Here is a 144,179-nt window from a genome sequence, read left to right on the forward strand (position 1 = left end):
AATTGCATAACGATTAAATGCGAGCGAGCGAAGCGACCGAGCTTGAAAATTTTGACATTTTACAGTCCCCAAACTGCCGTTTGTAGCTATATTTTTTCGCTTTGGAAATTCGGGGGGGGGGGGGCGCACCGGGCGCAACTGCTGGCAATTACTGGTAGTAACATCAGGAGAATGGCATATGGCGGTTAAATGCGAGCGAGCGAAGCGAGCGAGCTTGAAAATTTTGACATTTTACCGTCCAAAAACTGTCGTTCGTACATGTATATTTTTTTCGCATTGGAGGGAGGGGGCGCCCGGTGCGCCCCCTGGATCCGCCACTGGTAGTCAAGGGTGTCGGTTTATGTTCATGATTGGGGGAGGTATGACCAGCGAGGGGGCGTCGAAGTGACCAAGCGGGAGAAGGATGTCCAAAATCTGCACTTTATATAGAGCATCCCCTAATTTGTTTGTGTTTGTGTGTGTGTTTCATATAGGTGGAAAAGTTAGGAAATAGCCAAGGTCAAGTCTTATTATTGGCAATGCAAGGCATTTTAATATAGACTAGTATGTAAAGCAACACTGCAAAATCAATGATCAAGCTTTGATAGCAAATGTGTACAACCTATCAAACATTGCGCAACATTGCAGCGACTCTTTTTGCCATTCCGATATTCTGAGTACACTGCGCACATCCTGCTTGTATTCAAAATGCCAACCAGGAATCGCGCTGAATCACAATCTTTTGTCGTCTCGGGGCTTTTTGAACAATGTTATACCTCTTTAATTATAATATGGTTAAAAGAAATCTTAGAAAAATATCTTTTTTTCTTGATCATCCTTTCATGTCGATTTCAAAAGCAGTTTACTACCCTTGAATTACTATTTTCGTAGGTTTTTTCTCTCTTTTTTCTTTTTTTTTCTTTTTTTTAATCAGCGGATGAGGGGGGGGGGGGGGGACACGTGCCCCCCCTCCCCATGCCCCCGTAGTTACGCCACTGTTCCTAGACCTAGATATCTAATGAATTTTAGGCGCAATAAAGTCATCCAACCACAATTTGTAGACTCACACTCAGTTATCTTTCAGTTTTAACTTTCAGTCATTGAAAAAATTCATATCTACTATTACTAAAGATTACCAAGTCCATGTGCTATTACTAATTACATTGAGTAGCAAGTAACTTGCTACTCCCAGAGCTTCCAGAGCTTGCTGCTTCCAGTAGGCTACTATACTGACTGTACTTGGTACTAGTAGTCAGTGGCGTATCTAGGGAAAACGGCGCCCGTGGCAAGCGCGAAAATTGCGCCCCTAATTTCTGAAAAAGTGTTCAACCCCAACCCCATCCCGGTAGGGACTTAAAAAAAGTCCTCATGATATGCTTTTTGAAGCACTTAAGAGGGGTCTTTTGAGGGTGATCTATATGTATAAATAGGCAACCCTAAATTTTGATATATTTTGGCGAGCGAGCGCAGCAAGCGAGCCGAAAATTTTTATATTCAGCTTTATACATAACATGGAATTCTTGTAATTTTTGGTTATTAAATCTTCGAATTACAATTCTAATCATAGTGGCGGCCTTATAGATAACGATTTGTACCAACAGTGTCCAACCCCATCCCGGTAGGGACTTAAAAAAAAGTCCACATGGTGTGCTTTTTCAAGCACTTATAGAAGGGGTCTTTTGAGGGTGTTTTAAGTGTAATAGATATTGAAAAATTTTGGCGACGAGTGCAGCGAGCGAGCCGAAATTTTTTGTATTTCAGCTTACAAAACATGGAATTCTTGTCATTTTTGGTTATTAAATCTTCGAATGACAATTCTAATCAAGATATAGTGACGGTCTTATAGATAACGATTTATACCAACAGTGTTCAACCCCAATCCCATCCCGGTAGGGACTTAAAAAAAGTCCATTTGATATGCTTTTTCGAGCACTTAAAGGTTTTTTTTTGAGGGTGATATAAAATCTGATAAATTTTGATAAATTTTGGCGAGCGAGCGCAGCGAGCGAGCCGACAATTTTTGTATTTCACCTTACAAAACATGGAATTCTTGTCATTTTTTGGTTATTAAATCTTACAATTCTAATCAAGATATCATATAGTGACGGCTTCATAGATAACGATTTATGCCAACAAACTAAGGACTTGGAAAAATACTCTGAATTACTATCCGAGTGAGTGAGCCGAAATTTTTATATTTCCACGTCATCATTACGTTTTGTTCTTCTTATTTTTTTTTTCGGATAAATTTTGGCGAGCGGGCGCAGCGAGCGAGCCGAAAATTTTTATATTTCAGCGTTACAAAACATGGAATTCATGGAATTCATGTTTTGTTTTTATCTTGTTTGATTTGGTTTTCTGTTTGCGCGTCAGCTTCGCGCGCGGTGCAGTAACGTAGTATTAACACGTACTGTACACGAGTTCTTTAGTGCGTATGATATTATGTAACTCCATAATGTATCATCATCCACACAAACATTAAAACAAGGAAGAGAGAGAGAGAGAAAATGAACGCAAAAGAAAGGAAAGGCGGAATTCAAAACGGAAATAAAAGCGGTAAAGACAGCTTTTGTTTCATTTGTCAACATCTAAGCATTGCTGAAGAGGGGTGTTGAATAGCTCAAACACCTCCCTTTTGCCCAAGGGGGGTGTTTGAACACCTTACACCCCCCTTTTGGCAAAGGGGGGGGGGGTGTTTGAACACCCAAAACACCCCCCCCCCCCCCTCGGTACGCCCTTGCTGTGCTGCATCAAGGAGGTGGGAAGAGCACCTCCCTGGTTACCACCTCCCTGGTTGCATGCAGCTAGGGTGGTATTCTGTAAGCGCGATCCTTATTTCGATCCTAGGAGCGCGCGTAGGACAGAAAATAGGATACCCTTAGGACAGGCAAAATCGGTATTCTGTAAGCCTGTCCTAAGCCTATCCTAGGACAGTCATTTATGAATAATGAATATTAATGAGGAAAGACAGGACACGCCCGGCGCAGTATCTATAAGCCAATCATCTGGCTAATTTTACGCAATGCGCGCCCGCCAAGATCTACATTGCTCAAGAGTGCGCTTCATGCAGCTCTACTGTGCGAGGATTTAAAAATTCAATGTATTGCCAGTCTAATTTTACAGTTAAGAATTAATTTTGATTATCAAAGCTTTAGCACGCACTTAGCCCACCATAATAAATGTGACCTTACGAGTTCCATTAATTTGCATTTAAAGTTTTTGCAGAAATTAGCTCAAATTTTGAACTTTTGGAGGATGTTGGGGTAAACTGGGATATCATCACTGCATGCCAAACTTCGCCATTAATTCAAAGTTATTATAAAATATATAAGATTTTCTTAAATAAATATAAAGAAGAATAATGATAATAGATGCACACACAGACACACACACACACACATGCGCTCACATTATTCTATGATCGATATGCTTGTAATAATAATGTCTTGCTTATAGTTACTGTTTGTCCCACTTAAACCAAACCAATGTTCCACTTCTCCCAGGAAAAAAAAACCACAATGATAACACAAAATGAGACTTATAGGAATATGTTATAGCGTAGCAACCCGTTATATGGCTAGCATCAAAAGTCTTTTGGTCCGATACATGTGTGCCCCATTCTAAATATCAGAAAGTTATTCGAGAAACTTCATCAAAACACAATTTTTGTCCCACTTAATTCACCCCGTTAGCTCTCCCCTATCTTTTGGTAGTATAGACTTACATGCAGGGCAATGATAACAGAATAAATAAAGGAGATTACTGATAGATTAGACAAAGATATAAACATGGAGCTACTATAGCTCCATGATATCCTTGTATACGGGTGCTGTTCGTTATTCCGAAGGTTCGCTATTCCGAAGGTTCGTTATTCCGAAGGTTCGTTAATCCACAACACACAAATTCTCCATACCTAGAGGTCCGTTAATCCGAAAATGAAAAAGGGTTCGTTAATCCGAAAATGAAAAAGGGTTCATTAATCCGAACATTTGTGGCGTTATTTCGAAGGTTCGTTATTCCGAGGTTTTGTTAATTCGAAAATGAAATTCGGAATAAAGAACCTTCGGAATAACGAATCTTCGGACTGGAAGAGCCTTCGGAATAACGAACCTTCGGAATAACGAGCTGTAACCGTATAAACACGTAAGTTCACTACATTTTGAAAAAAAAAATGTTAACCCATGCACATGGACTGTTAGGTCACCGGGTTGCGTCAGACACTACGTACGGTACGTCTTAACAATAATGTGAGCGTATATGGATCGTTGCGTTACTAGTACTTTATATGGCCGGCGGAACCGTGGGGGCCGTGGGGGCTCAGGCCCCCACACTTTTTGTGCACCATACAAAGAAAATACATAAGGTGTCATCACTTTGGGCCCCCACATTTTTTTTAACCCGGAAGTACGTAAGTGGCACTAAATAGAAATAGATAGAGATCTTGAAGTGTGCGGAGCGCGGTAAGGTTATGTTTTTCCAATGTAGACCTTTTTTTTTTTTTATTCGCTTGTCAGCTGAAGAAACCCAGAAATGGAAAGGGTGAGAGGAGCTGAGGACTTTTTTTTTTCTTGTTAGCTCCTGAAACTCGGAAGTAGGCCCCCACGCTTTTAAAAACGTTCCGCCGGCCCTGCTTTATTCTTCACGCGACCTAGAAGCACACTGCGTACGTTTCTTTTTCTTTGGTTACTAGATCTTCATAGCAACGACTTCGAGGGTCACGTAATGTGGGCGGCGAAGGTAGGCTATATACTTGCACTGCATCCGCATGACGTTCGGGCAGACGTTGAGCATAATAATAATGATAACAACACTAATGTCAATAATAATAATAATAATAATAATAATAATAATAATAATAATAATAATAATAATAATAGCAATGATAATATTAATAATGATAATAATTATTATCATTATTACAATATCAATTGTGACCATGCACCTCAAAACGAACATAAAGTCGCACACACTGATTTTGCATGAGGACTGAAAATGAGTGAAATGGGTCAATGTAGCCGAACTTCACTTTTTCATATTTTCTGAAAGAGCGGGTCTTCTTTTACATTATGCTAAAATTTCTTATCATAAAACGGGCAGGAAAGTGTGTTTTTTTTTAGCAGTTTATCTCAATCATTTTTTGGTAGAATAGTGTGATTAGGTGTGTCTTTAGAATTCCTTTTTCATTTCAGAAAAACCTTGTCCACACTCTTCACTTTCAACTCTAATAACTTTTGAAAGGACACTGCTACTGCTTTGAAAGTTTGCGTTAATTATAGACAGAATGTGTTAATGACGCATGCTTAATTTCAGTTTAATCTTATAATCCCTTCATTGTTGTTACTCTGGTGGTTTACTTCCTGTTTTTTGTCCCATTCATCCCACAGCCAGCACGGTTTGGTAAGGATTAAGCGCTTGAATAGACACTGTACTTCAGAGCCTCTTTTCTCAGTTCACAGTCTTCCTGAGTTTGTGCTTTCTTTCCAATATTTAGATAGGTTAGGAGAGTCCATTTGAGTTGAGTTATACATGATTTTAAAGCTTAAAGTCTGCTCTTTCAGAATATGGTCTTCACTAAAAATTCATGTCTGGCGACTTTTTGTCTGTTTTGAGGTGCAGGGTCACAATTATAATTATAATAATAGCTTTTGTTGTTATTGTGTACATAATGTACTTTTTATTTATTTTGTGCCGAATAAAATGAAGTGTGAATTGAATTGAAAATGGCGAACAGCAAACAAATAAACACATACCAGCTAGATAAAGAATACAATTGTTTCGAATATTATAGACTGCAGTTTTAGAATCCTCAGTATGAGAGGAACAGATAACTCTGTTATACGATTCATGTATTTATTTTCTTGTTCATGAACATACAAAATAAGAGACGGGGTGGGTCGTCAGTAGGCCTATATACGCAATAGCCCGGCATAATCGCCAGAGAAAGATTGCCTAGAGGCTATCCTTATTTTTGCTCCTAAACTTGATCCTACTCGTGCTTACAGAATACCACTTATCTTAAGATCTCATTAACATCTAATTACATCTAATTAACATATCAAGTTACGCCCCTATCCTAAACTGGGAGAGAAATAAGGATCCCTGACGTCACTATCCTATTTCTCCTCCTACGCGCGGTGTTACAGAATACCAATCGCGTATTTAGGAGCGAGAGCTGTCCTAGGATCCTTACAGAATACCACCCCTGGTTGCCATCTGCTTGTATGGCTACTATAGTAGTTCAACATCCGAAGCATGCATTACGGTCGATATTGCTCTACATGCATTGGCGTGCGAGAGAAGTACGCGAGCGCTGCTAGCGCTGTTCAGCAGTATGCTCTCGTCACGAGGCGGGCGTGCGAACGTCATGGCTCATGCATACAGTATGTAGCCTATAACCTCTAGGTGGGGATGCAGCTGGTCTGATGCGACGAGACTACGAACAGTGGATGCGCGCGAATACACCGCCTATGATCCAGTTGTTTGTCGTTGTTTTCTTAATTTTTTTTTTTTGAATCGGTGGCAGTCTTCTTACTCGGAAAAAAAAAAAAAACTGCCACCGATCGTGGCGCCTAGCGGACGCGGTAGATGCGTCCACTGTTCGTAGTCTCGCCGTATCAGATGTATCGCTTGGCAAAGACAATTATCTCGCTGCATCATACGTTTAGCTTAACAGCAAATTACAAAGACAATAACTGCATTCTCCACCTAGATTATAGGCTATGCAATACTAGTAATCCATCATGCTGAAATCATTATCACCACATTTCTTTTTCTTTGTTTTTTTGTTCCTACATCTTTTTCTTGGGAGAATTTCAGGGGGGATATTTGTACAGGCCATCCCCCCCTCCTTCAAAAGTGGGGGGGGGGGGGGGATATATCCCCCCATCCCCCCGGGATTTACGCCCATGAATACGTGTACTGGTTAATAGTAAACTTAACGTTGACACCTCATCCGAGTTGCATAATACACAATCGTATAGTTGGGAGCGCTGCCACTATTGCATGTATGAAACATGCGAACTTTCAAATATCATATAATTTCACCATTTCATAAGCGATTTCATGAAACTTCTACCATTTTTAAAGTGTTTACCTGATTTTACTCGAACATGTATAATGCCAGTATTATGATAGAAAGGACTTGCACTTTGAAGAATAATTATGAGAAGAATATCATACTATCTTGCAGACTGACTAATATATTAAATGAGGAACAACGCTGGAAAAAAATGACAGGTCACAGAAATTTACAAATTCAGATAACAAAATGAAATGCATCAAGGTTTTGAACGTGGGAGATGATTAGAATCGATGGTTATGTGCCTGTGATCGGGGATATACAACGTGATCGTCGGGAAAACATCTATTTGAATTTGATCGATACAGAAATACAAACAACAAAAGAACTCAAATGCCACTATCTGACACGCCTCTGCAGTCATTCGTGATATTAGATTTTGCACAATATCATCAGTATCATGTATTTTTTTTTTAGAATCTCTATCGTTTTTATAATCGAAGTGAATTTTTGGGACGACATGTTCTATACAGTCTTCATACCCCAACCCCCCCCCAAAAAAAAAATACAGTCTAATATTGTTAAAAAGTCCTTAAAATTACGTTTGATTTGTGTTATTGCAAAAGTCTGTGCTGATTATGCGTTCGACCAAGGTTGCATTAAAATAACTGACATGCATGGTATACATACTAGGCTGGCGGAAGGACAAATCACAAGAACACAAACATTTAATCAAATTTATCGTATTATGAGTGTCCAAATCAAAATATGGCGTGCGATTCATAGTTGCAGAAACGATAATGTCTGGAGAGTTGCTTTATATTACCCTAGTATAGTACAGTTGTAATGCAGATGCGCGATGCGACGTATAAAATACACTCATATAAAGAAAATCAAGATATATCTCATTAATTTCATTTCATTTTCTTTATTACCCCCCCCCAAAAAAAAATGCAATTACGATAAAACAATTACATTAAACACATAATATGTACATTGCATGATAAGTCTCATCACATTCTGTTTTCAGGAATACACTGATCCACTGTGTCATGACTCAACTTATCTGAAATTCTGAGAAGAAATGACCCATTGTTTAACAATGATTGTTAACTCTTCTTTGCAATCTGTGTGAGGGGATATATCATAGAATCATGTGGACTCTCTTAATAACTTTGAACCCTCTTTCTATAAAACTGATTTAATTTATGTTTTTGTGGGTTTTTTTTTTTCTCCTCTCAAATACTCGGCCTTATTATATATGCGATAATCAAGTCATGTTAATTTTTCCTATAGTATACGCTTATAAAGCAAACTTAAACATTGACTGCATAAAGTAATAACAATAATAACACAACGAACAATGGACTAAAGAGCGTTTTCTAGCAACTTTGAACATCTGAGTTCCCAATCAGATGAGTTTTCAATTCACGAGTATATAGATAGGCGAACCTGTTAACAGGTGTCAATTACAACTCTTAAAAATTCGTGAATATTGCACCAACTCGTAAAATTTCGTATTCGATTTTTCAAATTTGATTAATATCATATCAAAGTGCTCATTGGGCCATGATTAATGAGAATCAATATTGAAATCCTCGCAAACAAAATGTATTCCCAATGTTCAGGGCCTTTTTCGTTTTCATATCAGGTAAAGAAATAAGGCAATGCACTGCGGATTAGATCAAGTGCTCAGACTTTCTATAGCAGAGATCACGCCCTAGACAACAACAACAACAACAAATCATAATGCTGTCTAATCTTTTCTTTGATAGGATAAAACATAAATATAATATTGACTGGCCTCGAGGGAGATACCAGAAAATATTGCCCCAAACTGAAAGAATATTGCCCGAGTCGAAGACGAGGGCAATATTCTTTCAGTGCGGGCAATATTTATCTGGTATCTCCCTCAAGGCCAGTCAATATCATAATTATAACCTACCCCTATAGGTAAATTAGGAAAATATGTGAATACGGCTATACATATGATATAGATCAAGCCACATTTGACTACCTGTAGATCATTACCAACATGTCGAATAATTGAAAAATTGTTCATCAACTGGATATCATTGAACTCCAACTTCAAAGATACATATGTAGTTGTAACAGGCGAACTTCAACATCTGAACGCTTTTACACTTTATTTTTGCTTCTGTTTCAACTTGGAGAGTTGTACTAACTGATGGTCACTGAACTCTCTCTATGTATTTCTATTGTTTATATGTTCGGTTATAACAAAATTCCGATATAACGAAAGAAAACTGCCGGTCCCGAGGATTTCGTTATAACGAGAGTCCACTGTATATGTGAAAACCCGGATGCTCGTGATATGCTCTAATGCCGCCAGCTGAACTCCACGACCCTGCAAATTACCAACTGTAATTGCCTCGCAAAACTACCTCGTATAGGTAATAATTCCTAAAGGCCGTGTCACACCATAACGCGGGCTTGTGGCAAGGAGGTAGTTTCCAGCACGTATAGAAGATTTTCAGCGGGCGAACAAGAATGTTTGCAATTTTCATTCATGCCTTGTCATACCGTACGGGGGAACTTCTGCGGCTTGACTTGCGGGGAAACAAATTTACTCCAAGGAGCTCTCCGCAGTTGGTCCGCACCTGACAGTATCTAGCGCGTAGTTGCCCGGAGGTGCTCACGCAAGTCCGATTTAACCGCAGCCAAGTTTTGAGCATGACCAAAACTTTTTCCGGGTGAGTCGCGGGAATGCCCGTAGAGGTCCACGCAGAACGCCAGTATGAGATGGCCCTTAGCGGCAGTACTTCCCAGGCAATTCCCACGCAGGTACTTCGCAGTCCCGTATGCAGCCAAGATAATGAAATTCTGTGAGATTTCAGCCATTCCATTAGAGGAATTCCTTCACTAAGTTGTCAGCCTCCACGCGACTGGTACAAAGGTCACACAGTATACTCGCAAACGCGTCCAGCAAGTAAGACACATGCGCTGACTCGCACAAATCCTTTTCCGCCCTCAGGAATGTCCGGTATGCTAGAAAATCCCTACACGTAACAAGCCCGAGTAGCTTGCCCGGAAAGGTGTAACAGGGCCTAAACACGGTTGCGGGTAAAAAAATAATATTATGCGTGCGCACCTCCGGGCGACTACTTTTGAAATACATGCTAGGTACTGTCATGTGTGGATATCTACAACACGCGCCATGCCCCAATCTGTGCCGTCTTAAAAAAAAAAAAAAAAAAAACGCCTCCGGGTAGTCAAAATTGTTCTTTGCAAGTCGCACGCAAGGCTGGTGTGACACGGCCTTAATATCAACCTTGCGGATAATTTATAGAACTATAGTTGATTCTTGTCAGCAATAGAATTTCAGAGTGATGATAAAGAGCGCCATTGCAATGTGCAATGAATCTACCTATTTTAATCTGCCTGCCGTGTAAACAGAGACCACGCCTCACTTTATGTCGGCCCTATCAATCTCACATTTGCAAACAAAGTAAATGAGGCAGACCCCTATATGGAATCACCCCAACACTAAAACAAATTTTGAAAAAGATACTAAAAAAAAACACAACCCACAGCCTTACAAGCATGTTACTAAACACTAATGGGCATGGCTGATGAGGGGGTATCTCTCAAAAGAATACATCTCGATTTGATATTAATAAAAAAATATAATAGACAAACTTTCTTTTAAATTTAGGGGACTATAGACCCCTACGTCATTAATTATTTTTGTGTTTATTCGTGGATTCCGAAGGGGGAAAAAGATTTTGAGTGACCATAAATCTATCTTTATAACAAACCAGTTACATAACCTTCATGTGTACCCTTTGATCTCTTTGGGAATCCCGGCAAATTTCAGTGCTGAAGTGATAATGTACTAGTTGGTCTACTTTGAAATGAAACCCAAAAGACCAAGGAGGTTTGAGAAATGGAGTAACAATTCACAGTCTCATTCCCTTTGATCCCATGTTTCATACCGCCACTCAGTGCTAAACTGGAGCTGCCTCACAGATAGGAAGACAATATGATTCATTGTGGCATTGCATCATGACTCGTCACTCTCAAAGGAAGATAATTATGTCTTTATGATGTTAATTGCTTTTTGCCGTCCCTTCTTAGAAAACAAGCGGCACATTTATAGTACAGGCACGGGGATGTGCAAATAAAAATTGTACAAAAATTGATGAAATGAAAATAAAAATTACTCGTTTTTACATGACTTTACACGAATCTAACAAATAAATGAATAAAGGACTATAATACTCGGAAAATAACATATCAGTTTCATTAATTTTGTCGGAAGCGATCGGAAAGCCAGTGATGATAAAATCGGCTTTGTAGTGAGAGTACAGTTTTCACGACATACAGCTCAGGTTTACATTTTTGCACATAATCTTAGAAGGGATTTACTTTTGTTTCATAATAATATGCTTTATCATTAAGAGGTTGAACGTTCATTCTATTTGACAAATAAACAAGCAGAATAGACGATTGCTCCAAAAGACGGCGGCATGGAACTCTGATCATCAAAAGGCACAAATGCACCTGTGGAATTCTTTTGTGCATCAATAGAAAAAATGGCAGCTGCTTGAATAATTACTGCCAGTTGGAACTCTGATCTCTTAAACCTCCTTGAAAAGACCAGGAAGGTGAATGTCTCACCTCCCTGGAAAGACGTACCGTAATCTTTCGTGTAACCTAGGTCTGCGGTCGAGTATTCCACGGTCTGGTACTGTAGTACTGCATGCAGGTGACCACTTACTTTACACGTTATCTCAGAGCGGGTTGCTTTGCTGCCCTCACACGGCAAAGTACGTAGGTGCATATGCAGCAGGCGCCTAAGTGCATGGAGTACGCGGAGCTGAAAACTGTGAAATGTAGCAAGTATTTACGATAAATTAGATTAATGTGAGCGATTTGAACGATGGACCGAGGAAAACTTCCTCCAAGAAAGCCTCCGATCAGAAGAGGTAAATATCGCAAATAGCATCAATCAAGTATTCGTGTATAAACGTAGCATACTGTGAACGTTAGCTTTCGCTCTCATCAAGTCGCGTGCGCGTGCTTTCGCCTTTGGCAGACTGGCAAAACAACTTACGAGAGAGTGGGTTCATGGGGTTACGTACTCGTGCGTGATGAGGTATGGCTGTTCTCGATCTCGCTTGGTCGGGCGGCAGGCATTGCCAGCATATAATGCATGCATGTATTTGTCGGGACTGAAGAACATCAACGATCTAATTCTATTATGCATGCCTCTTCTTACAAGTATGCATATGTGCTTTACTTAGCACTAGTTTTGCCTTTATAAAGCTTGCAAATGCTGCTAGCAAGTCGAGATAATTCGTTGTCTTCTCAACCTCCTTGTGTTGTGCTTTTTTTTTCTTTTTTTTTTTGGCTTGGGCTCGAGAAAGCGAAATTTGACTTTTGATGAGATCTCCTCTTCTCGACTTCTTACTTAAGTCTAGTTCTTGGCCCCTGGTTGCGAGATCGAGAAGGCCAGATATGTAAATTTTTACAAGTAAGGAGATGGATAGAATTTACCCTGGCCCCTTTCCATTCTGTTTAAAACAGAATTCATAGGTTAGTACCGTATCATACACTTACACTTAAACAGTCTCAACAAGTCTTGCACAGTTATCTGAGTTAGAGGGAATTAGATCTGGTCTGCAAGAATCTTCAGCTAAAATTTAATTGAAGGAAGCAGACTTCACTAGAAGAAGAAGAAGAAGAAGAAGAATTATAGCTTTGTGTTACAAGCAGTCCCAACAAAGTTTTCAAAAGACCTCAAATTAAATTTACTTGATGATTTTGTTTCATAGGTCTTCCACTGCCAGGTAACATCATACCTCTGGGAAGCAAAGGACGGCCTGACTCTGAAGCCAAACCCTCTTCGTCGCATTATGGAGACCGCAAGAGAGTGGCAAATGCCCCAGTGCCAAGTCACGTCATTCCTCCAAAGACAAAACTGATGGGACTCACGCCTCTGGGCAGGGCAGGGCCAGAGACTGGTAGAGCTACGTCCAGTGCAGTGCACAAACCTGGGATCAAAACAATTGAGGGTAAGTTCAACTTTGTGCTCAGCTCTGAATATAAAAATTTTACATATTTGTTTCCCACACTTGACATGGAGTGTCGATCAGCTAATGGTTTTCAGGTATCAAAAATCTTCCTTGGAATCATGATATTTTTTTTAAAGTAGTCAATACTCGCTGAGATGAAAGTAAATAGCAATACACCACATTTGTGATCTCCTTTTGCTCTTGATGCAGTGCAACCCAAAGATCTGGTTGATCGTGTTTTAGCTGCCGATGATGCAGATGATGATGAGAGCATTGACAAAATCTTGTGTGGCGCCCTCTTGAGTTTGAAGTCAGTACGAGCAAAGCCGTCGCCTGCTTTGTACCTGGGATTGATGTACCTTGTAAAAGTCAAACCGATGTTTTTTGATTCGCCGAGTGTCATTGAGGTAAGACTGAAAGTATGATTGTCAGTTCAAAAAGATGCATCAGTGTCATGTTTTCCTCCTTACCTTCACAGCTATTATAACTGAGCGCTGTGTTATAGTCTTGGAGTGTTGTATTCAAAGGTCAACTAGCCTTTGAAATTTTCTTAAACCATTCTTAGCAAAAGGATCAGTTACAGACCCTGGAATTCATCACTACCATTACTGTATACGCTGTTATTTTCGCGAGGGTTTAATTTTCGCGAATTTTGCGAATCACAGGTGGATAGCGAATTTAACAACACGCGAATATTTCTCCATGCGCTTTGTTAATAGAGCATTAACGAAAGCGTTGGTGTCGATTCGTTAAAACAACATCTCGCAAAAATGTCAATGACCTCGTCATTTCGTGAAAATATCTGTACGCGAAAATAACAGCGTATACAGTATTTGTACATTATTCTTCATAGAACCATTTGTTAGATGAAATATGACTGCAATGATACTAATAAGTCACCGATCCTTTGGATGTCAAAGCTTTATGCTGTGCAGATATGTAAAAATATGTGTGAGTGTGTTTGTATTCATGGATTTGTTGAAAGTTTTACCACAGGCAGTCCTGTTAGGTGCCTTTACAGAATAGTGTGACATCCTCTTAACCCAATCAATCAGAGGTCCTTGACCTTTGGTTAATTTCATCATGTCTGATCTTCTGGGAATCCTATGGTGTGAAGGCATAGAATGTAATACTTTACTGGGTATACTGTATTTTCTTGATGCATTGACTTCTAGGCAACATGCTCCTTGCTGAAGAGAGACATTGGGATGAGTTTCAAGAGCAAGGGAAATCCCCTAGTGTCTGTTATGGCCTGCAACCTGCTGATGCATGCCTTCGTGTATGAGCACAATTGGCCTGATTCCTTTGTAAAGGTGAGCAAGCGGTTGGAGCTGAGTGTGATGTACATGTATGTCCACAATGATGCACGCTTCGGTCATTATGTTACCTGAAAATGTATTTCCAGTAAAACATACAAGTGTTGTGATATAATCTCATGTATATGCATGGTTCAGTGAAGCCTTGTAATGTTTTCATTGTCTTTTTGACAGTCATAATCAAATGTGTGAAGATGAAGCAAGAATGTCATTGCAAAGGTACTTTGAAAACAATGATGAGTCTAGTCCATTATGGCAGCTGCCTCACATTTTTTGTAAATGTTATTTGTCTTGGTTTTATGTCAAACTAAAGTTTGCCAAAGACTAAAGTGAAAGTTAAATCTTATGTGATAATTCAGAACTGATTGCCTGTTTCACAGTTACACACTCCATAGCATAATCTCCATGGTGAAGAGGGTCAAAGCACAACTGATGCATTTTTCAATTGCATTGGTGCTTTGATATTCCCCCTAGGAGAAATGATTTCTTAAAGAATTAGTTCTCATGTAAGTATTAATTGGTCTATGACTTATGACTGCCACTGCAAATAACCACAAATCTCGCTTTGTGTTCAGGTTTACCTCGAGGATGCCCATGGGGAGAGGGTGTGGGTGGACCACCCTTACTGCAAGGAGTTTGTGACCAACCTCCAGACAGCATTTGGTACCAAGCAGGCATCCCCTCACCTTCAGCTGGCTACTGATCCCCTGAGGGGCAGCTTGACAGACATGTCTGGCAGTGAGTCACTACACACTCAAACTGACTTATATGGGTATTGCAAGAGCTAAGATAGTAACCATGGCGATATCAGAGTCAGTTGCTAGAACTTTTCTAGACCCTCTCTTTGCCTCACATGGGAGATATTGCTGGGGGAAAACAAATTTGGTATAGTGGTATTCCATTTCCTGTCCTTTGAATTTGCTTTCATGCTCATATTGCAAACATCCTTCTTTGCGTAGTGTGAATAAATCAGGTACCATTTTAGTCATGACACATCGTTTCGTCTGAGCATATTTCTCACAGTGTGTGATATCAATATTGAACTGTTCCTTTGGCCCATTAATTCTTTTAAACAATAGGTGTTTTGTGTTCATTGTATTGTGCCTAGCTCACATTGAGAGTTAAAATATAAAAGTCATATAATGGCAAAGGTGAGGATGACAGATATTGGTTACTTGCTGTTTAGCCAAAAGATGTCAAAGATCTGAAAGATCAAATACCTTTTTTTTAACATGTTGGTAATTGCCTTGCAGAAATTGTCCTTTTTCACAGTTGTGTGAAGATTTAATCCCCTGGAACCAAAAGACCTGGTTGTACCAAAGTTTTGGTAAATACAAGGTCTTGGAATTAGATATATCCTCAGTTGTACCATCTCCAATATGATATAATGTTCTATCATCATAAATCGTCTTCAAAAAGTTTCAGGAGCATTTAATTTTCCTGTTCTCTTGTACATAACTGTATGTTATTAAGGAAGGTTGCTTTGAATGATTATGAAACTTTTCAAGGTATACCATGAAAGTCATGCTGGATGACCAGGCAAATGCCCTTGTCTTTGTGTTATGTTTTAGAGTGTAGTTTTAGAGTGTGTCATTCAATGACTTTTTTGGTTTAACTCAAAATGTGAGAAACAACTGAATGTTTGAACCATGCACAGACATCATATCAATGAAAATATGTGAGTGTAGGGATATGTGAAAGGTTGTGTGATATAGCCTCAGTGCTGTCTGTCCTCTTTCTCTTTGGCCAGGTGGGAGTCCAAGCCGAGATGATGATGGAAGCCAGTCCTCCACCCCCACCCTAGGGTCCGAGGAAGGAGACTTAGGGTTAGAGTCACATGAAACCACGCCAAGGTAGGATCAACAAAGCAGCATGACATGCAGTACCATAGCAAAGGATAGCTTTGTGACATTATGTCTTTGTTACTGTTGGCAAATTTTACCTCCTGCACTTCGTCTGTAGTGAATTGTGCAAGAAGGTATCAAGACCGAAAGGTCACTGACTGGTTCATTGGCATACAGTGCGCTTCTGTTATAACGAACACAGTTATAAAGAAATTCTGGTTACTATGAAATAAAAATCCAGGTCACAAAATTATTGGCTCTATGTGTTTTAGATTATTTGTTCGTTTTAACAAAAGCAGTCTATGGGTCCTGAGGACTTCGTTATAACAGGAGTCCACTGTATATTCAATATGCAGCAAAGCAAAAGTAAGGAGCAACATGCAGGGGTCTTAGAAAATTTAACTTTTTTAAAAAAAATGTCAAGTAGTTCTGGAAAATTGCTTGGATTTTGCAGCAAATCCTTACAATGCTTAAATTCAATTACTGGTAGCACTGTATGGGGCTTGTGTGGGGGCTATTAGTTTGGGAAGATTTAAAATGAAATCCAGGTCTTTATCTTGTATAGGAAAACGTTTCTGTTTGTTTTCTTGTACTCTGGCTGTCCTTTTTGCCCTAAGGAATAGCAAGCAGAACCTTCTGACTGGTAACTGTACAACATGGAGTACCTTTATACTATGCTGTTATAACCTCTGTAATGTTTCAATGTTTTTGAAAAGAAAAATCCTTGGGAGTTATTTTAATCCTTTACTTTCAGCTTTGTGACTGTCCTGATTAGTCTTGCTTAATCACAATAGGCAATAGGAAAATTGATATTTGATGACATTACTTGTTTGCTCCAAATCACAAATTATGTGTTTGTCATACCGTCACAATTATCCAAAAATTAAATTTTGCAAGCAGTGTGTAAATAATTTGTAGCTAAGGTATTTGTGTTCATGACATGTATGGAACAACTTTGTACAATGGGAAGAACCGTCTCCCTACTCTTAACTTCTCATGGCTGTTGCTGATATACAGGTATAGCCTCCTGAAGAATGAGATAGAAAAGGATGTGGTGGCCTTTGTCCGAGAGCAGCTGACCCGAAGACAGGGGATGGACACACCAAGGAACCTCCTCAAGCTACTTTCGGCCACCTGTGGCTTCAGTGAAGTGCGTTTGCTGGTGTCCCAGCGCCTGGAGATGTGGCTGCAGAACCCTAAGGTACTGTTTCTTGCATTTTGGTAAGCATTTCAGTGCGGACATGACGAGAGTGCCTTGATGTACACCTTGTATGTGTGGTATTTTTGGTTGTTGTTGATTTGATGATTCTGTTGAAGACTAATCTAGGCAACCATGTACATGCTTACCTTGAAAACTGTTATGCACAACCCATGTCTGCTTTTGCTAGTTTTGTTACATTCTGACTTGTGCTATTTTACAGTCAAAGGTTATCAAACTCGGCTTCCTGTGAAGATCAGCAGAATATATTCGTAACATCTCAAGAATATCATCTGTGGAAATGTAATATGCATATATCCAAATGTGTTTTTGTGTCTCCATAGTGTGCATGATCTAGTGCCAATGTCTTAGCAGGATGTGTGTGATGTATTTTTCTGTTAATCTATGTATTTGTGTCATCTTTTCCCAAACAAAACAAATCATGCAGCTGACCAGAGCAGCCCAGGAGCTCCTAGTCTCAACCTGTGTCAACTGCTGCACCCACAGTCAGGAAGACGTTGAGGTCATAGGTCATCTGATCAAAATTCGCCTCAAGACCAAACCTCTCATCAACCACTACCTCATGAGTATGAAGTGAGTGGAACACTCTGTACAGGTCACATGACTGGTCGAGTTTGTTTTTAATGTAACCATTTGGCAGACGGGCTAATAGTAGAGGTGTGGTTAACACCTTGTTCCATTGTTGCAATTTCATATTTGCTGACAATGTTGCTGTCGTGAAATTCATCTCTATAGAATTGTGGAAAAAGTTGTGGTGAATATTCAGTATCTCTGTAGAAAGCTATATTTTGGATACGAAAGTGTAGCTAAAAGAGGTGTGCGGTAACATGTACTATCAGATAGGAACCAAACAGGCTCTGTGATGAAGGTATGAAGTTAAAACTCGTTCTGTTTCTCAAATGACAATGTTAACCTTTCCTTAAGAACATTGGAGGATGTGCAAACTTGTGATGATGTGGCATTTTTCCTCTCTTCTTTCCAACCACAGAGAGCTACTGAGCCAGCATAAAGAGAATCTGCCCACTGTGTTGAAGCATGTGATCTACAATGAACTTTCAAATGCCCGCAACCCTAACAATATGGCACTTCTTGGTGCCCTGTTCCAGCATTCCCCAGAGTCATCAGCCAAGGTAAGGCATACCATGAACCTTTGTCTGTAGTGCTCTGAACACTTGTCAGTAACAATGATATTAGACTACCGTGGACTCCCATTATAACGAAGTCCCTGGGACCAGCAGTTTTCTTTCGTTATATCGAAATTTCATCATAACCAAACAAATAAACATTAAAAAACAAAGAGAGGATAATGTTGCAGCCTGAATTTTTATTTCATTTTAACCAGAATTTGTTATAACCATGTTCATTATAACAGGCGTGCACTGTACCAGACACACTGATCTGTGTGCCACAGGCCTGTGAAATTTGCTGTCAGGCCAATTACTGTGTGCTGTGTAGGCTCTTGCCAGTTTTGTGGCTGTAAATGCGTTAACACAATGTGATTCTTCTGATAATCCGTGAGACAATTCAATGTAAGTTTGATTTTAATAAAGTCTTCAGGATAGCAGTTTCCTTATGAGCATCAGAATTTGCTTTCTAATGAGAATTAGTAAACTTTCTTTAAATCAAAGACCTGGTAGCATAGGATTCATGGGTGGCTCGATTCATTCGCTGCCCATCAGGGTACACTCGTAAAACCAGTCAGTGAATGTGTGCATTGAAGCTTACACTCATCAGTAGCAGTTGACTCCAGTCAAGATTCTTTGGCTGTGTACTTACACAGAGATCAGTAATATAGCTGCACACAATTCATTTTGGGGACTCTGAAATATATCCGAGTTGGGCCAGCCATCCCACTCCATGGTATCCCCACACTACCAGGTCTTTAAGTAATTGAATGTGGGGAAACCAGTTGTCAAACGATTTATTGAGATTTAAATGTGTCATATGAGTCATCATATTAGGATGACCTATAACAAATTTCGTTAGTTCTCTTGGCAATTCTTACATACATACATACATGGAACATACACTGTTTTCAGTTTGTCTTCATTTCGTCTCCATGTTATGTCTATTTTTCTAGTTCCTTGCTTCAGTATTCCAAGACCTTCTCATGAACCGCGATGACTATCTGCGAGCTCTGAGGCCGCTGTTCAGGGAAATTGTCAAGTCCCTTCGGTATGACGTAGACTTCTTAGCATTTTGCCGAGGCCTGATGACAGAGAGAACTGACCGGCAGTTCACTGACCTCGATAAGACACTCAAGGTAAGGCTTTCAAATTTGTTAATTTTTTTATTCTTACAATGAATTTCTAAATAGCTATCCAAAAAGACTCTGTCCATGTAAAATTCATAAAAGTAGATAAATCTGCCCTACTTTAGCCAAAAGGAAGTAAGTGACAAATCTGCATCCATGATGATCCTGCCTTGAACGTGAATGACAAGTGTCCCAAATTCATAGCTGCCGTTAATCAGTCATATATCATAAAAGTTTGGGTTTGGAATGGGTTCATTTTGAGAAGCCATTCTTTGATCTACATCTCAACAAGACTGATTTTAGGCTTTGTTGAAACATGTGGATGCCATAGAGTTAGTTGTACTGATCACCTAGCTCTTAGAAAGGGCTTATTTTGTGAGAAGTTGAAATTGATGTCAGTTCTTCAAAGGTATAAATTATGATATATGAAGGACTGAGTCTTTGGCATATTGATTCCACCTTTCAAGGTAAAACAACAAAACGTGCCCAAAAGGATGTATGACTCAGGTTTCCATGATGTATTAGAAATTATACCTAGGTTTTTGTGGTCAATCTGGTTTCATTCCTTCTGAAGCCAATGATACATTTCCCCTGTTTATGTGTATACCTGTGTACTCTGATTGATACCTCAGGAGCGCATGTTTGCTTCACTTTGTGATCTGATCTGCCTGGCCTCACTTCTCAGTGTCACACCACAAGTCAGAGAGGTAGTGGCTGCGTACACAAGAGGGGAGAGAAAAGGTAACATTCTTTCATACATAGAAATGTATGCTTCAGATAGTCTCCAATAATATAAAGATAGACTACAATGGCAACCATTACATTGATCCTGCTATCATATGACATCATGTATGATATGTCCAGTTTCACTTGCATTCCATATTTCTTGAAAATATCTTCAACATTTCCTCACAAAGTGGCAATGAGTTTGGGGTTGTTAAGTACTGATGGAAGTCATTCCGCATTTTTTTAAACTAAAGTTGTAAGTCCTTAATTTGCACAAAATTCTCACATCATCTGCTATGTGATTGTAGCATACAAAACAGGTAATGGCCTCTCATTTTGTAGAGGTATGTGCATATTTCAATGTGTAACTATTTTTTACCATCTTAGGAACATAAAGCATGGATGTTATTAATCAAACTTATTTTTTATGATAAAGCATGCATAATAAGGTAACTCACAAGTCTGATAATGGAAGTCTCAAAAAAGGGAAAGGATCTAGAATCAATTTTTAAGTCAAAGCCAAAGTCTGAAAAGTCATCATTCACATTGTGTCTGAAGACTTCACTAATTTAAAGAAATTACTCAATTTCTAATTTCATCAAGTTAATTGCTTTAAATCTCTGTTTAAAAAAAAAAGATGTATTTTTCATTAGTTCCACATACAAGGGGAAATTTGTAGTGTATACATTAATGTTTTTACCAGTGAAGAATGAATACAGAGATGCAAGAATTGTGTTTAAAATGGACTTGTTTTCATTTGTTTGTCTGCTGTTGTTGTCCCCGCCCCCTTAGCGGCAGACATTGAATCTCTGAGGAGTTTCCAGGCTCAGGTTTCTGTAACACAGAGAGACTGTGTGTGGTGGATTCACACGATAGCAATCAAGATGTTCACCTTTTCCAATGGAGAGCTGAACAAAGTGTGAGTGTACAGACTGATTTGTGTGAATAATGTTTATCATGTTTGGAGAGGCAACTAGCAAAGACTTCCTGAAGAATAATGTGTCATAATTTTCCCTCTCTGTTCCTTTTTAACCTTTTCCTCTTCATCCTCCTTCCTATAATTCTACCCCTCATTCTTTCACTCTGCCTTCTTTTTCTTCTTCTTTAGGACAGTTTACACTAATTCCATAGTATTTTCTACATCTTGGTCCTCTATATCACAATATGCAAGGCTCTTTAATTGATACGTCTTTATTTTGATACATGAAATGTCATGGTCTTCATATGCTTGATAGTAGCTGTGTGTCTGTTCTGGAGTAAAACTGCTTTCTCCCTGTTTGTAGAATCCAAACAAACATTATGAATTGTTTCTTGTGACTTATTTGGTGTTGTTTCCCTTTAACCCTAGCATACAGAAAATGCTTTTCTTGGAGTCGCATGAGGTGTACTGTAGCAAGGACAACTGGCCACCAGAAACAGACAGAGGGTAAGATTGACTCATGACAGCCTGTTAGTGTACTGTATAAGTGGAAATTTTTGCATTGTTGAAACTTGCACGAAAATAAAGGCACGCAAATATCTTTGCTTGTCATGTGTTCCAGTAGTTGATGTTTTGATTCTGCGAAATTAAAAACATGTGAAACTCATTTTGCCCAGCTGTGTGCAAAAATATCCACTTTTGCAGTTTTGTGAAGTAATTCATATGCTTAAATGCCTGTGCCCGTGGTTGTTTTGGTAGCTGAGAAACACCGGGTACAGAGCACAAGTGTACAAGATTAACAATCTTTCTCCTTGTTCCATGATGATTGTTGTATGGAGTTATATGGAGCAGTTGTAACTAAAAAAAAAGAAAAAGAAAAAAAAAGAGGATTAAGATGTCACATTTACCATGAAACTGTTGAGAATTATAGTAGGTTTGTTCACCATTAGAACAGTTGCTATTGCCTGAATTATCATAGATGTCTAATGTCAGTACATGATGAAATATCACTGTAAAACCTATTTCAGTCAGTCTTATCAGTCAGTTTTACTTGTATAGTAAAGCGCAATAGGCTTATGTGATAACAGTAGTTTTCTCGTGCCACCGTCCCTCCACTCTGCAGCCTCCTGCTCTCCCTATTGTCAGAAGTGCCTGTGCAGGAAGACACACTCATGCGCCTGCTGGTCATGGGCCTGGAGAGGACCATTCCACTCGCTGCGGGGGAGGCACTGGACCTCGTGGACAAACTGGTCAAACGAGCTGCTGTGCTCCATGCAGAAGGTGCAATTCATATGACATATTTGAAATAGAACTTGCAAGCCCTAAAGCCAAATCAGAAAAGTAAACCATGGGATGAATATCTAGTAATTGCCACATTCTTGAGTAAATTTCTCAATTACTGCCATGGAACTTTTTACACCTAGTAGCATGTCTGTCTACCCATGCACAGCTGATGTAGGAATGGGATATGATGTTTGCTGTAAAGGGATAATGGTCCAAATTGTGTGGCAATGTCTGTGTTGGTAGTCACTGTCCTCTGGAGCCAAAGATCACCTTCTCCAAAACATGAGACCTCACTGCTGTGGTTTTGGATGTGCACAACAGTATACAAATATACTTTGCCTTGAGAGTTTTTGGTTAAAACTATGGGCAGAGGTGACCTGAGGTGCAGCCCTGAAGTGAATAGTTCTTTTCGATGCACTGAGGCACCAACGGAAGTGATGTCATTTTGCAAATAGTACTCCATGGAGTGTAAAACCTGCCAACATTCTGACATAGCTGAAAATACCTATAATCATGTGAAGCTCTTTCAACCAAGCACTAGAAGATAAATTTTGAATCCAAAATATGATAGTATTTAAGCAAGGGATATGTGACAGGCTTATGTGTGATGTCATTGGACTAGGCTTCTGTCATGTACTTAGTTTTTGTTTCTTCTTGTCTCCTTAGATTTCCTTGTCCTGAAGGTGGAGCGGAATGAACTGATAGACATCGTGATGAACTCCTGTGTTTACCATCATCCAGAAAACATCACTTTGCCTCAGGGGTAGGTGTGCAAAGTGTGTAGAAGGGGTGTCCTTTAGCTTAAAGGGATGGTACAGTATTGGGGGTGATGAGAATTGGGCTTTTAACTTTTTGCGAGACAACAAGAAAACACTTATGATATAGTACAGGGCATACTATTTTAAGAGGGATTCAAAGTTTATTTGATAAAAATCGGGTTTGGAATGACTGAAACATAAAAAAAAAGTAAAACAAAGCGATTGTAATAAAGTGTGGGTCCCACACTTTATTGGAATCACTCTTTTTTTTTGATATCTCAGCCATTTCAAAACCAATTTTCATCTAATAAACGTGAATTCCTCATAGAATTACATGCTCTTTCATATTTCATAAGAGGTTTCTCATTATCTCACCAAAAAAATGTAAGAAACCTGAAATTAGGTCTCAACCAAAACTATACGATCCCTTTAAGGATGGAAAATGGATCAATGGAATACGTTCTCAATTGACGGCATAAATGATTCGATGACTTTATGATGTATCTAAATAGGTAAATCAATCCTAATGTACAAGATAATTATGTACATATGTTATGTGAAATAAAAAGAGAACTACAGCAGTCATTTTGCAATATTCTGACACCTTACGGTCATGCGTATTAAATATTTGTTGTGTTGGGCTAGCTGATATTAAAGGAATGAGTTTGGTTGGTTGGTTGTTAGTTGAACTCGGTCTATGAGGCACAGTGTTCTCGTCATATCCACAGCTATCAAGCTCCCAACCTAGCCATTGCAAACCTGTACTGGAAGGGTTGGATCCTACTCCTCATCCTAGCAGCTTTTAATCCAGCCAACATTGGTAAGAACTCTTTGCAGAGTGTTTGTTTTCTCATTTACTCTGTGGCACTCATGCTCGTACAAACTGAGCCAGAAAAGAGACACTGGGACATTTGAATGATTACGAAGATAGATATGTGAAAAATGTGTGTAAGACACCCTTGCATGGATCAAAGTGATTTTTGTGCCGAATTGTGCAGCTTGTCTTCACAAGAGTGTTTAGGATTGAGAGAGAATGCTCCAAGGCAGGTGACAATGTGAACATTATTCGTCCTCTATTATTTCAGCTAATGATGTTCAGTAATTTTGTAGGAATTGTTGTAGCACATGGAGGATTTGTCGGTTTTGATTACCGGTACTTGCAATTGATTTTCAACTTTATTTTTGTGATCATTTGTATTGGTTAGATATATGATTTTCAATCAAATATTGAACTGTGTCTGTAGAAATAGATCAGTAAAGTGGGATAAAACCTGGATGAGTGATGAATTACATTGTAATTGATTCACATTTCAGATGTCTCTTTATCCTTATTGAGTCATAAAGATGATGATTCTGCTAACAAAATAGAAGTAGACAGATGTCACATACAACACAAGTGAAGATCTCGATGCATGATGTGTATGATTCACACATAGATGACCCTTTTTTAAAGTGAATGTGCCGATCTTGTGAGTGATTGAGATTATGTGTGATTTTTATTCTTCTTTAATGACAGGTTCTGCCGCCTGGGAGAAATATCCAATGCTCAAATACTTTATGGAGATGGTTATGACAAAGTAAGTGTTGATCTATGAAATCTTATGTCTAGAATCTTTGCACTTTTGAGACTTGATGAATTTATCGGAGTTTTGAGACTTGATGATTTTATCAGAGTATACCCCTGCAGAAGAGCAGTAATTTTCTTTTAAATTAAATATCTTTGTCTCATGAGATAGTATTGGTGTACTGAATCAGTGAGATGTGCTGGGAAGATACGGGTCTTTTATTCAATCAGTAATATTTGAAATAATGATTATCTTTTTCAGCAATTTCACATTTCCACCATCCATGTTGTCCAAGGATGAGAAGTCAACAGAGGAGCTGAAAAATCTGGAGCTGCAGGTGAGTGAAGAAGAGCTGTACAGTCTCCTTGATTCTGTGGGAAGCTCCCTGAAAAATCACTCATCTCTTCACATCCAGATAAAAGATTTTTGAAGTCTCCCTTATGTGCAATTTTTATCCATCTGTAAACTTCTTGTAACAAAGCAAGTATTTCCATGTTAGCATTTTGAAACCTCTGTTATTTTGATGTGTGGATGTTGGCATCCCTGGTGTAAGTCAGAGATGGTGCTCATTATGTTGTCTTGTACCTTTGAACTCATCCTTACTTGAATGGTATACTTCCCATTTCTTCTTATTTATAACCCGTAGGTGACAGACTTTTGTGAAGTGGGTTGTACAATGAAAGCAGAAATTACAGAGCTGCCATGTATCCCTGATTCAGCAGGAAACTTCCTGAAAACTTCAGTATTTCTTTACGTGCAGATAAGAGAATACAAAAACCTCCCTGATTAAAGAATTAGTTTTGCCCATTAGGTTGCATGTTATGTAGCATACTGTACAAGCATCACCCATATTGCTTTCTTGAATCTCCTTTATTTTGGCAGATGAATGTTGACAGCCCTGAGAGAATAATGTGATGTGAATGATTCTGTTGGAGAAGTCTTCCTTGTTAAAACTGATGAATTTTGGATTAGCAGATACATGTGTAGTGCATAGAAACTGACTCCCCTTCTTTTTTATTTGTTGTATGCGAATTGCCTCATTCTGACCTTACCATTGTATCCAACCCAGTCTATCTTTGTTCTTGTCTGCAATGTGTAGGTGTGTCAGCTTGAGAAGCAGTCTATCCTGGAGTTTGAGAACCACCTTGCCCATGTCCAGATCATGGAGAACAACAGTCTGCTTCTGTCCCAGCTCATGAGGATGGATCCAACGTAAGGCTTCCTCCATGAGGAACATTGGTCATTTGTGGTTGTGTCTGTGTCTCTATCTGTGTGTATGTGTGTGTGTGTTAGGGGGCAGTGACATAATGTGGGTATCATTCAGAGTTCAAACAATTACTTTAGTTCTGTCCAAATACAGATTGGTATTCAATATCCTAACTTAAAGAAAAGAAAATCCTCAGCTTCTTTTGTAATTGTTGGTCATGAATTTTCAGTAAGTCTTGGGGTGCATTCGAGCACTCGAAAGCAAACCAAAGCAAACTGAACCAAAGCTTACCGTACCGAACTGTGCCAGATTTGAAGCGTTTGAAAGCTCTGTTGAGAAAGCGTACCTCATGAGCTATTTTTAGAAAAGGTCACATAGTTTGTAGCAAGAGGGTCATTCACCTGGCGCTTGAACTACTTACAGCTGTCCCGAACAAAGAGAATGAATTCTTTGCATTATGACGTATGCGCCTGATACATGCATTCTCACATGCAATCTTTTGGTACTTTTTTGATGTGCTTTTGGAGCTCATCGGGAAGTGGTCCACTTTAGGCTCGGTACAGTACGGTATGGTACACTTTAGGAGCGTTTGAGCGCTCCTCTGATGCGGATATGGTATGGTACGGTTTGCTTTAGGAGAGCGCTCGAACTCACCCTTGCATTATGTCATGCAGGAGAGCAGTGTTCTTGGACATGCTTTCTATGTTGGATTTTGCACAAAGTGCTGTAGGACAGAAGCCATTTGAGTGATGAAATAAGTGTTCATACAGCTCAGTGCTGCTGAGCCATAGCATAATGTCCTCATGTTTGTTTCTTCAAACCGTTTATGCTACACTTTGGCAGTATAAAGGTGATTGAGCTCCAACAGTGGTCTAGAGCACTGTCCAGTAGTCTTAGCTAGTTTGTGAGAGTTAAGTGACCACAATACACCACTGACCAAGATGGACAGATGAGATGTCTGTGTTATCTTGATCACATTGTTTGTCACCTGTGTGAGAAAACTGCAAGTAGCCACTGTAATCAAGGAGCATTTTCGACTGGTCAGGCTTTATTGACAATCCAGCCATTGTTCTGGGTTCCCTACAGTGGTCCAGTTCGACGTCCACCAATCCAGGTCCTGGACCAGTTACAGCATTATAACAAGGTCTTGCACTTGGGCCACATGTTGTGCAGGAGCAGGAACCCAGATTTCCTTCTGGACATCATCCAAAGCCAGGTGGGTCTGCCATTTGACATTCCCATGTTGTAGGTTGCAGCGTCAAGTGACAAAACATCTTAGAGAAAAGTGCCAAATGAAACAGCATTATAGCATATAACAACCTGTATTGTTGAGACGAATACTGACAGACTGAGTCCAATACCGTCATACACTTTGTTGAATGTGTTGAATGGTTGCCATTGTAAGTTGACATTCCAAAGGTCATGACTTTTCTCTCATTTGTCCAGTTTTGCACCAATCTGATTTTTTATTTGGCATTTATTCAAATTGTCACTGAAGGACCTTTTTTTCCTCATGTAATGACACATTCATTAATGGGAAGCCGATCATCAGTGGAGGAAAGATTTATTTGTGGAGTTTGGAGTGCACTCAGGGCAGCCACCCAACTTTTAGCTGTTTGAGGGATTGATATATCAAACAGTCAGGTCTGCATTTGTACATTTGAATACCATTTGTTTTGCTGTGTCTATAACATGAAGGTTAGTAACCATGAGATGAGTAAGTCAAGTGAGAGGGAGAGTGAGGTCAGTCAACATTTTTGAGCAGGTCCCCAAGCACATTATGAGACTGACACATTTGCATGTGTGCATAATCTTCTTCGGTTCATCAAGTCAGTAGCTCCTACTGCTTTAGCCATTCTGACTTTGTGTGGTATTTTGCCTTTGTCTCCCCTGACAGGGAACTTCTCAGTCAATGCCTTGGCTCGCTGAACTGGTCAATTCTGCGGAGGGGTCGCTGGACGTCCTGCCTGTTCAGTGTCTGTGTGAATTCCTGATCAACCAGGAGGCAGACCGGGAAGGAGTGGGGGCAGACGGGGGAGAGGGCAGTCTGGCAAAACAGGTGAGTATATGGTGGTGGAGTTTTAGAGGATGCTGCCTCTGTGCTTCCACTCACACTAGTAGCTTTATGTATGATTATCTAGCCCCTGGCCAGGCAGTGACCATTAACTGTTCATATTGTCCAACAGTTAAGAAAGAGTCTAGAGTCATTTATCTATTCATTTGCCTGTCATAGGTTTTGCCTAAGGGTCATTCACTTCTGTAAAAGTGGAAATTTTTGTGCAACCAGAAGCTAGTGTGAAAATAAAAGCATGCGAATATTTTTGCATGCGAATATTTTTGCATGCCATGTGTTCCAGTAGTTAATGTCCTGTGTCCACAAAAATAAAAACCTGCAGATTCATCTTACCTGACAGAGTGTGAACAATTACTTGTGCGAAAATATCTACTTTTACAGTATATGAAATTATACTTGATTGAAAGAGCATCTGAAAAGGAATTTTGGATGCTTAACCCAGGGACTTTAGGCAGCATGTACAAGGCTATGAGGTTTTCTGTGCCAATAGGCACTCAAAGCACACAAAAGGATTTAAGCAATCTTTGGTACTTGTGTGCCCATATAAACCTTTCCATGATGTTTAAAAAAGGCTAATTGAAAAAAAAAGCCAACAACAACAACAACTGAAAGGGTGGTATTTAAGCACAGTTTGTTTGGTTGTTTTTTTCTGTCTCTCTCTTGCTATTGTCCTGTGTGTAGAAGGTACACAAACATGAGCAGCTCCTGTCCCGCCTCAAGTCACTGGTCTTTGATCCCAGGGCCGACCCTATCACCACCTCAGAGGTCTTGGGCTACTTCCTGACCAGACTGTCATCTCAGCAGCAGTCTGCTCGCAACTTAGCAGCAAAGGTGGGATGCTTGACTGTGGTCATACTTCAAACTTCTCTGTCACATGTTTCTTATATTGTATATTGGGTCTAGGACAATTACCCTCTGGGCAATTACCCCAGACCCTCCCTCTGACCCTAATCCTAATCCTAATCCTGAACCTAATCCTAACCCTAACCCAAACTCTAACCCTAATCTTTACTCTCACATTATCACTAACCAGTAAAGTACAGTAGATTTTGGAATAGGACAAATCGCGTATAATGTATTTGAAAAAAATCATTAACAGCAGTGTTACTCTTCTAGATTGAGAACTTCAGACTGATGTGGAAATTCACAAGTAGCATATCAAGCAATTCTGTCAAGAACAAGCGCAAGCACACCGTATCCCACCCCTGCAGATGAGCCATTACGATGAAACTGGCTTTCTGATTTCTTTGTTATGCTATGTGGATTTGGGGTGGCTAATGTTGTTTTTACATTGACTCATCAATAGATGAAAAGGAAATGTCCCAGCATTGTTCTGTTTTTCTTGAGCAAGATTAAAAATGCACTCAACACATTAGCCAGGAAGGAGCTGACTGTCTCATACACATAATGAAATAAACTCAAGGGGTGAAGAGTAGGGGGAATTGCATAAAATGTGCAAGTTAGGCTGCAATAGGCTCTGAACATGATCATGTAACATTTTGCCCTTTCGATGATCGCAAAATATGGTGAACTCAGTCAAACTCTGTTTTAGAGAAGATTATTATGCCTAATCAGTGTGTAATGATATTGTTTGAATTACTCACTGTTTGGATGAATGAAACAAGTAAACCTATGCTAACTTCATTATTATTTCATATCCAAGCTTATTCCCATGGAGACAGCAACTTTGCCTTGGATGTAACCACACAGTGTTGTTGTTTTCTCTCTATGAGTGATGCTCTACAAATGTTCTTCTCGAGTGTCGACATCAGTCAGTCAAATACCTGGATATAATACGGTATATATTAATCTACATATGTACCTTTAATGCAGGGACTTTCAATGGTGCTAAGCACTACATCAGTGGAGGATGTAATGGAAGTGGAAGAGCCAAATGAATCCCAATGTCTCATTCCCTCACACAAATGGCTCTTACAAGATATGCCTGCCATCCCCAACTTTGAGTGTGTCAAGAGCCAGGCCACAGCAGCACTCAGACAGGTAAGGACAAGCTCAATGAGTGTGTGGTCATAGCACCATTTTACCAAGCACTGTGAGTCTCCACAGAACATCAGTTGTATATGCTTAAAACAATACCTCCTATATGGTATACTGTTAAACAAGGAATGTTCGCATACATTTTAATTTCTTGAATTTTTTCGAGAGCCAAGATTTGCAAAATTAAAATGCAAGCAAAAGTTCTCTAGACTGTATGCATTGAATGCTAGTGGCAATTTGCGAAAATTTCATGCTGCGAAAATATTTTGTTTTGCAGTGCACCATATATTTACAGAGTGGAGTTTGTCATGAATTTGGGCTTCCTGGCATTTTAGGCAGTAGTTAAATTCACAATTGTTAGTACAGTAGTGGAGAAAGAAATGTTACACTGTAACATTGCATTAATGCCAAGAGCAGAGTTAATGTTTCCACTTGTTATTAATTTCGCAAATGGCACCCTACTTGCGGAATTTGTGAAAATAACAACCCCACAATATATGTGCTACATACGAAAGTTACCTACAAACCAGTGTCAGGCATAGTGGTCCAAACCCATGTTTTGTCTCGGTGTGTGTAGATGTTCCTTCTGTTACTTCATTGCATGTTTGAGCTCAAAGTATACCACTGTTTCTGTGCTTCTTCACATCTGCCGTGACAGGCAGAGGGTAAGTTTGTGTTACGAATACAGTGACTAGTTCTCATAGTAAATGATCAGGTGGTTCATTTGTATTTTGTCAATTTTGTAAATTTACTCAAAATTTTACACATCTGTTTCTGTTTTGCTGTTGCTTATTCTTTTGAATCCCATTGTTATTAACATAACTTCCTCTTGATATGAAGCGACCCCTGTTTAGACTCTAGGTAACAAAGTTAGTTTCAAAGTTCATGCTACATTTTTATGTTCTTTTTATATGTAAGAGAAGAAAAAACAAAAAGGAATTTAGTTGTTTCAATAAATCATCAAACTACAAATTGAGTGCTCTCTGTTGATAAAATAGGCAATGGTATGTGATGGAATTTTCTTATTTTTATGTGATCTGATGTGTTCTGTGATGAATCAGCAAACTTTTTATCCTAGGATATTAGTTCGTACTGGACTGAGAAATAGACAGCATTAGGAAGAAATGAAAAGTTTATGTGAAAGTGATGAATATAGATGTGGTCTTGACTCTGTATTAATGTTTGTATGTTTCCAGGCCTGTCAGATTGACACAGATCCCTTGGCCATCAGTGCTTACATCATCTTCCTGTCCCAGCATGCATTGCCAGCTGATCTCAATGACCTTGCCCAGGTGAGAAAGCAGTAGTCGACTCATACTGCAAACTTTTTCTTTCTGAAGGCTTTGCTACGACCACTCACATATTTGTTTTGGTCATCACATCAATATGAATACTCCTTCATCTGTGTGAGAGAATATTCCAATGGAATAAGTTAATAAAAACTGTAAAAGGAAGGTTATGCTTTTTTATGAAAACAGAATAAATGGGAATTTACTTACTTATCAGTCAGCCACAATTATTTTAGAGCAAGAATTTGTGGGTTTTTTTCGTGCTTCATTTTTAAATGTAGCCCTTTGCCTAGCTGCAATGATGATCCCTCACTCTGACACCCCTTCTGAAGGCCAACAACCATGCTGTTAGAGAGTGATCTGAGCTATGAAATCATTTGTGTCCACTGCAAGGATCAATCTCCTGCAGAAAGGAAAGAAGTATATAAAATTTGGTCACAGATGACTGGTGTTATATTGAAAGATCTAGGTATCCTGTGACCCGTGGCCTCTGCCATGACTGAAGCACTGTTTTGCAGACTGCAGCGGGTAGAAGTCTTGCCAAGCACTCTGCAAATGGAAATGTTTGTGAGAGCTATTCAGTGAAGAAAAACAAGGAAGTTACAAACACACATTGTATTTGGACACACGTGGATGCAACTCTCATCTAATGAGTGAGGTCTTTATTACCTGTGTCCCCAGGATATTGCGCAGTTAATTGTGGAGCGTCCCACAATGTTGACATGTATCCTACCACACGAGGGTATGATCCAGGCAGCGGACGACACTCTGGCTGCAATGCTGAGGATCTTCAGTCGTTATGTCATCAAAGCCATCAAATCTACTGAGGAGGAGGAGGGTTACAGATGGGTGAGCAGCCCTGCAGGGAATCAATCAATCGGAACCTTGAACGTCCGTTCCTCCTCTCCACCCTCCCCTAGTCTGAAACTGTAAATTTTTGCGTGCATGAAACTTTTTTGAATTTTGTGAGGAGCCCATGAATTGCAAGAGTAAAATGCACACCAAAGTGTTTGTCTACACAGTGTATTGAATGCAGTAGCAATTTACAAAAGTTGAATGCAGTGAAAAAGGCCGTCAGCTCCAGTATTCGCAAAAGTTTCATGCCATGAATGATTCTAGTTTTACAGTGTATGCCCCATTTTCCTGCTATTGAGAATTTGCTATCAAGACGGACAGTGTTTCTGAGGCTTCATTTCATGTAGAACCAGTTGAACAAGGTTTCATATGAAAATTATTCAGTAAACTATTCAAACTTATTCAGTAAACTATTCATGTGATATATGTCATCATTGTAGAAATGTTTTTACCTTTCTTGCTTTCCCCACATGTCTTTTCCTTGCATCCCATTGAGGGATATTTCTTTGCTGCCTATGGCAGAAGTCAAGAGAAAACAAGATCAGCTCTTTCCCAGTGAGTTTTCATAGGCTCAAAGATGACATTAACCCGTTGAGGACGGACTGATTACGCTGCAACATGCATTTCCCATAAACCCCTGCCCGAGTATACTCGGGACTCGTCCTGAATGGGTTAAAACTTCACAACAAGATAAACAAAGGAATAAAATCTTGTCCTCATCCAAGCACATATTTCATCTAAAGAGGAAAAAAATCTGTTGATTATGAAGAGTTTAAGTGAAACTCGTCTCTTTTTGTTTGTTACAGTCAGAGTCTCAGGACCAGGTCTTTTTGAGGTGGACCAGTGGTGAGTCAGCCACAATGCACATTCTTGTCGTCCATGCCATGGTCATCCTTCTCACCTATGGATGTCCGAGGGGTGAGTGGATTCCATCGCTTTGTGATGATCACTTATTTTGTGTTTTAATGGAAAATGTTGTAGGTGTGCTGGCGAATAGGGAAAGTAGGGAGCAAATCCTTTTCTTTCACGGCAAAATGGTCTACACTTTTCTATTCCAAACATTGCTGTCTCATGCAGGCAAAGTACTGCAGAAACTGACCCTGTGGGTACTGCTTTCCAGAAGCTGTCATAGATGAATCTCGTTTATCTGTTGTTATCTTGCAATGATGATCCCTCACTCTGACACCCCTTCTGAAGGCCAATAACCATGCTGTTAGAGAGTGATCTGAGCAGTTAACAGTCACATCATCTTACACCTGCATTCATCAATGATGTTTGTGCACTTTCTGTCTCATTAATCTTTGCCTTTGATATGAAGTAGTTCGAAAGTAATCCCCCTTCCATTTCCTGTGAGTCATTCAGACTTTTACAGAGGACCATGCACTGCATTTGACAGCAGTGACACTGCAGGGCCATGAGATGTAATAAAATAAAACCAATGCGTACTCTTTTAACATCTTGCCTCAAACTATTTGACAGTTCTCCTGACCACACAAAGTTGAATTGTTACAGAATCAATGAGTCATGTCAAATGTAATGTATATACAAGACATAGTCACTAATGTACTTTACGAGGTTGTATGCATAACAAATGCATTATCAGCTGGCATTTTATTTCACTATTTGCTGGGTTCGATATAATTGCATGAGGTCTAAGCATGCATGTGGAGTGCATACAGTCCAGTTTAAACTGGTTCAAACCAAAGCAGTCCAGTCCAGTTCAACCTGTCAGCCTTGCTCGTTGTTATTCCACCTGCAGTCCAAAGTGATTTTTCCTTCCTGCTGTCTACATGGTTCCCTGAGAATTCCCTGCCTCCATCAGCCTACCTTGTTGACACATCTGAGGAGGCCTTGCTGCTTCCTGACTGGCTCAAACTAAGGATGATCAGATCCAGTGTGGACCAGTTAGTCATAGCAGGTACGGCTTGTCTCACCTATTTCACTTTGTGCTGCCTGTGTTTATCGCAACAGAAGTAACTGGAATTTGGTCTTGGGATCTGTATTCATGAGTGTATCATAGTTATTTTAGCGTTTTCATTTGATTTCCTATTTGTTGCTTGTGTATTACAAATACAACACCATTGTCAAACCCTTAGATATTGGTATCCAGATTCTTATGTCACTTGTATACTGTAGATAGATCCATTGCAAATGATTGAACCAGCATTGCTGATGTGCATTCTTATTCTTCACATGGTACTAAACTTTCTGTCAACAGCTCTACAAGACCTAGAGCCGGCTCAGCTAGTTCTCTTCATCCAGTCTTTTGGTATCCCTGTCCAGAGCATGAGGTAAATAGTTGATCATTGTACTGCTAATTAGTTGAATGTTTGAATGAGTGTTAAATTTGATTGTAGTTTTTGCCCTTAGTGGGTCAGTCTGTGTTGTTGAGTGGATTTCTCTCAATGGCAGTCATTGTCTTTTTGTCTGCCTACTTAGTAGAGGAAAATGATATCTCTTTATGAAGTTGAATCAACAAGATTTTTTCAAGGATATGCATGTATTTGTGTGTTTGTGAGTATATGTATGTCCTTCCTCTTCTTTGTCATGTTGCATACACATATGACCATCCCCTTAATGATTCTTTTCTCAAGGCACTCGTGTCTTGTGGCATGGCCAAAATAGACTAGTTTCTTTGTTATGTTTGTATGTGTTGGTTAATATATCTGTTTGGGTGAAATTCTCGCAATGTTGAAGATTCTGCAGACATGTGATCTCGCTAATCTGGAATCCATGTCTGTTATTCCTCACCTGTAAATGACAGCAAGCTGCTGGCCCACCTTGATGCAGCCGTGGTCCAGCTGCCCGCAGCCATGGACCAGGCTGTGGTGGACAAGGCTTACATGGCCCAACTGGTTGAGGTTCAGCAGATGAGAGGGGCCCAGGGTGGGAACCAGTTCCTGGCCCTCTTGAAATGTCAACCTTCTGACCACACAACAAAGGAGGAGAAAGGTATCTTTAGACTTCAAGAACAGTGGAGGGGAAGTTACCCACTGAAAATTTAATTGTTTTTTGTGTTTTTGTTTTGTGCATGTGTATGTGTTTTTACAGTGCTATTACAAAATTAATGAAAATTTAAGTGAAATCATGCAAAATAGTAATATGATATGGTTGTCAATTACTCTAATAGTGGTAATTTTTTTTAAAACTCAGTCAGGTAAAACAAATGTTAACATGTATGTCATTCCGCGGGATCAAATTGATAAAATATTGTCACGTATGATAAGCAAAAATATAATGTGTTCGCACTCTTCTATTTTCACATAAGTTTCATGCCAATCAAAATGTATGAAAATTTGGACACTACGAAAATGTCCACTTTTGCCATATTCATCTGACACAGCATCCTATGTGCTTTGCATATTGATTGACTTGGTATCTTTCCCATGCTGTCTTGCATAATAGTCCTCAATTACTTTTTGTGCATATGACTCATAGTTTGTTCGTCAAGTTTTGTAGTCAATTTCTCTGTATGTCAAATATTTAGGAGGAAAGGTCCTTTGTAGTCCTCTAGAGGACATCTAGTGACCATGGTGAACTATAATGATGATCCCTCACTCTGACACCCCTTCTGAAGGCCAACAACCATGCTGTTAGAGAGTGATCTGAATGACTAAATTTTCACCATTGACATCACTGGCACAGCTCACTAGCACATACAAGAACCCTCCTACACATCTTAGGCCTGAATAGTTGTATCTTCAAAGTTCCTATGCATTTGTTCATCAGAGCAAATCTGTGAATAAAGCAGTAACTTTTGGCACATGCACTCAAGACGGAAGCAAAGTAGTATGAAGAGTGACATATATTTTGCATTTGTTGGTGCATTGCCACCCACTTCTCAAAGTACCTCTATTCTTCTATGCTGGATGTAATAGATGGAGAAGAGGCAATGGAAGTGTCAACCTCTGGGCAGGAAGAGAAGCCCAAATTGGACCAGAAACCCAAGGTGGATCAGGTCCAGGACCAAGAGTGGTGCCGAAAGGCCCTGATGATGCTTGCCGACCTCCCTGAACCATCCAGCAGTCAGGAGAAGAGGGACGTCTGGAGACGATTACAAAAGGTAAGCCCTTGTTGTGTGTCTGCATTTACAAATTGGTACCTGTAAAGAGCTGATAATTCTGTAGGAGTGCATCTGAAAAATGAAATTTCTCATATCTGACAAAAACATAGAAAAGCTTCCATGATTTGGGTTTTATGCCTATTGAGATGCATGTAATACACAGGTAGCCCCTTCCTCCCTCCCCCCCCCCCCCCCCCCCCCCCGATTGCTTGTTGAAATCTCAGTGATTATGCAGTTTGAATGTTGGCAGCCTATCATGTGTGTATGATTCAGATATTAAAGAGATTATACCCCCAGCATGGTATGTTGTACAACACAGACATAGATTTGCAGTAGTTTTGTTATCAGTTATAAACACAAGATGTCTCCTATAAAAGTAGCACAATTGAGAGGGGAAATTTTAGATGCGATATGAAAGTATGACAAACACAGGAGTTTACATGTCAAGAAAGAAGTTAAAACAAGGATGAAAAATTGAAAAGAAGTAGAATAAGGATAAAAGAAATAAAGATATTGATACCATCTTTGAGAGTGTGTGATTGATATGCAAATATGCTTGTTAATGTGTGTATGTATACACAGACCATGTTACTCATTGCATTTAGAACTGCATTGATGAAATATGTGGTTTTTAGTTTAATCTAATGAATGTATGGGTGGATAGAAATGTTGGGAACAGTTTATCTGAAATTTGTTCACAGTGTGTTCGTAATGTTGCACATTCCTGAAAGATTTTGCTGATTTGCACTGTGGCCATGTCGGTATTGAGCAGACAGAGAGGGGGAGAGAAAGAGAGAGTCAGAGAGGACATCCTCCTGAGGTACTATGAAACCTTTTTGTGTCATTTTTTTTCCCCACCTATGTGGAAGTGAATGAGGATATAAAAGTCTTCTTGAAAAATTGTGAATCTTTTTGTGTTATTTTATTTCCACACTTATGTTGGAGTGGATAATATAAGATTATTTGGATTAAGAGATTTGAAGTGAACATGAAAACTCTGTAGTGACAGTGTTCAGAGATGTTTCCGAGCCCTGAACCTTGCTATGTTTGATGCTGTATTCTATACCTTCTTCTCAGGCCATGCTGGATGAACAGAGGGGACATCAAGCTGGCCGTCTATCTCACACAGTACTAGGTGCCTTACAATCAATGCTAGGCTCTGAAAGCTCTGCAGGCTTTCTTCAAGGCCTCCAGGCAAATCCCAGCTACCCATGTGCATTGATAAAGCACATGACTTCTGTTGGGGTGAGTCATATAAAGCCATGATACACTGATAGGGGTATATGACCACCCACAGGGCACAAATCATAAAATGTTTGTGTTAGAAGGAAATATACAATTTGCATTTTGTGTGTTTACCTTTACTAATGGTGACAAAAGCACCAAACCTCATTTTCAAAACTGTTTGAGGGATCTGAAAAAAAGAAACTAGCTCTTTGTAGACCAGAGAAAGTGTCTTCCCCATGTCACAATTATCTTTTATGAATAGAGCTTAATCAAGCTATCAGAGCAGCAAAAGCTTTTGTTAAAATCAAATAAGATTAAGAAAATTATGGAAATTAAAAGTTAAAATGTTTTAGCAAATAAGTGACATCGGTTTTAACCACATGTGCAAATTAGTGGACTGCCTTCTTGATAGATGGTTCAAAAATATTTGCCAGATACTTCATGCTTACAAATATAGCACATACTCATTAGAGAAGATAACTCTTTCATGTAGACACTTGCAAGCACCTTGTGTATTGTAAGAATGAAAGTAGAGTTTGTCATAAAATATATCTGTGATTACATGAGATATGTGATAGAAGTTTAAAGATGCAGTCCACACACACTACAAGAAACTCAAAGCCATCATTTATACTGATATGTTATGGAATGAAGTCATAATCATTTTCTTTGAGAACTAAAATGTTGAAAAGCTGTATTTGTTTTAACCATTAAGTGATTATAGGAATGTTGTCTCCTGGTTTTTCCCCACCAGGAGAGGTCTAGCAAAGGAGCCTCATCATTGGCAGAGCTTCTTGCAGTCCTACAACAACTGGAGAGTCTGCTGCCCCCTACTGGCCAGTTGGGTATTGCTGTGGCATCATGCAGTATGAGAATACAAAGTTGGCAAGACACAGTTGGAGGCAAGGCCAAGGTGGAGAGGAAGGCTGATGAAGACGTAGAGAAGAGTGAGTGACTTTTTTCTTGTCGCAAATTACAGTATTGTTTGTTGGCTTTATAAATGAGAATGCCTTGTGTGCTATGCAATGGTCTATGCAGAGGATGCAAATGTCATGCCTGTAGTTTGTGAGACAAACAGACAGAAAACAAATGACAGTGCACTGCTTCTTTTTAGCACACCACATCACTTGGGCTAAACATGATAATCATCATCATTAGTGGGTTCTTATTATTATCACTCATGTCAGTAACATTTACATCTTTTATGTGATTTTACAAATTACATGTTTGGTTTGTTAAGTCTATTGGATTACCATGATTTTGCATTTAATGCACTTTTTTGTGTCAAAAGCTACTGATTTTGTTTCCATAGCATATTCAGCTCTACAATTGTTAGAAGAAGAGTATATTATTTTATATTGAACCTTTCTTTTGTTTGTGATGGTTATTATTGTGCTTATTTTATTATTCATTCAGCATACAATGCTAACAAGGAAAACGTAGTCAATGTTTTATTTCTCCAGCAAACGCATTGTTTGTGTGTATGAATAAGTGAAGGATCAGTGCAAAGTGTAGATGATATCTTTGCTGTTAAAATCATCTGGACAACTTTGAAAGGCATCAATAGTCAATGTGGTGAAGCAGTTGTAGTTGTGAAGGCCCATGGCTAAAGTGAATGAGTGGATACACTGTTACAAGTTTGATTTCAAAATATCAACTACAACCAAAAACAGGCCAACAAAAATATTTTTAAAAGCCAAAATGAGATGTTACCTTGTCCCTTGCATAAACTCCTATGAATCTCTGAATATTAAACTAAACTGTTACTAGACATTGACAGGGTGCAGATTATGTTGAATGTGAGACAAATATAGACAAGGAAAAGATTTGTATTTTAAGATAAGAATCTCTGGTTTGTATTTACCAGCTTGCACAGAGCTGCTAAAAGCACCCACCCCTCACGACAGGCTGGAGATCATTCTTGAAGATTGTCTTGGTAAGATGGCAAATGTTCAGACGGAAGACTCCATGGCCAAAGCACACATGTTGGCTCAGCTGATGAATCAGGAAGTGGGACAGGCAGATGACCAATGGAGGTGAGCAGTCAACCCTCAGTTAGGACATGTGTTGGTATGATTCCCTCCTTCTGCTGAGGTGACCCTTGAACCCTACTTTCAGCAAACCCTACTTACTTGAAATGCTACCTGCCTACCTACCTATTACCTGCCTTCCTAACCTCAGAGCTCAAGCCTGCTGTACACTACTCAACTTTGTCACGATTTCCTGAATGTACGACCTAGTGACCAGAAGTGTGACATCACCAGCCTTGCCAGTTTCCAGTTGAGCAATAAGGTTGCAATGCATGTCATAAAGATTTGACATGGCAGATTTTCACTACCAGTCATGGACTTTCAGAGAATCACACCACGGTATATGTACTGACAACAGTACAGTTGTAAGCCTAACTATGCGATCTGATGCATAGTGTGCAGTGTCGAGTCACACGACTTGTCATATGACCCAGCTTGCTTCCATAGTCATGTGACAAGTTGGATTGTGTGGTGTGCAGTGGGCTTTACACTTTCACTGTCTTGTTATAACTAATGAATTCAGTCTTTCTCTACCTGCATAATGTTGGTCGGCAGACTGATATCACACTCCTATATTGTATTACGCTAGTCATAAGTAAGTGATGACATCATGACTAAATAATGACATTTGCATTCTGTCTGTAATGTTACACACAGTTGGACTGTATAAGGGTTTACTATAGCAATGATTATTGTAGAGGCTACTTTTCTCAATCTTAGACAAAGGAGGGGACTATTTACACCTAAATTTAATGGGTTATTGTTTTAAATGATTTGTATATTTTGTCAAAGATTGAAGGCTTTTGTTTAAAAAAGTATTTGGAGGTCATATTAATTCACAGTTTTTTTTGTGCAATTATGTTAGGTTTTATTGTGATCTTTGGTAATACTCTTGATATACTCTCATTTCCTGTCACAAAACTGAAATATTATCATCAAGCATCCAAGCCTGAAGCTCATGTTCTGTACAACTTGTACATGTTACATTATAACTGTCAAGGATTTCAGGTAACAATTTTCTGGAGAAGTTTTCATCATGAGAAACAGCTAATTTTTGTGTGAAATCCCTCAAAGTTGCTTCATAGATCTAAAGCATGCAGCTTCCATAATTTAAGCAGAATTGATGTTGTCTTAAAGCACGTAACTCGTCAATACTTGTAAATGCTGTGATTTCTTGTTGTAAATATAAACTGTTTTGCATTTAAACAGTGCATCAAAGACCCAAGCGTCAACTTGTGGACTGCTCATGGACTGGTTGGCCCGCATTGACCCCGAAGTCATCCGGTCATGCCCGAATCTCAAGGAAGAGGTCATGTTCAAGCCCAGGGTCAATCCAGCGGTAGACAGCAGTGAAGGTAGAAGTGGAGAGGCGTCAGCTGGAGTTGGTGGTAGTGGCTACCTTCTAGCTCTCCTCACCCACCAAACCAGCTGGTCCACCTTACATCGCTGCATTGATACTCTCTTGGGAAGGGACAGAGCAGTGGATGTGTGAGTTGAGCTCAGTACTTCATTTTCTTTCTCCTCATGTCAATCCTCGTGTCAATAGTATCACAATGTATGAGGTTGCAGAGTATTATTCTTCATGTAAGATAGACAACGTCCAGTACTGTACACATGATGTATTTGCGGCATGAAATTTTCGCAAATTACCACTGGCATTCAATGCATATAGTGTGCACTTTGTGTGCATTTTAATTTCACGAATCTTGGCTCTCGCAAAATTTGCAAAATTAAAACGCACGCAAACATTCCTCGTTTTACAGTAGTTGGTATCTCACTGTTCCTACCCTTGTAGGATACTCAGTATTAAGCAGTTGGTATCTCACTGGGTGTTATCTGTAATTTCGGCAAAGTACTTAACTTGTCTTCCGTAATGCTTTATGCAAGAATTGAACTGCATCTTCCAGATGTAGGACATTTATTTGACCTTTCTGTGTAGGAAGAAAACATGTAGTATTCCAGTAGAGGGAAAATGTGCTTAACCCAGATATTGTATAATGACATAGATAGACGGGTCCCTCTGCAACAGACGAGGGACAAGAAAAGCAGGTGAAATACCTGTCTAGCCTCTTTACGCTGCTAGTATTCCTGCATGTTGTGGTGTGATGTGGTAGGTGTGTAATAGATATTTAGCCTTCTTTTTCATATATTGTTGTGAATAAATTTTGGATTATTTTACCTTACAGCATTTTGGCTCCAAGCTGAATGGTGATCTAGGTCATTTTTATACATCAGTTGATAGCGACTGTTATGGTGTATTTTTCCTCTGTTGTTTGTTTTCTGTCCTTCACAGGTTTGATGTGACCTCAGTGCTAGATTTCCTCTGGGCCTGTGTGCACATTCCTAAGATATGGCAGGGCAGAGATACAAAGGCACCAAAGGTACATCACATATTTAGTGTTTGATTTCTTACCAGCTTACATTTAATTCATGTTTACTTCTTTCAGAACATGGAAGAACCGCCAAAGATTTTAGTCAAAAAGATTTACAAATTATATCAGTTTGTCAGTATTCTTGGTCAATGCATATTTTTTTTGAGTAGTTTGTTGAGAGGGTCTGGGGCAATTATCCCCATGGCAATTACTCTTGACCATTCCCTTTCCCCTAACCCTTATCCTAATCGTGAACCTAATCCTAACCCTAACCCAAACTCTAACCCTAAACCTAACCCTAACCATAATCTTTACTCTAACCTTATCACTAACCGGGTAATTGCCCTTGTGGGGTAACTGCCCTGATACGTGTTGAGAATATCCCCCAATCTTTTCACCCATGGACATACTAAAGAGCTGAACAAGGACTGACATGCATCCGTGGTAATAGAGGCTTTTGATAATGGTTTATGCAAGATACTCTCTCCTGGAAAAAAAAAAAAAGTAAGCTAGCCCTCTGCAATGATGATCCCTCACTCTGACACCCCTTCTGAAGGCCAATAACCATGCTGTTAGAGAGTGATCTGAGCTTGACGTACAAGGAAACATTGGGTTCATTCAGTCTCTGTTTCATCATCCAAAAGTAATGATTGCAAGTTTTTGCCTGTATTCATACTGTTAAACATGACAACACTCATTTGTCCAGTTATCAATTTATTTACTGTTTTCATGCGATATTTTGTGAGCTGTGACTCAGCTGTTGCAGTAGAAGCAATAAAGAGAGAATCAACTTTCAAAACATTTGGGAACTTCAAGAAGTGCTTTCTTACATGCATGTTTTTCTGAAGTTCTCACTAGCAAGCACTCAAAACACACAATGGAATCAGTCTCTAATCTGAACTGGTGAACAATAAATACAGATTCTTTCACACTTTGGTACATGAGAGCTGTTCGGAAGAAGTAACTAAAGGACTGCAAACCCTGCTAACTTCTGCTAGTCTCAGAATGACTAATAATTTTGAACAAACGCTGGACATGACAAACTCCACCAAAGGGGTAGCTTGAAAGACACACTCTATCAGTGGATACTGACTGCTCTCTGAAGTTTGTCACCTTGGCACAATGTTACAAAGCATGGCACAGCACTGCAGAGCACAGCACAACATTTGATAAATGTTTTGAGTCTGAGCAACACATGGATCTCTGAGCACATACTCTTGAGAATTTACAATATAGTCTGTACAAATAATGTGCCAATTGTGAAATTTTTGTTTAAGTTTTATACAGAGTAATAATAATTTCCTTTGATTATGTTAAATGGGGGAAAAAAAGTACTGATGGAAATGATGCACAAGCATGCATTTTATATTTCCTTGTGTAGAGACATGCTAAGCAATTCGCCAGAATGAGGGCTCTCCTTCTACATGTGTGCGTTATGAGTAGGGTCAAGCATATTTGAAATAATGGTTCTCCTTTCCATGCAGAGGCATGCTGATGAAAACATCTTGATGCTGGATGCTAGACAACTCTGCACTCTCTCTGACTTCATCATCACGGAAAGCCACCTCAGCATGGCAAACAATTCGCTGTCATCAAAGTGTTTAGGTTCATCTGTGAATGCTAGGCTGCCTCTGCTCATCAACTGTTGCCAAGGTAACAAGATTGTGATGCCTGCCTGGTGGACCATCTCAAGACCAAGATAGAGGAGAAGAGGTTAGTCATGGTTTGAGTACTGCAAAGGATGCAGCATCCTTGATATCTTTACTTGCTGTTCTATCGTTGTTGCAGAATGACGTTGAGTATTTGGCTTTGCCATTGATAATTCATAGGGGCTCCAAAATTCGAGCATTTTTTTGTTGCATATTTATCATGTTGCCAGTGTAATGCTGACAGTACATGCCTTACAGTTCCTATGTAAGCATGTAATGACATGTTTTATGAAACAAACCCAGCTTTTATGCACTGGCATAGTGGTATGGCAAAGAATATGGTTCATGTTTGTAAAAGTACCAACAAAAGCAACTCCCATATGTTTCATTTTATACCTGCATTTTTGACTCCCAGGTGTAAGATCTGTATATTGCACCCCTTTTTTTATTTAATGCCTGTATTCCCAAGAAATGTGCCTTTGGAATGATATCTCACAAAAAGTTGTCAGTGCAGTGGCATATTTTTAGAGCTAGTGTAATCTATCATTGTCTTGATTATGCAGTCCCTTGTCACTGATGTACCAGTCACTTCTGATGGAAGTCTACATTCAGCTGCCCAAAGCTCTAGAATTTTTCTTGGAGGACCTGTCAGCTTTGGATCAACAGTGCCACACAGTAGGAGCTGCCAGTTTCATCGACTCACTCATTCACAGGTGAAGATTCACGTATAGTTTTCTGGCACACCCTATAGAATGGGATAGGATAGGCAATAGGTGTAACCCTGGTCCACTCATGCTCAAGATATCAATTAAACTTGATTTGCAGATGTCATTCAGCGTACAGTAGGATGTGCCAAATATCAGACTAATGTCTGTCTCAGTCTGGTGAGTGAAACTGGTGATGGTTATAGGGTCCCAATTTTTATCCAGATATCCTGATATGAAAACATCAAATATTCTACCTAGTATTTGGCTTTATTTGTATGTTTATTTCATTCCTTGAAAGAGTAATTCTGATGATTCAGTCAAAGACATCCTCCCTTCCCGACCAAGCTACTGTCTGTAACATTGCCATTGTACCAATAATTGGTGAAAAGACTGCCTGTTGCCTGTCATGAACTGGCTGTCGGGTGGTGACATATAGGTCTTGAAATGGTAAAAAAAGTAAAAAAAGAGGTAAAAGAAACTGTTATTTTGTTTATTGCTTTTTCATTTTTTTTAAATTTTTGTTATTCACAGTATAGGTGTGAAGTATATAGTCATGCCATAAAAATCAGCTCACAGTTCTATGTCTAAAGTCAAATTGTATTTATTGACAGAATTGTGTTTGTTTATGTTGTTAAGTTACTTAGTAATTAAGTGGATTTTGACTCGCAAAGAAACACATAGGTACACATCCAACTGGATATTCACCGTTAAATCACCAAGAGTACATAGATTTTTCAGAGATGATCCATGCGTAGAAGGGTTGTTGCACCTCATGCATTTCCTTGTATTCAGGCTCTTCACTGTGTTTTCGGAGAGAAACAAAGATGCACACACCCCGTCAGAAAGTGGAAGATGCCAATGTTGTCTGCCGCAAGCTAGCCTCCATGCATCCTCTTGTTATGTGCAGGTGAGAATTGTCAATGTCTCTTCCACTATCATGACCTTTTTTCATGAAGGATATACCAACAGTTATAAATTCCAGTAATTGACACTGCTTGCTACTGTAAAACTGGATATTTTCGCGCAAGTAATTTTTCATGCTCGGCCAGGTAAGATGAATTTTTTGTGTTTTTAATCCCGCGGAATCAGGACATTAACTACTGGAACATATGGCATGCAAAAATATTGTATGCTTATATTTTTGCGCTAGCTTCTGGTTGCGCGAAATGCGGGAAGATTTCCACACCTCAAAAATATCCACTTTTACAGTATTAGATTGATTGTAGCCAGTCGCGTGTTAGCATTTTGTTTTATTTATTTGTTTGTTTGTTTGTTTGTCTGTTTGTTTTTATTGGGAAGGGAGGGGGTAGCAGAAATTTGTGTGATTTACCGGAGTTGTAACTACAATTGTATATTCATATAAACAAAAACCTTGCCAATCAAAAGAATTAGATTAGTTTGGGTGATTTCAAGGGTGATGTTCCAATTTTATAACAGAGCAGAAGACAGTCCTTTGTAGTATTGAAAGTTAGTGAAGAATTTTCCTTAGTCCCAGACTGATTGTTTTATGTGGATAAATGTTTTTCATTCTAGAGAATGTGTCTGAGGTATTGCTATTAAAGCATGATGTACAGATGGTAGTACAAATGTTTATCTATGATTGTCTCGTGGTAAATTCTCACTGTCACAGGCAACTACACCTCCTGGGTGTCCTGATGCGAGGCCGCACACAGGTCAACTTTAGAGAGTTTCGAAGCGTTGGCCACCTTGGATTCTTCTACCACACAGTTTGCCTCTTGGAGGTTCTTCAGCCAGCAGTCTTCAAGGAGGATGCAAAGACTGTCAATGGAATCATGGAGGAATTCTTTGGTGTCTTCCAGGTACCATGCAGTTTTCTTGATATTATTATCCTTTTTTCTGTAGTGCTGAGTGACAGGTATGCCTGATCTGATATGAGAAATATTCACCATTCTAGGTTTAAAAAACAAAACAAATCAAAACAAAAGACACCAGAAAGCTGCTTGGAGGGACCTTCATTTCTTGCTGTTGATAACTTTCCTCTGTTGATAATTTTCCTAATGAGATTTGAAATTGTTGGCATGAGGTAAAAAGTTCGTGATATACAGTTAAAAATAAAAATAGATGTAGAAAATCCTTCTCATTGCACACCTAGTATTGTGGTCTGTCATCTTGCCCCTGATCAGCTGCAATGTGGATTGACATTACCATGCTCCATCACATGTGTGAGTAATAATGGCTGTTATTATTACTCCAAGAAATTAGCAGCTTCATGCTGTAGTTACAGCATTTGCTAAGTACTTGATTACTGAAAAGAGCTGATAAAACTGGGGTGTTTTTATGTGTGCATTTGTTGTTGTTTTTTCAAGTTCATGTATTATGTAGTGCTTTGTACATCCATTGAAAAGGGATAAATTGCAAAATTTGACTTTTATGTGTTCATTTATCTTTGTTTTGTGTTCTACCTCACTCAGCGGTATGGTAGTGCCAATAGGCATGTAGAGATGCTAGTGCTGCAGTTCATCAGTGTGCTCCATCAGTACCACAGCCACAGTCCCTCCAAGGCAAGACCTGTCCTCCAGAAGCACAGTGCAGTGCTCCAGTATGTATCAATCATCAGATAGTGTTTCCTCCTTTTTGACACCTCCTTGGTAAACATAACATTCAATAGGGAATCACAGAAGTGTGCCTTGTATGTGTGTCGATTATCAGAGTAAAGGTTCAGCGCATTTGATGAAGGACCATAGTGAAAGCCCAGCTCGAAGAGAACAAGGTAGTGTTGGATATACTGCTAACAGTGATATATGTAATCATGGGATATGTTGTGAGTATCAGAAGCAATTGGTGTCATCCCAAGACATTCTCCATGTGTTATATCAAGAGGAAGACAAGCATGCACAAAGCAGTGGAATTTTCTGAGTGATCGAGAGGCTTTTATAGATGAGATGCAATGATGATCCCTCACTCTGACACCCCTTCTGAAGGCCAACAACCATGCTGTTAGAGAGTGATCTGAGCTGTAACTTGTCTCTGAGTTTTCACAGTAGTGACAGCTTTCAAATAATCAGTTTGAGGAGCCTACTGGTCACATAAGCAGTACAGGGTACTCAATTCAATTACTCAAGAAACTTGGCAACAGGTTATCACAACATTGATTACTCCAGCAATTGAATTGTTCTTAAATATACCAAGTGTGTGGGAAAATTGTGGTGTAGTAAAAATCTTACAAAAAGCATGTGGGGTATATAAAGCACACTGTGTCTATCTCTTGTGTGTGTTCTAGCACCATGGCTCAAAACCATCCAACCCAAACACAACTCAAGTCCTTACTGGCCAGTATAACCCTGACCAGTGCACCAAAGGACCAGTCAGAAGGCAGCGTGGCACCGGTAGATGACCCATCCCCCTCTGAGCAGCTTCCCTTTGTGGAGGGAATCCCTGGGGTGGGGACCCGAGAGGAGACATACTCCCCCACCCCAGGGAGTAAAGGAGATGGGGATGAGAGTGTATGGACCACAGAGTACATCAAGAAGCTCTCTAGTAGATTACTCAGCCGTACCAACATGGATGGTGAGTTCAGTGCTCGTAGTGTCGAGTTCTATGTTCAAACAAAGAGAGAGAAAGGTTTCAATCAACTACTGTAAAAGTGAACATTTTCACGGTAAAGAAAGTTTTGTGCATTCCACATGACCTGAAACTAGTGCAAAAAATAAAACACAAGAATTGTTTTACATGTTATATATAACACTACTTCATGTTTTGATTCTGCAGAATTTAAAAAACAAGCAAAACAGGACACAGTGCGAAAAACTGCTCGTGCAAAAATGTGCACTTTAACAGGATGCATCCATCAGGGAATAATTTTCCAACCCAGATTTGATTAGCAACTTCGGCTGATAAATGGTATCCTGTACGTCTACATCCTGTACATATGGAAGAAAACTGCTATCTAAAAGTTAGTTTGTGTTGCAGTGGTATGAAAAATGCAAAACTAATTGCAATGCAATACCAGGAAAATTATTCCCTGCACATTATTTTCTTGAAATTCTGTACATTTTATGTAAGATGTTACATTGTAAATATCACCACTGTTGCAACACCGGTATTGATTTTGTAAAATGCTATCAGTTGAGAGCGCATGTAATATCAACAGAGGATACAGGGTTGACTGCCATCCTGTGTAACACATGGAAGGCAGTCACCCTGTTCCTGCATGTGCTAATAGACATCAGAGGGAAGTTACATTGAATGCATTCCCAGTCATACTCTTTTATACTTTGTGGAAGGAAAGTCTGTGGTTGGCACTCATGGCTTTGTAACCATTCATAAAGATGCCATATCACATTTTGATTATGTGTTATCACTGTTCCTGACATAGTCTTGGAAAGCTGACATTGAAATACCATAATCACTTCCAGGAATGCATAGGTTAACATTAATTTGTGTCGTTTTGTTTGTCAAAATCGCTCGTTTTTAACCAAAAGAACACATTCACAACATTTATCGAATGTTCTTTCAAGTTGTATTTACCTTACAACCGAACCTGTGATAAACAACTACACAGTATCAGATATGTGAATTTCAATGAATACACATTCTTGCATTTCATAGGATATGTTTGTTCGTTTCCAGGAATGGAAACCTGACAATGTCCTTGTATTATCAAAGACTCACTAACGTCACAATGTTTTACTCTCACTCCCATTTCAATTCTCAAGATGTTCATGATGCCCTGAGTGAGTTGGAGACTGCCACACACCGCAAACATGAGCTGCTTCATAACTTTGCTGTAAGTGCAATCCACATATGTGGACTTGTTGCAAGGTGAATACTGTACCAAGTTAGAGCTGAAGAAAATTCCCCACTGTACTGATACCTTACTGCAGTATTTACAAAATTTCAATTGTCCATAAGTCAGCCATTGGTGGTTTTTGTGTTTGTTAGCTTCTCCTTTTTTTTTGGGGGGGGGGGGGTTGGGGGGAAAGGGGTTGCCCCAAATTATTTCTCTTTTGCAGGGATGACTGTAACAGTGATGATATAGTGGTCACTTTATGTGGGTGTGGAATGTCATGTTACATGATTATTTAACTGCACTGGCTTTGGCATTATGTCTCTGTTATTGTACCAGCATTCCAATATTGTTTGATGTTACTTTTTCATATATACCTATTTTAAAAGTGGCAGTAACTGATAATGAGGGAACATTGATTAGTTTGAAACCTAGACAATGATACGAAATCAAAGCAAATTGTGATGATAGTATCATGAATGATTAGCATGCTATGATGAAACTCACTCTGACACCCCTTCTGAAGGCCAACCACAATGCTGATGGAGTGAATTCTGAGCTCATGAAACTTTTCTCCAAAATTGGCATCTTGCATGGTGTGGTAGACCCTGTCCTCATCTTTTGTAGTGAACACCAGCAAGAGAGTCAGGAGGAGATGCTTAAAAAATTCCTATCCAACATTTGCCCCTGGTATTTGGTGTTTGATATCAGTTGTCAGGTCTAGCGTTACGTATAGATGAGACAAGGCACATAACAAGGGAGATGGCCTGAGATGATGTCACAGCTAGGATGCAAAATATTGTATGTGGCTCTGATATGTGATTTGGGTTAGTGTGGCATCACTTTGCCTCTAGTGACAATAGTTAGGTCCACATGACGTTTGTAGTCTTTGAAGTTTTAAACTCATTGTGTAGTTTTAAACTAGATTAGCATGCAGTCTGAAACTACGACGCCCATCCACATGACACCATATCTCCTAGATTTAACTCTTCAGGAGAGCCCCACTTGAGAATTAAACCACAGAACTGGAAGAAATACATACACAGAGGGCTGGCAATAAACCTGATGATGTGCGACGATACAGTTGTGTACAATACGCACTGGAGGTTGACCTGAAAGCTAAGAGGGAATAGGATTCATGGAGAGCTCATGCTAACTTTCGAGTTCAATGATTATAGTGTTCTCACAGCACTAAACTACAAGTTGGAACTCCCACCACTCGTGGATACAACGTAAACCCTAAGAAATCTTGTGGTTCTAATCATTGACTAATCTATAGGATTGCTAAATTTCGAGTGCGTCTACATAGGGCTAAAATATGATCTAGTCATCGATGTTTAAAACTTTGAGCTAATCTTTAAGGTTAGTAATGTTGTGTGAACCAAATCATGGACACCTCCATTTTCCACTCTACCTTACAGACAGAGTTTGCCAGCCTGCTGATGTCACCAAACTTTGATTGTCGCAGCCTTGCCTTCAGCCTCTCCATTCGCTATCTGAGGTTTGATCCAAGGTGAGTGGTCTTTATTTCTGTTGTATTGCCCCTGTGGATCCTTTTCTTAACCTGTTCCTTACGGGAACCTGGTTTACCAGGTTCCCGTGGGAGCAACTGATATACGGGAACGTGGTTTACCAGGTTCCCAAAATGAAGACAAGGGTGCCTGCTTCAGTGGCCTAAATTCATGTTTCTTTGTGTTAAAATGCTCAGAAAAGTGGGTTTGATAAAAAGATCAGAGTTTATTAGGTGATACGCTATCAGCGTATCACCTATTGTGATTGTCAAAATTTCTCTTTTTTTTTATTCTTCTTTCTTTCTGCCACATTTTGTGTCGTCAATATCTCAACAATGACATTACGGAATAACATAACATTTTCAGTCAACATGTCTCATAACAATATCTAGCCACAATAAGGTTTTCATGACAGTAACATATCTATGACGTCATCTAGGCGCCATTTGTGATTTTCGGACCTTGTCACATGATCGATCATAACTTCATAACTAGATATCATTTCTGTATCATTTTCGGTGGACATAAAGTTCAGGTCAGGCTCTATCTTACGTTTTAACGCTAGTTACCAAGGTCATCATTACGCGCGCGTTTGCGCGCGTCAAAATTTTAAAAGGCTCAAAACGACTTCCCAATGGGAAATCTCGAAGTTTCAGACAATTCTAAGCGTTTCAAACATTTTCTCGCGTGCGCGTCCGTCCGCGCAATTTCGCGCGCAGAGGGCGTAACCAACATGAAAATGCAATTTTTTTGACTGATTTGGATTTCTGATACTTTGAGTAACAATATCCATTGATTTCCGATCGATTTTGACCTATAACAAAGGAATGCACTGGCGTCAAAGTTGAAATTCCGCGCGCGCGTCTTTCTGCAAATATAGTGAAAAAACATGTTTTTGTTTATGTCGCCATAGCTCTTTAAATCGTCCATTGACCCTATATTTCTATTGCATATTACAAAAGCATATGAATTGGAAATAACGTTTCAAGTACCAATATTGCCAGGAAAACTCATGACGTCATCATATCATCATCTGAAATCAAAAAAGTGGAATTAATTTTTTTGAGGTACTCTTTCTGACATTCATTTACTCGTATCTCTATTGTTTAAGCTTAATATCACCCCAAATTCAGATATGTTTTACTTTGAACATTTGCCTTTCAAGTCCATGTCATGGTTTTGAAATTTGATGACGTCATCATACTTTAAATTGTGATTAAAGGTAAAGACGCAAAATCGGACAAGTTTACGTGTTATGTCTATGGGAGGTGATTTTTTTAAAAACCATACATTGACTTGACAACGTTTAAGCACCTCTATCTCAGCTGATTTTGCTTCATTTCCTCTGAAAATTAAGTATGTTGTAGCTGTGACAATAAGCTGCAGTAATCATGCATTTTATTCTTTGAAATCTCCTCATCAGGTTGACAATTTTGCAATTTAAAACTGAAAATGAGAATGGAATGCGGACGAAACGATTCCTGATTCATCTTTCACGTACATAAGTTTACGTTCCTCTAATTTTCTCGTCGAGACGTATGGCCGAGTGGTTAGAGGTGTCGTCACAGAAACGTGAGGTTGCACACGTACGGGTTCGAACCTCACAAGAGCACGAAAGAAAATAATAATTTTTTTTTACTTTTTTTCTTCAATGGAGTACTACACCTTCGTCCATGTAGAAGTCACGTTCGCATGTAAACACACCTATACGCACACACTCACACAGTATCCCTTTGTTTATCGTTGGAGACTGCATTGCTTCGACTGCTGCAAAATATTGCAGGCTGGGCTTTTCAAGCTGATCATGGTATATTGTAATAAAATGAAATTTGTTCATATCAATTCAGTAACACAATGTAGTCGTGGTTACTTTGTGCTGATTTTATACATGTAAGAAGCTATACATTGTAAAAAAAGGTATTTGAATTGTTCCTTTAAGTCAGTCTTCTGTATTGATGATTATTTGTCAATTAGTGGTTTTTGTGGAGTTTCAGATAATGATAAAAAGTATGTATGATAAGTGCAGCGATACTTTCTACAGTTAGTTCAAAGTTGTGTTACAGAGGTTTGATACACGTACATTTAGCATTGTGTTTGTGTGTCCACGTGTGTATACAGGTTGGCCATATGGCACATTCTAGACAATAAATCTTAATTAATTAGCAAACGCGATCAGCTATGGAACTGAATATGGTACTAATGTATGATGTTCATGATTCTCATTAAACTGTGACGAGTTTAAAGAGATAGCTTAACTGTGTGTAAAAATAAAGCAATAATAAGGAAATTTTAAGGGAATTTGATAACCATGCCTATAATAATTTCATACAGGTACTAATAGCTGCCTCATATTCGTATGATTGATCGTCATGTCAATATAGTCCAGTCAAAATACGACAAAAAGTGGGTTAACCCACAACTAATTGCAACAGAAACGATTCCACTTGCATTTGACCCGGAAGAGCTATTAAAATAACGTATTAAAAGTTCCCTAAAATTCGACTGGTGGATCAGTGTCTAATTTGCATAAATTCAAAATGGCCGCCATACAACCTGTTTATGCCCGATATCTCGGGATACGTAACCAATAGAAAGTAAATTCCGGTTTCTAAACCTATGTTTTTTAGGTCAAGGAATACAATTATGTTATCTGTAGCAACTTTCAAGCATCCCTTTATATAGTTTTTGCATATATTCGCATATAATTATATGCAAAATGGCCGCCATATTGCCTGTGCAAGCCCGTATCTTCGTATACCATTAATGAAGTACACTCAGGAATAAGTCGCTATATATCTGGACCTAAAACCCACAAAAAAATATATTCTAGTGTCTAAACCTATGTTTTTTTTTAGGTCAGGGAATACAATTATGATATTAGCAGTAACTTTCAAGCTTCCCTTTATACATTTTTTTGCATATATTGGCATTTGATAAATGCAAAATTGCCGCCATAATTCCTCTACAGGCTTATATCTCTATCTGTAAAAGGTACCCAGTGGTGGTGTCTATGGTCTTAATTTTGCTGCTGAAAGTCACTGTTGTAGAAAACGTTCCAATCAGGAATAATTACCTATATTTCACTAAAAATTTGCATATATTTATACATAAATCTATTCAAATTAAGAGTAGCTTATATCCATAAGCTACTCTACAAAAGTTTCATGAGTTTGGACATTTGTTTAGAGAATGTTCTTGTCATATCAGGGTACCATGTCACTCACTCACTTTCTGAATAAAAGACCCAGGGGTCCAGCCCTCACTGAGTATCTCAAGTTCACCTTCCATCCATTCTTACAGACTTTTACTTGGGAGAGAGGAAATTGGAAGACTTTGGGAACCTCTAGGGCCATATCTACAAGCCTTTAGGGACCTCCATGGTCCAGGGAGGCATGATGTTCATATATTCATGACACTAGCAATAAATGCACCTACAGTACTAAGTTTGTTGAAAATTTGACCATATATGTTTTCAAAAAGAGGATCAAAAATCAAAAGTGGCCCCCAATAATTTGGTCCCAGCCCCAAGGCGTGCGCACCTATAAGTAATATTTAAAGTGCCTTTGGGCATCCTGTGGCCTGGGGTGGAGGGGGGGGGGGGGGGGGGGGGTTGGAGTATATATATATATATATATATATATAATAGATGACGAAGTATGGTGGTAATGCATTTCAGTTCAACAGTGCTATTTATTCAGACCAAATTTTCGACGGATACATTCGTCTTCCTCAGGATCGACAATGACAATTGTGAAGAAAGACGAATTTTTTCGTCGAAAATTTGGTCTGAATAAATAGCACTGTTGGACTGAAATGCATTACCACCCTAATTCGTCATCTTTTCTGTACTGGTACTAACACATGGATTACAAGTATCATATATATATATATATATATATATATATATATATATATATATATATATATATACATATATACAATGTGTAATATTTCGAAAACAAGTTAAACTGCGAAAGTAAACTTAAATCTATATGCAATCTCCAAGATATTCAACTTTGTACATTATACCTAGCTCTGTTACACTTGGTTCTACTTTTGTGTGTGTGTGTGTGCGTGTGTGTGTGTGAGGGTGTATGTGTGTGAGGGGAGTTTTTTTTATAATAGATTCCTTAATTTCGGGGTTCTGGGACCTTTTGGACATGGTGTCTATTTGAACACCTTGAAAGTCTATCATCCTTGGGATGCTACTTGCCTAGTTTGTTGAAAATCTGTCATTACATGGGTTTTTTAAAGAGAACCTGGAAATGGTTTTTGAAAATGTATGCATGACCGACGACCGGACAGTAGAATATAAATGATGGCTATTTGCAATATTAGCTTGAACCTTTTTTGCTGTCTTGAACCTTTGGCTAAGATGAGTTTAAAATCTAATGGATCAAAGTCACTTGATTTCAAGAAAACTTTCTTTCGTTTCCTGTACATTATTTTCATTTTCTAGCTTGTGATAATACAGATACTAAGGTATGTAATGTGATCTCTCAAAATAGAGATCAATGACAAAAGTGAAAAACGAGTATAGCTTACACTCACAGTGTTTTATGTGTTTACCACAAATTCTGGACTAGGATGGTGTGAAATTGCAGTTGATTAATTTAAAGCAAACATGATCTCGGCTCCATTTCATACTGAAGCGTGGTAAGTCTCACGTTTGTTGCACACTGTGTCGATGTCTTTCGAGAATGCTTCTTATTCCTAGTCACCAATTAGAACAGCATAATCTCACTCCTCACATATTTTAGAAATACAACATTACAAGTGTCTGATATATGGCCTGCATCTGACACTGGTATGGGTTGTGTGCAGTCAAATCTGCTTGCCCTGCAACTATACACTGCCAGTTGCTAACATCCTGTCTTGCAGTTGCATCAGACTTTCTTCAGGAGTTCCTTAATAGCTGCAGCTTTGTCTGTAGTGATCAGAACATATTTGATTTTTTGATTAAACATCTTCCTCAAATCGTCCCAATTCCAATGATTGCATGTCATTTCCCTTCCACTGTTTAACTTGAAGAAACGCTGCTACCGAGGTGGAGGGAAGGGACCTTTTGGAAGGGTTAGGAACAGAAAATGATGTTATGTATTTTCTTTTTTATCTGACTTAAGACTGCTTTTTCGCCAGCAAAATTGAATTCAGCCTTCATGCTGCTCGCATTTCTAAAAAACAACATCTGTGTGTTGGTGAAAATGTTATTAGTGCGAAGCCTCAATGCAATAGGAAACATTTCTTTTAATAAAGCTGCAGATACAACACGAAAAATGGTAAAAGTAAGACTTATAAGAATTTATATGTGTTGTATGAGCTTGAAGCCAATGAGAAGGATGCTGTTTGTATTGATCGACTGATGAATCCAGAGTACTAGTAATAGAACTGTTAAAGGGACATTCCAGACGATTTTCATAATTTCACATCATGTAGTACATAAATCGACAACTCCATGTATAGATTTGTGGAATTTATTGTGGTTCTTGATCAGAGAAACAATACTTTGAAAGACCTTAAATAAATTACACTGAACAAGGATGATGACATTGGAGGTTCACATATTTCAGAAATGTAGCAGTGTAATTCCATTACAATACCACTTGCTTGCGAGTTCACCTGTGTATAATCTATGCATGCCTTCTTCTTTTGTTCTGCTTCCTTGAGTCCCAATTAAAGCATTCTTATGGTGACTCTGCCATGTCATCATCCTTGTTCATTTCAATTTGTTCTAAATTTTGAAAATATTCTTATTCTTCAACCCAGTTATCATAAATTCTGAAACTCTGTCCTCTGTATAACTAATAGTTATTCAAATGTAAAAATCTGAAAGTCATCCGGAGGTCTCCTTTAAGGCATTTCCTTTTTTTTTCTTTTTCTTTGTATCTGGCTGTAAATCACAATGTTTTACATTTTCAGTGAGTCACTGGGTGAAACCGTGCAAGAATATGACAAAATCCACTTCCATACAAATTATCACGGTCATATGTTGCTCATTGATAAACATGCCTTTACCAAAAGTTTTGCAACAAAGGACACAAGTATCAACTAAACATGGATGTAAATCATCGCAGGTAAGAAAAAAGATGTTTGAAAAAAACCCTGCTGAATGATTTAAGACCAATTTTTGTGTACCGTAAGCACACTTTGAAAGCTATATGAGATATGTCCAAACTCATGAAACTTTTGTAGAGTAGCTTATGGATAATCATGAACTTGATAATATGCCCCCCCCCCCCCCTTTGGCAAAAAAAAAAGAGAGAAGAAATAAAGAATTGCAACATAGACACAAGTAATAAGCAGTAAACATGAGGGCAAACTACAAAACATAATACATTAAATATCATGCAATCATGAAATATTTTAACGATTCCTACTACATAATTTCAGACTTTAATATTTGTGTGCCTATTGAGCACACTTTGGAAGATAAGTTGAATTTACAGTTAAATAAAGGTATGTTCTATTCGATGCTACTTACAGTTGTTTTCTGTTTTGAGGCTGTATCTCAAGAAAATGTGAGTACAATGTAATACAATACTTTTGATAAATGCAAGAATATACACACTAGGAGTAGGATAATCATCAAGGTTTTAAATGGTATTATAACAATTTTCCCTTGATATCTTGGATGAGACATTACAGTACAATTAACGTTCTGCAGCTTGTATTCGTATATCTGAAATCATATTCACAGTAGTAATTTGAATAGATTTATGTATAAATATATGCAAATTTTTAGTGAAATATAGGTAACTATTCCTGAGTGGAACGTATTCTACATCAGTGATTCTCAACAGTAAAATTAAGACCACAGACACCATCACTAGGTACCTTTTACAGATAGAAATATAAGCCTGTAGTGGCACTACGGCGGTCATTTTGCATTTAATTGAATGCAAATATATGCAAAAACTGTATAAAGGGAAGTTTGAAAGTTACTGCTTATATCATAATTGCATTCCCTGACCTAAAAAACAGCTATAGGTTTTGACACCAGAATCTATTTTCTGCGGGTTTTATGTCCAGATATATAGCGACTTATTCCTGAGTGTACTACATTAATGATATACGAAGATACGGGCTTGCGCAGGCAATATGGCGGCCATTTTGCATGTAATTATATGCAAATATATGCAAAACTATATAAAAGGATGTTTGAAAGTTGCTATACATAACATAATTGTATTCCTTGACCTAAAAAACATAGGATTAGACACCGGAATTTACTTTCTGTGGGTTATATATCCCCAGATATAGGCATAAATAGGTTGTATGGCGGCCATTTTGAATTTATGCAAATTAGACACTGATCCACCACTCGAATTTTAGGGAACTTTTAATATGTTATTTTGATAGTTCTTCCGGGTCAAATGCAAGTGGAATCGTTTCTGTTGCAATTAGTTGTGGGTCATTTCATATTTTGACTGGACTAATAGCAAACTGACAACGTACAATTAATATATTTTATAGAATGGGTAGCGAGAATCCTGCGATCTGATTGGTCGAGAGCTATGTGTTCATTTTTACTGGCCGCACGCTGAGTCACAGTGGTAAACATGTTATCGCGCACTTAGCAAGAGTACGCGTACTTGTAACAAAGGTTCGCGCACTAAAGCAAGCGTTCGCGCACTCGGCTTGGCCATGCATCCAGTAAAAACTTATGCATGGCTGGCCATGCATCCAGTAAAAACGGTAAGTACGGGTATGCATGCCCTTTACGGAAAGCCAAAATGAAATGCATCCAGTAATTTTGTCATCGGGTAACACGATAGAAAACTGGGTTTTTGACAAGAAAATTACCCATTCTATAAATCAAATGACGCACATGTCTTTTCGTGCGTCAGTCGGAATATAGTGTGCATGCGGTAACTATGGAATTTAGCCTAAACCCACTCGGCTTCGCCTCGTGGGTTAAGCATTCCATAGTTACCTTATGCACACAATTCCGACTGACGCACTCAGACCTGTGCGTCATTTGTATAATACATTAAACAACTGTCTTTCAAATCCATATCGATGTTTTCTAGTTTGATGACGTCATCATACTTTAAATTGTGATAAAAGTAAAGACACAAAATCGGACAAGTTTACGTGTTATGTCTATGGGAGGTGATTTTTTTTAAAACCATGCATTGACTTGACAACGTTTAAGCACCTCTATCTCAGCTGATTTTGCTTCATTTCCTCTGGAACTTTAGTATGTTGTAGCTGAGACAATAAGCTGCAGTAATCATGCATTTTATTCTTTGAAATCTCCTCATCAGATTGACAATTTTGCAGTTTAAAACTGAAAATGAAAATGGAATGTGGACAAAACGATTCCTCATGTATCTTTCACATACATAAGTTTACGTTCCCCATATTTTCTCGTCGAGACGTATGGCCGAGTGGCTAAAGGCGACGTCTCAGAGACGTAAGGTTGCGGGTTGGAACCCCACAAGATCATGAAACAAAATACTTAGCTATTTTACTTTTTTTTCTTCAATTTTGTATTACATATTCGTCCATGTAGAAATCACGTACGTATATAAACGCACCTATACACACACACAGACACACACACACACGCCATATCCCTCTTTTTTGTGTGTTGGAGACCACATTGCTTCGACTGCAGCACAATTTTGCAGGTTGACTTTGTCAAACCGATCATAGTATGTAATGACGACGACTGAGGTGTTGTACTTTGAACAATTGTCTTTCAAGACGATGTCATTGTTTTGTAATTTGATGACGTCATTACACTGAAAATTGTGATTAAAGGCAAGGTATCAAAACCAGCCGATTATAGGTTTTATGTCTGCGGGACGTATTTTTCCCAAGTTGCCAGAAATGGCATAGCGACCTCAGTCGTTACAAGGCCGCTTTTCCGTCTAGCAATGCAATAGATGTTCACACGGCCACGTTGGTTGAGTGGGCATTGACTTTCCCCCTGTTATATCTATACATTGTTTGTTTTTTTTGTCTTACCATTTCCATGGATGACCCGTGGCCGAGTGGTTACAGAAACGGTTTCGCATGTACGCTCAATATAACTTCAAGGTGCCTATATCACATTCTTTTCTTTGTCGATCACAGATGACTGTCATCTGATGACCACAAGCGTATCACCTAACTCGTCCTCAATGTGACGAGTTTTCATGTCTCGTTCTATCAGGATTTGTTCTCCTGCTGTTTAAGAAAAAAAGGGGTTTTACAGTATTATGTACCTTTTCCTGATTTAGTTTTTTTGCTTGTTCTGCTGTAAACTCGTATGAACATGTACATAATGATCAAGGCTGAGATCAGTTAGAAATGCGGGTTCGCTGACCCCAGTCACCTCATTCAGGTACCTGGTTTTGTGTAGAACAAAAGATTCTGAGAGCTCATCAGCGCACGCTCTATTCATACCTCGCACCCGATCGATATTTCCATTGTTCACGGGCACATGTAGTTGACATGTAGTAGAAAGGGGGACACAATGAACCCCTTGACTGCCTTCACACAGCTGGATTACCAACCTGTGTGCCTCTCTGTCGACGGGCGAAAAGAATCTCGTTTGGGGGCATTAAAGGCACTCAGAGAATTGCGGAAGGAACGGGTTAATAGACTTCCTTGGCCTTTTAGTAGAATTCTTGATGTCAATTTGTTTAGGTTGTTTATGTTTGTATGTAAATCAGATTTAGACTACTTTCATTTTGGGCATTCATCCCCATGCTATGATCCTTGGGTCATAGCATAGAGTTGAGATCCCATGGGTTGTGTAATGGTATCAACATTGCCAACAACAACAACAACAACAACAACAACAACAACAACACCAACAACAACACCAACACCAACACCAACACCAACACCAACACCAACACCAACACCAACACCAACACCAACACCAACACCAACACCAACACCAACACCAACACCAACACCAACACCAACACCAACACCAACACCAACACCAACACCAACAACAACAGCAACAACCGCCCATATTTGTATAGTATGAAGATGTTATGTATAGGCAGTAAATCATTAACTGCTGGAGTAATGGTCTTCAGTGAGTACTGATTCTCTACAAATAATGATTGAGCAAAAAATAACCTTTGTGGTTCGTTGTAATGAGCTTAATGTTGTTTTTCTTAGGTTTGTATCAGGTGTTTTTTTTTATGTATGTGTTTCTTCTTTTTTTTTTCAATGTCTACCTAATTTGTCCACAATGTGAGGATATTATTAGTGATGAAGTGCATGACATCAATATTCTAATGTTTTGTGTCTACCTCCAGCTCTGGAGCCAAGTTACTACCATCCTATCTGGATGCCCTGTCCTCCACTGATGGGTCTGTGGTCAATAGTGCCCTGAAATACCTCCCAGAGTTCACTGTACTGTGCCAAGGTAAATTCCCTTCATTTACATCATTTGCTAATGGTCATAAAAATGTGACAAAAGACATTATCCTCTAGTGCTTCCATTGTGAATACTTAATCTAGTGGAGACTAATACCTCAGCCTCAGGAAAAAAAAATCACTGATAGCTAATCTATTGGAACAATTGACTGATAGAACTTCAACTAAAATAAACCTCATGATGCAGTACAGCTGAACCTCTCTTATCCGGCCTCCCTTTATCCGGATCTCTCTATTATACGGACGCAATCTCGCCGTGATTTTTTTTTTTTTTTAATAATTACGGGAGAAAAGGGGGATTCCCAACTCCTTGAGAACTCCTACACAAACACACATGAATTACATATTACTTCCAACATGATTAATATACATTACATCAAATTTCCTTCCAAATTGCTTACCTTCAGACATTTTAACATCCCCAAACATCCCCAAATGTAACAATGAAAAGGCTGCAGTATACACATTACTACATGTGGTACTACAATGGGCTACATCAGTACATGTGTATGTATATGTACATGTATAAAGCATTTAGTCTCCCGTATCCGGCCAAATCCCTTATCCGGATGAGCCCCGGTCCCGACTTGTCCGGATACGAGAGGTTCAACTGTATTAAGAAGAAGTAATTACCACACATATACACACATATGTATGCAAACAATGATGCTTAGTATTAGTTGATTGCATTTTTCTATCCATTTTCTTTCTATTTCCATGAGGGTTATCAGAGTCATGCTTCTGACAGTAGTGGTGATCAAAGTAAACTGTTAGGGGTGATGACCAAGCCGGTGATGTGTTTGATAAATCTTTGATTGAGGAGTTATCCATGCATGCTCTTAATCTCTTTGTAAGTATGTAAATATTTTATGAGCTTCCCCTTGTGCCCAGTAATGGAAAGGAAATCACTGAACACCCTGCCACGAAGGCTTTAGTGTGTGTAACTGAATGGTATACCATTCACATGAAACTGAATCTCTAACTTCAAGACATGATATTAAAGGTGAGTTGTACATGCTGTTGTCTGTTTTGCCTGTAGAGCAAGCAGCCGGCATCCTTCAGCAGGCATTCACTGTGGGCATACACAGCAAGATAGACACAGTGCCACGCATCTCAGAGACCCTACAGCTCCTCTCCATGGACTCTACCCCATCCAGTCCAGGGCCAGCTTGATGTCCAGCTTTCTCTCCTAACCCCCAGGACTACTAAATACCACGGACTACTGTCACATCATGGTGTCTTGAGAGAGAATGTAGAAAATGATCTGTTCTGGCTTCATGTTAAAAACCCGGAAGCATGGGGATACGAAGCAGTGGAAAGTCTGGCCCGTCTCCGGTATATTTGGTAATCTTCATAATGAATTATATACAGTTTAATCACTGATCTCTGTGAAAGTACACACACAGCCAAACAATCTTGACTGGATTCGAATGATACCAATGAGTGCACGCTTTGATGCACATATTTGCTGATGGGCAATTCTTTTCTAGCTTGCCTACGCTAGTCATGGCTTTCGAATGTACTACTGTGGGTGGTCCGTGAAGATCGATTCGATTGGGCCAACCCTTTCTCCCTATGCTACCGGGTTGTTATGATCTTAATGCAAAGGACTATCTTCAAAAAGGATACTGGAATATGTAAAGAATTCTCAAGTATACAGCAGACCACCCATGAATCAGTCTCCCCAAACCTCACCAACAATGTTTTCATATGTCAAACTGATATTGTGAGTACAATATCTTCAGAGATGTTGCAAGGCACTTTAACAGTTCACAATACACTGTAAGGATAAATCTTGTGTTCACTATGTGAATGTGCAAATGTTCCTGTGAGCTTCAATTATCTGCAAGTATGATGACCAGTACACAGATAACACTATAGAGTCTTTTACTGCTGTAGGGTATGCATAGGTTTCCTATCTTTACAAGGACATATCACATAAGGAGTGATGATGTGGTACTTATCGTTGAGATAAGTTGCAAATGTCAATTTGTATCACATCACTACATTGTAAGAATGACTGTCCCATTCATTGTAAGCTGTCCCAATGATGACACACTGAATGTATAGGCCGTGTCACACCAGCCTTGCGTGCGACTTGCAAAGAACAATTTTGACTACCCGGAGGTCCCCGTGGATGATCCACACATGACAGTACCTAGCATGTATCTCAAAAGTAGTCGCCCGGAGGTGCGCACGCATATATTTTTACCCGCAACCGTGTTTAGGCCCTGTCACAACTTTCCGGGCAAGCTACTCGGGCTTGTTACGTGTAGGGATTTTCTAGCATAGGCCTACCGGACATTCCTGAGGGCGGAAAAGGATTTGTGCGAGTCAGCGCATGTGTCTTACTTGCTGGACGCGTTATACTTGCGAATATACTGTGTGACCTTTGTACCAGTCGCGTGGGGGCTGACAACTCAGTGAAAGAATTCCTCTAATGGAATGGCTGACATCTCACAGAATTTCATTATCTTGGCTGCATACGGGACTGCGAAGTACCTGCGTGGGAATTGCCTGGGAAGTACTGCCGCTAAGGGTCTCCTACTGACGTTCTGCGTGGACCTCTACGGGCATTCCCGCGACTCACCCGGAAAAAGTTTTGGTCATGCTCAAAACTTGGCTGCGGTTAAATCGGACATGCGTGAGCACCTCCGGGCAACTACGCGCTAGATACTGCCAGGTGCGGACCAACTGCGGAGAGCTCCTTGGAGTAAATTTGTTTCCCCGCAAGTCAAGCCGCAGAAGTTCCCCCATACGGTATGACAAGGCATGAATGAAAATTGCAAACATTCTTGTTCGCCCGCTGAAAATCTTCTACGTGCTGGAAACTACCTCCTCGCCACAAGCCCGCGTAGCTTGCCCGGAATGGTGTGACACGGCCTTTACAAACTGAGTAGTGCCCTCTACATTGTAGTACCAATCGGTGTGTAAGATACTATTGCGGGTCCACATTGGATGTGAGGAGTATTGGTAGATGCCAGTGTGGCCTGATGACAAGGGAGGCCATCATGTAGGCCTGGCACATTGAAAGTTATCCCTCTTAGAACCACTACCGCATAGTGTTGTTGCCATGGTAATAAGCATGTTGTGGATGGTAATGACAGAGTTAACCCTAACTAGGCCGGGGCCTCCGAGGCCCCCCCCCCTTGACGTTTCGCGCGATGTATCGCTATCGCGAGAAGCTATCGCTGCGACGTTTCATGACTTTTTTCTTTTGAGTCTCCCGCATCTTTTGACACCAAATTTGCGGTGCCCGGGCACGCAGTTCCAAAGTTGCGCGTAAATATGCACGTGCATGTCAGACCAAAAATTGCTAAAAAACGTGAATTTGTGTACAATTTCAATGCAAACTGTGTTTACAGGCAAATTTCATAAAGGCATGATTATTTTGGGGTTTTATTGATTAAAATCAATTAATAACATATTTTCTTGTTCGGAACAATGTCACGGACAAATTTCATCGAAAAAACAGTGAAAAACATCAAGTGGAAAAAACAACGAAATACATAAGAAATTCAAAAAACAATAAAATACTTCGGAATTTTTTTCTGATTACACAATTTTTTTCTCTTACATTTGCTAAGGACACTAAAAAGAATATTTACACAAAAAATGTGCCTGTTTTGAGCTTTATTTAGTGATTAATACCAAATTGTCTGATTTCATGCATCATTATGCATAAGCTAGCATAATTTAGTGTAAATGATAATTTTTGAAAAAAATTTACCATTTGGTACTATAGATTACATCATAGGCAGTGTGTATGCCAATTTTCATCGCGATCGCGCGGTCGATGGCCGAGATCTGGAAGGGGGGCCTGGGAGGCCCCCCGGCTCTATCATCTACCTAAATAGCCCGGCCTAGTTAGGGTTAAAGGACCTATGCAACATCACTTATGTAGCCAAAAGACTATAAAAATATATGCCGTGTATTTTTAATAGATTACCGGGATATGTCCACAAAGACCATCCAAACCAAGGTTCTGTTGATTGCATCATCTTTCAGTCATTGCTACGCTACGTACTAATATGATGAACAAAAGACAATGGAATGCACGTACCCCTAGACTGAGCATCACTTGCACATTTCCACTCAATGCTAGCTATGCACAGTCTAGAGGAAGGTTCATTCCATAAATCTATTTTTGGTCATATTAGTAATTGACAGATGATGTCATCTACGTAATCATGGTTTGGATGTTTTGTTTTGGTTTTTTCGTGGGCATATCCAAGTAATCTGTTATAAAACATATGGCATATATTTAGATATTCCTTTGGACGAACACATAACTGATGATCAAGGTATTATGAATCAAGTCAAGTTGCATACATTGCACAGGTCCTTTATGCTGGCATTTTAATGATGCCAGGGCCCTGCTGCATAAAAGGATGCAATCGGACATAAGTCAGAAAATAAAACACAAATCAGGTGTCAGCCATTTAGAATTGAGCATTTACAGATGTATGTTTGATCTCAACTTTTATGCAACAGGCCCAGACTTGTGATACAGCAACAGTCTTGCTGCAGTCATAAGCTCCTCTTACCATAACTCGTATGACATAAGAAATCACTTCCTGTCAAACTTTGCCATAAAATCTGAATTGTCCAGTCTGAACTTTGTTTTTTACTTCAAAAATGAAGTTCAAATGCCCTTGTCATTACAAATTCTGTGGAGCTAAAATTTGTCATGAACAACATTCAATTTAGTGCGCAAAGCTTAAAAGTCAGTATGAATCTCTGTTGAATATACATTCCCCCACCCCCATTAGACATTAAGATTCTCTACCAATGAGTAAAATGAGTTGACTGGAAAAAAATCATCTGCTTGATGCAATATTGATAATGGTGATAATGATTATTGTAATTACTGGATTTCTAGTAGCTGTGGTTACTTGATTGAGGAAAAGAACGAAAAAAGGAATTGAAGCCATTCATGTAAAAAAAAAAAAAAAAAAAAAATTAGAGCATACACTGTGGCATTGCTCAACTATTTGTTTCAAGAGTGTAAAGTGTATATATTGTACATGTATGTATTTTATTTTGGCGCATGGAGCTTGTAATAAAGAGCTGATACTTCATCTTTTGGTTTCAGAGTCTTTTGTTATTATGTGCTGAATCATAGGATGTTTGTGTGTCAGACAAGATACAATAAAGTTTTGTGTGTGCTAGGGAAATACACCTACAATGGAACAATTTATTTAAAATAAATCATGTAATATTTGATTTTTTGTTTTTGTTTTCAAAGTCACCTTTGCTTCCGTCAGTATTAGCAATGATAATCCGCAGAAATAAATCCAAGTCACCTTCCTGTGTTCTGTTTCAGTTTTCATTGACCCAGATACATCCTGTGAAATAAGGGTACTGCCAAGCCAAGGAAGACTTTGGTTGATATGTGTTTGATTTAGAAACACATGTCAATGAAATATCTATAGCATGGCTGTAATTTCTGCGAAGGGAATATCAAAAACTAATGGCTTTTACAGAATTTATTGAGTACAGCTTTGCAGTGTATGTGAGATTTCTGTATGACTTCATGCTTGTGGTTTTAATGATAACACATACAATCCAAAGGTTATTGCTTTTGAATCATTGGGTCCACTCTGTCAATAATTGTGAAGCATTTGCTGCAGATACAATAGGTGTAGACAAGCCGTGTTTTCACACATGCATGCACAGTGGTTGGGACTTGGTGCATGCAGGGGTCAGCGATATATCACTCTATGTTAATATTGATTGTATGGATAATGTATTCTTGCACAGCATCTAACCAACAAATGACTGCACAAATGTTTTACATGTTCCAACATTTATAGATGAAAAAAAAATTGTGATATGCCCGAGTGTTGTATCTGTCAAAGCGAAAACAAAGTCCTTACCTGGTGGTACCCTTAAAGTAGTGCTGTGAAATTCTCTGCTGTAAATGGTGACCTAAAATTTGGATAATCTTCTGAAACAGCAAAACAACTTGTGCTTTACGTATGGGTAGTGCTAGTTATGTGAGTGAAACTGTCTTACAGCATAATAGTGATAAAATGAGAGAATGTGCACGCATCTGATTAAGGACAGTGTACTATCCTCAAGACAGTTTATATCACTATATGTGTAAATGGAGAGTTACTCAACATTTTGTTATCAACAAGCCATATGTTTGTTTAAATTGCAAACCACCAGGTATGTTAAACCACAATACTTTTATTTCCTTTATTTTGGGCGTATCATCGAGCTGTTGCATGCACTGATGAAATCAGAGGTTTTTGGGCTCGAGAAATCAAATGTTGCAATAATTTAGAGAAAATGCATGAATTCAACTTTGAAATGATGAAAATTCAACCAAGCTATGCAGGCCAATATATAGTATTAGTTGTGGATGTTTGTACTCAATGCAGCAAGCACTGCCAAGACTAGTGTTAGTCCTCCAACATGGCTGGTTAAAGAATTTCTCACAGTAAATACAATTACCGTCTCATTGTTTGGTAAAAGCTACCGAGCAAAATGTCCTTCCAGAGTAATGTAAAAATTTGCATATTTATGCTGCCACCGTGAAGGGTGTGGGAGTCATTCATGTCGTTTGGCTGTCAGTACGTCTGGTCCCACTAAGATCATATTGGAAGAAAAAAAAATTCAGTGGATTGTATTGGCACATGCTCCTGGTCTAGGTATGCTGATGGGATGTACATTGTAGATGGGATAAGTAGATTCTGGACAAAATCCTGGAGGTCAAAGGTGAAGGTGACTGAACTTTGCCTTGAAATGGCATTTCTGAGCTGTAACTTCATCTACCAATATCCATCAGTAATACAAGATGTATAATGTGATAAAAGAAGAGTAGAATAAACAGACAATATTTAGTGAAATGATAATGGCGAAATGTAAGTTATCATTTTGTTTAAAGAAAGCAAAAGCCTAACCATAATTTTAACATTAAAACTATCCGTTGTGTAGGTTGCCATATTAATTTCCAGTGAGTCTTGAAGACCTATTTTTTCAAGGTACAAATGTAGTTATGAATTTCTTGGGAGGATCAATGCTTCGTTGCAAGTTGTAGTTTCAATCCAGCTTCACTGTACGGGGCTTACAAAAAGCAACAATCTGTTAAAGAATCACTTGCAGATTCCAAAGAGCTGATTCCTTCAAGGGGATTACCTTCTTTGGTTCGTACGTCATCGTTTTCTTATTCTGGTCACGAGCTATTGAATAGTGACGCAATCACATTCGAACGCTTTTGATCCAAGCTGGCATTCCTCAATAGCCTGTAAGTGAAATGACGGAACAAGCGCCTTTCACTAACAACAGGAAGTATGTCAAGCGTCGCGAAGAGCGAAGCGACTATTTTTGTTTACAAAACGGAGAGGCTTCACAGTTGTATTGTACATCATAAACATGTAAAGTTTCTTGATATTTTTGTCTCCGGCTTGGCCAAAAAACAAAAAAATAAATAAACAAATAAAGAAAGAAAGAAAGAAAGAAAGGAAAAATACAAGTTGGGCAACAAAAGCTTGGACTGAAAAAAAAAATCTGAAATATGGCCATCCACTTCTGCACGTGGAAAAACAATCACATGCCATCTCACTAAAAGCTGCGAATGTTTGCGAGCGTAGCGAATTCTAGGGAATTTCAGGGTTGCAATAGTTGCAATCAAATTCGTAAACAATTGCAGTCAAACTTGCCAACAGTTTTCATTGTCGTAAACATTTCTTCTTGTCGCAAAGAGACAAGAAAAACTGTTTACAACAATGAAAACTGTTTGCGAATTAGATTGCAATTATTTACGAATTTGATTGCAACTGTTAACGAACCCGGGGGGGGGGGGGGGGCATTTCATGAAGCATTTGTCCGACAAAGTTGTCGGACAAATTTGCTCTCAGCCAATCATATGCAAGGATTTCAGTAGCTTGTAACAGTTTGTCAGAAAAATATCCGACCAAACTGCTTCATGAAATGCCCCCCTGGCGAAACCTAAAATTTCCTAAGTAAATTCGCTACGTTCGGCTATATGTTCGTAAACATTCGCCGCTCAATGAGATACCCCTCGTAGTGATTGCTCAATTCTTATCAGTGACCGTGCGAAACACTTCTTGAAAAAAAAAATCGCCATAATTAGTGTACCTCTTTTAAGATTCACTGTGTACGTGCGGCTCACCGCACAATATGGAGGCGATAATGTGATTACCTGCTATATCAGCTCAAGTGATTTGAAATCCACTAAGACTATTCTGACAGAAAAATATCAACACCCAAAGTTCCTGGAATAATCCAGGAAGTGGCCAAATCACTATTCCTATACGTAAGAAGCAACGGAAACGATATCACTGATAAACTTAAGAGAGCATCGTGCCCATTGTGGTATTTTTTTCCATATGAGAAGTGAGATAAATATTTGATGAAGTCAACAACTCGAAGTACGTAAGCAGAATAATCCCTATAGTCCAGTGTGACCGGCGTTCTCTCCTAAAGTATATATCTCAGGAACAAATTTACGTGAAAGTGTTGTGTAAAAGTAAGGGATGATATAAGCACCAGGGTAACGATGAAACGTGCTTGTCAAATAAAAACAACAGCAACAATGTATTATGCAATGTTATCAGACTAAATCTTTCGAAAGCAAAACAAAACAAAACAGCAGCTGACGTTGCAACTGACTGGCAGGCCTAGATCACTGTTGAATGGCTGATACAAGTTTTCTTCTTCTTCTTCTTCTTCTTCTTCTACTTCTTCTTCTTCTTCTTCTTCTTCTTCTTCTTCTTCTTTCATTCTTTCTTTTCCCAACACTTCCCCTGTATCTTTTGAGGGGACCCCAATGTATACGGATGTCTCAATCGCGCTATTACACAACCGTCAATATTGCTATCTCAACAACCGTTCATTTGTCAGCAGCATCATGTGGTTTATTTGTTCTTCTGCTGAAATGTATATCTGAAAAGAATTGTCTATTTCACACCCGAGTATTTGTCCTTTTTTCCCCTTAGTTCGGTTCTAAGTTGTATCGATGTCCCTTATCTTGTTCCTCACACTATAGATTTCTGTGCTTTTATAGCTTCCATCGTATTGCCCTGGCTTTTACTTGGATTTAAACTTTGATATATTGACCGCCATGTTCTTTGTTATTGGTATTTCATTGTACATGTATATCCCGAGGTGGATATCCGTATCATTTTATATTTCATGCATTAATACTGAGAAATACGAAGATAAACTGAAATTGAATTGAAACTGCAAACAAAACAATGCGGAAATTGTAATAGGTGGCTACTATACATTGATGTCATGTCTCTGATTCGAAATATGGGAGCTGGTACTGAGGGGTTAAATTTTAAACTCTCGAAAACAGAAAAGAATTTAGAAACTAGGGAATACTCCAGTAGGTAGAAAACTTGAGTGTAAAGTGAAACTTCACACTATGGTTATAAAAACAGTAAGACACACAAAAAACTGAATATTTGATTAAAATCAGACCAAATGCAAAACAAAATATTAATCATTCTCACATATAGGCCTATTATTATTTCTCAAAACAGTGCTTATATCGATCTGAATCACAATAATATCGTAAATTTTATAAATACATGGTGTCGGGGCCTGGCAAATCTCGTATCTAACATGGACATAAATTTTCACTTTATCTTTTGAGGTGAAATTAAATACACGAACATTCAAAAGGGTGTCCGAAATTATTCTTGAGCGTTTGTGCGAGAAGCAGTTGGAGTTCCTAAATCATTGAACGCGATATAAGTTTTGAAACATTCTAATTTTCTCAATTGATGGGAATTATAATAACATCAACACCAGTTATCTTTATACTAGTATTTGCAAAGACACACATTTCGGCTGCATACAATAAAACACTCGCGAACATTATACTCAGCAGAATCTTAAAATCTCATTCAGCAGGATACCATGGCAATTAGTCTGTAGGTCAGACTTTGGTCAGATGCTAATCATGTAATGCCATGCATTTCATCACTGAGGACCATATAGCGAGTTCATCAGAACACATTATTGCTATCAAAATGAAGGTCTAAAATAATATTCTAAGAGTTTTGTAATCAATCGCTTAAAATAAGATTATATCTTCTATCCGCTCATTCTTCCAGACTAATTTATATGGTCCATAGAGAGAGAAAAAAAAACTAAAACTCAAAACGTCACAAAACAAAAGTAAAAGATCAAAAAAGTATCCAATAACCATGAAAATGCCAACAAAACTTTTGCTCATGATCTGTTTACCTCCAAACTGCATGTCTTTCGCATAACAGAAATTTCTGTCGTTTTATGCATACGCATAAGATAGAATGGCTTGAAATGTGGATGGGGTGAGATGGCAAGCAAGCATCTAATCGTGTTAGATGAAATATCTCAGCCGTTAGTTTGGAAGAGGGATGTTGCACCTGTCGGGCAGACTTCAAACGTTCGATACCAACAATAGACGTTTATTTTCAAAAGTTCTGTCAATAAAAGAACACGAACAATCTTCTACCGTTTGATTCACAATACATGCTTATTATCTGTGAGTAGGAATCAACTTTTATATAACTATTAAGTGAAATGAATCAAAATGATGCGCGCACTAACATTACTGAGACCTGCATTGTATGTCCTTACATATAGAAATTCAAAACGTACCGGTACATTAAAGGGATATGGTACAGTATTGGTGGAGATGAGAATTGGGCTTTTAACTTTTTGCGAGATACCAAGAAATCACTTATGAAATAGTACAGAGCTAACCATTTTAAGAGGAATTCAAAGTTTATTTGATGAAAATCGGGTTTGGAATGGCTGAGACATCCAAAAACAAAGTAAATTAAAGCGATCGTAATAAAGTGTGGGTCCAACACTTCTTAGAATCGCTCTGTTTGGATATCTCAGCCATTTCAAAACCAATTTCATCAAATAAACGTTGAATTCCTCATGGAATTACATGCTCTTTCATATTTTATAATCTAGAGGTTTCTCATTATCTCACCAAAAAAATTTAGAAACCTGAAATTAGGTCTAAAACCAAAACTATACGATCCCTTGTATTTTCGAACTCGCAGGCAGCCCTATTCCAATGGTTTCCCTCACAATCTGGGAAAGAGAAGATTGCGCTCTCGCTTCGTGATGCTGCACCTATTCCCCAACCTATCATTTTGTCATATGATCTTCACTCACGTTAGGCTCAAAGGGCCTACACAGCGCTGATGAGGGGTGGATCCAGGAATTCCGTAAAGAGGGGTGGGGGTCTTCACAAAATTAAAGGGGCGACGCCCCATTTTTTTCTGTGCGCCCGATGCCCCCACCACACGATCCGCCACTGCTGATGAGGCCGCTTATGGCCACGCCCCCTCCTGTCAAGGTATTTCGTTGGGAGCTGGAAATTATTGATATCAGCATGGAGGTAACTCCATGATATCAGGCCTTGCGTAGCCAAGCGAATAGGTCATCAAATTCATGAAAACGACATCACCACTTTGCCTTTTTATGGTACAGTTGAGTATTAATCTTGTCGAATACCGCCAGATCCAGCGAGTTTTTATCAAGTGGATGAGGTGACCGTTGCAGGAGGGGGACAGCACCTCACTCGGAGGAAGCCGGTTGGTCCTCCAGCACTGCACTACGTTTGTACACCCCCCCCCCCCTTCCATTAACGTTATTACTCAACGCATGTATGTAAGCTACTGCTAGCTAGTATTGTAGTTTTGCATACAAGTGGTTGGCTAGGTATTCTAGTACTCGAGCCAGCTTGCGCTTATGCATGTAGATATGCGAGACAAGCAACCACGGTCGGATTGTTATTAAACCGGAATATCACTTGTATAATAACACTTTCCTTTGCGATTTGCATCTCATATTCTCACCTCGTGTTTTCAACGCTTTCAGAATTGTGCTTTCATCTTATGTAGATGGAATCAAGATTTACAACGAGGTAAAGCGTAACGGGAACCTAAGCGCCGATCTGATCGCGGAAATTGTGGCGTCTGGCTTCCACAGCAACCGAAAGGGACGTCCTCGGCGGAACCTTGCCCGACTCGGTGCGGATTTTTTGACAGCTAGCGAGTCAAATGTGATCGTGCAACCACAGCTAACTCGGTGTTTCAGATAGCCACTGACAGGGTGATGAAGTTAGAGGGTGTAAGCGGCTGCTGAGAAACACGGTTTGGATGCAGGAACTTCACATTTTCGCAACAACCTTGTCTTAACTTCATTGGGAAACCAACGAATCGGATTGTGAGGAGAACAATACTAAATTCGTGCCCACTACATCGCCATAGATCGCGGGCATCAGACTGTATTTTCCTCCGACAAAGGACCCGTTCCTACTGTCTTTACATTGTAAAGACGATGCCCTCCGAGCACTTTGCCGAGCTTTGTGTGCGATTACGTGAAAAGAAAGTCAAAACAGATTAGGGTCTACCACGGAGGTAAATACCGGTAGCAACTAGGCCAAGCAAAAACGTTCTACGTGTAGGCCTAAGCTTTGTATTCAGCTTTTGAACTCTTTTGGCGTCTTGTTCATAGAACATCTAGTGCGATCTACACTGGCAATGCTGGAGGCCCCTTACATTTTGTATGTTACTTCCTATGTATGGTATGAGAATGAACTCACTGGACTCGACAATTTTGCTGTCTCACTCTTCGATGGACAAAGTTACTCTGCATCATATCAAGTTTGTTGGAGATTCATTGGCTGTGTGGAACATCTAACGTTAACTTATAGAAATAATTACAGTGAATAATTTTTCTGAATTTTTCTGGTGGATTACAAGGAAGTTTAGCACTGTGGATATCCAACTCTAAAGACTGCATTTTCTCAACAATTCCATCAAGCGCTTACAGTGTACAGTTCTTTGAAGAAATCTGAGTTTATTTTCTTATTCAACCATTGTAGGCCCTACAGCATTTCTGTTTTTGTCAGCAGTTGTTAAGAATGGTAATATATCTGCTAGCAAGTGTGCAGTTGCAGTGACATCAACATGGCCAATATATTTGGTAGTCTGCTTGCAAATGGCTATCATGTGGCTATTCTTGGCCTGGACTGGTCAGGAAAAACATCGGTGCTGTACAGACTGAAACTTGATGAATATGTGAACACTGTGCCAACAATCAGCTTCAACACAGAAAAGATAAAGTGTAAGACTGGCAGTGCAAAGGGGACCACTTTCAAGTTCTGGGATGCAGGAGGCGCAGAGAAACTGCGACCGCTGTGGAAGTCTTATGCCAGGGCAGCTGATGGAATCGTCTTTGTGGTGGATAGCACAGACAGAGACCGCATGGATGAAGCAAGATGCGAGTTGTTTAAAGTGACCCAACTACAAGAGACCAAGGGAGTACCTGTCCTTCTCATTGCTAACAAGCAGGACCTAAGGGAAGCTGTAGGGTTGGGCTTCATTGAAGATGCCCTCAGCATCGCTGAGCTGCGTGCGCAACAGCGCACTGTTCAGATCGTCTCTGGCTGTGCCCTAACGGGAGAAGGGTTTGAGGATGTGTTGGGGATTCTTGGGGAGATGATTGAAAAACACAGAAAACTCTTGAAGCAGCAGAAGAAAAAAGGAAGATAACAGCAGTCTCAAAGATTGAGGATTAGAAATGTTTTTATTTGAAACAAAAAATATATAGTGTATACATCTTGTACATCACCCACCAGATGATTTATTGATATTTCCTGGTATGTAAAAGTCTATCAGTGTGTGAATATTTGTTGTAAGAACAACAATGTTAATTACTATGTGTAGGCCCCACCTTCTTTCCAAAAATTGCACCTTGTTGACATGCTGATGTTGAGATAGTGAGTACTATGGTAATGTATGTTTAATGTAAATTGATTGCCTGTGAGATTGTGATCAATTGTCCCAAACAACCAGCAAATTTGCTGTCCAGTGTATCAGTGCTAGATTATAATGGACATGTATCTTGTATGATACATCCAGCCTGTAATTCTAAAGGAGGAAATGGGTAAATACGTGTATGTATAAACATTCTCTGCTACTTTTGATTCTGCATGAACTAATTGTATCAGTATTCTCATATAACGTACTGCTGTGAACAAAATATTCATGGTACACTAATTTTCATGTATTTCATGCTAATTTTAGCTCGCACGAATTCTTATATGCTATCTTTGCAATTGTCTTTGCAAATTTTGAAATTGTTGAATTGTGTGCGTTGATCACGCCTTACAAATTCAGTAACCTGCGAATATGTTTTTGAGCTGCTTGTGGTAAAATGTTAATTGTGCAAAAATATCAACATTTACAGTATAGACATTGTACTATTAAGAGTGATTGAATCCTGCTTCTGAAATCTATACACTTATCAACAAAGTTAGGCATTCCCTGTAACTATGCACTTCTTAAGATTTTTTTTTTCTGAAAATATGAAGAGTCTATACTTTGCTATCAGTATATGACAAAGATCATGAAAAGTACATTTTCTTGTTTGAGATGATAGATTTCAGCATGTCTGTGCTCATAGGGATAGTAGAAGGTCTTCTTGCAGTAATAGTAAGTTTTCAGACATTCAGAAGACAGATGGTAGAATTTGTCACAATTTTCCAGAGCAGAATGATGGCAGACTACTCAAAGTGATAGCTTTTCCAGTCCATCCTGTTAATTATGAAATATGGTAATATGATTCCTGGCAAAGTGCTCATCATGAAAGATTGAGACAATTTCCTCTGAAAAGGCGGCATGTTCATTGTGCATGATATTCTTGATTGTAAAGAGTATTTTGATAGCATTAACACCTGGGGAAATACTGGATTTTGTGTCACTACTACGAAAGCTGTAATATTGCATTTTAATTGCTTTCTGCTCTGAGGGAGCTTACTCAACTGAAACTGAGACCAATTCACTGGATATTGACTCTTCATTTGAAGATGACAGAATATTCAAAAGTGAGGAGCTTCTTCACTTGAAAATGTGTCATTGACAGTATGACAGAGAAGTTTTGGTCTTGGCCTTCACTTCCATATATTATATACAGTATGCTCCCTGTCCCATTTCTTAGTAGAGAACAGTATTAAAAAGCAAAAGTGTCTGCAGTATATGATTACTGGTACTTTTTTAAGCACCCCTCCCTTTGATGATATCATACGAAGGTTGCATTTGTGGTCAGGCTACTGTCGTGCAAAATTATCTCATATTAAATGCTTTCAGTTTCAACGAGCAGTGACAATGTATGGAGAATGCACAGCCAGTTGAAACAGCTTTCAGTCTCTCTTAGTCTTACTAATAAAATGGATAGATATTACTTCAATTGAATGCTTTGAAGTATAAAAAGAGCTGTCATAAGCCCCAGTGGGCTCTTTTTCTTCAGAGACCCCCTGCTGTCAGTCACACAGGATGGTTACTACACATACAGAATGTTACTATGCCTGCTTGTAGATGGATGTATTTCTGACATGTCAGAAGTTGCTCAGATGTAAAAGATAAGATGTTTCATCTCAGGAGGGCACATATTTAGTAAGGTTTCAACAGTTCCGCACACAAAGGGACTTAGACAGTCAGCCTTGTACACAGTGGTAAGGGAGTGCAGAGATAGTGCAGTCTCCTTTTGTCTATTTTTTTTAAAAGATACATGCAAGAATGCAGTGGATAACTACAAATCATGCACAAGTGAAGCACATTTCCTGTTTTTCATTTTCTCGTCCATCTTTAGGTGCACCTTTTTTCCGTTAGAACCACAGTTTTGTGCCTTTTTTGTGCACGTATATTTTTTCACAGTCCATGTCCACAGTAAGGCAGGTATTTGCATGCAGGAAATAGACATTTGAGGAGCAAATGGTTCATGTGCATTAGCATTGGCAGTTTTATTCTTCAAATCCAAAGTATGATCACACTGTTAGCATTTTAGCATACTTAGTACATTGTATACATGTACTTTCATAATTTAGTTAACACTTGTTTTTTTGCTGACTGGGGTAACCACTTTTTTTTCCCATGGTATTCTTATACACCATGCAGTATTTTATAAAGCAGTGCAATGGATGGTACAATGACTTCATGTCTTTATGGATTTTTTCAAAACATTATGTTCTGAATTATTACTTTGATACTGGTTCTGATATGCCATCAGAAAAAAAAACCCGAAACAACACAAAACAAAAGAAAAAAAAAAACCTCGACAAGAACTCTGCAAAAGTGTTCAAAATTCCACATCCCAGAAATTAATCTCAATGACACCAGAGCATCCAGAGTGCAAATTATCATATTTATTGCTCTGATGTAACTAGAGTTTTGGAGGGCTTACAACTTTAAGTAAATCATTATGTTCTTATCTTATTTTAGTTTTCCATCCAGGGGTCAGTTGTACTGTCAGAGAGACTAGAAAGCGGAAGCAGATGTTTGATATTTCATGCAAAAGGTGACCTATTGTTAAAAAACATACAGCTACATGGAGAAGTTTTATGCCTACTAGACTACAGGAGTCTATACAAAATAACACTCATCTTACAATTCATTTTAAAAATAAACAATTTAGGATTGTCAGTGCTTGTTGTGCATGAAAAGGATTGGTTTGCCGCTGATTTTTTTTTTTTTTTTTTTTTTTTTGGGGGGGGGGGGGGGTGTTCATGTCTACAGACATAGTGTATAAATTATGTGTGCAAATGGGAGGTGCTGATGCCATTTCATATACTGAGTCCTTGATTTGAGTTCTAAACCACAAAATGCTTGATGATGCAGCCATCCAGAGTCTCTGTAATTTCCATGTTCTGCACATGTGTTCACATCTCACAATGTTATGCCAATGTCTGGATGCTCCCACATGCGAAGATGTGTGTTTGTCAGGGTGAGACTGAATAATTTCCATTGCAGATGAGAAAGGCGCGAGCATGTCTGGCATGAAATTACGGTGTCGTTGCTTGTAATTTTGCCCGACGACAGTCGCCGAGTGCTGCAAGTCTCAGATAGTTGTATCATCCCTTCTGGCAAAGACTTGATGAAAATTGTGCATCGTCAAATAATTTGTCCTACATTCATTATTACTTTGCCATCAGCAACATGCATGCATAATGACAGAGCCTGTCTTCACACTATACTCTGCCGAGCTACCCTTCTTTGCCTTAAATAAAATGCAATGTCCAACTGTTACATGCGTGATGTACTAGCAAACATACCATAGGTGGATTCACTGTATTGTCAACCCCTTTTTAATGAAATGTTCCTCATGCAAATTCAGTTGAAGGAAAGACATTGTATCATGGAATTTATCCTACATGTAGCTTATCACTGATAGACTTCCTTTTTGTCGTTAATGACACCATCATGACTTTCCCAGCTAAAGAAACAAGATGAATGCACCACATGAAATGAGTGAACACGCCTTGCCCCTCCTGTATTCCAGACCAATCATTTTTGCAGTCATGTAAGCATGCCAACTCTTCACTGAAGTTTTTTTGTAGCATGATTGCTTTGTTGTTAGCATTACAATTGTATGTTAAGTGGTCTGTATTGATCCTTATTAAAATGGGCCTATTACCTGTGTTGAACTCAGTTCCAATGTATGGATTTATAACCATGGGTCTTGCTATAGCTGATAACAGGTATAGTAGTAATCAACATGAACAGCATTATTGTATGAGTGCAAATTATCATTGGGGTACATCATCTTTCGGTGTTTGGAGTGCAATTTAATACTGCCATACTATATGTACATAAAATTATTGGCTCTGGATATTTTTTTTTTAACATAATGATGACTAAATCTGGGCTGTCTGCATGATTTAGCTGATTTTGATACACTGCACAGATTTGAAATAGAGAGTAATGTTAAAGATGGCTTTAATGTCTCAATAGTAAAGTTAAAATGTGGTTTTGAACATTGATTGTGGCAATCAGCCTATCAATAATTTCATTAAGATGATATTATGGGACTTCATCATCATGATCTCTTTCAGAGGTCTTTTACAATTTTTACACTGGTCACAGGAATTCAATTTCATAAAAGTTTAACCAATTTGATTGACATTATGTTTATCACAGTCATGTATGAGTACAGGTACTAGGCAATCTACATGTGTTGTACCTGATACAAACTTGATTGTAATGATCTGTACTTAGAACAAATTGTTAGTTGTGGTGAGAACAAAACAAACTCATAAAACATTGATTCTCTTCTTTGCATTTTAGTAAATGCTTAGTTTCAAGTTATCCATCACAGTGGACAAATAAATGAATCCTTGAGATTTAATTGTGATAGTTAGCTTGTGCAAATTCATAATGAGTCAGACTGGCAATGTGTAAATAATATGGGCAACAATGTAATTGTGGAGTAGCTGTGTGCAATTGTGAATTCTGGTGTTAAGTTGCTCTGAAACTGACATCACACTGAATTACAGTATGTGATTAATTCATACATTGCTATTATATCACAATATCACATGCCTTGTACCAGCCATTAATTGAATTGGCCACACATGCTGTAAGACTTGGGCCCTGACATAATGAGTTTTACAATTACACAGTACGTGCAAACACAAATCAGTCGGTCATAGTTTCATAATGTTTGATTCTTATTGGTCAGTTGGATATCATAGTAAATTGCTTTGTTGGTTGAAAATTGATTGTAAAATTGATTGCAGCGAGACCCGCTCTGGTAAAAGCACCTGCATGATGAATGTTAATAATACCGGTAGTTCCTTTAATACATACAGTGTATGGACCACTGTGCAATTCATACAGGTTTAGTAAAAAAAAAAATATAGCAATAGTGGCAAGGCCTTTACTTGGTGCAGTGCAAACACTGATGTACACATGAGTGAATGAGATCTGCCGCTGGAGATTACACTGCAAGTTTAAATTCAGTATTTTGTAATTTACATTTGTGAAGCATATTGGGAAATTCAGTTTTAAGGAGAAGAAGGAATTTTTGTCATGAATGCTTTGTCATGATGGATGTAGAATGTGAGCATACAGTGTACGAGGCTGAACATCAATTTTGATACTTGGAAGTATGCAACTAATATGGGTAGGCCTACAAATGTATGTTAGAGAATAATCACCAGATAGTTTGTCGTAATAAAGTCATGCTGTCAACTAGGTCATACTGATGATGTTCTGTAGTTGTTAGGCATTTCTGTTTGCTAATATAAGTTGACCCAAAATCTGTTTACTGTAAACAGACCCAATTTATGGCTGAGGGTTGTCGTAATTCTCCCATATAGATATTGAGGCTACCTCCCACATCCTGTAATAAAAATGGAATGAAACAGTATTGTTTACCACGTCTTGACTAAAAACAAATTATATGCCTGTCCCGAGTTGAAGTGTATCACTTTGGTGTATGTGTATGCTCACAGGCATTGAAGACACCATGGCACCCTTTAGACATGAGGCTGATATACTACATTTCATAATATGATTCTAGCGTCATACTTGTACATACGGTATCTCCACTGCCAACCCCCCAAAGGAGAGACACCAACATTTCTTGTTTTTGCTGCATGCTCATTTTCGTCCCTAATGAGATGATTTGTTGGAAAATTTGATGGGCTCGCCATGGGGGCTGGATACATTAAAACTCTTTGCATGGAAGAAACAGACCATTCTCTTTAATATGAAATGTGTGACAGAATTGAGAAATACAAATTGTACAGTGAAGTTTTGAAATACCCAGGAGGTAAATTTTGTCCAGTTGACTGCATGCCAATCTGTCAGCATGTGGGCACCACAGCAGTACGGTTTGCCACTAAAGCCAGGGGAACAAATAATGGTTTCCATTTAAAAATATTGCCCGGTGCAGATGGACACAAAGAAGCCCCCAGCATTTAGCTCAGGGCTAAAGAGTGATTGTACTAACTAAAGCCAGGTTCTCACTACTGCCAGCCTTCCTACAGTATATCTCCACTGTGCTCTCCTTTACGATTTTAGTATTTATTGTACATTGTATGGCATCCAAGGCTGCAGGGGATGATACAATTGTTCAAAAAGTCAAAGGAATTATGACAGCACATCTGCATCCATTGCTTACAATGTACACTGCAGATAGATATAAAGCTTTTAAAAGCTCGTGTATGATGCCACAACAAAATGGACCACTCTCACTGCTGTGGACAGAATTTACAGCATGCTCAGAAGGTCTGTGCAATTATCACATAAATCTTAAATACATATCTAGATATTGTACCATGAACTCAAATATTTGTGGAGTGTCAAAGCTATATGTATCCTCTGTATATATAGGTGAGCTAATGAGTTGGGTTCCTGCAGTCAAGCGTTGATTATCCAGTGCATCACTATATGCTGCTATCATAAATAGGATCTCATTCAAAATGCACCTGAATGTGTAGAATGAAATTCCAACTGCCTATCATCACCCCTTCATGCTGTTAAAACTTTCAGAGATGAAATAGCATGCATCTTGCAATGTTCTCACTGTTTGTTTGGATGTTACCAAGATTCATTATTTTTTCAACCAATTATGTGAACACCAGTGTGTGTAGGCATACACCTTGGTGATGGTGATGTCATGTTTATATTAAGATCCTAGGTGTGCTCCTTGCATGGAATAATGCATACTACATATGCCATAATATGGAGTTTGAATGGCTTGCTGCTGTGATGGTGGTGTAAATGCACCAGTGTTAAAAGGTGAAATTGTTCTTGCATTTGTACTGGTATGAGACTCGCATGCATATCTTCTGTATTGGACAACAATTAGAAAAGGAACAATTGCAATGGATTCATTTTTTAATTTCATTATCATTTTCATGTGATGAATCACATTGTTATGCCAGTACTTGAAGAGGTGTCACGTTTCATGTAAACAAGCTATGCTCCGTGTAGTCTGTTGATGTTTTGAAGGATCTCCATAAATGCAAGATATAGGCTTGAAATTCATGAGTGAGTTTTCAGCAGTGTATAGGGCCTATTTACTTCTCTTCATTGTTATATCCCAGTTGAATCTGTATTTGTATGTTTGTGTATTTGTGTGTTTTTGTGCGTGAAACAGTAGTACATATCGTGAAATCCTGTCATCCAAACTAATTATCCTGTGTACAAGGTGCGCACGCACAGACTAATTGCTGTGTCAACACCAAAGTACACATTCTGTTACTGATGCTAGAGACATGTAACCAAGTGTTGTCTTCCAGACAGTAAGTGAAGATTCTGCCTAGAACTGACCGATTAACAACTTCGGTACTCACCTGTAATTAGTAATCAAGTCAAGGAGGAATCAGGGTGTCATTTTAGGTAAATGCTTGCATTCAGTAGGCCCTAATTGTTGAAAGTAGAGTGATTGCAGCTATTGTATCTGGAAATTTCAATGCATTTATGTAGCATGAATGCATTTTTCTATGTCATGGTGTGCAGTATTCTATCAAACTTGCTGATCCAATTGTTTTGCCTCATACAGCAACCAGCACTACAGTATAGGTGTTCTTTTCCTATGATGATTTTTGGTGGATGTTTCCTTAACTCACATAACCAATGCATGATTACAGGTCATTCTGTAATTTTTGTGGTTCTTCCTCATTCGGGGAAGATATAAGCTATGTTTGCAGTATTTATCTGTAGTTATTCTGGCAAGAAAGCCCTTGTGTATTAAACAAGATTGATAGAACTCCAAGATATCATAACTGGCAGGCATCACTGCCAGTTATAGGTTGCGGTTTTAACATTTATGGGATGGATGGGTTTTATCCCAGGTGGTGCAAGAATATAGTGAGAGCTGGGATGAAGAAATGATATAATGTGGAACCAGCAAAAATCAGTGTTGCAGTAATCTGAAACCTATCTTTTTGTCACAAGACCATGGTGATTACAAGGTTTGAATGTGCATTGTGCAGTAGACAAGTAATCCTTGGTACAAAACGTGATTCTTGCTACCATTTAATACTCTTGTTGGTGTCCTTGCAGAGAAAGCTTATTTGAGCGGACAGTATTGATTGGTGTTCCTGCGAAGGTTGTGCTGAAAATGCTGTGGTGTGTTCTAATTCCTAGATGATGATGATTATTTCTTTTTTGATTTTTTGCTAAGTACAAACCTGTGCATACTATGTACTAAATATGGCTCTACTGATGTTATTTACCAATATTTTTAGGAATTTTCCCCAGTCATTCTGAATGTATCGTTAGCAGATAGAAGCAAGTCAGATACAGCTGGAAATCTTTTCTCATGTTTACTGGTAGACTACAGTATTCCAAGAGCTAGGAAAAAAGGAGAGACCATTTCCCTCCAACCTTGAGATTTAATTTGTCTAACATTGCACAAATGAGGTTATGATACATAATCTGTGCTTTATGCTGCGTTTGGGTTCCATTTTTGCTGAAATTTGGAAGGTAATTTGATGAAAGCCAGTTCATGTGCTTACATTCAGTATGTTTGTCTGCCTACGCTATAGGTCTCAGAAGAACCACCTTCTGCGTTTCGTCTCCTTTTTGCTAAGAGATGTCAGATATAGATATAAGGGGGAATGTGGTATTCTTATCCCCTAACTTATTGCTCAAGCTTTGATGGCATTCTACCTGCCCAGCAACTCTGTGACACATGGATTTAACAGTAGAAGTCCAACCCCTATATCATTTTGATGTATATTTCTGGTTTGATTCCTGCAGTTAACACATATAAAGCTGGAGTGTGGTAACACTGTCAGATATTATACTGTGTATGGAATAAAAATCCTCTTTGCATTTAACCGCCAGGCTCATCGTTTGTTCTCACAAAAAAACCCCCAATAATCATAATGGTGTTAGTAGGTTAAAGAGAGGCATTGTGTAAGGTTGAATTATTATTGAAGTACTAATGTATATTGTGTGACATACCTCTGAAAAGCATGGCACTGTATTAACTACCAATATGTATATTCTGCCAAAAAACATTCCTATTTATAGCCTACCTTGTTATATATGCCATTAAAGATAATATATCATTTTTCCTCTTAAATGGTAACCTTAGATATATTGTGCTTGTAAAACTACCTGGTTTTATGAGTCATACTAACTTTAATGAACCCAAACAAATATATTGCCAGTGTACCACCATCTGTGGGATTCTTTTATTTTATGTGCCTTATACTTTAGTGCGATTGATTTTACTCCTGCATATATGTATAAACATGGTATAAAGTCTCAAATATTAAACCACAAAAGTTTGAAACCAGCCAAACAAGTTTTTTTGTGTTGTTTCTTTGATATGCTTACTTTTACTGGTGGCAAGAAACTGGGATCTTGTTAACATTCTATTATTAGGTGTATGCAGTGTGTATTTGAGTATGCAGAAACTCAAATGATTGTGGTCTTTTCCTCTCAGGGGAAGAATTTTCCAGAAAAGCCAAGAGAGACTGAAAAAAGTGCAGAGTGAAATCCTGTGACTGAAGTATATTATGTTACTCTCTGAGTACCCGAGATCACTCTCTAGTCAAGTAACTGTTATGTGTGTGAGGACCAGTGATCACTTTTCCGTGTTCGGTGAGAAATTGAAACTCTGCTCAAATTGGTTCCTCAAATTGGTTCTCCTTCATGGCTCACACTAAGCCAATGATAATTATGCATATCGAACATCCCTATGATAATCACATGACTGTGACATGCAATTTGTGCAGGATGTGCAATGTTAGCTGAATGCATGTTATGTGTATAGTTTGTATTGGTGCAGAAGGGTTTGTGTTGTGTATGTGTGTGTGTGTGTGTGTATGTGTGTTGTATTTTGTATTTATTTCCAGCAATAGGGTGGATAGCCCTTTCAGCATAGCTGATTTTCAAAGGGGCCCACGTGACATTAAAATCCACATGAAACAGCAGCGATAAATGCACAAGAAAAACTTACACAGTTGTGGGTATAAAAATAATCATTGTAAAACAAGTGACTAGCAGTTGGCATATTGATATCATACATTAGAATAATATGCAATCACAGAAATAATGAACGGACAAAAAATGATAACAAATACTTACAGAACTCACTAAACACACCTTTATACCTATCTAACATACTAATCAACAAAATAAAAGAATGTGTTTGTGTGTGTGTGTGGGGGGGGGGGGGGGGGGAATAAAATCATCCAAAGCCTGAAACCGGTATCCAACAAAAATATATAAAGTTCTGTCTGTCTGCCTGTGTGTCTGAGTTTGTAATATTTATGTTTGTCCGCTGTCTGTCTGTCTGTGTTGCAAATGAATTACTGGTATGTTATATTGATGTACCAGGCATTCGACTAAGATACACATAAAAAGCTTTGCTGAGCCATTTAATTCCTCACGAGCATTCATGAACAACGTATATAGTATAGTGCATAATTTTAGCAGTGTATAGTGCATGGGGTGGGAGATGGAGAGAGACGGGGCGAAAGGAGAGGAAAGGGGGAAGAATGGAGATCACAGAATTTTATCGCTGTCGCTGATACGACATTCAGAAGTCATTCAGCACCTCGGCTAAAGGTGATTCATGGAGCAGCCAAGCTCAATATTTAGACCAATAGATCCACCGTAACATCAGGGTATTCCTCTCCCTGCCAATCCATGCAGAGCCATCTATTTTTCAAGGATGAGACTTGTACTAAAAAGTACTGCAGCGTCTGAGCACATCGAGTCAAGGTAGTTTGCCTGGGGTAATTTAAAGGACCTCTGTTGATTTAGAATGAAAGTGCATTTTGACTTCTCTTGATTTATAGGGCCTATTCTCATCATCACTTATGCGGCCCAAAAGAGTATCTAAATATGTGCCATGTATTTGAAGAGTTCCTTTAATTCCAAAAGGTGCTAAATCAATTTTTAATCAAACTTGACCTTTTGTTGTTTTTTCTATATGTATTTTCAGTACTTCAATACAGTAAACTCTTCGAAGTAATGAAATTCTTGTAAGAAAAGGGAGAAATCAGGCATAAAATGAGTTATTTTTTAAAGGTTCTAAATCCAGTGGGATACAAATTATTCGTAAAACTAGTGTGTATGCTTGACCGCACTTTGACCCAAGAGTACGACCAGGTTGGCTAGCTTTCCTGCCTGGGTTGGTCTTTCTATACAGCGACGGGGCTGTGTATAGTTAGGGTTGGCCCTAATAATACCCAGGTCTGACCCTACCTGTATAGCTTTCCAGATATAACTCGGGATCCGGGGCTCGGAATATAGCCATATAGGCCCTGCAGAGACTCTTGTTTGCTTGGTTATTAACTGTGAAATTTTTCATTTCTTAATATGCGTATAAATATATAGATGGACAAAAAAGGGAGGATGTGTAGAGATAACAAAATTAAATCATGACCTAGACAATAGATAAAAGACACAGAAACTATATTATAGTCACTAGCAAGTTGTTTAACATCACCGTGCTAAAATATTTGTTCCGAAAGGTGCTAAATCCACAAAATCTCCACAAATTATGAATTATTCACAAATCAGTGTAGACGCGTATGCTCTAGATTTTTCAGAGGCACATTTTCTTTATCCCAATTTTGTCTTGTATGGGGCATAAAAGCATTGCATAGAAACAGTTAGAAAATTGTGAAATAAAAAAAACACCAACAACAGGTTTTTCTCCTTGCCATTAAAACTGGATTGACCTTCTTGAAGGGAACTCTTTACTCTATTACAATTTTTCTATATCTTTCGTCGGATTTTACTTGGAACCGTCCGCCAAAAAAAAAAAAAAAAAAAAAAAAAAAAAAAAAAAAAAAAACCTCAAAAGCTTCCGACATAATCTTTCGACCACTGCTAAGTTACTATGAACAACGAAAGACATTGTAATGAATTATAAGACATTGTGTGGAAACGTGCAAGTTATGTCATCACTCAGGGTATAGTTGTAAATGAACACACGTCAACATGGATTTGTTTTGGGATTATGTTCGTTATTCCGAAAAAAGGAAATAAAGTTCGTTAATTCCGATATTAGACCGTTGCTAGATGTTCATAAATTCCAGTATTTTGTGCCGTTGTTCCGAAGGCGCGCTATTCCGAAGGTTCGTTAGTCCGAATATGAAAGAAGAAGACGAAGAAGAATTAAGAATTAAGAAGAAGAAGAGGAAGAAGAAGAGGAAGAAGAAGAAGAAGACGAAGACGAAAAAGAAGAAGAAGAAGAACTTGTTTTCTTTTTCGGATTAACACACTTCGAATAACGAACCTTATTTTATTTTTTTAAGTATTAACAAACCCTATTTCATTTTCGTAATTATGGGCCTTCGGGAAAACGAATCTCCGGAACAAAGAACTGTTATAACCTTGCATCGCATAATCATTAAGTCCTTAAACATGAATGATAATCTGGTATATCTTGAGTATACGAAGTCGTTCAATTCTAAGTACAATGTAGTAATTATTTTTTTGAATAACTATAGACTTCTGAAGACAGCAGCTCACGTTTCGCAAAACACGTTGGTTTTCAAAAAAATCAATATAAAGTGCCACGTGTCCGTATACAGGCCTATAGACCGTATAGTTCTTGGGCTTATTTTAGTTTATGTCAAGATCGTGCCTGTATGACTAGTGAGTTGTATATTTCTGGGATGTATAAGATGTGTCATGATGGAGTTATGGAGTTATGGGTGTCGAACTCATGATGTGCACCCAGTAGACTGATGCGTCGGTCGACAGTTATTGCTGATGGTGACGTAGTTAGTCATTTTCATTTCATTTAACTAGTTTCATTCTATTCCGCCTTTTTTCCCCAGATAAAATGTGAACATAAGCATTACAATGAAATGAAAAGCAGATTAATATATGTGCTATAGGCGAAGCAATATAGATAATTACATTTGTCAATCTACTTGATTATGATATGTTAAGGAAATACCATTGACAACTGCTTTGACATGCGATTTCAATAGCATTCTGAGAATATTAGTGTGCATTCCGTTTCCCACTCGAAGGATCTGCTGATCATTTATAGAGGGTAATGTCTCGATGCCACAATAACCCATGAAGGGGACTAGGCTGTTCCATTGATAAATGAAAAATGGACACTCAAAGTCTGCCTTGAATTATGTCCTCTAAAGCAGAGGGCTCACATCATCACATAAATATCAGATGGCAGTCAAATTGAGCGTGGATGACGGATAGGCCGTTGCATTTGGGAGGAGAGAGACCAGATGCTATCCCCGTGTTCGCCGAGTGAAGCGCAGTTCTGATGCCTTCATCTGCCGTAGCGAGGTATACTCGTTAATTTGAGTTGCGGCTGTGACGTTGCACTGCAGTGGCGTATCTAGGGGGGGGGCAAGGGGGGCACGTGCCCCGGGCGCCACTCCTTGGGGGCGCAAAAAACGAAAAAAAAAAGGGAAGAAAAGAAGAGAAAAAAAAAACGAAGAAGAAGAAGAAAAAAAAAAACGAAGAAGAAGAAGAAGAAAAAAAAAACTCGCCCGGAAAGGGGGGGGGGGGGGGCAGAAAACCAAATCAAACAAGGTAAAAACAAAACGTGACGACGCGGACAAAATGACAATGTCTATTGTGTTCACACAGTCATGTCATCTAATATTTAGCAGGCAAAATGTTTCACTGAGCAGCGGCTGCAATTTCTTTCGTTCTGAAGGCGATCGCCGATTGGATTAAAAGAGGACGCTAACGGTTTCGAACATACGGGGGGGGGGCGCAAAAAAAAATCAAAAAAGATAAGAACAAAACGTAATGATGACGCGGAAATATACAAATTTCGGCTTCACTTTGTTGGTATAAATCGTTATCTATAAGGTCGTCACTATATCTTGATTAGAATTGTAAGATTTAATAAGCAAAAAATGACAAGAATTCCATGTTTTGTAAGCTGAAATACAAAAATTTTCGGCTCGCTCGCTGCGCTCGCTCGCCAAAATTTATATATATTATTATAAAAAAAGAGAGATAAGAACAAAACGTGATGATGACGCAGAAATATACAAATTTCGGCTCACTCGCGCGCACTAATTCAGAGTATTTTTTTAAAGTCCTCAGTTTGTTGGTATAAATTGTTATCTATAAGGCCGTCACTATATCTTGATTAGAATTGTGAGATTTAATAAGCAAAAAATGACAAGAATTCCATGTTTTGTAAGCTGAAATACAAAAATTTTCGGCTCGCTCGCTGCGCTCGCTCGCCAAAATTTATATATATATATATATATATATATATATATATATATATATAAAAGAGAGATAAGAATAAAACGTGATGATGACGCAGAAATATACAAATTTCGGCTCACTCGCGCGCACTAATTTAGAGTATTTTTTTAAAGTCCTCAGTTTGTTGGTATAAATCGTTATCTATAAGGCTGTCACTATATCTTGATTAGAATTGTAAGATTTAATAAGCAAAAAATGACAAAAATTCCATGTTTTGTAAGCTGAAATACAAAAATTTTGGGCTCGCTCGCTGCACTCGCTCGCCAAATTTTATATATATTATTATAAAAAAAGAGAGATAAGAACAAAACGTGATGATGACGCAGAAATATACAAACTTCGGCTCACTCGCGCGCACTAATTTAGAGTATTTTTTAAAGTCCTCAGTTTGTTGGTATAAATCGTTATCTATAAGGCCGTCACTATATCTTGATTAGAATTGTAAGATTTGATAAGCAAAAAATGGCAAGAATTCCATGTTTTGTAAGCTGAAATACAAAAAATTTCGGCTCGCTCGCTGCGCTCGCTCGTCAAAATTTATCAAAATTCGCTACATTTAAATCACCCTCAAAAGACCCCTTTTTAGTGCTTGAAAAAAGCATATCATGTAGACTTTGTTTAAAGTCCCTACCGGGATGGGGTTGGGGTTGAACACTTTTTCAGAAATTAGGGGCGCAATTTTCGCGCTTGCCCCGGGCGCCGTTTCCCCTAGATACGCCACTGTTGCACTGTAACATGCAATGAACTCCAGTAGTCTTCATATTCAAACATGTTTAGCATTCTATACATGCACCCTTTATACACTTCAAGAACAAAACTGCACGTGAAATAAGTAGCCAAAGCATTCGTGATTCTTTCTCGTTGGGAATAGCACTCATCCCGAAAATGTTTATTTAGATATCATTAAATGGTGGCAAAAACAGCGAATTTTCTATTCTTAACGTCCGATGGCATCAATTGGGGTCTGTAAATTGAAGTTGATACTAGTGTTTGAGCAGGTGGTGCAAATCGAATCTTCATAAATCACCAGATTTTTTTCTCGAGCGTATTGTCTTATTAATAGTATAAATACTCAAGAATATAGACGTTTTGAAAAATTACCATGAACCAGAAATTACCACAGTTTTCGGGTTCATTAATGGCGATAAGACAGTAATGCCTTCATGGTTTATACTGAAACACGTCGTATTGAATGAAACTTAACCTTGATGTCATAAACGTGCATCCCATCTCCCCGGATTATCAATTTCAATCAAGAAGTGAAATGGTTCCATCCATGAATTTAACTGTCTAAAGATAAATATTAGCTTTGATTGATATAAATGCGCAATAAAGTATTCAAGGAACATTTTGCTTTTACACGTTGATCCATCCGGTTAATTCAGTTTGACATTATTACACGTGACAATTTCCAATTTTGAAATCATTACCTTCAGGCAATGAAATTGTTGACTGATAATACAGGGCTCCACACTAACTTTTTTGTTTGGTGGCCCGAGAGAAAAATTTGGTGGCCCGAAAAAAACAATAAAAAACATTAAAAGTCCTTTTTTTTAAATGAGTCAAATATTTAAGTTTTATCATTGTCAGAATAATTGGAAGTTGGACAAAATCTACTCATAGATAAACCTTAACAAAATCGCAACACTCACTCTCAGGCACTCATTCAGTCCTTTTCATCCATCCTTTAAACAAATTTAACTGCTAATTTCCGGCGCAAAAAGTTATGAATTTATTGACATACTTTTCAAAAAACTTTGGTGGCCCGAGGCGGGCCACCAAATTTGCCCTTTTTAAAAATTTGGTGGCCCGGCTTTCATTTTTGGTGGCCCCGGGCCACCGGGCCACCGTTAGTGTCGAGCCCTGGATAATATCATGAAAGACTACCTAAAGGGATTCCGCACCAATTCTATTTTGTCCGCTTTGGAATGTCACTATAATATCTGACGGACTGATAAAAATAAATGAGCCAAAGTTGATTTACGGGAAAGCAGATAAACACGGAAAATTAATATGTGTAGGTCAGAATAACAATATTTCAGCAATTTGAGCAAGAGAAAGAATTCTTTACATTGAAACATGGCGACGTGCACTTTTATGGGCATACTGTAGGGCCTATAGGTTTCACGTCCATTTTCGTCATCATTATTTTCATTTCAGTAAAAAACAAAGTGATTTCAATTTCGTCACGCACAGACTATGTGCGAATGTTCATTCCAACTTTGTCTTTTGTCGACCGGTTTTGAAACATTGACATTTCACCCATTTCCCATTGCAATTCAGATTCGTGGGTCACAGTATCTCTAGCTGAGCACGAGACAGCAAATTCAGTTTTGTCCATTGGCATTCATTTCCGTCAAAGTTTCACCCCAAATCGTCTTTCATATGGTACTAAGAATCTGAGTATGATGGCGGGATAAGAGCATATGTCTGCGTGGTTTGTAGATTCCTAACTCAACGGTGTCTTTTTTTTTCTTTCTCAAACATGTCAAATGGAACGCTATATATACGAGTCTTTAAGATGTTCTCAAACTCTACAAACATGACAAAGCACATTATTTTCATTCAATTTCTTTTGACATAATTATGATCCTAGGGGTTCAATTCTTTGAATGTAAATGATCTTAAACTTGATATTGCTTATGTCCTGTTGACTTGAAGAAATGCATGGCATTCAATTCAATTATTACGTTATTTCCATCGAATAAAAAGCGATGCATAACACCAAGGAAGCAACGAAAGTAAAGAAGTACAAGCTAGTACAAAATGTATGTGCAAATGAAATAAATGTACAATAGTATAACACAAACAATGCATAGTTTGCAGAAATGACATCACAATGTAAATGAAGCGATGGAAAATGTAAGTAATCCACTAAAACGCAGAGCTTGTATACAGACGTGGATCTTTCGGTAAACAATTTGCAAGTAACATATCTATCCAAACTATATGTTGAATAAAAGCATTCGTTACGTTAGCTGCTGCGAAAGATTATGTCACTAGTCACTTAACCATAATCATCTATCTATAGGCGCTGAGCAAAATTCCTTTTTCTGATAAGTCACACTCGAGTAGTCCTATAACTTTCTTCTCATCTGTCTTTCCCATTTACAAAATCGACTGATTAACCAATATTTACTATAAATCACTTATTTCATGGTTGTTATGTATGCCCCTACACAGCAAAAAAAAACAAAAAAAACAAAAACAAAACAAAACAAAACAAAAAACAAAACACCTAAACTTTATAACTGCAGGATCACGTAGTCACTGTACTATGTTTGAATAGCAGGTCGCTATGACTATTCCAGCAAACATCAAATGATTACAAATAAAGACTATTAATATGTTTTACTAATAGTCATATAAGTGTGAACAACACGGATGCAGACACAGTGCATCTCAGACGCAAACAACATCCACGTTAATTTCAAAGTCATCGTCAGGTTTTCTGACTGATTGCTTGCTTTTCAGACCTGGTGATGTTACATTTCGTTCACATTTTATTTTGGGACACTCAACATTGCTCGAGAGACTTTCCCACGCATGCATGCCGAAATGAATTCAAGTGATCTTTCCAACTATATCCCAGCATGAATCAACGAGATGTCCTCTGCGAGGAGACACCGTGTAAACAAACCCAGAGCCATCAAGACGTTGGGCAGTCATCTCTGCGACAGCTGATGTCAGGCGGGTCAGAGTCAACGGCCACACCCTGTCCTCTGATACCATCAGAGAGCGCTCCTCAGCGACGTGCGCAGGTCATTGAAAGCGAGGGCGGCGATAGGCCTACACTAACCTTGTAAGGGGCGGATCGAAACAGAGGGGGACGGGGGCAGGGAGATAGTGTTGACTATTATGTAATAATCGTCCTTGTATAAGTGCTATAAAATTGTCATAAGATGTTATGTTAAAATTTTATCTTATTCTTATATCCTCCATGAATTAAAATCCGTTCGGTGCTAATAGAATTGGTCCACATAATGCATAGCTGGAAACTCTCAGTTTGTTTATTACTCTTTCAGAGGACTTTTTCATGATAAATCAGGGATCGCGGGAATTCAACTTGAATTCAACTTGAGAAAAGTGTGCCACGCCGTGACGTCATTTTCATAGCACATTGCACTATACCATGTATGGCATCATATTCATGGTTATTATTCATCGATAACGTGTGTAAAGTGATATCGGTATCGGCCCCTTAGACCATGCATTGTGTAAAATCATATCCACTGATATACCGCAACATGTATTTGAACAAACAACCAAACTAACACCATTGTATATTGTAAATGGAAACCTTTCGTAATAAATCTTACATAAAACAAATATAATAATGCAATAAATTTCGAGGGTATAGTGAAATTATGGATTTCTTGTTGACAGGGTTAGGATCACTATTATCTCCCAGTCTGTGTCCTTCGGAAAATAGTGCTATAATTCCTGTCACCTTGGTATCGGTATTTTCAACTGGAAACTCTCAGTTTGTTTATTACTCTTTAAGAGGACTTTTTCATGATAAATCAGGGATCGCGGGACTTTATTTACTCTCGTGCATGCTTCTGTAATGTTTTCTTTGCATGTATTTTTATGTGCGACCAAGCAACATTAATGAGCCTGATCAAACTGATCAAGGTGAATAATTTATTGTACAACTATTTTTTATGTATCATAATGGTTGCAGGGCTTTATATAACTCTTGTATTAATCTTGTTAGTACTAAGAACTCTGTGCATGAACGAATTTTTACCTTGTGATTAAGCAGCATAATATAAGGTATAAGGGGAATGCTAAATCAGCTGCTTTCATTTATTTGTAATCCTATATTGTATCAAAAATGATTTTGATTATTGAACGCAATTTAATAAGAACACGCAAAAAAAAAGTGTACTGGAAGGGGGAGGGAGAAGGGGCGTTTATAGGCTATTAAATGCTTATGGCTGAGTGAAGGGGCGATACTCCCCCTACTTCTTCCCTTCTACGACCCCGTGAAGAATTACACGGCAGAGCTTTGGGAAGGTTATGGGATTCTCTTTACACTATACCGCGGCTCCAGAAAAGGTATAGGATAGATTCCCGAGAGTTCTCCAAGCAAAAGAGCAAGGGGATGGACAGGTGTGGTGGGATGGGGTGTAGGACCAGTGGCGTATCTAGGGAAAACGGCGCCCGGGGCAAGCGCGAAAATTGCGCCCCTAATTTCTAAAAAAGTGTTCAACCCCAACCCCATCCCGGTAGACTTTAAACAAAGTCCACATGATATGCTTTTTCAAGCACTTAAAAGGGGTCTTTTGAGGGTGATTTAAATGTAATGAATTTTGATAAATTTTGGCGAGCGAGCGCAGCGAGCTTTTTTGCTAATCAAATCTTACAATTCCAATCAAGATCGATAGTGACGGCCTTATAGATAACGATTTATACCAACAAACTGCATGAGGAATTTAAAAAGTACTCTAAATTAGTACGCGCGAGTTAGCCGAAATTTGTATATTTCCACGTCATCATCACGTTTTGTTCTTATCTCTTTTTTCTTTTTTCTTTTTTTTGGATAAATTTTGGCGAGCGAGCGCAGCGAGCGAGCCGAAAATTTTTGTATTTTAGCTCACAAAACATGGAATTCTTGTCATTTTTTGCTTATTAAATCTTACAATTCTAATCAAGATATATATAGTGACGACCTTATATAGATAACGATTTATACCAACAAACTGAGGACTTATAATACTAGTACTCTAAATTAGTACGAGCGAGTGAGCCGAACTTTGTATATTTCCGCGTCATCATTACGTTTTGTTCTTATCTTTTTTTATTTGGTTTTTTTTGCGCCCCCCCCCCCATATGTTCGAAACCGTTGGCGTCCTCTCTTGATCCAATCGGCGATCGCTTCAGAACGAATGAAATTGCAGCCGCTGCTCCGTGAAACATTTTTCCTGCTTAATATAAAATGACATGTGTGAACACAATAGACATTGTCATTTTGTGCGCGTCATCGTCACGTTTTGTTCTTATCTTCTTCTCTTTTTTTTTTGATAAATTTTGGCGAGCGAGCGCAGCGAGCGAGCCGAAAATTTTTGTATTTCAGCTTACAAAACATTGAATTCTTGTCATTTTTTGCTTATTTCATCTTACAATCCTAATCAAGTTATAGTGACGTCCTTATAGAATCATAACGATTTATACCAACAAACTGTGGACTTGAAAAAAATACTCTAAATTGTAAGAGCGAGTGAGCCGAAATTTGCATATTTCCGCGTCATCATTACGTTTTGTTCTTATATTGCTTGATGTTTTTTTTGCGCCCCCCCCCGTATGTTCGAAACCGTTGGCGCCTTCTTTTGATCCAATTGGCGATCGCTTCAGAACGAAAGAAACTGCAGCCGCTGCTCCGTGAAACATTTTGCCTGCTAAACATAAAATGACATGTGTGAACACAATAGACATTGTCATTTTGTCCGCGTCATCATCACGTTTTGTTCTTACCTTCTTTATCTATATAAATTTTGGCGAGCGAACGCAGCGAACGAGCCGAAAATTTTTGCATTTCAGCTGACAGAACATGGAATTCTTGTGTGAACACAATAAACATTGTCATTTTGTCCGCGTCATCATCATGTTTTGTTGTTATCTTATTTGATTTGGTTCTCTGCCCCCCCCCCCCCCTTTTCCGGGCGAGTTTTTTTTTTCTTTTTCTTTTTCTTCTTCTTCTTCTTCTTCTTTTTCTTTTTCTTCTTCGTTTTTTTTTTCTTCTTCTTTTGTTTCTTTTTCTTCTTCTTTTTTTTTCTTTTTCTTTTTTTTCTTTTTCTTCTCCTTTTTTTTTCCTTTTTTTTTCATTTTTTTTTTGCGCCCCGAAGGAGTGGCGCCCGGGGCACGTGCCCCCCTTGCCCCCCCCTAGATACGCCACTGTGTAGGACCTTTGATATTATTCGGTATGTGCACAAACGAGAAACAAATGGGGCATGTTCTTAACCCAGAAAAGGGGATTTAACTCTATTTTGTATGTTTCGAAATTTAACGAGCCAAAGACGATGCCCTATTGAAGCGTAAAAATGCGTTCCTTCGTTGAAGGATTTACCAAGTTCATACTATGACATGCCCTGCAGCCCCCCCCCCCCCCACACACACACACAAAAAAAAACAAACAAACACATACAATTGCTCTTCGTCAAAAAAAGGAAAAAATCGCAAATGAAATAAATATAAAATGATAACAAAACTCATAAACCCTCTCCTGGGGTTCCGCCCGTATATTCTTCGATTCTCGAACAGCTTTCGTAGCTGTTGTATGCATAGTGTACCTGAATACTGTCATACATGTCCATGCATTGTGGCTTCCTTATTGTGGTTTAAATTACACATTGCTTGGATGTGCTGGTATACACTTGTACAACCTTGGTTTCCATGAAATTTGTCTGTTGATGTCACGTTGTCTACCATGATCTATACGATGTACTTTTATTTTTTCTTTCAACTCTTTTGGCAAAACTTCATTTAAAAAGCAAGAAAGATTTAAGCTTTTGATTACAACTTTTACTATGCAATATATTCTACTTTACATCAAGATAACTTTTCTGTTACCACGCTTTCTTTCATTATTATACTTAATTCTTTCCACACATGAATGTGTTTTGTTGCTAAGTCGAAGCTTGTTTAGCCTATTACATAGTGATTAACAGGATTCGAGTTGTCATCCTTGCAGAACTATTGCATATAGTGATTTGAATTGTATGTGTCGTTAAACCAACCGAGGAACAAGAGCAGGCGATAATGTCACACTGTTTTCATGATAACATGTATATACGTCTGCCCTTGTTTGGTACATGCAACCTGTTTATCTTTTCTTTGTTATACAGAACATTAAGAACAAAACGTGCACTTATAACAACATAATATCACATAAACTGATAGGACACAGCCTACCTAATCACAAACTTATTCCACTGCACTTTGCATGACCTATGTGTCTGATTTTCGAATCCTTCCCGTTGCCCGCGATGTTTCAAGTTCGGAAGAGTCTTTCTGTCTATACGAATGTATCACCTTACAAGGATATCCGCGGAAGATTATAAGCGTTGCTATACATGCTATAGCAAAGAAACACGGAACAAGCACGCATGCATATGTGATAAAACTGCAAAGAAATAGTGCAGATAAACAGAAGTTCCGGTTATATTGTTACTGTTCGCCGACACTTACAAACAGGACGATCATATCATCTTTTATAGGCCCAACTGCGTGTTCGACGATCTTTTTATTCAACGATAGGTATGGTTCAAAATCAACCTTCCGCTCACCAGTTTTGGGTTTGTTGTTCTCTTGAAAAAGCTATATCTCTCCTTTGCTTGTGTTAAAAATGAAGAGACAGCAAATGAGATTAAAAAAACCCCGTCGGTCCTATTAGCTGTGAACAATATCAATACACAAAATATTTACACAATGCAAGAGCGGTCAAATCTCAATTTATTCCATTGTTCTTGTTCATGCTTTAAATTTGGTTTACTCACCTTGTGACATTGATAGGCCTTTTAATATCTGTTAAATATCATAATAAAACATGTTCATAATTCATCGACCCCTTGTGGTTTTAGATCTCTTCGAGTGATTTGTAACAGTTAAAACGGTTCAATAATGCATGCACATTAAGCCGTACAGTTTGAGAAATATACGATTAAAAGTTGTAATTGTCATCTGGCAACCAAATCCAAGTATCTAAAGTACCTCCTTGACGCAAATAAACCCATACATCAATATAGTCACCGACTGAAAACTGCAATGTATACCGACGAAGATTCAGTAACAAAAGACTTACTTATTCTCATATTAATATCTCACTTAACCACCACCGAGTGTCACAGCATAATGTGTGGCATCTGAGTATCTTCCTATGGTGACATCTACACGACTTTGTTCCTGCAACTATTATCCCGGCTCCGGTCTTCTTTTCTCCAAGGACTTAGGGTAATGGTTATAGGACTTTAGGTTTAATTCGGTGTGAGGATTGGGATTAGGATTAGGATTCGGGATTATGTTTTAGGGTTGAATCTATCAGTTTGGCTTAACGCGCAGATTCATGGGAGCAATATTGTCACAGGAGCAAGTGTCATTGAACCATACATCACAAACATGCTAAACGCTACACTGGAAAAACATTACATGATCCATTAACTTCTCTTCAATCAATCATGTTAATGAATATAGTTGTAAGTATACAGTCAATGCCATGCAGACATTATTCATACTACGGAGTTGATCAAGGCGACTGCAAATGGGAAACTAAATTAAGTATTTCAGCCTGGACAGTCGCCATTGCACAGTTACCAGACATCATTCTTACTTTATGGACGAATTCGAGATACACGTCGATAACTCTGTGCCGACGTATATCTTATGCAGAGCGAACAAATTCAGTCAGGAAAGCCCGACAAATTTTGATTTGTTGAACAAAGACTGATTTGGATGAATGAATTAATGTATGGGTGAATGAATGAACTAACAAAATTAATGAATTTGTTTACCAACTGAAACTAAAAATCATGTATGAATATTGGAAAAACAACATATATAACATATCATAAAACAATTTGACAATATAACATATTAAATGTAAGAGGCCTACAAACGTCCATATTGAAACTAGTATCAATTTTTGCATATTATGTGAATTTAAAAAATTATTTGTAATTAAACACACACTGACTTTCCTGCAAGAAACTTATTTCCTCGTCACTAATATTTACATCACAAAAAAATAAAGATTTTACATATAATCTAATTAATAAAACTGCCTCGCTAAGAAAAACATACGTATATATTAAACACCCTATTGACAAAATAACTATAATTAGCCTCTATAAGCCCTAATAGGCTACAGATGACTTTTTCATTTCCAAAACGGAGATTTCCTCTTTGTCACTGGGCAGGGAATTTCAAAATTTTGAACTTGTATTTATAAATCTTGAATTTCAACAATACTGTTCTAACAAGAACGCTATAATGAGACTGTACTTTATTTTGATCAGATCATTCTTTTGTACCTTGTAGGCCTGTATTGATACGTGTTACTGCATGGGAACTGGGTGCGTAGATCTTGTCAGTCATCACCAGTTTGCAAACGATCTCATCAGCGGTGGTGGTCAGACTGCGAATCAATGCGGTCTGCCAGTATTTGTCAGACGAACTGGCAGCTAGCTGTCGGGTCGGCGGAAAGTGAGGGCGCGCTTCTCATTTGAATTTTTGTCAACAAGACTTTTCGTACTCTCCTGCTGTACCATTGTGTACTGGTACTCCTGAATCTGCCTCTGTTTATTTTCTCATGTGAACTGATGAACAAGGAGTAATTTAGATATTTCATATCTCTTTGAGTGACATAAAGGTAAGACGTGCCTGTAGAATCCAAATTTTGTTATTAGTTGCTGAAAATACTCAGAAGAAAGCAAACTGTTTTTCTTATTCTGTCAAGGTTGTTGTCATCGGTTAGTGTAGTCCCATACGCGTACATCGACGTTCGTACTTGTTAACTTGAATTTAACTCTAACGCCACGGCACTATTCCACTAACGCAACGTTAAGTGTCTAACCTTTAGACACTAGAATAGACACCTAAACTTACTTAGACTTAGTAGGGCCTACTAGACACTAACGCCGTTAGACCTCCCTCACCTCGGGCCTCCATCGGCCATCATCATGTTTTGATTTTCCTCAGCTCAGCTAATTTACTCGTAAGTTTAAGTCGTATAAATTTACTACCAATTCGACAACTGGCGGCTCTTTACAGAGTTCTAAAGTTATACACTTACGGGACCACTGTGACATGACTAAACTTCACTAATAAAGTCTATCAGCGTTTCTATAAATTACACAGCCCGCCCAGTCTCTGTATAGCTATAGACTATAGCGACAGGGCTTAACTGCGACTAACCGCAGCAGCGACCCCATACGGACAAATACGTACCTCCGCGACGGGGTTAAACTGCGACCAGCCCCAACACGCAGTGCTCCCACAGTATAACTGTGTACACGGAGCGTCCCGGGGTTAAACCTGATATCATACAGGGGACAGAAACTTGGCTTTCACCGGAGATAAACAATAGTGAAATTTTTCCTGATACTTAAAATGTTTATCGAAGGGACAGGAGTGAGGGTATTCATGGGGGCATTCTAACAGCATGTAAGAAGGACCTCATTATGATTCACAAAGAGGAGTTTGAAACAGATACTGAAATAATGTGGAATCAAATTGAATTAAAAGGCCGGCATTCATTTTTGATTGGTACTGCATACAAGCCCAGACATGATGATAAACAGTTTGTATATGAACTTGAAAATTCTTTCGAGAAGATATGCAACAAAGGCAAGAGGTACAACATAGTGCTCTCAGGTGATTTTAACCAGCCAAACATCAATTGGGATGATTCTAAAATAGCACAGGACCATTCTGCATCTAAGGAAACAGCAGAATTATTGTTCGGGACCGTGACGGGTTTTGGACTGAATCAGCATGTAAAGGAACCAACTAGAAGAGGCAATATCTTGGACTTAGTTTTCTCAAACAACACAAGTCTTGTGCAGGATATCAAGGTAGAGCCAGGAGTAAGTGATCATGACATAGTCATCGCAAACTTAGATCTGTCGGCCAAATGGAAACATCAGCCCAGGAGGAAATATTTTGTACGTGGTAAAGCAGATGAGGATCAGATTGGAAATGAGCTGGATGAATTAAAGGAACAGTTTTATTTGATGGGGAAGACCTCCGTTCAGGAAAAATGGGACTTGTTTGAAACAAAAATCAAACATATTATGAATAAACATATCCCAAAGAAAACAGCCGCTAAACCAGGTAGCCTACCGTGGTTTACTAGGCACCACCACCGACTCAGATGCAGAAAACAGAGGGTGTACAACAGGGCAAGGAAAACTCGAGACAAAAGAGACTGGGATGCCTTTGTAATGTGCCAAAAGGAATTAAGGAAAGAATTAAATAAAGCTGAACAAGATTTTACATCAAAGAATCTCATCACAGCAATGAAGGAGAACACTAAGCAGTTCTGGTCTTATATGAAACGCCTGGGAAATGGGGAGAAGGGAGTTGCAGATCTTGTGGTAAACAATACTATTATAAGTGATAGCAAGGGGAAAGCGGAAGCACTCAATCACCAATTTGCAAGTGTATTCACAAAAGAAAGCAAGGAAAGTGTTCCATCAATGGGACCCAGTGCCATTGGGGATATTCCAGAATTAATCATCTCTGAAGCGGGAGTTTTGAAACAACTGATGAATTTGATGCCAAATAAAGCACCAGGACCAGACCAGTTGCCACCATGGTTCCTGAAGATGTTCGCTATGAAATTAGCACCAATACTCACAGATCTATTCCAGTCCTCAATTGACCAAGGATCACTACCATGGCAGTAGAAGGAAGCAAACATCTGTGCGATATTCAAGAAGGGAAGTAAGGAAGCACCCGATAGTTACAGACCAGTCTCTTTGACTAGCATCACATGCAAGATCTTAGAACATATTATTCACTCTCACATCATGGGCCATTTTGAAGAGAATGGAGTACTTGTGGATTCACAACATGGATTCAGAGCAAAACGCTCAACAGAAACACAGTTAATAGTCACAGTTGATGATATTTCACAGTCATTGGATAAAGGGGAATCCACTCACATGGCAATACTGGACTTCTCAAAGGCATTCGATAAAGTACCCCATGAAAGGTTATTAGGAAAACTTGAGTATTATGGTATTAGAAACAACCTACAAGTATGGATCAGGGACTTCCTTACAAACCGGATACAAAGGGTGGTCTGTGAAGGAAGTATGTCCTCGGAAGAACAAGTTCTGTCAGGCGTACCTCAAGGCATGGTTCTTGGACCCCTTTTGTTCCTGACATACATAAACGACCTCCCAGAACACATTAAATGTACAACGCGGCTCTTCGCAGACGATTGTCTGATATACACATCTGTCACAGAAGAAGAACATATGGACATCCTGCAAGAAGATCTCAGGGCTCTTGAAACATGGCAAGACACATGGAAGATGTCATTTAATCCTTCTAAGTGTTCTATTGTGGTTATCTCTAACAAAAAGAAACCACCCTCTCGAGACTATGTCTTTTGTGGGCAGACCCTCCATCATTCAAGTTCCCAGCCCTATCTCGGAGTTCAAATTGACAGCAAGCTTTCGTGGGGGGAACATGTAGACAACACTGTCACTAAAGCAAACCGGACACTGGGATTCTTGAGAAGGAACCTCTGGTTTTGTCCCAAGGAAGTAAAAGCAACAGCTTATTCCACACTAGTAAGACCCATACTGGAGTACGCATCTTGCGCCTGGGATCCACACAAGATAGGCCAGATTGAGAAGTTGGAAAGGATACAAAGGAAAGCAGCACGCTTCTGCCTAGGAAACTACAGCAAGAGTAGCAGTGTCACACAGATGCTAGCTGATTTGAAATGGGAAACACTGGAAACAAGAAGAGAAAGGAATAGATTGACCATGTTATTTAAGATACAGCGGGGAATGGTGGGGATATCAGCCAATAAGTACATCACATATTTGCCAGAAAGGAAAACAAGGAGGAAAAATGACATGCAAATCCAAATACCATTTGCAAGAATGGATACATACAAGAACTCATTTTTGTAAGGACTCCCATGGCATGGAATAAATTAGAAAATGATATACTGTAAAACGAGAAATTTTCGCGTGCATTTTAATTTCGCGAATTTCGCGAGCGCCAAAATTTGCGAAATTAAAATGCACGCGAAAGCTTTTGTCTACACTACATGCATTGAATGCCAGTAGCAATTCGTAAAATTTCATGCCACGAAAAAGGCTTTCGGCTCCAATTCGCGAAAATTTCATGCCGCGAATATTTCATGTTTTACAGTAGTTAAGGTGTCATCGTCGGAGAGCTTCAAGGGGGCACTTACAGCATAACCACGCACGTGTATTCAACACCAAAGTCAGCGATATGCAGTGTGCTGCCCTGCTGGCTATAACTTTCAGAAGGTTCAGAAGGTTAGACAGGGCTGTACCGTTACCGGCAAGTGCACGGCCCACAACACAAAGAGAGCTCAGCGATCGCTTTACGATCGCTTTTGAGTTTTGATTACTTGACATCATTTTTTTGTCACCTCAAACTCATTAAATGTAATCTTCATTAATGACACTACATATCTATGTTATCGATATCAGTACGGGAAACGAGGTCTGCTTCCCCGTACAAGCACTGCACTTCTCCGCCTCATGAGGCCTCCGGAGAGCCTCGTCATGACGCCCCGGGGGAGAGAGACTCGTGAAGCTCCCTGCACTCTCTGTTCACTTTTTATTCATCTCACATCTGACATATAAATTGTTGCAACTTTGCACGTAACCCCGGCGCGGGGCGCTGTAACCAGTGACTAACAGTGCCCCGACGACTTGTGGGGAATGCAATTTAGTGAAGTAATCAAATGCACTGCGATGCTTGCAATTCAGTAAACAACTCATCGTTCAAAATGACACTTGTACATTTGTACTTGGATTCGCAACGAAAAGTCACATGTTGTAATACCATATTGTTGAATATTATAGGCAACTATGTTGGGTAAAAGTACCAGTATTCAGTCACCTACCGGAATTCGGTCACTTACCACTTATCACCAGCCAGTAAGTTCTGCAGTCACAACTCATGCAAATCACATCAATTCACATACCAGTACTTGCACTCTTATTCAAAACAGGAAAGTCCCTTAGTCCCCTCCAAAGACCCATCCATAATCCCAAATTTTACTGTAAAAAATGCAGAATCGGCACGACTTTCCCAAAGTGCATGCAGATCAAGCCCAGTTTTAAGAGAGGGTCGCCGAAAAAGCTCTAAAAATCGAAAAATAGGCCATTCTCTTGCGGGATTTCTTGCTCACAATCGCAAGCTTGGAGTGTGATGGTATCCTCAAAAACACAAAAGAAAAACAAAATTTCCGTATGTGCTGATGCAGTGACTCAATGTACAAGGGTTGAATGCAAGTGCCGATTCCCCAGTATTCAGTCACCAACGGGCGCCACCACGTACCCGATGCAATTTTGCGCCAGCAAGGCAGTGCGCAGCGCATTTTTCAGCTGCTGTGATCCCAGCGTGAACATGCATTGACTTTGGACGCGCACATTGCATGACCGAATACTGGTTGCGGTAAATGTATTCTGGGGGATTTTCAAGGTGATATATTTTGGGAATTTGTGCAATTCTGTGAGATGTTTAAAGGACAAGTCCACCTTCATAAACATAAGGATTGAGGGAATGCAACAATATTAGTAGAACACATCAGTGAAAGTTTGAGGAAAATTGGACAATCGATGCAAAAGTTATGAATTTTTAAAATTTTTGTGTTGGAACTGCTGGATGAGGAGACTACTACAGCTTGTGAGTCATATGCGTACAACAGTACAAAGAAAATGTACAGAAAATTCAACATATTTTCACTTTTTACGCATAATAAAAGAGCACTTGACTTGCCTCTTTCTAAAGGCAGGGGGAATAATATTACCCATAACATTTGTCGGTAACGAGTCGGGGGAATGTGTACTTTTTTCAAAAGATGAAATTTTGTGAAATTCTCTTTATATTTTCCTTATATTGTTGTACGCATGTGACATCGAAGTTATTCACACACTGCAGTAGTCTTCTCATCCAGCGGTTACTGCACAAAAACTTCGAAAATTTATAACTTTTGAACAGATTGTCCGATTTTCCTCAAACTTTCAATGATGTGTTCTACGAATATTGCTACATTCTCTCAATCCTTATGTTTATGAAGGTGAACTTGTCCTTTAACAAAATGAAAATTGAGATTAAAGAAATTTGATATATTTCACATACATTGCTGTAGATATGATGTATACGTATGTATCATTTTAGTTTAAAAAATATTGCAGAAAAGCTTAAATGACCGAATACTGGGGGCTTTACCCTACCCCTCACCATTACCTCCGAAAATAAGATAAATCGTCATCATCTTTGAGACCGTCTCCGTGAGATGCGAATCGCCATTTTCAACACATCACGTTAATAAAATGATCTGCGCATGCGCAAATGAATATTCATTTCAGTTCTCAGCTAGCTGTCCTGTTTGTTTTTTGCCACACGCATACATTGTGTATTACATGTGCTACGTTTTATCCATACCCGATGGACAGCAAGACTGTTAGCGCATGTGCTGTGTAAGTTGTACTATGATACGAAGTGCGGAGGGACTAAAACCTCGGATAAAATCCTTCACTGAACTCTTGAAAAGATTATATTGTAAATTGATTTCCGCGCCTCTGATTGTAAGTATCTTATCTATTCAAACAGTATGGCTACGAATTTCAGTGTAAAATCCTGTATTTTGGTCTCTGGTCACCGAAATGCTAAGCCATCTCAGGCGGTTCTTCGATAGCCATAGGGCTGCCATGCGACCCCGACTCGGTACGGGTTGGGGTCGCTGGTGCGATTACTTTGCACGGTGATTTTTTGTTACACACACATGTCCACTATTCATGATGAAAAGAAGAAAAAATTCTGTCTGTTTTTTTTTTTACAACAACTGAGTTTTAGTCAACCTATTCACAGCGACCCATCGAAACACGGGCGCCAGCGGGTTCGCTCAATGCAAGGCTGCCGCACCTAGCGGCCTGATCCGACTAAATATTTTCGGTGCTTTTTTCTATGGCTCTCACCTCTCCACACACGAATCAGCCTCGTGAAGCTGAAGTCTGACATCTTTTTACAAAAATTTGTAACGAGAAAAATAAAATCAGTACTAACCTGATATTGTGCATATATTCCAAATTACTATTCTACACTGATAGAGTAGGTGGGTACTCCAGTTTGTTAGCAAACTACGGTAATCACTTTGTAGGTACAACTGTATAACGGGTTTACTTTCTTGGTCAATTCCGCCGTCCGCTAACCTTTGGGCGATTTTTCTGGAGTCCTGCATGACGTGACGTCACATCACATCACGCATCCAGCACATACAGACAGCGCGCAAGCTGTGAGATTTTCAGAGCGAGCTTGTGCACACACCGGAGGATACAGTCAAAGAGGTTCAGAACCTCTTTGGATACATCCATGCACACTTCTGGTTGGAAAGTGGCAGTGTGATATCACAGCAGCAAATTTTGCAATGTAGTGTATGAACATTAACCCCTTACTCAGACTAGTATACTCAGACTAGTCTTCAAGCGATTAAAGTACTGGTAGTCAGTATGACAAGACTTGATCATTTTGCCACATTTCAAGGTATGTTTTACTGTAAAGCAAGATAGTTTACGGCATGAAATTCTCTTGAATCTGAGCCAACGGCCTTTCTTACAGCATGAATTTTTGCAAGTTGTCACTGGCATTCAATGCAGCAGTGTAGACAAGAACTCTTGCGTGCATTTTAATTTTGTGGATCTTGGCTCTCGCAAAATTTGTGAAATTAAAATTCATGGAAACATTCCAGGTTTTACAGTATTCATTGAAGTATTTTTGTGCAAAATGATATAATTTTTCATTATACAAGGACAAAAATCTAAGAAATATGAAATAAAGAACAACTTAGGTAAACTGTATATATCTTCTGATTATCCTAACCAGTGTAATATGTTTGCTCAAATAAGCCTATGGTACAATGTTATTGGTATAAGTTATGCCACACCACACACAGGTATTCCTGACAGTAACTGTACTCCTTTATGCACAATGCAGTGATGTATATGGTGCCGGAGCATTCGTCATACCAAGGGGTATAGCAGTGACAGAGTCATGGAAGCCTTTAAGGTGGTCTACTTGCAGATCTGTAGAGAGCATGGTATTTCACCTCAACAGAGTGTCTTAGCACAGCTAGCTCCCACCTTGAGAGGGGGCCCTGGATCTTCTAAGAGGGGTTCACAAAGCACTCCTTCTGGAAAGGCAGGAATCTCCTCTCCCTCAACATTGGACCTCTCCACCATATCTCTGACTGCCCAGACATGCTCTGTGCTGGGGTCGGCTCTGGCCACCAACCACAGCTTTCAGGAAGTGCGACTGGCAGACTGCTTGATTGGTGATGAAGGTTAGAGGTGCAACTCTGTGAATTCTCTTGGAATCTTTTTGCTATTGGTCTGGTTACTGTGGAGAACAACCATTTTTGAGACCTTTGTGGCAGAAAGAAAGAAGATAAGTGCAAGTGTGTATTATTTGTGAAATAAAGAAATATTCAAATAGTTATCTTGAAGCAGCAAACACATGAAAGCAGAAGAGTGATTTTTTTTAAAGGAATCATACTATGTCAACAACACTGTTTGCCAGACTTTGCAGCACCTTGTATATTTATATGAAAAAAAAAAAAGATTAATAATTTTGGATCAACATTTTAGCATTTATTTGGATGCTTGATGAAAGTATTGGGTGCATATTCATATGAACAAGTTAATGGTCATCTGTAACATTCAATAAATCAAGTAGTCTTGGCAAGTCAAGAGCAGATCATTCAAGAAGTGTCTTTTGTTCCAGGAGCCAAGCCCCTCCTCCATGGTTTGTGTTCTAATGCATCTGTCAGAGCTTTGGACCTGAAAGGCAACAATTTGAGGTCAGGAAGTGCAGACAGTGTGGGCAAGCTCCTCAGACAGAATCACACCATTAGAAGGTAATACCTCCAGAGGGTCAGCCTCCTACCAGAAATATATTATAGACTTCCTCCTCAAACAGAATTGTGTAGTGCAAAGAAAGCCATGTGTGTGCACTAATCCACCAGGAAAAGACAGAGGTCTGCCGCCGGCACTTCTATACTGTCATGTAGTGTCATGCTGTGTAATGAACCAAAAAACAACAACAACAAAATAAGGCCACCAGGCTTGAGCCTATCCCAGCTTCTAAAGTGTAATAAGACATTTAACAGGTCATCCCTGGGTTCGCTGGTCATGAAAAAGTACAGTCCATGCTTTATAGAAGAGCCACTCAAGGGTAAGGATTAGGGATGACTGTCGTAGATGGGTGACCACTGTAGATAGGCTTGTTGCCATTATGATTTGTAATACACGTTATGCTGACAAAATCAGTACAAACTGTCTTGTTCAAGACAATGGACTGATAAAGTGCTTAGAAGATATATATCTGTCAAGTTGCTTTATCAATTCTTGTGTAGGCTTATTAGTGCACATGTATGGCAAGTATAAACATTTATTAACTGAATGTATCCTTAAATTTTGTTTAGAAATTATAGTAAGATGAAGTCAAAATAAAGCCAGTGCGTAGATGATATTCATGGCCAAGTCCTGAAGTTATGAGTGTCTAAATTAAGATTATAGAATACAAGTGAGTAAACAGCACAAGAAGTGTGATGAATGAGCACTCCAGAAATTATGGTTTGAAAAGAGTGGAAGATTTCCAACATGCACACGCAAGCAATTGGTTCTTTTTCAAAATCTAGAAGCCTGTGATGAAATATGATTCACGGTCATGCTGTGGCCAGCATTCATAACTTTCAGAAGTTTTTGTAATCTGTACTGTAAAGCAAGATATTTTTGCAGCATGAAATTTTCGCAAACTGGAGCCGACAGGCTTTTTGCAGCATAGAATATTCGCGAATTGCTACTGCCATTCAATGCCTATAGTGTAGACAAGAACTTTCGTGTGCATTTTGACTTTTTGGCTCTTGTGAAATTCAGGAAATTAGAATACATGTGAACATTTCTGGTTCTACAGTGCCCTACGTTGTATTGATTGCTTGATTGATTCAATGTCACAACTTTTTTTGAAGCTGATCTAATGACTGCAGCTGCAGCTCAACTTGGGCATGCTGATGCAGGTTAACAGTCAAGTGAAAATAGATAGAAAATGGATGAAAATAGAAATACATGTAGAACAAATCAGTGGTGGCTTGCTGTGCTAGACAGATAGTCAGTATATGCAGGGTATATATCACTATGTTTTCTAGGAGGGGGATATTTTCTGGCTGTGAGGGGCTAATGACTGCCAAAGAGAGGTGTCAGATATGTTTGGACTCTATTCTGCTTAGTATAATTATTCTCTCAGACTAGGTTTCTTTACTCATTGTAAGTGTCATGTACATCTTATCACAGTCTTCCCTGCGTTTTGATGGCATGCTGTGTGCAGAGAATCTAACAAAATTTAATTTGTCATCCTTTCATGCAAACACAAAACTTGCACTGCACCAAGAATAAGCTTAGCCTCATTTCAGTGTTACTCTTTTCATTTGATCATCTTTAATTAAGATATTATGATGTGCATCTGATTAAGAATGCGGTTGTGAACTTTGCTGTGCCAGATTATGCCTGGAGTGGAATAGTCTTGGATTAGATGGTGCAAGGTTTGGTGTTCTGGCTGAAGGACTCTCTGCCAACAACAGCCTTGAAGTGCTTGACCTGAGAAACAACCAGGTCAGCCATGATGGCGCTGATCATCTTGCCACTGCAATCTCCAGAAACAGCTCAATAAAGACCATTGGTAAATCATCTTACTACTGAATGTACTGTAACCATCAAAGATACACACTTAATTCTCTGTATTGTTTACTTTTTTCAAGTTGACCGCCATTCTTGTGTTCCTACGCTTTTAACTGTGGTGTATGTGTGCAATTTCTGCTCTGCTGTGGAGAACTGATTTCATTAATTTTTGGACAAGAGGAGAATAAAAGTGAGTGGCAAGGAGGCACAGCATTCATTTCTTTGATAAGTAATATTATTTATGATAATTGTGTGTTTGTGAACTGGATGAATAGAAAAGTTATTGAAAGTAATGAAACGAAGGTATTCACTATGAGCAAATTTGTCCTTGTCTTTGTAAGATCTGAGGTGGAACAATGTTGGCATTGTTGGTGGCAGAGCCCTTTTAGCTGGCTTAAAACACAACCATAGCATCACAGCCATAGAGCTGGCAGGCAACAACATCCCACAGGACATCATCAAGGCTATTGGTAAGCAGTTACAACCATTCAACTGGGAAAGATTGTAGAAATTATGGGTATTTTTGTAATGGATATCAGTCCAGGAGATTGTCATATCAGTCTTTGTTACTGGCTAATGCTTAGAGTTAGTCCCACTAATTGCTATTCTTGTTTTGATTTTTAAGACCAGGCCATATTAATTTGAAGTAAACTGAATGAATGATTTGTATGAATGTTAACAGTATTGTTGCTTTCAAAATTGCCCTTTTGGGAATTGATTCCTTTAAAGTATGAGTAAATTCAGCTGGGGTTTTCAAGATCTATAGATGTGATTTTTTTTTTTTTATAAATGCAGAAGCCCATGTTCATGAAAGAGACCAAAATATGTAGATGTATTTTATAAGTGCTGAGGGCATCAGATGCACAAGTTTGAAGTTGCCATACTATAAAAGTGTCAGATGTAAATCAAAGCTGTGATAAGAGAACCTTGGAGTGAATGATATGACTTGTCTGCTGCTATGGGTGAGCATTTTAGGGTGTACTAAATCTCTATCAACGTGAAACATTCACAAAGATTTTGGAATGTAGTAGTTTCTTGCTTTCTATGATTTGTTTTCGTATGTTTATGATGGGAAGGTCTGCTAGAAGAGAGGAACAAGGAGCGAGCCAGCTTGGCTGCCTCCCACCAGACCAGGCAGGACATCTTATCCAGAGAGATCAGGCAACTCAAGAATGAAAAGACCCAACAGGTGCGTCTTCTAGTAAGGAAATTACATAATGCGACTCTCATCACATCCCTCTTCTGCCTTTCTTTTGGACTGTCAATATCACCTTGTGTTTTAAAAAAGGAAGAAGAAAGAAATGCAGAGGCCAATACTGAGGCTTGCCATTTTTTTCATACCCCCCCCCCCCCTTTTCACTGGAATTATCCATTCATCGACAGAATCTGAAGCTAGTTTAATGTTTGATACTGAATACTAATACTTCACATATGTTATCTCATGATATTACTGCATTCACTCAATCAACACATATATTTGGGTGAAGCATTGTGTCATGAACATTGTAGAGAGAGGTGCTTACATGACAGTGTCATTGACATTGTGCACAGGCTAGAGATCTTCTTCAGAGGATTGACCAGCAGACTGACCAGATGGGAAGGACGAAGCGAGATTCCAGTAAGAAGCTCAGGATGTTGGAGGAAGCACTGGCAGAGAGGAAGTCAGCCTTCAATGCCATGGCTGCCAAGTAAGTCTGTAGGCTTTAAACACCAACATCTTGACATATCTCTACACTGTGTACAATTACAACTGAAGAGCTTGATCGCAAAACAGATTAAGTGCCATTTTTAAACATTTTAGGTTTACGTCCATCATCAGATAAAGCAAAATAAAATTCTTCCGGTGATACCTCACTTTTTGGATAACAAGGAATATTCTTGAAATTATGATCAAAATATTCTGTATTTTCTTATTATTTCCTTTGTTTTCTAGCAGGTTTAATCTCAAATATCTCAAATTGACAAAAATGGAGTTAACTTGTTTTGCAATCAAACTCTTCAACTAAAGAGGAAGACACTTTGTGTTGAGTTGCATATTGTTGTGGCACTCCACCAAATAGATTCACAAACAAACATTTATGTCCTGCCAAGTGTCCATTGGTAGCCAGGATGGATACATTGTGAATGCCAGTGAATTCCATCATTGGAATCGGTCATCTTTATTTTACTTGAAACATATGTGTGTCTTATCCCTTTGGATACTGTTGGTACTAAACCACAGAATTAGTCAATTGCTTTCGTGAGACATTTGTGTAAGTAAGAACCATTTCAAAGTTTCAGACCCAAGCCTGATGGAAGGTATGCAGTCAGTAGGCAAAATAGTTATTATACACCAGTCAGTTCCATTTAATGAATTTGGTACTAGTTATTACTGTGTGAACTTACTGTGAGTTGATATATAATTGGGAGCTTATGAATACTCATGTATTATGCTTTGCCCTTCTGTGAAAAATGAAACAACATCTTACTGGATAACTCCAGATGATACTAATACATTAAAAACGGTAGTTTACAGAAAAGTGATGTTTATTGTATGGCAAATCACATTTTAGTTGCTTTTGATTAATCAGGACTGCAGTGATTTTAAGTTAGCACTTGGTGTAACATAAGTATGCAGCTGAATGGATGCATACAAAGTATTAAAATGGAGGAAATGTTCATGCAATGACCAAATGCAGTGTATGCATATTCCTCCAAAATGTTACCCTGATATTGCTTTTGAACATTGAACATTCTGTAAGAAGTATGTCAGAGAGATCAACTAGTAAGTCAAGAGATGATTTCGAGATGGCATAGATCATACAATGTATGCTTGATCACTGGTGTGATTTTATTTCATTTCATTTCATTTCATTTTATTGTTTCTGTATGGTACAATATAATCAACTAATCACTTTCAGAAATAAACACATGATTCATAAAAATTCATGGCTGATTTTGCACATGACAGGTAATCAAATCATTGTGACAAAGAACGAAGACATAATCATAATAAACAAAAAAAAAAAAAAAAAGAGTCAAGGTACCATACAGGAGGATCCCCAGGAAGCCGAGCTTGATATTGGGGCCTCGTACACAAATGAATAAATAAACAGTTCAACCAACTATCGGTTTACTTAACTACAACAAAACAAACTATTTTTAAACAACAAAAACAGTTACACAACAAAACATACAAGGACATGTACACAGGTGATGCTAAGAGAGAAAAACAAGGAAGAAGGGGACAGCGATAATGAAAGATGGTGAGAAAGAACAAGAGAGAGAGAAATAGAAAGAAAGACTCCTCGTTCACTGTACAATAACACACTATGCAAATACAACACTATTGCAGGTGCATTCACCCTGTTGCCAGGTAACGGCTGGGTGTAGCAACATACGGACCAGTTACATCTGTGTATAAAGATAGAGAAACATTCCATGGCATCCCTACAACAGAAGGCAGAGTACAACATAGAATGAAGATGCTTCAAGTAACAAAAGAATTCATGTTCTGGATATGTAAATTAAGTCACTGATATTTAGCAACAAGCATATGTTTAACAAATCTTTTAAAGGAACCAATTGAGTGAATTGCATGGGACTGAGATGGTAAAGAATTCCATACGTCTGGGCCAGTGTGCCGAATTGATTTTTTAGCTAAACAAGTTCTGGGATTTATAAGATGAATATTGGAGGCATTTCTTGTAGGGTAGGAGTGGATTTGTTTATTGAAAAATATTCATGAAATAAGAAGGTAAACACTGAATATTGTAGGGAAACATGAAGGTAGCAGTCTGTAAAAAATTAATGTCATCAATTTTCAAAATGTTATGCTTTTGAAATATTGGGTCTGTGTGAGCTCTATAATCAGTCCCAGCACAAATACGCATGGCTTTCTTTTGGAGCAAAAATATTGAATTTGTACTACTGTATGAAGTTGCCCAGACAATGTTGCAATAATTTAAATATGGCAAGACGAGTGAATTATACAATACAAAAAGAGTTTCTACCGGAAGAAAATACCGTAATTTACGTAGAACACCAATATTGCGTGCAATAGGATTTGATATATGTCTGACATGATCAGACCAATTTGAATATTCCTTAATATCAACACCCAAAGATTTTATACATGATTTTTGTTCAATTGCAATATCATCTATGAGTAACACATTATTTTCTGGATCATGATTTGTTCTTCTATAACCTTTAAAATGAATAAAACTCGTTTTCGACAAGTTGAGAGATAACACGTTGCCCTGGAACCAAAGTGACAATTTCGGTAGTTCAGTATTCAATTTCAAAATAAGACTATTGTAATCAGCATGGGAAAAGAATACATTCATTGGTAGTTTTTGTATCTTTACCTGAGTGTAGATATGTAGCTTTTCACCTGACACTTCCACTTGTTTACTCTGGAATCACATTTCTAACACATGTCTGATACACGTCACTGTGGCAGGTTATCAAAGACAGAGGCAGAGCTGTCATTGGCTGAAAGGAAGTCACATGACCTGAGTACAGTCCTTGAAGACACAAGGCAAGAAATGTCCACCATGATGACATCACAGCAAAGAGAAATGCAGGCAGCAAGAGAGGTTTGTTTCTTCTAAAATTGGCACTCTGTAGCATGAGATTAGAAGTCTTTTAGTTACTGTGTGTAGAAGATTGGATGTGATGTCCTAAATGGCATGGATACAATTACTGTTCTCCATCATTTCTCATGCGATTTGAACTGCCTGGTCTTTACGTTTTACCTAACTGTTACAATCACCAAGGGTAAAACTAGAGATGTTGGCATTTTTTCACGAGCTTCTAGTTTACATTTACATGAGCTGTTCAGATCATTCTCACCCATACACCTTAAGAAGAATAGGGTCCTTTTGTGTGCATGAGTCAGAACTGCTGTGGCTCAGTGGATAGACCATAGAGTGCATTTGAGTGCTCTCCTAAAGCGAACCAAACTGTACCTAAACAGCGCCAGAGGAGTGCTCGAACACTCCTGTAGTGTAGCGTTCCTAACTGAGCCGAGCCAAAAGTAGTCCACTTCCCAATGTGCTTCAAAAGGGTACTAAAAATACCAGAAGTTTGAATTCACAGTGTTTTGCCTCTTACCAGGCATGATATTCTGTAGATTTAAATCTAATTTCCGATTTTTTTTTGTTTCAAGTCTATAGACATTTTGCCTTTTTCATGTATCAAAATCACCTGAAAATTTTGATTTCCGATTTTTTCAACAAACCTCAATATCATCTCTGTCTTACAGAGGTGATGTTAGAAGGCATGACTTGATGTCACATCTGACATCAAAAGATCTGACCACAATACTGCAATTCCTACATTGGCTCCCCATACATCAATGTATCACCTAAGAACTCCTTATGGTTTATAAGATATGTAGTAATGTTGCCCCATCTTATCTCAAATACTTGATTTCTGTCCACTTCTCTATTTCAACCTGATCTCTCCGTTCATCCTCCACTCCGCAGTTATATGGTCCTCACACTTGTACCCATTATGGAAACAGGGAATTTTCTGTCATTGCTCCATTCTTTTGAACAAACTCCTCTTTCACATTCAAAATGCTTTAAGTGTAGACAAGTTTAAATCAGTGCTCAAAACTCACTTATTCAAATAATCATTTTGTTGTCCCCGCCGAACGAGTTCGAGTAGGGGACTATGAAACGGGCTCCGTACGTGTCTGTGTCCGTGCGTCCGTGTGTCCGTGTGTCTGTGTGTGCGTCCGTGTGATCAAAATCTTCAATTTGCTACTTCTCTGTCATTTATCAGCCAATTTTGATTCTGTTTGCTTTATATGATAGCACTACATGGGAGCTTTGAAACTTCTACACAGAATTTCAGTTGTGACCTTTGACCTTGACCTTTGACCTATATTGTACATTTTGTTACAAAATGCTACTTCTTCGCCATTTCTAACCCAATTTCGATTCTGTTTGCTTTATGTGATGGCACTAAGTGAGCGCTTCAAAATTTCTACACAGAATTTTGACCTTTGACTTCTTTGACCTTTGACCTTGATTTTTGACCTGTATTGTACATTTTGCTACAAAATGCTACTCCTTCGCCATTTCTAACCCAATTTCGATTCCGTTTGCTTTATGTGATGGCACTAGGTGAGGGCTTCAAAACTTCTACACAGAATTTTGACCTTTGACTTCTTTGACCTTTGACCTTGATTTTTGACCCATATTGTACATTGGCTACAAAATGCTACTCCTTCGCCATTTCTAACCCGATTTCGATTCTGTTTGCTTTATGTGATGGCACTAGGTGAGGGCTTCAAAAGTTCTACACAGAATGTTGACCTTTGACTTCTTTGACCTTTGACCTTGATTTTTGACCTGTATTGTACATTTTGCTACAAAATGCTACTCCTTCGCCATTTCTAACCCGATTTTTATTCCGTTTTACTCTATGTGATGGCACTAGGCGAGGGCTTCAAAACTTCTACACAGAATTTTGACCTTTGGCTTCTTTGACCTTTGACCTTGATTTTTGACTTACATTTTGTTGTACATTGGCTACAAAATGCTACTCCTTCGCCATTTCTAACCCGATTTCGATTCCGTTTGCTTTATGTGATGGCACTAGGTGAGCGCTTCAAAACTTCCACACAGAATTTTGACCTTTGACTTCTTTGACCTTTGACCTTGATTTTTGACTCATATTGTACATTGGCTACAAAATGCTACTAATTCGCCATTTCTAACCTGATTTCGATTCTGTTTGCTTTATGTGATGGCACTAGGTGAGCACTTCAAAACTTCTACACAGAATTTTGACCTTTGACTTCTTTGACCTTTGACCTTGATTTTTGACCTATATTGCACATTTTGCTACAAAATGCTACTTCCGGCGGGGACATATATTACGCACTGCGTAATTTCTACTTTTGCTTGTTTTTTCTCTCTTTTGCTATACGTATCACAGGAATCAACATTAACATTTTCTCTGATGGCCCGTTCAAGCCACTAAAATCTAAAATCTAAAAACTTGGTGGCCCAAAAAAGAAATGTCATGACCCAAGATAAATGTAAACGTAACAATCCTTTTTGAATCTTAGTTGCCTGATCGGGCTGCCAAAAGATAAATTTGGTGGCCCAACACCAATTTTTAGTGGCCCTAGGCCACCCGGCCACCACTAATGTCAAGCCCTGTTCATAATTATATTCTTTATCTTAATTCAACATTTCTGTTCTATATTAATGCATTGAGAAATGCCTTTATTGAGCAATATATGAATGTTATTTATCATGATTATTATTACTAAAAGATGATTACGAGACTGGACCCATAGACCCTGTATGAAAGGCTCAGATGGGTCATCCAGCAAACCACCTTAGTACTCTTTTTATTGTTCATTGGCATCAGTCACTCTTGTTTTTATGTTCTGTGTACTTTTCTTTTGTTATTTCTTTACAAATTTGTGATGTGTGTTGAGCAGTGGTCATTCTTCCCTTAGTAGGAATTATGTAGCTGGTAAAAGATATTCTATGGAATGCAGAGCATGATGGTGTTGGTTTCTGAATGATATGCAACACCATCAATGACCTCACAAAGTTTGATGTAAGTGGAATCCAGATTTCTGTTTGTATCTGTAATTTATTGGTCACAGCATTTATGCATAAATATATCTTTGAAGATGAGATTTTCCAGGCTTGCCAGGTAGTCATGTTGGTGTGGAAGTAGATTTGAGTGGAGTGTAGAGCAGTTGATTTGCAAGTTCATGTGTCTTACAGAATGTACCTGTGAGGAGTGAGGATTGGTTGATATTCACATCGTACTGTTTGATAGTGGAGATTGTTTTATTCCTCGCCGAATAGAGGAGTCTGATTGAAATGATATGTGTCTTTATAGGAGAGAGTGGCGGCAGAGACGAAGCTGATGACAGAGCTGTCTTCAGCCAAGGAGCGGGGCAGGGAGCAAGAGAGCAAGATGGATGAGATGGAGAGAAGAGTGCAGCAGCAACAGGACCAGATCTATGAACTGAAGGAAGAACTCATGACCTCTCAGGCTGAGGTCAAGATGCAGGGCACCAGGACAGAAGGTTGGAAGAGAGGGAGGGACTTATGGGAAGACTGCTGTAGCTAGAAGCACTCACAAATATCATCAGTGAAGACTGCTCTAGTTAGAAGCAGTGCTGTATATAAAGAGAGTGTGGCCAACTCGCTTTTCGGCTCATGAGTTTTGAAGCCTGTGATTGGTCAAAACTGGTTCTGTGATCTTTGTGGAGCCATGTCATTTCCAAAGTGCACTCATACGCAGTGCCCATTGCTAACTACACCTTATATGGCTTGATCGTATTGTTGCGTCTGAGCGTACTTGTTAACCCTCTAACGCGTAATACACACGGTAATGACATGCGTCCAATTTAGTAGTTGACCGGACTCTCTTCATATATAAACTAAATCTCACTGATTTCATAACTGGATATATTGCATAATAAATCTAAACAAAGTTAAAGTGCACAAAACTGTTGCACAATTTTGTTTTATTCATGTGTGTTTTCAGAAAGTAGTATCCCAAATTCATTGAACAGGATTGGTCATGTAGGAAGCATAAATGTAATGTTGGGGTTATACAGGCAATTACCAAGAAAAGGTTTTTCAAAACACAGGAGCTTATGACTTTGTAAATTAAAACAGCAACACACATATATGGGGATCGATATAGGTAATGTGAGCTTTTTCATTTGGCATGGGTTATATAGTTTGATATTTCAATTCATCATCAGAAGTCCTCAAACATGATTTTTTTTTCTACTGTCTGATCTTTATTTTTACAGAAGAAATAAGATATTTTCTTTCCCCAAAATGAAGTTTTTTTATTGTGTGTTATTTTCAATTTGTTTCTACATGTTTAATGAGTTTCTTATAGCAGATTATTATCAAAGTTCAAAAACTTGAGATAGCAGAAGTGAAATAGATTGTACATATATGTATTGTATTGAAACAGAACTACTTCAGGTTGAGAGAATCAAGCACCGTGATGAAATGGGTGACATCGATCGCCGGCACAGGTCTGAACTGCAGCATCTTCGGCAGGGGTATGAGGAGAGTGAGAGGGCGTACCGGGACCGCATCGAGCGACTGGAAGACCACCGGAGGGGCATTGAGGAAGAGCTGAGCCGGCTGAAGGCCCAGCAGCTGACTGAGAGACTTGGTCTGGAGGAACAAATATTGGCCACCAAGAAACAGGTCAAAGAAGAAGAGGTAGGTGGTGTACACAGGTGTCATCCTTGTTGCCACGGTGATTAGTACTTCCCTCACAGAACTTGATGAAAGAGGTAGAAGAGGGTGGTGCGCTTGATGGTTATCTTGGTTACTATGATAATATTGCCAGCCACCATAAGGTTTTAAATGGATACAAAGAAGTTTGCTATGACTTATATCTGCACATGCTCAGATTGTAACTGTGAACTGGCGTATTGCAAACAATGCAATATAGAATGACCCATGGCAAAGGAAATCAATTTTATCATAGTATAAACAATAATAGAAAGGAAAATCTATATCTTATCATATCTAATTATTTCGATATCCAATGTAAGTTGTGAAATATTAAGTTGACCTTGATTTTATCTAGTTTTTGTTTATTCTGTGTTACTCAGTGACATTTTCATAACTTGAAAAATCATCAAAATAATCACAAGTGCATACAAGGCTAAAGTCAACACAGAATGAAAGGAGAGGGGGAACAAATGGACAACTAGCATGTATGTACAGATTAGATTTGTGAATATAGGAATGGAGGAATATAGGGATACAACCCTTGTAATGACTGGAATATATTGCCTTCATGAAAAATACACAACAAAATCATGTTTATCAAGACACAAATGAACACCTTGTTATGAGTTATGTGCACTATATGTATTGATTAAATGTTTCATATTTGGAAGGCAGTAATGTGGACCTCCCCTTTAATCACACACACAAACAAGGAGATATACTGTATGTGCACTAATCTCTTCCCTTTGCAGCAACAGAGAAGCAAGTTCTTGGAGGACAAGTTGCGGGTGTTGCAAAACGCCAAAGATGATGTGCAGCAGCACGCCAACAACCAGAGTCAGCTGGTTGGGGAGCTACAAGCCAGAAACAACAACCTAAACCTTGAGGTGGAGTCTCTCAAGAGACGCATGCAGGAATTAACACAGGTGGGACTTACCTCCAGTTTGTCTCATCTCGACTGCCAAGATACTCTATTATTTGAAGCTAAAAGTATGATGACCTCGGGGATTCAATATGGTTTTAACTGGCTAGCTCCACAAGCAATGTCTTCTCTGCCTCCCTATTGCATATGTCTTGTGGTATGGAATGATATGCACATTTGATACCATCATCCAACCTTAACAGATCTCCAGAATATAATTAAGGGGATTTTATCAAAAAGGGAAAGTTATCTCACATTTAGTGTTCCAGAATTGATGTCCCTACATCATTGTAATATTAGGTTGCTCTCCTTAGCCAGGGTCACATTGGCAAAGTTTTTGAAGTTTGGCCAGTCTGAATGCATCTTCCTAAAAAAGTTCTCAGGAAACCTGCACAAAACTTTTCTCAAAACTTCCCTTTAGAACTGTGGAAATTTACCCTACCCCCGCAAATCTTCTCAAAGTTTGTGCAGTCTTAATGCACGTAGCTGAAACTTGGCAAAGTTTGTCACATGACCAGCCCACTTCCCGTTCGTGGTGCCTCCGAAGCTGTAAAGACAACATGCACTTTCTTGTTTGTTGCACATGTGCACCAGTGACCCAAATTTCGATTTGAGAACTTTATAAGAACCAAAACTTGGGGAGTTTGGCTGCCAGTGTGAATGGATGAACAAACTTTGTAAAGTGTTCTTGAAGGTAAACTTTTTATAGTTTTGCAAGTGTGACCGCGGCTTTTATGATAATGGAAATATCATCTTCAGTGTACTAAGACTGTGACACACTGGCAAACAATACTCCCAACTTGTTATTTTGGATGAACACAATCTCTCATTTTTCTAAAGAAGGTAATCCTCAGTCTTACACAAGTAGAGGGAAGTCATTCTTGATGCGTAATGCTTCCACCAACTGTTCTCTAGGAGATACAGTATGAGAGCCACAGACTGTTTGTGCTGGAAGCAGATAGATTAACTAATTACAGTAGCTAGTTCAGTTCAGTTCAGTTTATTCAAACCAAATCAAACATGACAAAAATACAAGACATAACTGCAAAAATTCAGAATGATAGGTTTGGGACCCCAGTGAAGCACAGCTTGTGGTCGGGGCCCCTTTACACAATACACTACAGTATATGGCAAGGTGTAACATATTTACATGGAATATAACATAATGTACAAATTATACAACATAATAAATGCAGACAAGTACACGTATACCAGCTCCCCCATACACAACACAACACACACTCACACACACACTCACACACACACACTCACACACACACACGCATACACAAATGCATGCACACTTCACACATGGCTACCTCATCTCATTTTCTACATTCATGTACCTAATTTCAATCTGTCGAAAAGGTGTCTTTTACACAAAATTTTGAATCGAGACAGTGTAGTAGAATTAATTATATTACGGGGCAACTTATTCCACTCTTTAACACAGACTATTCTGAATGAATTCAAGGTAGTTTGTGGTCTTGCATATGGCTGATGGATGAGGTTGCTCTGGCGAGTATTATAACGATGGATGGAAGAATTTTCCACAAACACATCAGACAAAATGTATATTGAAGAGCTCGACATTTAAACATAAATATTAAGCATTGAAGAGAAACCATTTCATCAAACGGCAAAATATGTAGCTGCAAAAACAAAGGAGTACTGGGTGATCTATAGTTTGAATTTGTTATGTACCTGACAACTTTCTTTTGAAGAACATACAACTTATGTACATGAGTCCTAAATGTGTGTCCCCAAGCAATATTGCAATACATCAAATGAGGCATAACAATTGCATTGTATAAAGTAACTAGGGTATACTGGGGAAGGAAGAAACAAAGTTTGGATATTTTATTATGTAAAGACATCATCCCCTTTTGTCTACAAAGCTGAATTGTACCAGACTCAAAACTTATCCTATTATTCATCATCTACTGTAAGGCAAACAGGGCAAATTTATCAAGATCTCCAATCTCTCTCCCTTTTTAAAGAAACTGAGAACAATCATGTTTAGATTTACAATTGTGAAATATCAATGACTCTGATATCTTGTCTCTGTTCTTCCAGGAGTTGGCAGGAAAGAACAATGAGAAGCTTTCAGCTGTCCACCAAGCTGAACTTCTTCACCAGAAGGAGCTGCAGCGTATGGAGACCAAGCTGGCTGGCTTCCAGGAGCTCAGGGAACACTGTGAGGAGCTGGACACCAAACTCGCAGGTGAGTGACCTCTGACATCACTGCTCACCACATTAAAGGTCTATTTGACCCCCTCTTTACACAATGACCTACAAGCTTAGATAGGTCAAGGTAATTTTGTAAGAAACATGCAGGTATTGCCAGTTGAGGATAGTTTGATAAGGATAGTGATTATGCAAAAAGCGCTTGGCATTGTATTGGTGACATTGTAGACAAAACTTGGTAGAGTTGGTGATATTATTTTTGTGATATTTCATTATACGGTTTCAATATTTTGTATGTTGATTGAATCATCACATCAAAGATTGATAATTAAAGATAAAAGAAAATAGACTTATATGACAATTGGATGATATGTACAAACTTTGTTTTGCCATGCATCCTTAGATATATATGTTTTTTGAAGAGAGATAAAAAGTCTGCTGCATTCAGATTGTTGTTCCTACACTCTTCCTCCTGTCTATCAGATGTGACAAGGAGATCCAAGATGGAGCTGTCCAGCAAGCAAGGAGAGTTGGATGCTGTACAGGAGCAGCTGAGATCCAGGGAGCTAGACATGGCTAGACTCCAGGAGGAGGAGACCCAAAGAGCTAGTGCTCTCCAGTCAGCCATCTCCAGCTACCTCCATGCCCCTCGTACACCACCCATCACCCCCAGGCGATGACCACGCCCCTCGCACACCACCCATCACCCCCAGGTGATGACCACGCCCCTCGCACACCACCCATCACCCCCAGGCGATGACCACGCCCCTCGCACACCGCCCATCACTCCCTAACGATGATTCACCAAGTGATGGTGCTTCTCACCACAAGCTGGTATTGCTTTGCCAACCCAATCACAGTTTTCAACATTCTGTGCTGATACTAATGTGCAAGGGTGCTGAAATGTGGTACAGATCATAAACCTACATCTGATGCTATAAAGTGGTCATGACCTTTCCTTGGAGGATAAGGCAGGCTTGAATCTTCCCAAGGATTTCAGACGGTTTGCACACTGTGTGTATTCAATCCAATTACCCGCAGAAGAACATAAAAAGACCAGCAAAATCAATTAATGTTACACACATACATTCCTATATTTTCACCTTGATTATTTGGTGTAGCTGTTGTAATTGCCAGGGTCATACTGTACATGCCATACATTTCACGAGGTTATTATATTCGCGAATTTGGTGAGTCGGGTGCTATTCACATATTTAAAAAACAAGCGAAAATAGTGGGCCGAATGCATAAAACAAGCAATTGCTTGTAAGCAATTGCTTTAAGCAAAAGCACAAGCTCGTCTAGCAAAAGGTCTAGCTTAAGCAATTGCTTATATCCATATGCATAACCTTTTGCTTATGCTAACACCTTTTGCTTGTCCCGCACAAGCAATTGCTTGCGTTTTCAACAATAGGGACGTCACGCCTGTGCGAACACAAGAACAAAGGAGTGTGGCTGCATGTATTTGAAGGGGCATGTGTGTGCGGAAACACTTCCTGACATAGCAGAAGAGCTATGAAATGACACTCATAAATGCACACACGGACGCATACACACAACTATACACACACATGTATTACTGGCTGATTCCCATCACTGCTTACAGTAGCCCGGATCTTCCAGATCGCACGTCATTTGCACGTGGTGAGAGGTCTCTTTGCTCTCCACCGAAGTCAGATGTCCTACCTGTTTTTGATCATATTTTGCGTGCTAACCACTGGACATTCCCGTTGTTGAAATGAAAAAGTTTCTTACTCTACTTATGAGTAATTTCTTGTAGATTTGTACCACTCCTTCACAAGTGCGGTCTTTCTTTCATGAATATGAAAATAATACTTAAAGGGAACGTCCCAGTTAAGCAAAAGCTCAAGCTCATTTTACAGAGCTTGGAAAATCGTAAGCAATTGCTAGCAAGAACTAGCAAAAGGTATGTTTTATGCATACGTTTTTAAGCAAATGCTTGGCCTCTAAGCAATTGCTTGCGGGCAGCAAGCAATTGCTTGTGCTTGCTAGCAAACGCTTCTGCTAGCAAAAGCTTCTGCTCGCAAGCAATTGCTTGTTTATATGCATACGGATTCGAGTAAAAGGCTAGCACAAGCAATTGCTAGCGTTTATGCATCCGGCCCATTAACTCTGATTCTGACATAAATGTGATGTACAGGTATGCATTTGTTCTGTTCTGTACTTGAACGATTGGAAGTTTTACCACTCGGGAAGTTGCCCGGATGTCCCGATTGAACAAAATTAGACTCCCTAAATGTATGGTGTATATAGTAGGTTAAAGTGAGGGGTGCTGGACATAAAACATGTTAAGATCAATGTATTAACATCTGTTCTAGTGTGTCAGATTCATTGTATCTCTCCAGTGAGACTAGAACACCTGCCACCCTACCCACACATGGTCACAATATTACAATGAAAATCATATGTCATCCATTTCCAAGTCTATTCTTTGCCCCTTTGGCCCCACCCTAACCTCTCCAGGCAGTGAGATGGCTGGCCACCAGACTCAAAGGCCGTATATATATGAATGTGGTGTAAATTTGGTCTATGGACCAAAATAAGCATGAAATATGCATATCTTTCATACATTAGTACATTATTGGATTTCTGTTAGTGGATACGATCTTTCACATGCATTTACTCAAGAGAAATTTGCATTTACTCAAGAGAAATTTGCATAAACCATGGGCTAAATTTGAACCACATAAAAATGGGCCATTGTGTTTAACAGCTGTTGCTGTACATCTTGCTATTTGCATGCTTGCGATATTCATTAATATTTGTGTGAGCTTGGAGCTACCCGGTATTCAGATATTTGGCCAGTACCCGTTGATGTGACATTTCTTGGACATGATTTAATGTCAAGTTGGAAAACACCTTGAAGCTTTGCTTAAGTTATTATTCTTATCAGTGACTATTTGGTGTGAATATGTTTTTACTGCCTTTGATGAAATATGGAGCATTCATTATGTTGAAATTTCTACAGTGATCTGCACATCTAGCATTGCAGTGTTTCCACATTCCAGGAAAGTATATTTGTAAATGTGACTGCATTGGATGCATTTTCTGTAATTGACATAAATAAGAATTCTGAAGTCTTGCACTAATTCAAAGATGATAATGAGCTGTATATAACATGAGAATGCAATTCACACGTAAATGTGTTCACAACTTGGGCAATGTGTTCGAAGAATATGTTGAAAATATGAACCATTAGATTGTAAAATTTAGATGTGGATAAAAGTTACCTTACAGGTTTACTCTTAAACTTGCTGGATGTATTTTTCTTTTGAAATCTTTGGTGGCTATTTTTGGTGCTTTGAACTCAGCATCAGCTGATTTTAGCACTCATATTGTGAAGTCTTAATTGTAGAAGTGACATGTACCTTCAATAATTGACATACACAGTCAGTGATTTAAGCTCGCCTAGGCCAAATGGCTTGAGTGAGCCATTGCGAGTGTTCACCATCCAACATCCAGCCCATGTCATGTGGCATTCTGTCTTGCATAAACTTTTTCATAGAATCTTCCTCTTGAAAAGTGGTGGCTGAATGTTGATCAAATACCTTAAAGTAGGAAGTTGTTGTCCAGGGACCTGCAGCAATCCCTGAATCTGCACTCCCCGAATCTCAAGATTTTGAAAATAAAAAAATTGTCTTGTGTGGAATGCTGTGAAGGCAAAGTGCACTGCCCAGGTCAGCACTAAGCCCATGGGTCTGCTGTTCTTTATTCATCAAACTATGTCACCATTTTCTAGTAATATCAGAGCTCAAACCATCATTACAGAACCTGGTATGCCAGGTTTCTGTGGCATCAACTGATATAATGGAAACTGGTGTACTAGGTTTCCAATATGTAGACAAGATTGTCTGCATTTGTGGCCTAAATTATGTTTATTTGTATTATGCTGCCCAGAAAAAATGACTTTCAACAAAAGATTAGAGTTTCTTCTATCAATATCTGTTCTCTGTATCGAAGGTGTTTGTATTTCTGTCTAATTAACATTTTCCAACATATGTAGTATAGTATGACTAAATCAGTAAAACTCGTTTGAAGACATACATAGCAATTTACGCTGAGATCACAAGATTTTGACTTTCGCTGACCACATTTGGGTGCCCTTACAGTGTACGTATAACAAAAAGGGTTTGTGAGCCCTTCAGTGCACACTCTATTCATACCTCACATCCGATCGATATTTTGCATTGTGCAATGGCACATGGAGGTGATGGTGGAAAAGGAATACATGTAGGCCTACTGCTTGACTGCTGCTTTTTCGCAGATGGGGATTACCGACCTCTCCATTCTTTGTTGACCTGCAAAAAGAATTTCATTTGGGGGCATTGAAGGCTCTCAGGGAATTTTGGGAGGAAAGAGTTAAATGGTTATCACACTGTTGCACGTGTCATCCATGTTCATAAAGAAAAATACTTTTTATGAGCTATGTGTCTACATATCGTCGGTTGAGAATGATAAGGGCGTTAAGTTGTCACAAAACCCATAGTGTTCGAGACAACTTAATGCCCTTCTCATTCTCAACAGACGATATGTGTAGGAATATAAAACAAAGACTTTGATATGAATATGACATATGGGCAGGGAGACATGTGTTTGAAATTTCATCCAATGCAATCCCAGAAGTTCTATATGCAGCCAATTCTCAATGCACTGGCATTTCCTTATCATAGACTTATATGAAAGATTGCTACATCTACAGAAAACCACTGCGTACTAATTGAACACAGGGCAAAGTTTAGAGTAATTCTGTACGTCTATTTATCAGAAATATTTCGTTTACATTCCATCTGTGAGGACCATGAAGTATCTGTGATTTCTACAGTTTGCCATGTGACAAAAACACAAACAAAAGATGTGTATTACAAGAGGTTGGACATAATAATTATTGATACCAATGCTTTCACACTAAAGCAATTGTGAAATACCAGAATTTACACTCATACCTGTGACATACGAGTATGGTCTGCCATTTTTTTAAATGTATCATTGTTTATATTCAGATGTGGCTCTGAGGTTGGAGACACTTGGACACTGATATTGGACCCATTTTTGTGTAGTATCTTGTAGAGATCACATTTTTGCAGCTGAAATAAAAGAGTGATTCTTTTGCAGAAGTAGTGATTAACAGTACATGTATATGAAATGGGTGTCCAGTTTTCATGCATTCATGTCTTGAATGTAATCTGCTGGCATTTGATGAGGAATAAATGAATAAAATGTACATGGTGCTGATTTTAATGATGATGCTATGTAAAGACAATTAGGGCAATAGAAAGGATATACAGATACATAGGATATGTCATCTATGATACTGTTATTATACTACTGTGAAAGTGGATATTTTCGCGCGACTAATTTTTCGCGCTCGGCCGGATAAGAAGAGTTTCGCGTGTTTTTAATTCCGCGGTATCAAGACATCAACTACAGGAACATATGGCAAGCAGAAATATTCACGTGCTTTTTATTTTCGCGCTAGTTTCTGATTGCGCGAAATGCGTGAAAATTTCAACACCGCGAAAATTTCCACTTTTACAGTATGTATTGAGATTGCTTCTTTTGAGTTTTACATCTGCACTTGGATAAGCAGAGATGCTGGTAACCTGAATAAGAGTAAATGGAGACTACTGTGCAATAATGAATGTATGTATGTATGTATTATGTATGTATGTATGTATGTGTGTGTGTGTTTGCGTGTGTATATGTGTATGTACCTTGCATCTCCCCTCCACTGATGGTCAACTCAGTGAAACAATACCAGCATAAAGTTGATATATTTCCATCAGCCTTCATATAAACAGCATGTTTATCCTTTATGATTTACATTGTCTACATTTTCAAAATATTTTGATGAAGAAAGAAATATTTCATTTACTTGGTGAAAAATTCTTTTGAAAGTGTAGAAAATATCTTCATGACATTACAGATTGTTAAAGACATGATTTCAAATATATGTAGACAGCTAGCTACCTGGCATGCAGATGAATAGAAAAAATGAAAGAAATGAATGAAGAAGACAAAGAAAGAAAGATTGGTAGATAGATGATAGATAGCTAGATAGATATAGATAGATAGATAGAAAAATAGATAGATCTGAAAGTTACATAGACAGATAAGTAGATCTGTAATTGTATACAAATATGATTATCACACTTTTTCAAAATTTACTAGAACTAGCCCCAGCAGCATGAAATCTACACATGGTAGAGCCTAGACATACATGACTTCACAATAATCACATTAACATCTTATGTAGAAATTAGCACTGAGTACATATATATATTTTTTTATTTGAATCCATTTCTTCACACAATGGAACATGCACGGCAATAAGTTGTACATTAATACCACAAAGAACCAAATAGAGATTGTTGTAAGACTCTAGTTAATCCATGTAAAACCTGACAGATAAATTCTTATCAGTTTTCAGAGAAGAAGAAAAAGAAAGAAATACTGTAATTGTGATAACATGATAACACTCCTTTTCCCACTGCACACAGTGTCAAATCAATGCAAAATCACATGAGACATGCCATGGCAATTTGGTGCCATCACTTATTCCACAATACTATCCTCATGCAATAAAACAAGTAATAAAAATCATTAAAATCATATAAACTAAGAACTGAAAGGAAGTATTTTAGCCTTTTTAGCTCAGGGGTGCATCAGTTTGTTTTAGACTCTTGCCAGTAATGAGGCTTTCACTTCTGAATCACAAGAAATGTTGGCAGAAATTGACATGGCTATTTAATTAAAATCATAACATACTATGCATGAGTGAAGATTTTTTTCTCCATAATTTACATGAATGACTCATCTTCGTTTAGTCTTTTCATGTATCTGTGTCGGTTTAATACTTTAATCCCTGCAGTTCTATGCGATATAATGTTTCAGTAACTGTGGGTCAATGACCTAGCAAAAAGCAACCCATTTGCCATTTACACTTCTCCAAGCAAGTCATGATATGATTTACCTCTACACAGTGGTAGCCAAAAATATTTCAGAGTGTACATGGAACAGATATAATATTTGATACAGCAGAAATATCAAACTTCTGGCTACTTCCAGTCTCTTTGTATCAGCATTTATACATAAGCCAGAGATTGTGTCATTTGATCTTTTCCTGGACAAATGTAACATGATTGATTACCAGTGTGAATTATCAAGCATTGCAGAGAATCAACTTTACACCAAATCCTTCATGATTTTCATTGTCTGCCTAAGGCAGCGAAGGGACTCAACACACAATGCATGTCACTATATCAGCAAACGGCGAGTTTCATGCAAACATTCAAAGGGTCTTCATCAATAAGACACTGAGGCTCTTGTGTAAGCATAAAACCCTGTATGTGATATCAATCATATCTCTATAATAGTATTGAAAACAAGAATAAAGGCAACACATGTTTACAAACACAAACATATTACATTTTGATGGCATACATGGACACAGAGATTATTCATGTTTGAGCAAGGACAATGTCCATTTCATCAAAGTTCTATAAGGATGCAAGGGTATTCTTTCTTGTTCTAAACTTTTCAGTCGATTATGGAAAAAAATATCACATCTTCAAACAATGATCAAGATAAAAGACAAAGTAACAAAAAAAAATCAAATCTTGTACACAATTCAAGGAATATAACAATACAACTTACACATATAGACCATTTAGGAATATTTGGCTGAGACTAAATAATGTGAACCCATATTTGACCATAGACAGCAATTATATTTCGGCTCTTTGTAACACGTTAATCCATTTATGTATACAGGGAATCCCAGTTACAACAAGATCGCTTACAACAAGATCCCCTTTTACAAGGTAAAATTGGCAGTCCCAGCAACTGTGTAATAACAGGTTTTCCCTGAATAACTTCAGCATAATATTATCATAATTATAAGTTCGCATTGCTAAAACTGTAGTATAAATACACAACTCATCATTAAATACCATACAAATTATTCAGTCAGTTTCTCATTGTGAGTAACAACAAGATTTCTGAGGTGTGAATTTTCTACAGTTTGTCTCCTACTAATGAAATTTGTATTAAAGATCGCAACTGCTGAGCTGTAATTTAACATGTCCGAAAAAAGGAACCACGGGACTTGAACCTGTCATCTACAAGGCAGCGACACAACCACCAGGCTATCCCTGGTTGCCAGCAGTGGCACAATGAAGTCATTTGTAGAGGGAGACAAAATGAATAAAATTCATACCTTGACCTTGACCCTCTGATTAATATTCTCTTGCGACATGATTTTTCTTCTCCAGGTGAAACTTTTGAATCGTCTGTTTTCGGGAAGTGATCTCCTGGCGTGACACACCAGCTTTGTCATGTTAATATCCTGAACTTACCCTTAAGGTGTCAACTTGTTGTTATATTCTAAATATATAATTGTAAAAGTAATTCCTACCAGTCAGTTTTGAAGAGAGGAACATATCCAAGACTAGAAGCTGCCATCATTCAGAAATATAGACTTCATCACTATATCTGAGCAAATAATCATAAAATTGTGTGATTTCCAATTTTCAATAAAAGGTGATATCAATACTGACAATGACAAAGGTACAATTTTACATCCCAGTGTGATTCAATGACATTTTATGTCAACACATTTTACCAACAAACTAAATAACCATCATAGTTATTTTACACATTATTTCCCTCAACTCATAATACACAAATTCCTCTCCCTGGATGGTTTCTCTGCCTAGCTTCAAGTTTGGCACTCTTGAAAATACAAAATCAACAAAAATTATTGTTTTAAACAGAGGCATACTCGCACTCCTCAATATATCTTTGTTTGTTTTTTCTTTGTGCAGACAGATGTATGTGGCTCATTTTATTGAGATATGAACTGTTGACTCTTTATGAAATTAACCGATATCTCTGCAAGTCTATATCCTGCTCCATACATCAATGTAATTAAAAGAATCCAACATCTGGCTCCCACAGCATTATTACAGTGTTGTAAAATCCATGCATGGCAATTCTTTAATGACTACAACATTACTTAAAATCTACAATCTATGACCTTGGTTCATAGTTAACTTGTTAAATTACTTCCAGAATACAGTTAATGTGAGTTAGTTCTCTATTAGTTTAAGCTATCTTCACCACACATTAATGTGCGATTAATTGCACACATCTTAAAGGTGTTATTTTGCTTTCTTTTGTCTTTGGCCAATGCTAGTCCAATACAAATACATCAGTATGAATTGAGCCCAGTACAATCCTTGAATTGCAGCAACACAGCAGTACAGCATCTTTCATAATCTTAGCAAGTACAGATCCATTATTTTACAAATATGCATTGTTTGAAATAGACGACACTCATTTATTTCAATCAGTTATTCTTATATTTAAGTTCTCAAAACATTTCCTACCTATAATTTTTCAAAATAATTTTTTTCTTCAAAATAACATCAATATCCATGCTTATACCACTTGACATTCTTCTGATGTTCACATGGACAACCTCAGATTACTTTTAGCCATAGAGATATATACTAAGAACACTAGAGGGCGGACTCCGGAAAATCCCTGTGACCGATAGAAGGAGGCGTTCGCCATTTTGGTCCGGGCAAATTTCGACTTGCGGCCGTACCGATAACGTACAGCGCTAGCGGAGCGCAGGGAGATCGACGACGGGATGCAACGGCAGTAGGCTAGCATCTATGCCAAGGTCTCCATCGGAGTTTGGAAATTGAAAGTGTTCTTAAATTCGTAAATTCTACTTAAAGTAGCATAGATCTATGTTGCAAAATGCCTGAATCATGTGCTACTTTTGGATGTAGATACAGGAGAAAAGAAGGGGAGCAGAGTTTCCTTTCACAAGTACACGTGTATAACTAAAATGACATTCATAGTGTGTGTTAAACAGATTGATTCAAGACCAAAAAAAAAAAGGAAAAAGTAAAAGAAAAGAAAAGGTCTTGCAAAATTCGTCAGGGGGCACTCCGCCCTCCCTCAGCCATTTCTTGATCTAGTGCTAGTAGATAGCTAATACAATACATGTACATAACTATATGCAAGGTCGGCGGAAGGGGGGGGGGGAGCATTTTGCCCCCTTTCCAAGAAAAACAAACAAACAAAATCCACTTTTTAAGTTTAAAAAAGTGCTCTTTTTCTAAGTGCCCTATTTGGTCCTTGAGCTCCCCCCTCCCAAAAAAAAAAAAACAAAAAAAAAAAACAAAAAAAAAAAACACAAATTGTTTCCTCCACCCTTTGCTATAGGCCTACTAGCAGTTAATTTTACTATGGTGATAATGTGAGAAAAGCTAGAATATGTAATATATGCCTGGTGACAGGTGACATATTATGCTCCGGCATTGATATCTTTCTGAAAAATAGAGTTAGCATCATGGATCTGATTGGGCTTTTGGTTCAAGGCAGGGCGAGGATTAGGATTAGGGTTAGGTGTTATGATTTGGGTAAGGGTTTATGTAAGCTTCAACATTAATAGCATTTTGAGCTTGAACATTCTATGTCATGGAACCAATATGCCTACACTTACTTATAAAAATGATTTATTTCATTTCCATCAAAAAAAAAAATCGGAAATACAATGAAACACTCGTATACACAGATGTCAGGACTATAGAAAGCAGTCCCCTCATACAGAAAAAAATATAATTGCAAAAAAACAAAAATCACAAGGGGCACCCTGCTGTCTGGAGACCTAGAGAACCCTTTGTATTGCATGGACCATGGTCGTGTTGGTCGGCTTTGAAAGTATTACCTCGTGGAGAATTAGGTAAAATTTTGTTTAATTTTCATTTTCTTTACCACTCATAATAAGAGATTGCTAGCAACTTAAATTTTTGAGTTGTTTCCTTCTCTCATCTCCGACCCCCTCATCTTCTTGCTGAAAGACAAGTAGGGCCTATATGAATTACACTACGTGTCCACCACTACTGCACTGCCCGGACGCGATACTTTTTGCCCGGACAAAGATGGCGCGCGGCCTCTTCTACTCGGCACACGAGCACTGCATACGCGCCACACGCAGTCCGCGCTCTAGTATATTATTAGTATACATCTCTATGCTTTTAGCACACACACACACATACACACACACACACACACACAAACCAAAAACATATGAGGACAAAATAGCTCCTCATGTTTGAAATTCATTACCTGAATATGTAAAAGCCTGCACCTTGTCTGTTTTCTTTTAAGGCCTTAATTGAGAAACTTATTGCTCAACTACAATCATGAATGATCAACTTGAATGCTGCAACCTGATTATGCTTTTCTCTTCATTTCTTTTAAAACTATACAAAATCTGAACAATGGCAATATCACTCCCACAAAGTTACAGTTTCACAAGCTATACGCTCACTGCACCAGTACACTTTGTACACACATCACAGACATGTAAAAATGCAATTTTCAATTAAAGTGGCAAATTAATATCTTATACCATTTATTTTCTACATTTCCACAACCTCAAGTATGTAGTGTATTATTTTTCTTCTTTTTTTTCTGGCTATTACCCCTTCAAGCAACTGCATTAATCAAAATTGTATTTACCTTTAATATTAAACAAGGTTTGTATTGATTATATCAATATCTATACACTGTACTATTTGTTTATCACCTGACTGCTTTGTCATTTCAACTATTTTACTGTTGTTAACATTCATTACAAAATAAATGCAGAAAAGTGTCTGCAAACAGACTTTGAGAAGACGGTGATACACATTTCATTATAGAGGCAGGCATGCATCACAACACCCATCTCTCTCCATACAGGCAGAATTCACTCATAGTTCTTGGTGATGTCACCAGTATTAGTATGTTACCTCCACAGAGGTGAGACAACAGTTATCAATCATCAAAAAAAATCTTGAGCAAGTTACGCAAAATTACACATGCCTGTGGTTTAACATCAAAAGTGATACAATATCTATAACAGCTTACAAAAATCTTTAGATTTTGCAAAGTAAATTGGATTTCTACAGGCAGTACACTTCACAACTGTGAATTAAATTCTTTGCAATCCTACAGAACGACATATTATAGCATGAAAATGAAACCTGTTCTCTTTTTCTGAAAGATCAAAAAGTACATCTTTCATTCAAAGTAATTCACCACTACCCATGCTTCATGGGTCACGGCTTGCATGGTGGCCTCACCACATGGGCAAAAATCAGCAAAACACAGCAGTCGACGTCTGTCTTTCATACTGAAAGCAGACTAAAGATTAAAAACTCTTAGAAAATTAACAATCTGTAGTTTACTCCAACAGCACCTGCCAAGAGAGAAACTAGAAAATAACAGTTGGCAGAGAGTTATCCACATCAGGCAGCATCTACATTGCATGTATCTCACGTTAGCCTGAACTGACTTCCTACAGATTATGATAAATTCTGCTCCTATTATTTTCTGTGGTACCAGTCATACAGTTATCACACACAATAGCACGTAAAAGTGAACTATTAATCTCAACTGGTGGGTAGCTCATCTTAATTTCTTTTCACTGTTGCTACTTTGTTTTGATAGTTGTAAATTGTTGGGTTAAGTTCATGGGTTCAGAGAAAACTTTAAGTCTAGCTGCATTAACCAATCACACATAAACATCCCCGAGGTAGATGGTGCTTGCTGTATGATCTTAGCAGAGAGCAGGAGTTCCTTTCCAATGATCATAGTCAGTACACATGTGCATAGGACATCATTAAGTACTGTCCAAATATTTCCAAACAAGACTACAAATCTTTTGGTTTCATTGTCACGAAGTCAAAATCATACTCTTGTGGCAGACCCTCATGTGAATACCGAGTGAAAGGAGAAACCCACTTGAACGGTGGCAGACTCCCCTCAGCCCTCGTCGGCCCATTGATGACATAGCTTGTCTGCTCTGCTGCCATCCACAAATTGGCAACCTGGTGAAATCAAACATTGAATTCTCATTTTACACAACATCCCTCGTCAGTTTGATATTCTGAAATCTTGTAAGTGGTTTCTAAAATGAGGCATTATGATTTCTAGGTTTTGGTGTGAAAAATCACCTATGTAAGAAACAGAAAATCGACTATAAAATCGAGCTAGTCCCTCACAACATTAACTCAGAATACACTCAACCATCAACCTAAAAATATAAGCCTTAGCCTCCATTTCAGGAAAGACATCCAAACTTTAATTACCTGGCATGTGTCTAGGTTGATCCGCAAACATCAGTGCATTACCAGTTGAAAAGTATATGAGTAAATTTTGCCAACTTTTAACTCATCAGAGTTAGGAAGGGAAGATGTGAGACATGTGAGCCTCTTTTCAAGAATGCAGGCACATTTTAAATACATTTCATTGTAACCACAGTCATGCAGACAACACTCACACACTCAGGCAGCTGCACACAACATACTTGTCTACACAGGATATTCTTCCTAATGCATGTAAAATGAAATACAGCACAAAAGACAAGATTGGAAGACATTGTTTACCTTAGTGTCATAGCAACCATCTGGAACAGGCTTGGTCATCAGGTCACCTCTCATGCAGATGCTCTTGGAAGGATCACCCTCAGAGTACGGGTCAGTCTTATACTCTTTGGTCAAGCAAAGCAATACAACGGGAATTTATTGGTAATAGTGGTGCTATCAAATGGCAATACATTATTTGGTGCCTAAAGTAACTGATTTTGAAGACATATTGACTCTATGAATTCACTGTGATTACAGGACAATCTTGAAATATTCTAAATTTTCAACATTTTCATCATTCTTTTATGTAATATTATTTTTTTATACAACCTAGAAATTTTAAAATATTAAAAAAAAGGTGCCAGAGTATTGACAGGATATAACAATTTTTATATCAAAGTATGTAGTTTGACTGAAAATATGACTTATCTTCACTCTCATGCTCACTGAATCTGCATATCAACTTTAAATCAAAATTAGATATAATCAAGAGAGAGCTTCAGCCAAATTCTACTGTTGAAGTAATGATTGCAAACAACTGGTTGAATATGAATCATGTTGACTGGTAACTGGAGGTATGTAAGTCAAGTACACTAAAAATACATTAACAGGTTTTACAACATTAAATGAAAGCAAGATATTATTCAGAGGGGTGAAGGTTCAGGTGTAAGTTTCTTCATTTGTCTCCCTCTACAAATGAAATTTGTTCATATCCTCCAACAATAAGCATAAAAATCACCATTAATCAAGCATTTGTAGCAACAGTGGTCCTCTTTATTGCATTCTACATGATCAAAAGTGAAGTTCATTCCTCACACTTTTGTCAATGTGCTTATAATCAGTCCAGTAAGATATCAAATTAATCTACTTCATTGGTGTATACTTTACTTTTTGATTACCAATGATTACAAGACTGCTCGTAATTTAAGCATTCTTTGATAACATATACTGTATACGCCATATATTTCCCGAGTCTAAATTTTCGTGAATCAGAACTTCCCAACAATTTCATGAGTGGTTAAATTCGCGATCGTAGAGTCCTGTATCGAATGGAGAAATGTATACGCATACATCACACTCGTAGCTTGATCAGAGTCACTATTTTCGTGTGTCTTTAATTCCGCATATAGCACCTGAGTCACAAAATTTGCGAAAATAAAAACCTCGCGAAATATTCGGCGTATACAGTATACAAGTGCTAGCTTACACTGATATACTTAATACATGAACGACCTTTAGCAGTACATGATTTTCTCCACGACAGTTACATTTTTAACCCAGCAGTGATACTATTTGCCTAGACTAAGAAATAATCTCAATCACATGTTTGTTTGTTTGTTTGTTTTTTTGAAGTTATCAAAACTATTTAGACCAAGTGTCATCTCACCATTGAACCTCATGATTTTCTTCATGGAATTCATGTCCACCACCTTGCCTTGGTCCCTGCGGAATATCTTGGCTCTGGGAGCCAGCTGGTAGGATGTGTCTGGACCCTGTTTCTCCACCATGGCAGGATAGCCGCTGATGTTGAAGATCTGCTCGTAGAAGGGAACGTTGTAGGAGGGCCAATAACCTGGCGAGATGTAAGATACAAAATGAACTATTCAGGAATTCTGCTCCTAGGGTGCAATGCATCACCTTCTAGATATTGTTGCAAATCTTGGCTACTTGTAAGAATAGCAGTCCAACATTCACTCCAACTTGCTACTACAGATCACAGGTACTAGCAACAATTTCTCAACATTTTCTCTAAATGTTTGTATGATTGCCTGGTGGTCACAAGCCCAAAGCACAAAACTGTACATTCATTTGACTAATGCAAATACTGTATAGGCTGTTATTTTCGAGAGGGTGTAATTTTTGCAAATTTCGCGAATCACAGTTGGATTGTGAATTTAACAACATGCGAAAAGGTCTCCATGCGCTTGGGTAATAATGCATTTACATTAGCATTGCCATCAATTCGCGAAAACAACATCTTGCAAAAAATGTCTATGACCTCCTCATTCGCGAAAATATCTGTCAATGAAAATAACAGCGTATACAGTAAAGTAGTCATTTTGTTATTCAAATGACTTTTACTTAGTACCTAGCATCTGCAAAGTCATAAAAAGCAGGCATACTGATTTAATTCTACATGGCACATTCCACCATGGACACCTTTCAAATGATACTACTTTCATTTAATAAATCTCATCACGAATACCATGTACTTACCAGCTCTTAGGATATTCGTCTGATCACCTGAGACAACAAGCGTTGGAACTTGCTCAACTACCCACAATGCATCATCCAGGATGGTGGTCTTGGGCACTATCTTTGTTCTGTCAATGATCATGTACTGGTTATTGTATGTACCTATAGATACCACAAAGTGAAGAGGGGGGAAAAAAGATAAAGAGCATCTATCATAGTTACACATAGTCTAAATTGGACTGCTTTGTCTATGAATATGAAAGACCATGAATTAATCCTTTTACAACAAAGAGTATCACTTAACAACTAAAAGTAAATAGATAATCAGACACACAGGCAGTAAAAATAAAGATAGAGAAAGAGAAAGACAGACTGACAGACAGACAGACACAGCACACACATACTTAGAAGCAAACTACAAACTTATGAGCAATGATTCACACAGTCTCAGATGATTTGTGTCAGAGAGTGCCTTTCTTTAAAGAATTGGCCTAACTTTATGTGTCATAATGCTAATATGGACATAGGATTTAAATGAACCACTGTAGATTTAGAGGCAAAGAAATTGTAATTCTTGTATTACGTGAAGCACTGCATGTTACAGAAAAGACTTCATAAGTCTTCTAGAATGTATGGGTCATATACCAGGTAAATGAAAGGAACCAGCCATCTTTCTGTTCAAGTCAGTAGATATCTAGGGACATTGCCTTTGTACCACACTAACATATCTTGGCAGGCTACTTCTGAACAAGTAAATTTGTCTTTTCATTCAAAATGGGAGATCTGTTGACAAATTGAGCCGTGAAATACTCACTGTTTAATAAAGAAACACATGAAGTGAATATAGCTTGTATACTTCTTCTCTGCTACAAGCTAAAGTCTTCTCTGTGAAAACTGTTCCTAAATGGCTGGAAATTTTATTCTTAAACTAACCTCACCTTCGAAAGGTTAAGAGGACCTTCAAAAGTTAAAAGGACTTACCAGAATTGTATCTGGCAACGATCTCTGCCCACTCCTTCCCACTCCTTGCCATCATGTTGGCCACACGGACACGGTGCCATGCAAACAAAGACTGGGGCTGGACGAAGGTGTACAGTGTGCTATTGAAGACATTGTTAGTGGTTTGCAGCATGCTGAGGCCACTGCTCATGATGTAGAAGTCGTCCAGGGATTCCAGGAAGCCTTCAAAGAGTCAACATCTCCAAGATTTACATCCAGTTCATCATCCCCAACATGTAATATGATAGCATAAGTTCACATGGCTGACTGTGCACACACTTAAATGAGGGAAGTTCTATTTCACACATGCAGAATATAATGCAAGCCATGCATTAAAACAGCAAGTCAGTAGACATTTAAGCTGTTATTGGCACAAATTGCCCAATGAAATGAAAACCATCAGCTGCTTGCTGATATTAATTTCTAACCTGGATAGCTGGAGAATGACGTCACTTCTGCTGCATTATGCTGAAAGCTAAGCTTAAAGTGGTAATGCTTGTAGATCCTGAGGGTTGCACTGTACGTAAACCAGCTAGAGTGAGACATGAAGACATCTTCAAACCCTGGAAGCACCTGCCAAACCAATCAACAATTTTTGACACTATACATTCATCTGAACATCAATTGTATAAGTTCATGATACCATACTAAAAAATAATGCTTAACATTGGCATTGGTCCAACAGTCCCAGACCAATAAAGTCACTGTCAGGCCAGTAACTTTTCAGGAATTGCCAAATTTACTGGTCCGACATGACTGGTAAACATAAATGAATATAAATGAATATTAGTGTCGGAGACAGTCGAAAAATAGAATAGGACAAGCAAATTTGGGGTTCAGACAAATAAAAATGGAAAAACTGGTTATCTACTGGTCCGATAGGGACAGGTCAGACCGGTAGGAAAAGTGGAATAATGTGCAGCCCTGCATAAGATAGCAAAATAGCCATAGATAAGCATGCATTGCCTTACCAATTTTACTTTTAAAAGAATGTGTAGTCAAAGAAAGTGGTGTATTACACCAGTGAGAAAATAATACCGAATTTAATACAATTGTTTTGTGTTTGTTTGTTTGTGCCTACTCGTAATATCAACTTTGCTCTATCATTTCTGGCTTCTAGAGAAATATTCAGAGATTCCTTAACCCTAACTTACCTGGGCTATTTAGCGAGCTTGAACATAAAGCCGGATGTAATCTACAAGACTTTTGAGTTAAATTTTCAAAAAACTTGCATTTTCTATTTTAAATTAATTAATTATGCAAATATATGCAAAAAACCTCATTTTCGTCTGTAATTGGCCTTATAAAAGCTTATTATGTTTTTTCAAACTTTTGTTTTTGTTGTTTTTTTCAGCAGAATTTGTCATACACATTTTTTGAAGCATGATTATACTAAAATAAATTGATTTCAGCCGTTAAAATTAAGAATATGAATCTTTATATGAATTAATTGAAAAAACACAATTTGTATTGACTTTGTACACAAAATCACGTTTTTGAGCAATTTGGGGGTTGACGAAAATTTTTTGAAGGGGCGTGGCTTCGGAACGGTATGCCCGGGCGCGACAAATTTGGTCTCAAAAGTTGCGCGAGACTTGAAAGTAAAAGTCAGCGAGCGGCCCGGTCAAAAAATTTTGCACACCGGAATGGTCGCGGAATTCGAGGGGGGGGGGCACCATTATGCCCCCCCCCCCCCCCCCCCCCAGGTAAGTTAGGGTTAATGGGGAGGAGTTGGGCCCCCCTAGGGCCAGCAGGGTGATCATTGTGCCCATTTGCACAAATTGAGATCCTACCTCCCTTGGGATGCTACCTGCCAAGTTTGGTGAAAATCCATCATGGGGTTTTCAAGAAGAAGATGAAAATGTACAGTTAGGCCCATTATGAACCCTCCCCCCTGGCTCCATAGGGGATACCCCAAATCTGCCATGAGCAAACTTGAAACCACATTTATTACTGTACTAATAATTCATAGTCTTAACTTAGTTCTATCACTTCTGGTTCTAGAGAAAAAGATTTTCAAGATTCCTTAATTCAACCCCCCATGGGGGCATGGCACTACCCATCCTACCCCCTAGAGATGCTACCTGCCAAGTTCTGTGAAAATGTAAAAAGTTTATGCATAAAATGCATGATGTACGATGCACAATGTACAAAGGATGCTGGACAGTTATCCATCGCAATATCTCACTAGGCCCTCCACTCAGGTGAGCTGAAAAGGCTTGCTGTATGTGATGCTGCAGGAACTAAGCCACAGTGAAATCAATAGGCCTTGATAGCTTCTTTAGACTTTGTTGTTGTTGTCTCCTTTTTATTTTAGTTTTTTGTTTTGTGTGTGTGTGTGTGTGTTTTTAATCCTTTCCCAAGAGCTCACCTTCACAAGGGCTGAGCAGTGTCCACTGGAGGCCACATATCGGTAGAATTCTTGCTTGGTAACTTTATCAAAGTCTGGCATGAGAGAAGGCATCACAGCCTTGGTCAGGTCCAGTAGATCACCGCATGCATTCAAAACCTGCATGGCCAGGAAGTAATCCCTCGACTGTGGGAACAACAATAGACAAAACCAAACAAAATAAAACAATAATGTTCAAAACCAATCCATTTATCAACTCATCAAAGAAATCAGTAGAACCTACACACAAAATATACTTGCTGCAATAAGATGAAAAACAAGAACATTAAATGATAAACATAATGTGTTGCATAGTAATCTCTCTTATTTGAGGTCTCAATTTGTATCTTTAGTTTCACTGTCATGTGATCTTGGAACTTTAAATCATATAATTCAAGACAATACAATTTTATGACATCATATGATGCCATATAATAATATGATGAAATATCAATTTCACTCTTATGACAATCATAAAGAATCCTGCTAGCAGAGAAAATACTATGAAGTCAAGCTCATCTAATATGATCACATGAGCTTAAATGTTGTGAAATATTCATCATAAACCTATTTCCAGACATGTATGAAGTAGAGAATAAATGCCAAAACTCTCAGAGTTGGTCATCCTGCATACAATTTTCAATATTATGGCAGCCATCATGTCATTACATATCATCCCAACAGACTGATTTCATTTCCCAAATCATCTGTATGTCGAAAGTTAAAAAAAAAGACGACAGCAAACACTGCCCTCGATATCTAATCTACAAATGCTCATTTCATCACAAACAGATAAGAGTAACTTTTCATCAACATTGTTGTCCATAGTGTAAGCACCGAAGTCCATTTGCTGATTACTAAAACTCTGGTCACTGATTTCCTTGTGAGAATGGCTACAAGGGAGTGTACTTTTGCCAACTTTTTGATAAATCATTGAGTAGCAGCAATGTGTTATTTGTTATACAGTGCACTCCTGTTATAATGAACACAGGTATAACGACATTCCGGTTACAACGAAACAAAAATCCAGGTCGCAAAATTATCGGCTCTATGTTTTGTTATCGTTTATTTGTTCAGTTATAACAAAAGTGAGATATAATGAAAGAAATCTGCTGGTTCCGAGAACGTCGTTATGGCGGGAGTCCACTGTACACTCATCTCCCCCCCCCCCCCCCCCCCCCCCCCCCCGCCCCCTCCATGAATATAGGGTGATGAGGACAGTGTCAAATGGAAATTATAGTATCTTCTGGCAAAGGAGTTCAATCTTCAAAATCTGCAACACACAAAATGATGTACAGAAGTCACATGAGGCAAGAAACATTTCTTGAACAAACCTTGTTTGCCACACGATTGGTATTCCCCTTGTAGCCTTCAATGAGACCATCAAACTGGGCAACCACCAGGGCCACGCCCTCCCAAAAGGGGTCATCTTTCATCCTCTCTGCCATCATCTGCCTCATCCAAACATCCTGCTGCTCAAAGAAGGTGACAACCCTGGCCCAAAGCTCTGGATCACCGTCAGACCTGAACATGGTGGAATTGATGTTCTGGATGTTGGCTGAGATTTCTCTATGGTAGAAGGGGGAGGAGAGAGATAAATAGTCATCATAAGTCACAATGCAAAACACTCTCTAACTGGATGCCAGATGGGATATATTAAACAGAGTATTCTAGTGAGAATGGTAAGCCTTGACTTCAAATATATCACTTTTCAATTTTTACAAAGAACAGGATGAAATTTTAGACAAACCAGCAGACATACAGTTGTATAATGGTTTAGTGTGCTTGATCCAAACCCCTCTTGGTTCCCACTGGAAAGCACCAGTGAAAGTCACCAGGTAGTACATCTACTGTCTGTGCAGTCCCCTCAATTTTTTTCAGTTTCAGCTTCAATAAAGTACCGTTACTCTGGCTGTATGAGATGATCAAGACCTAAGTGAGAACTGAACAGTGACTTGCCAGTCTGTGCCTCAGAATTCATATACCCATGTGTTGGATCAGTAAGTAGAGCGGCTGCCTCACAATCGCAAGGTCGTGGGTTCGAACCCCGGCCGCGTCATACCAAAAGACGCTAAAAGATGGGAGTTGCTGCTACCTTGTTTGCCGTTCAACAGTTGAAAAGGTTAGAGCAACGTTGATCTGGTGCTGCTCAGTGGCTGCCGGGCCCACGATCAATTGGGCAAAAAGAATTTCCATTTCGGACAATAAAATTTGGAGTTTATATCCAAAACAATTATTATTATTATCATTTGACATACCACCTCAAATGGTCAAAATCTGCATTTGAAATTCACCCGCCAACACATATCACTGGGATAATTTCCTGCAGACAATTAGACTGTTTTTCTGTACCAAGATGTTGTTGTTACAACACTAACGATGGGTACACCACATCCCCAGTCTTGAGGGTCTTCCTTATGGTAAAAATGTGCAGCAATAGATCAAAAATAGGACAACAACTCTACCAATACTCTTTGAGATTTACATGATGTCAACAGATTAAGAAAATTCTGACTCACTTTGCAGTTAGAGCCCCTTCTAGCATGCCAGCTGCAAACATGGTATCATGGTCTGACAACAGCTTGTTCCCCTGTGAGTAACCAGCAAACAAGTGCAGCTCCCCCCATCCTGTTGTCATGAGAGTGTTGTTGTAGGTGCCATAAGCAACTCCAGTCTTGTCGATGACACCCAGTTTTACTTTGAAGGTGCCGTCCTGCATGTACACAGTCCCGCTGACAATTTCTGTCATTTTCATCAAAAGTTGAATAGAAAACGATGACATTTATGCAGCAATGAATAAAAAATGAAGAGCTACAAATGTAATAAACAAATACGACATCAATTTATTGACACTTAATGTACAATATAATTACACCAGAAGTGGATGAGAATATCATTAAAAAAAATTGTGGTACATCATGTATTTCATTAGATTCTCACGCTTCAGGCATTTATCTCATCCCTGCCTGCCCCTCCTAGCAAGCAGTATTAACATCAAATACAATGTACATATCACATTCATGACTCTCCACTTGCCAAAAATTTTGACCAATTGAACAAGTGGTCATTGGTCACTCGATTAGCTTAGTTATTCCACTATTAAATGATATCACTCAGTAAGATAATATCAGCATAATTACATAAAAACCAAAGTCAGCACATATGATTAAAATGAATACCAATGTCAGCACGTCACTACACTCAGGTGAACATAAGCCATTCCCTTCCCCCTATCATCTATCAAAATGGCAAGTAATTATTGTTTCAACACTGATCCAATATTTTTCACTTAAATTTCTTTCATTTCACT

General features: G+C 38.6%; 4 protein-coding genes across 4 annotated transcripts in view; 3 read left to right on the plus strand and 1 right to left on the minus strand.

Annotated features, from left to right (window-relative positions):
- The first annotated feature begins 11,813 nt into the window (after positions 1 to 11,813).
- On the plus strand, positions 11,814 to 64,675 carry LOC139742607 (integrator complex subunit 1-like). The gene is given in 47 exon segments (XM_071653133.1): positions 11,814 to 11,946; positions 12,796 to 13,035; positions 13,246 to 13,442; positions 14,211 to 14,348; positions 14,927 to 15,089; positions 16,102 to 16,204; positions 17,213 to 17,396; positions 17,842 to 17,987; positions 18,403 to 18,544; positions 19,495 to 19,677; positions 20,301 to 20,409; positions 21,187 to 21,313; positions 21,743 to 21,820; positions 22,437 to 22,594; positions 23,264 to 23,360; positions 24,084 to 24,175; positions 24,872 to 24,932; positions 25,182 to 25,257; positions 26,020 to 26,132; positions 27,214 to 27,343; positions 28,025 to 28,186; positions 28,883 to 29,032; positions 30,035 to 30,202; positions 31,396 to 31,491; positions 32,170 to 32,337; positions 33,150 to 33,261; positions 34,103 to 34,261; positions 34,562 to 34,634; positions 35,108 to 35,295; positions 36,222 to 36,406; positions 37,484 to 37,651; positions 38,388 to 38,580; positions 39,501 to 39,669; positions 40,873 to 41,151; positions 41,957 to 42,044; positions 43,520 to 43,691; positions 43,694 to 43,748; positions 44,248 to 44,397; positions 45,184 to 45,226; positions 45,228 to 45,298; positions 46,022 to 46,211; positions 46,824 to 46,951; positions 47,633 to 47,919; positions 49,068 to 49,138; positions 50,560 to 50,651; positions 60,915 to 61,024; positions 62,075 to 64,675. Coding segments are annotated over 47 exon segments (6,444 nt in total). The 5' UTR covers positions 11,814 to 11,900; the 3' UTR covers positions 62,209 to 64,675.
- Positions 64,676 to 73,991: 9,316 nt separating this feature from the next.
- Positions 73,992 to 75,169, plus strand: LOC139742616 (ADP-ribosylation factor-like protein 4A). The gene has a single exon (XM_071653140.1). The coding sequence runs from the start codon at positions 73,992 to 73,994 to the stop codon at positions 74,574 to 74,576; it is 585 nt and encodes a 194-aa protein (XP_071509241.1). The 3' UTR covers positions 74,577 to 75,169.
- A 24,131-nt stretch (positions 75,170 to 99,300) lies between these two features.
- Positions 99,301 to 122,783, plus strand: LOC139742617 (leucine-rich repeat-containing protein 45-like). Its single transcript, XM_071653141.1, has 13 exons — positions 99,301 to 99,411; positions 106,758 to 107,103; positions 107,544 to 107,676; positions 109,318 to 109,496; positions 109,837 to 109,965; positions 110,572 to 110,684; positions 111,047 to 111,183; positions 113,940 to 114,075; positions 117,356 to 117,545; positions 118,454 to 118,710; positions 119,481 to 119,654; positions 121,727 to 121,874; positions 122,321 to 122,783. The coding sequence occupies exons 2-13, from the start codon at positions 106,815 to 106,817 to the stop codon at positions 122,515 to 122,517; spliced, it is 2,082 nt and encodes a 693-aa protein (XP_071509242.1). The 5' UTR covers positions 99,301 to 99,411; positions 106,758 to 106,814; the 3' UTR covers positions 122,518 to 122,783.
- An 11,199-nt stretch (positions 122,784 to 133,982) lies between these two features.
- Positions 133,983 to 144,179, minus strand: part of LOC139742618 (phospholipase B-like 1) — a 20,680-nt gene continuing 10,483 nt past the window's right edge. The window contains exons 3-11 of the mRNA XM_071653142.1: positions 143,389 to 143,611; positions 142,204 to 142,438; positions 140,852 to 141,016; positions 138,909 to 139,053; positions 138,463 to 138,663; positions 137,503 to 137,643; positions 136,673 to 136,858; positions 135,307 to 135,410; positions 133,983 to 134,748 (exon numbers count right to left, since the gene is read on the minus strand). Of these exons, the coding sequence (XP_071509243.1) occupies positions 134,572 to 134,748; positions 135,307 to 135,410; positions 136,673 to 136,858; positions 137,503 to 137,643; positions 138,463 to 138,663; positions 138,909 to 139,053; positions 140,852 to 141,016; positions 142,204 to 142,438; positions 143,389 to 143,611 (1,577 nt within the window). The 3' untranslated portion in view covers positions 133,983 to 134,571. The remainder of the gene's footprint in view (positions 134,749 to 135,306; positions 135,411 to 136,672; positions 136,859 to 137,502; positions 137,644 to 138,462; positions 138,664 to 138,908; positions 139,054 to 140,851; positions 141,017 to 142,203; positions 142,439 to 143,388; positions 143,612 to 144,179) is intronic.

Source organism: Diadema antillarum, unplaced genomic scaffold, assembly GCF_040938485.1.
Source record: "Diadema antillarum isolate AM-2024a unplaced genomic scaffold, OU_Dant_1.0 seq00001009_RagTag, whole genome shotgun sequence".
In the NCBI taxonomy this organism is placed as follows: Eukaryota; Metazoa; Echinodermata; class Echinoidea; order Diadematoida; family Diadematidae; genus Diadema; species Diadema antillarum.

Bases quoted from the DNA above. Each gene is read 5' to 3' on its own strand.
- LOC139742616 (XM_071653140.1), top strand. From the start codon at position 73,992: ATGGCCAATATATTTGGTAGTCTGCTTGCAAATGGCTATCATGTGGCT.
- LOC139742617 (XM_071653141.1), top strand. From the start codon at position 106,815: ATGGAAGCCTTTAAGGTGGTCTACTTGCAGATCTGTAGAGAGCATGGT. The intron at 107,677-109,317 runs GTAATACCTCCA...TTGCTGTGCCAG, and splicing joins CAGAATCACACCATTAGAAG to ATTATGCCTGGAGTGGAATA. The intron at 121,875-122,320 runs GTGAGTGACCTC...CCTGTCTATCAG, and splicing joins GCTGGACACCAAACTCGCAG to ATGTGACAAGGAGATCCAAG.